This window comes from Xyrauchen texanus, chromosome 3 (genome assembly GCF_025860055.1).
Source record: "Xyrauchen texanus isolate HMW12.3.18 chromosome 3, RBS_HiC_50CHRs, whole genome shotgun sequence".
Lineage (NCBI taxonomy): Eukaryota > Metazoa > Chordata > Actinopteri > Cypriniformes > Catostomidae > Xyrauchen > Xyrauchen texanus.
In genome coordinates, this window is record NC_068278.1 from 29781428 (window position 1) to 29895902 (window position 114475).

The following is a 114475-nucleotide window of genomic DNA, read 5'->3' on the forward strand; positions in this document are numbered from 1 at the left end:
GAACACAAACTGTACTTCATCTGTTTTATGACATTTTATGCTTGAATAGAAAAAACTGTAGGAAGAATAATTGCAGAGGTAAACAGGCTAATAGGTGGTGCATGAATTGTCACTTTGCTTATTGCATCATAGTTCTTCCGACATTTCAGGGTAATCATTGATCTTCTTTAAACGAATTCCTCTTTGAGTATATTCAGGAGCAATGTTCAGTAAAAGTTTTCTGTGGACCAAATATGTGTTAAACACTGTGATATGCACAATGTGCCTCATAATCTCTCAAATATATTTTAAAGTTGTATGATTATTACAGTGTAGTTAAAAGTAAGTTGTGATATAGTCTACATTGTATTGTTTTGGATTTATTATGAGAGTATGTAGAACTGGAGGCAACTTCAGTAGTTATTTTTCAACTTCTGGAAATGGCGGAGAAGAAAATAGCTGGTATGTGTTCATGTAAACTTTCCAATTAAATGACGGATCATTTAGAATGGAGCCTAAAACGCGAAACATATGATATATGTTTCAAATTCCGTTCGTTCTCAATGTAACAACATTTTCTGAGCATGTATAGCTGTGCATCACGGAGTTAGACCAGTTCGGAACTCTGGTGTTCACGTGCAGTTTATACAGTGATTATTTATTCTTCTTAGTTCATAACATGATGATTTATCCTTCTAGTTCGCTCGCAGGATCCGAACCAGCGGCGCGTGCTGGACGGCGCCACGCGTCAGCGCCGTTTGACCCGCCAGCTCGAGGCGCTTGAGAAAGACAACTTCCAAGACGACCCTCACGCGAGTCTTCCGCAGCTTGTCAAGCGACTGCCGCAGTTCGACGAAAGCATCGAATCCGGTAAAGAATTGAGTCGGTGTTATGCATCAAGCCCATCCAGTTGCACATGAACTATTCAGATACTACTAAATGTGTCTGACTCTGTGGCGCTGATGGTTGTCATTCTCTTTGTTGTTTTCTCTTGATGGGTTTTTATTTAAAGGCAAGCGGAGGAAGAAGACAAGGGTGATCATTTTAAACAGGGGTTCCGCAAAAACGTCCAGACAACCTACTGTATATTTTATATATACTACTTTTTAATGTATATATATATATATATATATATATATATATATATATATATATATATATATATATATATATATATACTATCATATTTGTATTGTGTATGTGTGATCTATTGTGTATATTTTATACTGTACATTGTATATTATTATTTGTATTTTGTGTTGTGTGTAATTATGTGTATATTAGATATGTAAATTGTGTTGTGTAAATCTGATGTTTATTGTAAATTGGTATATGTCCTACTGTCATGGCTGCTATGTTGCTCGGAACTGCACCCAAGACTTTCACCTACTGTTGCACTTGTGTGTATAGATGAGTGACAATAAAGGGATTTGATTTGATATTTTTTATTTTATTTTGATTTGATTTTGGAGATTGCTGGATGAAGTGGATGTCTACAATAAGTTGAAACAAAAGGCCCATTTTTGAGAGATAACTTTGAGAATCTTTAACTAGTGTTTTGTCATGTGAACAAGTATTTTAGAAATGCTTTGAAGCAAATAGTTACATGCTGAAGAAGACATAAATGCTTCTCTCAAAATCACCAGAACTGAACACTTTGTCCCAGGGGTGCATGCCTCTGGATCCCCCTAGACAATAAGGGTACACTTCTTTACTTGGTCAGGTTTCTCTGTGTACCCAGAGATAAAATCCTGCAGGTGGCCCTGATAACATGTATGTGCAAAGTGAGACATTTAAATTACAGGCAGTACATTTATGCAAATACTAGAATGCAGTGACAATGTGCTTATGTCATTGAACACAAAATAAAATAAAAAACATGCTTTTATAGCAGGTAGCCCACTTATATAACCGTTATAGGCCTTGGTGAGAAAATTTGGCAATACCACTTTGACACATGTGACGGCACCCCAAAGAACATATAAAGCATATGAAAAAATGACCAGATTTTATACTGAGATTGGTAAGGGATTCTGATGGTATAGTTGCCTTTTTAAGACAAAATGCAATAAGACTATACCAAACCCAAACCCACTTCAAATCCTGTTCACATGCACTCTTATGTACAGTATTGAACTCTGCTCTGGTCTTCAGTATTCAAGTGGTTGGCTACTATTTCATGTAAGCTGTAGGAAAGACCAAGGCTAGTTGTCACACAGGTAAGTTGTCACAAGCGCAAATGCGTTTTCTCTATGTTTTGAATGTTGTTTTTAAACACCTAGATTTATGTTTTATGGATTCTACCCTATATCATAATTTGTTTTGTTATAGTTCTTGGGTAAACAAGCGATCAAATAATCAATTCAAACTGCTACATATCAAGGCAAAGTTTAATGATATTATGAAGGTAGATTTTCACCAAAAGGTTTAAATGTGTTCTTAGGACAAAGGTATTTTTTTATTAAATTCACATGCACTCAAAAAATAGTTGAGCCTATTTTAAGATTTACACATTTTATTTCATAACAAATTTCATCAAATTGAATTGAGTAATATTTCATTAAATGAATAAAACTTATTATATCAATAGGTTTTTTTAATTTGTTTTTTTTTTTTTTTTGTAGCCAAGACTTTAAGATATGTTGTACAGAAATTAACAAAAAGATAGAAAATATATAAGAAATGTCCACTGGAGTAAAAAGTGAAAACTAGCTGCGGTCTGTTTAAATCCCCTGTTTAAATATTAAGAAAGATCTATTGATTTTATCATCTTTACTAATATTCTAACTTGATTCTATTTGTCACATTAAGGAAATTGTGAGATATTGCATTTACTTAGTTAAGTCTTTCGAAAATCTGCCTAATTGTGAACATTTTTAGATGGGCTGTCTAAGTGGGGTCATGGGATTCCCCAAATGTTCCCAATTTTCATTTAAGAGTGTAGTCAATACTTGAGCAGCTGATAATGGAAAATTATGTGGTTTTACTCCCTCTTTTGCATTGCAACACTTCAAAAGCAGCTTAATGAAACCAGACTTTCAGAATTAACTATTTTGTTAATGAAATTATGTTTTTAATATGATTTAAAACACAAAAATGGCCCTAAGGCTATTGTATGGTCTGAATAGTGTTAATGAACAAGTGATGTCCTAAATTGTCAAGTCAATATAAGGATCTCAACACACTCAAATTATCTTTATTCAGTATTCAAACAGAATTAAGGACTTCAATTTACAAGATCAACAACCAGTCATTGCATCAGGCATTTGATTTAACTCACAATTAAGCAGTGATCAGTAGGACAGGAAATGTAATGAGTGGTCTACCAGGTCTTTCTGTTGTATGTAATTTTTCCTATCCCGGGGCAATTTGACCACATGCAGGCTACTGCATGTCTGGTGTAAGACTTCCTCTTGAACCAGACTAGCGACTACTGTGAAATACTATGCCTTACACTAAATAGGCCTGGGTGTAATGCTGCTATGTGTAGAGCTCTATTATTCTTTTCAAAGATTGAGAATGAAGGAATATTTATTTATGACATTCAAAAGCTGGTTTTGTAGGCCATAGACAGCATCAGATTTTTAAAACATTTAGTGTCTTAATTTGAAAAACACTGAATTGTTCTATCTAATTATGAGTGTTGTGACTTTAGGATTTGTTCCACATGAATAAATTAACACAATTAATGAATATATGACTTCACATTGTATGCCCTGATGGGGATGGAAGTGAAAAATGTGACATGTGATTATTCAAATAGTCACAGGAGATCTCTTGTAGAAAACGTTTAACCTGAGCATTTCAAACAAAAAAATCAGATGAAAAGTATTGTTGTACATTGAGTATACATCATATTTACCACAGCATTTAGTCAGTTTTACAAGTTAAAATCAAAGTTAAATCAAAGTGACTAATAAAAATCATTTAAACATTTTAAAATATCTTCGCCAGTTGTCATTAGATTGAAATGTAAAACAAGCACAATGTATGAAAATAGATGATTTTAGGGATTAAGTGACTGATTTCAAAATCAATTGTAACAGACAGCTCCCCTGTGTGGATCAGGACGCTGAATTTATTCTGCCTGCTGCTGTGCGTTTCTGGTAAGAGGAGACACCATTATTGTAAATTGTTCCTAACTTTAGTTTAGGTTAAAGACTATGTGTCTTAGAGTGCAATTCTGAATTTTACTGTATGACTTTAAACTGAATAGGAAGGAAATAAATGAAAAATTGTGAAGTAGTTGCATGCTTACCTTTTTCCAAGGGCTTTCATTATATATTTCTGGGTAAATATCGACTCTAAATTCAAGCATTTCCTCCCTGACCCATTCCTCAGAGTGACACTTTACAAAAATTCAAAACAAACAGGCAATAATTATTTATATTCTATTATTTCTATTTGTTTTTAAAAACTTAGTTTAAGTGCTTACACAATCTCCATGGTTGTGCAAGAGGGACTTGGAGGGATGATTTCAACCTTCTCAATTGCCTTTCGAGAAACTTTATTCACTCCTTTACCAACACAAAAGCATCTGCCTTTCAGATTTGGAGACCTTGCCTGCCCTGAAACAGTCCAGTGTTTATTTCAAATCACTTTTATTTTTACATTTTTTAATTTATGTGCCAAAGTATCATATAATGCTATAAACAAAAAAAATAAAAAATCCTTGCATATTCATACAACAAGATCTCTGAGAACAAGCTTACCTTCCACCTCTGCTGTAAGAAAACAGCCAAGAACAATGAAAACTGCAACGGTTTTCATTTTGTTGTTGATATTCTTTATTATTTCCTTGTAAATAATGAAATGTCTGTAAGGATGGTACAATGAATAAGTGAGGTCAGCAGCTTTATTTTTATACTGCCGATTAGGATTTTCCCGTTTGAGGTTATAATCACTATTTGTTTCAGTATTGCTTTCTCCATATTTACTGAGAAATTGAAGCCTTTATAGGTAAAGAGAAGCTATGTCATGAGGCAATAAGTGTCCAGGATAGATTTCCTTGTGACTCCAACACAATCATTGTTGGTTTGTAGAGTGAATATTACAGTGTTTCACTGTTTTTCTTTATTGTTCATAAACGTTTTAGACATCCTATACATTTCAAATGGCATTACCATAAATCATCTCTCCCTGTTTAAGCAGGAATTAGTTATGGTACATTCAATTCAACTAAACTTTATTCACATAATGCCCTTAATATTTATATGTTTTGATGCTTCAAAGAGAATGTGGGCCTTAAATAGCTGAGAGCAAGCTTTGCGCAAAAGTAGCAAGACACAGAAATCCTGGTTGCAGAAAAGAAAACAATGGCTTTGGCACTATTTTTAAAGGAAAGGTTAGATTATGAGGACCATGCATGTATATTTATGCACTCTGCAGATACTTTTATCCAGAGCAACTTGCAGTACATTCAAAGTATACTTTTTTTTTTTTTTACAGTTTGTGTGTTCTCTGGGAATCTAACTAATGAACCTACAGCATTGTAATTGTTATTACTTTAACTAATTAGTTGTTGTAATTAATTGTATGTTATTCTTTAAAGTGATTTAAATCTAAAATTGTTCACATTAAATCTTTGTGAACCCACTTAATGGTTTGAATTCAATTTGGAAAGAACCCACTACACAACTAGAGGAACAAATAGCAAATAACAACATTTCACCTCAGTTTCATCTGCTGCTACTGCTCAACCTTTATCTTCAAACACAACATCTTTCACTTTCGTTTTGACTTTTCAGAAGGAAGGCGGTGGGGGGGGGTTACAGATATTAGTGTAATGTGTATACTGATTTAACAAGTATGTGTTGTGTAACAAGTAAATGTACCATTTTCTGTTTATTTCAAGCACTTTTTTTTAACCTATAGAGTATTTTTTGCTTTTAGTTACAGAGCTATGTATATCTTAATTCTATAATGTTACTACAGGCATAGTATACAAATGAATCTCCATTATGATTGGAGCATCATCCTTAAGTGACTGATAACATACTGTAAATTATTAACAGTAACATACTGGAAACAGACATGATGAACAATATTACACATTAAAACATTAGTGATATTCCATAATGAAGCCTGAGAGAAATTACACAATATTCATCAGGATGATCAGAGTACAGAAATGAATTAGTTAATCCATGCATTGACACTCTTTACCCCTAATATTGAATATATGGCATATAAAGTCAAATCATACTGTTTTAAATCATGTTCAGCAGGTTATATCCAGCTTCCAGCACTTAAAGGAATAGTTCACACAAAAATTAAAATTCTCTCATCATTTACCCACCCTCATGCAATCCCATATGTTTATGGCAAAATTTTGAAGCTCCAAAAATAATAAAATGTCACTGTCCTTTTCTGCATTTCTCTGCAGATTATTTTATTTTATTGCGGCACATTCAGCACGTTTCGCCTCCGAACCACCGGCCCACTCGGTTCTCCCCCTGGTCAGCCCTGATACCCAGGAAAGAACACGATGCCAAACCTGCAGAATCGCCCATCCAATGAATCAAAGGGAAAAAGAGGATCAAAAAGGAGGAAAACAGGGAGTGAGTTGAGAAAACTGCAAATAGTCTTTGGCTTCATTTGAAAGCTGATAAATGCTGCCTTTGACTGTATAGAAAGGTCACAAATCCAATATTTGTGTTACGTTCTAACTATTGATATGCCTTGATCTGATTTAGAAACAACAGTGCTTGTTTTTCACTAGAAAGTCATAAACTAATTGCTGGTTTTGCTCCATCAGAAGCATTATTTAGCCTTTCAACCAACCAGCAAAAAACACACATGCAAGACTTTGGGAAATCAAAGGCAGTGAAAAATTTTGACATAATTAGACATGGCATTGTGGTGCCTTGGAGGGCTGTCCAAAAACAGCATTCTTTCAAAGTGCCAACTCAGACAATTAATTCACAGGCAGCAATATGCATTTCTGCAAAAAAGTAATTTCTATCAGGAAGACTTGCAGACTTGAGTGAGATTTAAGATGACATTTATTTGATGAATATAAAACAGAAAAGTAACGTCTCTCTTTGGCGTAGGCCCCGTCTGGCGGTCCGAAGAAGTTGTAGTCAGAACCGTCATCCTGCCGGAGATAGGAGGATGCAGGACGGGACTCAACTGGTGGTGGTGGGGTGGTGGAGGTTGCCGTGTTAGCACATTGAAACAGCAATGTGATAGATTGTGAGCAGACTTATAAAGCAGCTTGCATGTGATTGGCTGGGAATTACTCAGCTAATGGTGCGATGATGTACAACTGCCAGTCTTCCCGCTAGAACTATACTCTGTGCTTACACTGACTGAGTTGGCATTGAGGCAGCAGCCTTAGCCTAAGGTTGCAGTCCATAAATAAGCAGAGTCCTGGCAATATTGTTTTAAGTATGAAGGACATCACAATTTAAACTCATCAGCATAGAGATGATGAAGAAATATTTCAAATTATTTCAGTTTATGCTTTAGAGGGAAAATAGATGCAAGGACAAATCTGGAGTACAAACAAGGATATCTGGACTGTAGAGGGACTGTTTGTTCATATTTCTTTAACATTATTAGTTATTGCTCACATATATTACATTAATGTAAAGGTCATGCTCACACAACTACTCTTCACACACATCTTAATGAAACTACAATAAACGTAGAGGTAAGACGTTACCTGCTGTTTGAAATGCATTGCAGTTTTGGTCAATGCCTCATCATTAATGTCACATTGCAGTAACCCCATGTCTTCATGGAATAGATAGTCCACTGTTAGTGTATTTATCCTTTTTATAAATCTGCTGCTGACTGGTATGGTTTTATTTGTGTCAAAGGTGTGATGGAGCACCATGAAAATAGCTGGTTTGGATTCTGCTTAAATTAAAGGCACAATAAGGTGGTCAAAAAGGTGTGAAATCATTTATTAAAATCCAGCAACAACTTGTTAGGTACTGTATATTCTGAAGTTACCTGAACAAGTGTTAAGTTCATTCATTGCGGCTTCAATGTCAGTTCCTGCCCGTGAAACAATGGGGCAGAAAACCAGAATCACATCACACTGCTCCACTTCGTGCACCTCCTCCAAACCAGGCCTTTGTTGATGTAGCTTCTTTAAAATCTGCCTGTGTGCATTGGATGACCTCCCAGCTTCAATTACAAAGTATTTGTTTCCTTTAAAGAGAATATGTGATGAATAATGTGTATTAGTTTGAAATATTACAGTATTACAGTATAACAGTAATTTGATAATGTTTGGGATGTTTTGAGCATAAGATATAAATAACTGGTTTAATTCAAGGCAAAATATTATTTAACATCACTGAATACACCTGAAAACAGTAGGTGACACCAACAAAAGTATTTTTAATGGGTTACACGAAGCTGAAATAGAACCTTAAGAGGTCAGTTGCTGGTTACCACCTTTTACAAGTGTAGGAGGGTTCTTCAGCTGTAATTAAGGCCACAAGTAACTTGAAATGGGCAATGGTTAGTTACGTAACAGGCAGCGCAGGGTGCCCTGGGGTGAAAGGCCATGAAAATGACTGAGGATGGCTCCACAAATGGGGGGCTGACAAGCACTGGGGCCTGTAAGGTCTAAGTTACCCCACTGGTAATGGTTTCCCTAATTTCTTTATATATATATATATATATATATATATATATATATATATATATATATATATATATAACAAAACGTTTTGTTAAACAAGTAATTTAATAATCCAAAATCTTACCTTGAATGGTTATTTTGCTCTCTTCCTGCTCTGGGCCTGTAAGGTCCAAGTTAAACCACTGGTAATGTTTCCTTAAAATGGTTTATTTTATAACAAAAATTGTTGTTAAACAAGTAAATTAATAATCCAAAATCTTACCTTGAAGGGTCATTTTTCTCTCTTCCTGTTCTTCCTCTTGATCAAACTGCCTTTATGCTTGTTATCTGACAGTTGATTAGTCTTGTCCTGAAACAAATTTAAATTCACCCTTGATTATAATTTGTTGGTTTGATTTGATACTTTTTATAAGGTACCCAAGCAATTAAAATAAAATGGATTTGGTGTTAAAATATGTTTGGTTTTTAAAGATTACTCAATTTAGTTTGATGGAAAGTCAAACAATACAAATGCGTACATTTCTATGTATTTTTTTCTACATAGTCAGTCATGATTAATTTAATCCATGAGTGAAAGTGTCAAGTTTCAGGGCAGGTACTGAGATAGCATTTGGGATAGTAAGGGAGTAGTATTCGGCTGATCATGTGATTCAAACATGGCAGCCCCCATGAGGGACCCTCCCCATCTAGAATAAAATAGCTTTGATAAGGTTACTGATATGACTGGAATCTTCATATTGTGTGAGAGGTCATCATTACATATGCTGTTGTTTTTTATTTAAAAAAAATATTATTAAATAAATGTGATTTGGCTTCTGCTGTTCAATGCTCTATACTGCTCTCTTACTGACAGAGTGAAAACACCTCCTTTATCACTTTCACTCTCAAACGAAAATTTAAAAACACAACCAAATATCTTCACCTGTGACATGACGTATAAGATCATATATATATATGTTCGCGTTTCCCATACAACGACATAACTCACTGCTTAACCCCCATAGTACGATACATCGATACGATACGAAACTAACTAGCTAGTAACAACTGTTTCACTAAACCCAGTGAGTCGCACATCCATGCTTTTTTAAAACTCTGGGAATTAATCCAGTAGTTTAACATGTAGAAACGAGCACATAATAGGTCATACTTGTGACTTGTATCACAGTAGCTTTGGAATGCCATATCAAGTGTAAGCAACTATTGTGTGAATCATGTCATGCAATGTCATTACTTCATTATCAACTACCAGAATAATGTCATTGATAAACTATATACTGTAAGTGTGATTAAGAATCCTATATATTGTATGAAATACAACCCTTTATTGTTTTGCGGTGGTGATGACACACCATCACATACACTACAACTGTCAAGTAACTAAAGCTGGCTATGTACAGATGTTCTCAATACACAAGATGGTAGCCATGATAATATAAGCCACAGCATGATAACTATGTGAAAAAAACAGCATGAAAGCAGCCTATTTTAAAACCAAAAACCCCTTAACAGATGGATACAATGATTTGATAATCAAATGAAGCTGTGCCCTATTACTGTCAAAATCATGATGAAACACTCACATTTAGCTAGTTAATTTAGATTATTATTAGCCACCAAGGAGTTTCTATCCATTCCTCAGGTGCATCAAGTAGCAGGTGTATTAATGACTCTACTAATAAATACAGTATCTATGCATGTATCAAATGCTCAGCAATGGCGGCTTTACAAAGAATCCTACAGCTTGAGCACAGAAGGCGACACATAAGTCAGGGATGCATACATAAGGACAAATTTCTCCCCACTTGACTCTCTATCTAATGGCAACATCATAAGAAAATTCTGGATTCCAAGGATCAAGATCCTTGAATTGCTGCAGGTTGTGAAACCACACCTTCAGATGGCCACAAGAACAAACAAGTCCAGCATTGCCGTTCTTAACTGCACTGCATTATTGTGCTGTGGGAAGTTTTATGGAGGTGGTTGGTGAGCATGTCTTAGGTCAGCAAGGCTGTGAAAGCAGTAACACCTTTGCTGTTACAGCTTATGAACACCATGCTGACTTTCCCCAAAACTCCTCAAGAAATCAAGTCAAAACATTGCAGTCATGGAAACTTCCTGCATCATGCTGGTGCTGATGATGAGGATCAACTGAACTCATATCAAGGCAGAATGCATCCTGCAGGAGCAGAAGTCAGAAAACGTTTAATTCAGAAATTATTTTCATTTTTAAATAGTTTGGTTACTGTATTTTCTGTTATTTCATCTCACTCATCTCTTATGTAACCTCCGTTCCCCAATGGAGAGAACGAGACGTTGTGTCGGAGAAGCGACACTAGGGGTCTCTCTTGAGCGCCGAAATATGCCTCTGACTTATGAAAAAAGGCCAATGAGAAGTTGGTAGACAGTATTTGCATACCCCGCCCCTGGACATACGGGTATTTAAGCGGACAAATACGGGAGTTCATTCAGAAAATTTCTTCGGAGCCAATGGTCGTGCATGCAGTCTGCTGCGAGTCACAAACACCAGTTCCTGTTTCCTGTTTATTCCTCTGACGCTCTGCATGCTGTTGGATTGACGGTGCATAACAGTGGCTTTCTCCTTCCTTGCACGGCTGTGCATTGTTGCCCTGGGCGCTTCGACAGCGCAGACATACTCGAAAGAGTTCCATATAAAAGAGTGATTTTATTTAAAAGAGTAATTTCCTCTAAAAGAGCAAAACACAGCAGCGTTGAACGTCCTTTTCAGGACGCGTCTTTATCAAGATGCCTTTCCGCCCCTGTGTTGTTCTTGGATGCGGTAGAGTGCTCTCTGTGTCAGACGGCCACAGGCGTTGTCTCTTGTGTTTGGGCAGCGATCACACCGAGGCTGCGTTTGTGGATGGTTCATGCTCTCACTGCGAGAGCATGACCATGACAACGTTGCAGTCGCGGCTTGCTTTCAACAGAACGCAAGCCACTCAAGCTGCCCCCCGCATTGCTCCTTCTTCCCACGGGATTGAGGACGATGCGGCTGGAGCTGGAAGCGATCCGGGGATGGCAGAGGGTGCAGTTCCGCCGGGTACACCCCCTCGGACCATCTGCCCCCCCGCACGCTCGTTGACTACCGTCCGTGCTCGAGGAAACAGCGGCTCGCTTCACAGCCAGTCTGCCTATCCTCTCGAGCTCGAAGCGGGGCCTTGGCTACACATGCCGGTGTCTAGTCATCGTGACAACAGCGGTTGTGAACACTAATTATTTGACCCAAGGAGTGAGGAAACTGCTCTCTTTTTGACAATGTGGGTACCGCAGCCCGTTCGGGGTGCGGCGAACAAATGAGAAAAGGAAACAAAGAATTTACCTCCCGGCCCTCCAGCAGGGGATGGAGTGGTCTGGATACCAGATCTGTAGCGGACGTCTCGCTCCCTGAATTGTCCATCTCAGGGGCAATTAGGAACCTTCCAGGTCCTCGCGCCGGCCCGTGAGACGGGAGTAGTCAGCTCTACACTGGGGCCGAGAACTGGGCTTGGGTTGAGGCGGCACTGCCTGGGCTTTCGCCGCCACAGGGGGATGCTCTCTGCGAGCAGACAGGGTGTGGGATCTTGAGCCATGCCGGGGAAAGATGTGCTGGATGGACTCTGTCTGCTTCTTCACCGCCGAGAACTGCTGGGCGAAGTCATCAACGGTGTCGCCAAAAAGTCTGATCTGGGAGATGGCCGCGTTGAGAAAGTGGTGGACATCGCCTGCCCGAGTGCTCGTGCTGTGACCTCCGTCGCCCGGAGGGTGAGGTCAGTCGCCGAGCGCAGCTCCTGCAGCACATCGGGATCAGGACTACCCACGTGCAGTTCTTTGAGTGCCTTGGCGTGGTGTATCTGCAGGATGGCCATGGCATGCAGGGCAGAGGTGGCCTGTCCAGCGGCACTGTAGGCTTTGGACACCAGCAACGGCGTAGCCCTACAGGCTCTGAATGGGAGCGCCGGTCTATCCTGCCAGACTGCAATACGGAACATCACAATATTTACCAGTCTCCACCGCTGAGTTTTTCTTGTGCGACGGAGGAGTTCTGCACCACGACTGGACAGGGCGCTTATTTGGAGAGCGAGATGATGCACCACCATTTTTCCTGTTTTGAAAGCATCGTCACAAGGGTATGCCTACGTCTTTACCAAAGCAACCTATGCAAATAGGTTGGTAATGTCTGATCACGCAAATCTGATTTGATCACTTGCAATCAATAGTGTGGACAGTCTGTATGAAAAGATCTGATTTCAGAAATAATCTGATTTGCCTGCAGTCTGAACATAGCCTAAGTTATGTTTGAGGGTAACCACCCCCGTAGAACCAGGACTGTGTTAAATGTTGAGATAAATGTTACTGGTTTAGCATTAGCAGGGACATGCACAGACAATTTGGGGGGGGAAACTGGAAAAAGGGCACTTCTCATAATTATTTATTTAAAAAAATAAAATAAACAAAACTTGCTTACCAATTTATTTTAATTCCCTCACACTCACAGCTGTCCATCAAGCAGGATGCGGACAGACACTCTCACACACTCGGGGCTGGTCTGGCAATCTGGCACACCAGGCATTTTCCGGGTAGGCCGACGCCCTTTGGGGCCGATTAGGAAGGGACTGGCCAGCGGGAAAACCGAGCGGGCCGGTGGATCGGCCGCGAAACGTGTCAAATGGGCCACGATAAGCAGAAATGAGCCGCCGCGATATGCAGAAAAGGACAGCTGTAAAGTCGAGGCACTGGTAGCTTAGTCTTTTTTTCATCAGCATTCACCTCCACACAAGCCAAGAAAAACACAACTGGGATAGAAATTGGGAGGGGCTGCTGTGTGTCTGATGTCTGTGCTGCACTGCTGCGTGGAGACGCAGAAAAAGGCAGGTACTCATCAGTTTAAAACTATTTCACAGGCAGTCCAAAGAAATTGCATAAAAAATATGTATTATTAGTCTACAGCCCACAAGAGATGTTTACATTGAGTGATCTTTTACACCGTATGTGACTTTATCACAATATAACATATACAATCTAACCCTCATAAATTCTCCGGATACTTAAAAAAAAAAAAAAAGAAAAGAAATGAAAAACGTAAGGAATAACGGTTACTTACCGCGTATTACCCACAAAGGCTTTGAGTGATGCGAGCGTTTTGACGACTGAATCAGGAGTGACTGTGCAACACTTTCACTTTCATTTTATAGACTCAAAATAGTTTCACTTTCAACTTTGCTCTAAAGCATATTCATACTCTAAAAATACAATGAGAACACAAACTGTACTTCATCTGTTTTATGACATTTTATGCTTGAATAGAAAAAACTGTAGGAAGAATAATTGCAGAGGTAAACAGGCTAATAGGTGGTGCATGAATTGTCACTTTGCTTATTGCATCATAGTTCTTCCGACATTTCAGGGTAATCATTGATCTTCTTTAAACGAATTCCTCTTTGAGTATATTCAGGAGCAATGTTCAGTAAAAGTTTTCTGTGGACCAAATATGTGTTAAACACTGTGATATGCACAATGTGCCTCATAATCTCTCAAATATATTTTAAAGTTGTATGATTATTACAGTGTAGTTAAAAGTAAGTTGTGATTTAGTCTACATTGTATTGTTTTGGATTTATTATGAGAGTATGTAGAACTGGGGGCAGGCAAATGATAGCTATGGTGTTGTTGCCGGTTGATAATTCTGCCCACTACAGGGTATCCCATTAGAGATAATTCAGAAGACAGTCTTCAAAGTCTGGGAATAACCATGTATTATTGTTGCCACACACAGTACTCAGTTTGCTGTCTTACAAGACTCAGGGGTTAAGGCTCAATATGCAGTGAGTGATTCGATGAGCCTTATGTAGCTTGACGAGTAGTTTTTGAGGTTTCTATAACAGAAAAATTGAACAACATGAGTAGGAGCCTAATTTTGCTTTTGTTCAGTGACAATTATTTCATATTATGTGTTGCATTTCAGTATTTGAATATTTGTGTTTTATTGTAACTTTATTTCTTTTTGTGTACTAATTAGATAAACATTCTCTATATTTACATTGAAATATGTTATATGTAAAGATTGTGCACTGGCCCTTTAAGAAATGCGACTGTAAGTTAGGTTTTTTTAGGCGTCCTTTATAGGAAACAGAGTGGGAGTCGTACAGTTTTCTTTACCGCATCCGTGATATTTAGGATTTAAGATTATATTTTGTTTCCTTTCTTTTCTTTGTTTGATTTATTAACGAGTCTGGATTAAAGGAAGAATACATGAAGAAAACGGTGCATGTGAATTGTTTTTTTTTTATTGAACACGGAGCGAGTTGACTGAAATTCTTGCGATGTACACTCGGTTACTAACGTAACCTCGGTTCCCTGAGAGGAGGGAACGAGTATTGCGTAAGTAGCTTACGCTATGGGAAAACTCCGTTTCTCGAGAAATATTGAAGTCTTTATGTAAAACGCATTGCAGCTGCACAGCAGACAGCAATGAGCGAGGCAGCTCGGTCATTGGCTGTGCTGCAGCAACTTGCTCGAACCAATGACGGGGTGACTCTGAACGAGAAGCAATGGGTGCGCGCTTCGCGCTCGCGGCTCAGAGCCCGCCAAGATGGGCGTGGCTTAGGGCTATATATTAGGCGCCCCGTCATGAGAGTTCTTTAGGTTCAATCGACTGAAGCGAACTGACCAAGCACTAGCACGGCAGCTTACGCAATACTCGTTCCCTCCTCTCAGGAACCGAGGTTACGTTAGTAACCGAGTCGTTCCCTATCGAGAGGTCTCTCCTATTGCGTAAGTAGCTTACGCTATGGGAACACCATGCAAAACGCCATGCGTGCTGACTTCGCTCTATAAAGCCAGAGGCAGATGCCTGAGCCTTAAAGCAAAGTGATTATTCCACGAGCCGGCCAACGTCGAGCTACATAATGGGATAGTATAGAGCACCTTCCAAGGTGGTCCATGGTGGGGCGCTCATAGTACAAACACAAGCACATATCTTATGTACTGAGTTTTCTATGTACTGATATGCATAAAAAATCCTTTAAGTCAGTCAGAGACGGACCTATAAGGGAGGAGATAATGCTCAGCATATACATACTCCAGTCAATTCTATAGTCAGGCTGATAGAATGTTGGAATGCAATGAGGGGACCTGTAGGTTATAAAACCTGATAAATGTCGAAGGTGAGGCCCAGCCTGCCGCCGCACAAATATCTTCAATGGGTATCCCACTCGACCACGCCCACGAGGAGGCCATGCTCCTCGTAGAGTGAGCTCTGACGCCTAAGGGGCATTGAAGGCCCTTGGCTTCATAAGCCAGCGCTATAGCATCCACTATCCAGCGCGATATTCTTTGCTTTGAAACTGCGAGACCTTTAGTGCGGCCGCCAAAGCATGCGAATAATTGTTCCGTCTGTCTGAACAGGGCAGAACGTTCCAAATATACTCTGAGCGCCCTGACCGGGTAGAGTAAATTAGCGTCGCTTTCGTCTGCTGGGGACGATAGCGCTGCCAGAGATATCACCTGTACTCTGAAGGGTGTGGAGAGCACTTTGGGAATATACCCGTGCTTTGGCCTAAGGACAACTCTGCAGTCGTTAGGTCCAAATTCCAGGCAAGCAGCGCTTGATGACAGCGCGTGCAGGTCGCCCACTCTCTTGACTGAGGCGAGCGCCAGCAAGAGCGCAGTTTTGAGCGAGAGCTGTTTAAGGTGCACTATTCGGAGAGGTTCGAACGGGGCACTCTTGAGTGCGTCCAGGACTGTGGCCAGGTCCCAGATCGGCACCGAGGGGGGGCGAGGAGGGTTCATCCTCCTAGCGCCTCTTAGGAAACGAATGATTAAGTCGTTTTTCCCTAATGAGCGTACCTTGTCAGGATTGTGTGACGCCGCTATGGCAGCCACATAGACTTTGAGCGTGGAGGGTGTGCGGCCAGCCTCCAGCAGCTCTTGCAAGAAGGCGAGTACACTGGGTATCTCGCACGATTTGGGGTTCAAGCTCTTGGTATCACACCAGTCACTGAACACTTTCCACTTTTGGGCATATAGGCGCCTCGTAGAGGGTGCTCGCGCCTCAGTGATGGTTCTCAAAACTCCACTGGGGAGGTTCTCGGGAACCCGTTGAGGGGCCATGCATGGAGGGCCCACAGATCGGGGCGGGGATGAAGAATCATCCCGTTGGCCTGCCTGAGGAGGTCTAGCCTCAACGGAATCGGCCATGGGGCAGATTGCATCATCTGCATCAGTTCTGGAAACCACATCTGGTTTTTCCAGAGTGGGGCTACCAGGAGTACTGCACATTTCACTTCCCTGATCCGACTGATGACCTGAGGTAGCATCGCGATCGGGGGAAAAGCATACAAGGGGCAGCTCGGCCAGACTTGGGTGAGCGCGTCCGTGCTCTTTGAGAAGAAAAGGGGGCAGTGTGCATTTTCCCTGGAGGCGAAGAGGTCGACCTCTGCCTCGCCAAAGGTTTGCCATAACCACTGAACCGTCAGGGGGTGGAGAGACCATTCTCCTGGGAGAACCTTGTCTCTGGACAGTATGTCCGCTCCCTGGTTCAGGGCGCCTGGCACATGCGCTGCTCTCAGCGAGCGCAGGTGGTGCTGTGACCATAAGATGAGCTCCCTGGCCATAGAGTGCAGGGAGCTCGACCTGAGTCCACCCTGGCGATTTATATACGAAACTACCGTCATGTTGTCCGTTCGGACCAGGACGTGTTCGTTTTTCAGGTACGGAAGCAGGGCTCTGAGAGCCAAGCAAATCTGAGATTTCCAGACAGTTTATATGTAGGTGCTTTTCCGGGTTTGACCAAAAGCCGGAGACAGGCCTGCCCTCGTAAAGGGCCCCCATCCTATTTTGGAGGCATCTGTCGTGATAATTTTTCTCCGCGTATTCACGCCCAGACTCACGCCGGTTTGATACCAGTTGACGGCTTTCCAGGGCGTCAGGGCTTTTATACAGCTGTGATTCGCTCTGATCAAAAAGTGGCCCGAGCGCCACGCGTGAGTGGGGACACGGCTCTTGAGCCAGCGCTGGAGAGGACGCATGTGCAACAATCCTAGCTGGAGTACAGCTGATGCCGAGGCCATGAGACCGAGCATTCTTTGAAATCGTTTGACAGGGGCGCGCGCGCCCGTTCTGAATGATGTTGCAAGGCGTCGAATAGAGAGCGCGCTCTGATGAGAGGCGCGCTGTCATCTGCACTGAGTCTAGCACTATTCCCAGAAAAGAGATATTCTGGATGGGGGATAGCACGCTCTTTGCAAAATTGATTCTCAGACCCAGGCATTCTAGATGGCTGATAATCCAAGATCTGTGCGTCGTTAACTGACCCTCTGATTGTGCTATGATTAGCCAATCGTCGAGGTAAGGGGCGTGCCGGCTGGGGGCGTGTCGCAGTGACGTATGGGCCCCACCGGCAAATTGCCTTGTGCTAACACTGAGTTTACAGCTCTCAGAGGCGCAGGTGCGCGCTGAGCAGCCGTGTTGAGTGCCGAGTGCAGGGGTGCGTGTGAGAGTACAGGCACGTGCGCTGTCTCCGAAATGCTTGCAGCATGAGTCGGAGAAATGCTTGAAACTGTATGGACAGAGTTTTCGGGTGGGGGTGCATACATCGTAATAGGCACGCGCGCCACATTCATAAAGCTTCCCGCTCTTAGCGGGGAGTCTCTTGGCTCGTGCATCGCATCTGTGATGCTTGCGGCATGAGACAGAGAGCTGTTTGAAACTGTATGGGCAGCGCTTATGGGTGGGGGTGCATATACTGTAGTAGGCACGCGCACCACTTTCATAAAGTCTTCCGCTCGCGGCGGGGGTTTTTTGGCTATGCATACAGTGTTTGTGTGTAGGGGTGCATGCAGGACTACATTTATAGTATTTCCCGCTTTTACTGGGGAAGTGTTTATAACTGTGGGAACAGTGCTTGTGTGTAGTGGTGCATACATGACAATAGGCACACGATCTACATTTATGGGATGTCCAGCTTGAGCTGGGGAAGTATTTGGCACTGTTTGGACAGTATTGATATGTGGGAATGCGCACTTTAGTGTGGACATGTGAACCCTTAGTGACACAGGCAGAAAATGACTCTTTTCGTGATTTCTGTGTGTCGCCGTTAAAACGGCGTTTGATTGCAGGTGAGCAAGTTCTGTGACTGGCCCATTGACTGCTGTACAGACATTTCCAGCCGCCTGTAAGGGGACTGGGTAATGTTTTACATGTTTTAGAGAGAGTGGTCCGGCCTTTGCGAGACACGTACTCTCTCTTTTTCTTCCTATTGCTAGGAAGACTTACGAGGCTCCGGGTTCAGCACGATCTTGGGCCGAGGACCTCGTTGCTCAGGCGGCTTTCTTCGGCCAGCGGAATGCGAGCGGCGTCCGTTTCAGGTCTGCTCTTTGGCTGGGAGACGGGAGGCGCCGCCCTGGCTCGCTGCTGCTGCTGAGGCGGTCTCTGGTGAGACGAGCTGGAGCGCTTGGGCAGGAAGTGACGCATAGCCTGCGAATCCTTCCGGGCCTCAGTAAAGCGTTCAGCGAATTCTTTTACCGCCGGTCCGAACAGGCCGCTTGGAGCGATAGGCGCGTCAAGGAATGGTGCCTTATCCGCGTCCTTCATCTCTGTTAGCATCAGCCACAGATGGCGCTCAAGGACAGTCAAGTTAGCCATGGCCCGACCGATGGATTGGGCGGTGGCCTTCGTGGCTCGCAGGGCTACGTCAGTGGCGCTGCGCAGGTCCTTGAAAGCCTCAGGTTCAGGTCCAGACTCGTCCATGGTGCGGAGAAGTTTGGCCTGATAAACTTGTAAAACCGCCATTGAATGAAGCGCTGACGCAGCTTGGCCGGCGGCGGCGTATGCGCGACCGGCGAGAGCTGAGGTGGATCTGCAGGGCTTCGAGGGATGAGAAGCTTTGGCTTTCCATCCAGCGGTGGAGGGTGGGCACAGATGGTTGGCCACAGCCTCCTCGAGGGGCGGAGTTCCCTCGTAGCCTCTTTCTCTCGCGCTGTCCACTGCGGAGAGCGAGGAAGAAAAAGAAGGCTTCAGGCGAGCAGAGTGCGGGGCTTTCCACGACTTCGTGAGTTCGTCATGAACCTCAGGGAAGAAAGGAGAGGGTCTCTGTCGAGGGGCCTGCCGGCACCCCTGCAGGAACCACTCGTCCAGCCGGCTGCGGGCGGGTTCTTCCGGAGAAGACCAGTCGAGCCCGAGGTCTTCCACGGCCTTGGACAGGATGCGGACGATCTCAGAGTCCATGCTGGTGCCCGTGCTCGTGTCTGCTGATGTCGATGGTGCGGGGTCGAAAGCCGAGCCCGGCCAGTCGTCGGATGCAGCGTCAATTGAGAGGCTGTCATCTTTTTCATCGTCGTCCCCTGACGCGCCGAACGAGATGAGACCCACCGCTCTGTTGGAGGGGTGCTGGTCCGCCCTCGTGAAATGGACTGCCGGCGGGGAGATCTCTGGTAGCAGTGAAGCACGCGGGGACTGGGCCGGCGTGACGTCACTGAAGTCTACGTGCTCTGGCAGCCTCTGTGAGCGGCGCTTTTTCTTGCGCTGCTCGAATGGAGGGGGTGGCAGCACGGTGGAAGCAGGCTCGTTTGCGGCGAAAGCGGCAAAGCGAGCGCGCAGCTCGGCGAGGCCCAGGGAGTCACATTCGGGGCATCTGCCCTGAGTGAGAGCAGCTTCTGTGTGGTCCGGTCCCAGGCAGCGAGTGCAAATGATGTGACGATCCCCGTCAGGAAGAGGGCCTCTGCACGAGGCGCAGGCTGAAGGCATTTGCAACAACGCCTTGAAAATTGCTCTTTTACTTAATCAAAAGCGTCGCAGAGGCGAGCGCTTGTAGTAAAAGGATACAGCGATGCGCGCCGGATGGCGTAGCAGAAGGCTTCGAAGGCGGCTGAAGGCGACGGAGTCCTCTTAGCGGTCCTGCTGTAGGCTTTTCGACGGCGGGCGAAAGACTCCAACAATCCGGAGGATCCAGCGAAGAGAAGGTCTTTGCTGAAGGAGATTAAATCTAAAGAACTCTCATGACGGGGTGCCTAATATATAACCCTAAGCCACGCCCATCTTGGCGGGCTCTGAGCGCGCGAGCGCGAAGCGCGCGGCCATTGGTCGCGCGTTCAGAGTCACCCCGTCATTGGTTCGAGCAAGTTGCTGCAGCACAGCCAATGACCGAGCTGCCTCGCTCATTGCTGTCTGCTGTGCAGCTGCAATGCGTTTTACATAAAGACTTCAATATTTCTCGAGAAACGGAGTTTTCCCATAGCGTAAGCTACTTACGCAATAGGAGAGACCTCTCGATTGGGAACATCTAAGCATACATAATAAATAAACATATTGCTATGAAACAATACAGTATAATATCAAATAATTAAAGCAATACAGTAAAGTTATACATGAACACTGTTACTGGTTAATGAAGGCAGTGTGTAGGCTTCCATATAAACAGCACACACATACATCTGAAATCTGACTCCACTTTAGAGATGAGCGCTGCTCTGTCTGAGCAGTGAGTGTGTGCATACACACAGCAAGTTGTTTATCATTTATTGCCCACAGGCTAATCACAAGTGCGTACAGATAATAATAATAATAATATATATATATATATATATATATATATATATATATATTAATATATAAGCTAATTACCTCACAGGCACGATATTAAGCAAACTGGAGCAAATGTACAATCATACATTTAGTACAACAAACAAGGATTATACACTTTGTGCAACTCCTCATCAAATAAGGCAAAATATCAAGCATTATTAAGCATTATAAAGCAAACTAGCGTCCGTCTCTGTATCCCGTTCAGTACACCTGCCCTCTATGTGAGGGCGCTCTAGGTGATTGATCCATGCAGAGAGCTAGCCTATGTATGTGGGTACCTCATCTCAGCAAAGGAAGAATCTGAGAGAAAAGGGTTAGTGTGGCAGAGGACAGTGACCTTTTTAACAGCCGCCCCCAGATATACGAAAGTAAATAGAGTTACAAAAGGCCCTGAAGCCATGTAATTACCACAGTATTGTCACACTAATCAGGAACGGCAGGTAATTTTATAATGCGTGCCACTGGATGGGTATAGGTCTTCTCTCACACTTTAACTCTGACTGTACTCTGCTATCTGGTCCAGGGAAGTCCTCTGACACCTGACCTATCGGCCAAAGAGCTCTTGGTAACTGGGGGGTCAAGAATCAAAACTGTGGTGCCGACATGGATGTTTGTTGTTTCCTTGTGCCATTTCAGTGCACTATAGTACATTTTATTTGTGTACTATTATGTGCTTATCTGTGTATAGTGCAATTATTTTCCTATTTAGAAATGTAAATTTTAATGACTGCATAGCACGAGAAAAGGCACTACAAACAGCAGTAAGTCACAAAAAAAAAAGAGCATCAAATATGTCTCGGTTATGTACATAACCTCGGTTCCCTAATGGCTCCTGCACACAACACGACTTTCAAAGATGTCGGATCGTGGTACCGTTCATATTACGTTACCACGACTTCATGAAGTCGTAGCGTTTTCAAATTACACGACAAATCGGTGCCTGGGGTGAACACGTTACAAGACATTTCACTATATTGACGACTCCCCGACGACTCTGCCTGGACTCCAAATTACGTTTCACAACAGAGTACACGCGAGAAGTGATACGAGATATGAAAACAAATGCATGAACATATGTTATGCATTTCAGAAATTGTGTATGTTTTTAATCGCCTCAAGGCATCATATATTTTATTTGGTTACAATATGAAAAAGTAGCTCCTACTGAAAAATCGACCTATTTGCTTACCTGACTGTACAAGAGAATTTGCGATTTCTCTCCAACTCTTCTCTTTCTCCACTTGGTTGTGGTACAGTTCAGATGAAACATCAAATAGGCACTGGTGCTCCTGCCAATGTTCCACAAATTTTTCCTCCATTTCTTCGGTGCAATGAGACTTTCTTGATACCCCAGCCATGCTAGTTGATGTTCTGTTGCAGGTACATCAGGACTCCTCCCACTGAAACTTCCCGTGCCCCGTTTCTTGCTCTCTCATTGGCTGTAGGACAACGCTGCTGTTGTATTCAGTCAAAACATATTTCACACTGCACAATTTGGATTCTCAAACAGGTCCAGATATTTAATATTCTAGATATCTCGCTGACATCTTGCCGATTCTCTCAAATCATGTCTTTGATAGTTCATACATTGCGATTGTTGCTCACAGGAGCGAGCTCCGATTTGCCCACGAGTTCAGGTTTTTGTTGGTGATCTCCACAAAACTGTCGGTGAGCGAAAATCGGGCTTAATATCGTGTAGTGTAAACTCGGCATAAAATGAAGGGAACGATACATTGCGTTGATTAACGCATTTGAGGAGTGCCTTCTTAGACGACCTAGTTGAAACCTCTCTATAATAACAGCAATGTTCTAATATTGGCTATGTGTTTAAGCCCCGCCCTCAAATAAATTCAATAAAAAAATTTAATAAATGCAAAAATGAATACAGCACTCGTTGCAGATGCACAAGATCCTGACGCATTCTCAATAAAGAGCCCTTTATATGGTTACTCCAGAGATGCTTGTGCATCAGACTCTTGAAATGTCCCACCCCTTAATGAAACGGAAAATATGATTGGTTAGCAAATATCCAATCAAGTCTGAAATAAACGTTCTGATTGTTTGACCAGTTTATAGTCGGACTGTCTGTCTTGTCGGTTAATAACGTTCTATTTAAAATGACAGTTCTCTGCACTAAGGATTGGGTGAAATACCAATTGCAGTGTTGCTAGATCTTGCAAGAGAAACAAGCTTTGTCTGGAAAAACAAGCTCAAAATATGTAACTTGCCTTACCAAAATAAGCAAAAATGCAATAATTTTTTTTTCCTGTGTGGTGGATGTATCGGCATAGAAATCATAACAAGCAGTTAATTAACAATTAAGTATCATTTTAATTACAGATCTGCTTCTGAGTCAAAACCAGGCAGCATCAAATCTGTATTAATGCATCATATCTAACAATAATTCAGTTTAGACTTGGAAACAACAGAGAAAAGTTATTTTTACCTCTGATAATGTTTTCCTTGTACTTGGATTAGCTGTGCATGTATATGTAGTAATTATACATAGTTGTTAAAAAAGTCTTCATATAGAGAATGCAACATCCACAACGGGTGATAATGCAAAGAAATATGTGATGCAGCAGTTTCCTTCAGGTTTCCTTCAGGATCAAAGCACATTTGTCAGCCAAAATGAAGTGGAGTAGTTCCAAATATTTGCTGTGATAAACCCTTTGGCCTTTAGTTTCATGAAAAAAATCAAGAAACAAATTTAACCGGTTACCAGCATTCAAAAATATAGTTTTCACTGCGGAACAATTGAAAATCACTTTGTTCCAGATTTCGGTTATGTTCTGCTAAAAAAATCTTTCGTTTTCGTTTTCGTTCCTTGAACCGTTTTTCATTCCCTGGTTTATTCTATGATGATTTATTCTTCTTAGAATAAATTCGCGGGATTCAAACCAGTAACACGTGTTTGACAGTTCAAGGTGCTTGAGAAAGTTTTCGCACTTAATTAATTTATCTACATTTGAGATATACAGTATATTATTAGTTAAAAATAAGGCTTGAATGAGGCTACTGGTGTGCTGATCATTAAATTTGAGGCCGATACCGATCTCCGATTTTTTTACTCTAAGATTGGCCAATACTGTTTTTTTTTTTTTAAGTGCCCTTTGCCACACTTTATGGCACCACCTACTGGCGACTTGATATAAACTAATTACTGCTAATTGTCTCCAGGATGTGAGCGGGGTCTGAGTTGGGGTGGCAAAGTAAATTTTTCGGGTGGCACGTGTTGGCAGGTGCCACCCGAAAAATTTACTTTGCCACCCCAACTCAGACCCCGCTCACATCCTGGAGACTTCTGGCCCCGCCTCTGGCCAAGAGTCTAAAATTAGCTTTGCACATTAACACAAAAACGAATCTAAATGCAGTACTGTGTCCAACATAACAAAACGTCACAGTTCACTAATATCCAATGACACAAAATTAAATAAATTAACCTCAAAATGTTGATGTTCAGATGAAATGTTAAATTTAAGAGAAGCATTTAATTAGCTGTTTAATAAATGTGGTGAGATGAGATTTTGTAATACAGAGCTGAGATATTCTTCTAAAAATCTTTGTGTTCTGCAGAACAACAACAGTCATACACATCTGGAATGGCATGATGGTGAGTAAATTATGAGAGAATTAGAATTTTTGGGTGAACTATCCCTTTAATATTAACTAAATGAAAATGTAAATAATTTTGCAGAATCATTGCTTTACATCGTATTTCATGTCATCACTCCCCTTCCAACAGCAGGACGCCGCTTGGTCATTCGTGTGCTCGACTGCTCGGAACGAGTAGGCTACATGTAGGCTTCAATTATGAGTCATTATCAGGGCTGGACTGGTAATCTGGCATACCGGGCATTTTCCCGGTGGACTGATGCACTTTGGATAAAAGCGTCTGCCAATGTAAATGTAAATGTAGTTCATGCGAGTTAATATTGCAATATTACCTAATGCTTACATAAAAAATGTGTATGTTAAAAATGTATTGTATAGTATGTTGTAATTAACATTAACTAGGTTAAATAAATGCTGTAAAATTATTGTGCATTGCTAGTACATCTTAATGAATCCAACCTTATTATAAAGTGTTGCAGATTTATGTTATTTTAATTTTTACAACTCTATCAAATTCTCTTTCAGGTTATTTATAAGGAAATAAAAAGGAAAAATACAAAGTAAGAAAAAGATGTTAGCTTTACTGAACCTTTTTTACTAGAAACAAAAAAACGATTTCACTTAATTTGACTTCAGTTTAACCCATTCCACTTCCTTAAACAGGACCTTGAGGAGATTTCTGGTAATTTCGGATTTGATGATAACAGTAAAAGTTATGCTACTAAACTTAGAGTCAAATACTTCACTGCATGTAGATATTTTTCAGATATACTAAATACTGTATTGTATGATATGTCAGAACTGGATTTCAATGATGTCCATCATTTAAGGAACATGTGAGCCAAATTTGTTTCCCCCTAAACCATTGTGCTGAAAGTTGGTTGCAAATTCGATTGGCTACTACCTTCTTTTAACAAAGCAGCTGGTTGCAGATATTGTGTTCTGCATCAGTACTTAATCTATAATGTCAGTATGTTCATGTTCACTTATTTGGGAGCAATTAAATATATTTTCTGCTCCAAATAATACCAACAATTTCTAGGACAATAAACTAATATTGGCTTGTGTATAGTCCTGTGTAGCCAGACCTTTGACTAAAACAGCAAAAGGTCTGTGGCTTATACTACAGGCCAAGAACCGCCTACTTAGACAGGAAGAGCCTTCTAACTGACACATAAAGTGATCATTCAGTCGTTTTTTTACGTGACTTTTAGGGATGAGGTTATCAGAGAAATGTCATGCCATAATAAATGACCAGCATGGGAAATAAATGTAATTAAAATAATGGCGTAGCAGTGTCCACGACCGATGGCTCAGAAATCACATAGCAAAATAAAGTAAAATGTGAAGAGAATCTATGTACAGCACAGTAAACCTCAGTTTAGAACTAAGTAAACAAAGCAGAATAAACAGTTGAGCTCGTGGATATATCCAATGTAATTGCTTCTATGTCCCTCAAACAAAACTCTGAATATCTTTAAAAGATTTGATGTCACTAACCAAGCAAACTTTGATAATGATAATTTCATCCATAAAACTCATCGTTTTAACAAGAACCTTGTAAACACGACTCTGTTTTCATGCAGACTAATAATAAAAAGTCCTGTGTGCTTTCACTCACGGAAGTTTCATCAAAGAAGCAAATCAGATGAGTACTTGCTAACTTGAGAAACTGTTTGCCAGTCTTGTATGCAATATGCATCAGACGGCTTGTAAATTGAGTGCGTGCCATCAGAGGCTGAGACTATAGCTTGCTTTGCATTGTAATGTAAATACATTTTGGTGATCCACTTACAAATAAAAGTGTTTCTATTAAATATTTTAATTAAAGCCTATATCAATGGTTCTCATCCATGGGGTCGGGCCCACTAGGGGGACTCAGCACAATTCCTGGGGGGCTTCAAGTTCTCTTCAAATTATTTAAAATATGATAAATTATTATACTTTTTATATAATTATAATTCAACTTACTGAAATGCTATAAATGTAATAAATCCCTTAAATAGCTTGCTTTTTATGAAGAATATACAGTTCTAGAGATTTCTGGAATTCTGAAGTTTTAAGAAAATATATTATAATAGATATATCTTATAATATAAATATATAATAGCCCACATTGGGGCCTTTGAATATTTTCTCTGACAATGGGGGTCATGGAGTAAAAAAGGTTTGAGAACCACTGGCCTATATATCTCATATGCAATATTCCAAGCCTTCTAAACCCACGCAATAGCTTTGTGTGGGGCACAGACCCAAATTTAAGTAACAATTTCCCCTCTGTCATAGCTCCCAAAGCTCAAAAGCATCACTCACAGGTTTATGGCACTGCCATGTGGTATTTCACATGCCATGACATAACTCACCTTTTGTACAACAATATCTTATTCAAAAAGCAGACAACTAACCCTTCCACAACTGTGCCAATCTTGCACAGCCTTGCATGTTTGTCAGCATCAAGTGTGCATTACTTTTCGACTTCATTAATCTCTTTGTGTGTGCTTTAATCCATTTACCATAAATGTCTATTTTGTACTTTTCATGCAGCCATGCTCCAAATACAAAAATAAAAAACAAATCAGTAAAACATGCTGCAAAATAAAAAATAAAAAAACTAGTTATTGCTAAAAATAAACTATTTATTGACTGCATTAGTTTTTGTTTTTTTTCAAAGGTTAAAAAAAAAAAAAAACCAGCAGAATCGTCAACTTTTCCAGGAGCCGTCACAGCAATACTGTCCGCTAGATGGCAGTAATGCACAGAAATTGCGAACCGCCGTAAATGATCACAACAAGAAGAAGAACGAGACTCCTCTCCGAGCAACTTCAGTAGTTATTTTTTCAACTTCTGGAAATGGCGGAGAAGAAAATAGCTGGTATGTGTTCATGTAAACTTTCAAATTAAATGACGGATCATTTAGAATGGAGCCTAAAACCCGAAACATATGATATATGTTTCAAATTCCGTTCGTTCTCAATGTAACAATTTTCTGAGCATGTATAGCTGTGCATCACGGAGTTAGACCAGTTCGGATCTCTGGTGTTCATGTGCAGTTTATACAGTGATTATTTATTCTTCTTAGTTCATAACATGATGATTTATCCTTCTAGTTCGCTCGCAGGATCCGAACCAGCGGCGCGTGCTGGACGGCGCCACGCGTCAGCGCCGTTTGACCCGCCAGCTCGAGGCGCTTGAGAAAGACAACTTCCAAGACGACCCTCACGCGAGTCTTCCGCAGCTTGTCAAGCGACTGCCGCAGTTCGACGAAAGCATCGAATCCGGTAAAGAATTGAGTCGGTGTTATGCATCAAGCCCATCCAGTTGCACATGAACTATTCAGATACTACTAAATGTGTCTGACTCTGTGGCTCTGACGGATGTATTCTCTTTGTTCTCTCCTGATGGGTGTTTATTTAAAGGCAAGCGGAGGAAGAAGACAAGGGGTGATCATTTTAAACAGCGGTTCCGCAAAAACTTCCAGACTCTTCTGGAGGAGGAGGTAAGGTATCTGACACTCATATACTACTGTAGTGATGTGAGCTGAGTTCAAGCGACAGCATGCAAGACAAAACTCTTAATAACAGGCTACAGGAGTGTCTAGATAGAAAGAGAAATAGTTATTCTAAGTAATAAGTCCTGACTCAAGGGTATGGTTCACTCAAAAATGAAAAATCTCATCATTTACTCACCCTCATGCCATCCCAGATGTGTATGACTTCTGCTGAACACAAATAAAGATTTTTAAAAGAATATCTCCGCTCTGTAGGTCCATACAATTCAAATGTATGGTGATCAGGCCTTTGAAGATCCAAAAATAACAAAGGCAGCACAAACGTGATCCATATGACTGCAGCCTCGTTAGGCTGGATATCTCTGCTGCCATGTCATCAAGCACCGATGAAGGCCGTCTCAATTGTGAGCACCCTTGGAAGGCATCCTCGTTTTGCAGCCTTTCTTTGCCATATTCTGGAGGATGAATCGGGTGTATCCTTCATGGCTGTCAATTACCCACAATATTTTGCACATGTCCCATATTATTTTAAAAACAAAAAGGGTGGAAAATTAGTCACGGAAACCTTTTTGATGCAACTTTTTTCTCCCAAGTTTTTATTTGCATTTGCAGCAATGAAAATATGCAGAAAAATTAAAAATTCAAGTAGTTTAGACAATACAACAAATTAGAAGATACAAAGCACAAAAAAAATAATAAAAGGGCAATTACACTAATTTGAAAAGCTTTAAAAGTTTTATAGATTGTACAAGTCTATGGTTCTGTTTTTTCATATTTGAAAGGGTTTAAATATAAATTTTAAGATCAGTGTTGCACAATGTATTATATAAAGGCTTTTTTTGAGTGACTAGCTTTGTGAATAAAACATTTTGCTAAAATAATAAAGGGATTATGGACATATTTCTCATTTTCTTAAGAATATGGGTTTTCTAAACAAAGTAAAATATCACATGGCTCTAAGCTTATGGTTCACCATGCACACTTACTAGATTGTCTCATTCTAGCGCTGAATGCTGAGAGGTCTAGCCTAAAGCCTCCAGAGTACTTGTCTAGGATGGACCCAGCCTTACTTGGCTGCAGCCCTCTGTTTGAGAAGCACCCTAAAAGTGGAGATTGATAGGGGGGGCTTCAATATTGATCTGTTTCTTACCAACACCTATCATATCACTTCAGAAGATATTTATTTAACCACTGGATTACTTCTATGATGTCTTTATGTCCTTTTGGAGCTTAACATTTTTGAGTAAATGCTGAAAGAATTTAGATTTTTGGGTGAGCTATTCCTTTAAGGGTCTGTCACCCTACACTTTGAATATGCCAAAAAAATTGGACAACACAATGGACCAGGATATGATGTCACACGGGAGGGCTTCTGGTTTTAGCAAATAACATTTCCCAAATAACAAATATTATATTCTTAATGATAGAAAATACCATCTACTCCCTTTCCAACAACAATAAAAACATGTAGCTTTGAAATATGTATTCTTTTCAATTAAGGCAAGAGATCAGTGTGTGATGTTTTGATCTCGCCATCCAGATTTGCAGTTCAGAGTTCATCAAACTTGAACTTTTCTATGCAGTGTTGTATGAAAATTCTTCCATGAGCTGTCTTTTTCAAGAAGGTACAGCTGAAGGCTGGTTATCTCCTGGTTATCTTTTGGGCAACTCTCAAAGGGGGCTTCAATTCAACATGGTTAGGTTTAGGGAAAGAGTTATGAAAGGGGCTCCCTATATCTTTGTCGGCGGTTTGCACTTGGCTTTGTGTGCTCAAAGCCAAGTATGACAGCCCTTTACTCTCTTCTTTCTTTCAGGATTTGAGTGTTAGTGAGGGTCCAAACTATTTAACTGCATGTGCTGAGCCCTCTAAGTTTCCTCAGCGTAATTTCTGTGCGGTGTGTGGCTTTCCTTCAAACTACACCTGTGTGTCATGTGGAGCTCGCTACTGCTGTGTCCGCTGCCTAGGAACACATCATGAGACCAGGTAACACAATCTCTAACAAATGTCTTTGAAAAAGGCACCATACTTGAGCATGAGACCACATAGTTGTAACAACCACAGATATTACAAACAATCTGAGAACAAACCAACAGACACCAAAAGACAGGATGGCACACACATATTAAGACATGGTTAAACAACCTTACACACCCGGTGGCACAGACAAATCATACCATTAACATTTAGGACTGTGCAAGGTGAAGTGTGTGTAACAATATTTTTCATTGTCTTTTTAGGTGTCTGAAGTGGACGGTATGATCCGTTCATATCTACTAAACTGGTATCAAGAGCAAAGCTTGAGTTTTTGGTCGTATTCCACCCAGAATCTTAGTCTTATTTCTTTCTTAAGAGTTACGTTTTTTTTCTTAAAAGCATCACAGCCACTCGCATGCACAATAAAGTGCAATCATTAAAAATATCAGATTGATCAATTACTAGCAGCCTTGGCCCTGGCTAACCCCCTGCCTAAAATTAAAATCTTGTAAATAGTCTAAATATATACTTTAAAGAATACAATTGCTTATTCATTTATCTCCCGATTTATCATAATTAAGGGAAATCATAGCATGAACAGTGTTTTTTTTTTTTGTACAAAGATTTTTATTAACGATTGATTTGTTTTTCTTAATTTTGTAATGCAAATCTGTACATTTGTTTATCTTGTTGTAAAATGTCTGAATCAAATAAATGCCTTTCTCAATTCCAAGGCCTATTGTGTCTAAATAGAGGTATCCCACTTTAAAGACATGGGACATAAATGCCTCTGAATTGTTACCCTCATCTAAAACCTTTAAAAAAAGAAGAGATCAAATATCATGAAACTGAGCCGGAAAGGCACAATCACTTATCTTCACAATTAGAAATAGCATTATCTAACTCTGCTAGAGGTGAGTAAATATTTTTACATCCTGGATGACTTAAGTTTTTGTGCTAAAAGGCACAGATGTAGATAGAGCTTTGTTCTGGTTTAGAACCCAAATCACATTCATTAATTTGTGTAATGGCCTTGGCCGATATTGTGCTTTAAACATTACTTTGAGAACCAAAAAAGCTAAAAATATTTACATGGAAACATCATAGTAATTTCACATATCCCTCCCACATGATGTATTATAGGCTGAAGCAGAGCATTTGTTTCTGTGTAAATACCGGTATGTGGCCCCAATATTTCTAGATAATGCGTAGCTCGTGTGTGTCCGCCAGTCCGCAGCTGGTCTTATGTGTGTGGAAAAGTTTAGAGAGAGCCTCCATGTATAAACGGTGGAAATAATCCACCTGTTCCTGAGATGGACTGCGAACCTGTGGCACGGTAATGGGATGGCCCACTGAAAAAGAAAAAAGGTACATCCATACATTACTATCTATACTTGGCTATGAATAAAATAAATGAAAAAAACTTCCATTTGCAAGAAGTTAAATATGAAGAAGAGTTTTAGTCAGTTTCAGTTTATAACAATTTACAAATTATGATGCGACAACTCATTCCAACTGACCAACAGTGGTGACGGGACTCCTGTAGGGCAGAAGAAGCCATCGTTCCCCAGTGAAGAGACATGGAGCAAAACCCATAACCTGTTTAAAAAGAGCCTGCAGCCTTCGACCCACACTGCCCTCAGGTAGAACCACCTGCTGGAAAAGCTCATTCTCACCGAAAGAGTATACAGGAACCAGGTCAGCCCTAATTAAACAACAAAGAGAAGAGAATAATGTGGTCATGTGAGATATACAGAACAGCTTTTAATGCAGTACAGTTACAGCATTGTGCAAGTTTAAAACACTTGGACCCGATCACACAACCGTGAGTAAACAGTTTCATTCATGAATATTTCAAATGTCATGATTGTTTGATAGTTTATGGTGCTGTTGAGCATACAGTAAGTGAACTGTTTAACACAGTGCATCCGGAAAGTATTCACAGCGCTTCACTTTTTCCAAATTTTGTTATGTTACAGCCTTATTCCAAAATGGATTAAATTCATTATTTTCCTCAATTCTACAAACAATACCCCATAATGACAACGTGAAAGAAGTTTGTTTTAAATCTTTGCAAAGTTATTAAAATAAAAAAATAAATCACATGTACAGAAGTATTCACAGCCTTTGTTCAATACTTTGTTGAAGCACCTTTGGCACCAATTACAGCCTCAAGTCTTTTTGTGCATGATGCTACAAGCTTGGCACACCTATTTTTGGGCAGTTTCTCCCATTCTTCATTGCAGGACCTCTCAAGCTCCTCCATCAGGTTTGTTGGGGAGCGTCAGTGCACAGCCATTTTCAGATCTCTTCAGAGAGGTTCAATCGGGTTCAAGTCTGGGCTCTGGCTGGGCCACTCAAGAACATTCACAGAGTTGTACCGTAGCCACTCCTTTGTTATCTTGGCTGTGTGCTTAGGGTCGTTGTCCTGTTGGAAGATGAACCTTCACCCCAGTCTGAGGTCCAGAGTGCTCTGGAGCAGGTTTTCATCAAGGATGTCTCTGTACATTGCTGCATTCATCTTTCCCTCGATCCTGACTAGTCTCCCAGTTCCTGCCACTGAAAAACATCCACTCAGCATGATGCTGACACCACCATGCTTCACCGTAGGGATGGTATTGCCCAGGTGATGAGCAGTGCCTGGTTTCCTTCAGACATGACGCTTGCCATTCAGATCAAAGAATTCAATCTTTGTTTTTCATCAGACCAGAAAATTTTGTTTCTCATGGTTTGAGAGTCCTTCAGGTGCCTTTTGGCAAACACCAGGTGGGCTGTCATATGCCTTTTACTGAGGAGTGGCTTCCATCTGGCCACTCTACCATACGGGCCTGATTGGTGGAGTGCTGCAGAGATGGTTGTTCTTCTGGAAGGTTCTCCTCTCTCCACAGAGAAAGGCTGGAGTTCTGTGAGTGACCATCTGGTTCTTGGTCACCTCCCTGACTAAGCCCCTTCTCCCCTGATTGACCGATTCCAAACTTCTTCCATTTACGGATGATGGAGGCCACTGTGCTCATTGGGACCTTCAATGCTGCAGAAATGTTTCTGTACCCTTCCCCAGATCTGTGCCTCGATACAATCTTGTCTCGGAAGTCCACAGACAATTCCTTGGACTTCATGGCTTGGTTTGTGCACTGTTATCTGTGGGACCTTATATAGACAGGTTAGTGCCTTTCCAAATCATGTCCAATCAACTGAATGTACCACAGGTGGCTCCAATCAAGTTGTAGAAACATCTCAAGGATGATCAGTGGAAACAAGATGCACCTGAGCTCAATTTTGAGTGTCGTGGCAAAGGCTGTGAATAGTTATGTACATGTGATTTTTTTATTATTATTTTTTTAATACATTTGCAAAGATTTCAAACAAACTTCTTTAATGTTGTAATTATGGGGTATTATTTGTAGAATTTTGAGGAAAATAATGAATTTAATTTATTTAGGAATTAGGCTGTAACAACAAAATGTGGAAAAAGTGAAGCGCTGTGAATACTTTCCGGATGCACTGTATATTCTGATGCAATGTGTTGGATGTGCATTAAGTGTAAAGCCTGAAATATATTTTTATAATGTTGGTGAGCTTGTTCATTCTCTTCCAACTGAACTTGAAATATGGCTGTATATGAGGGGTTACACACTGTTAGCCAATTAAAACTGCCCATTTACATTGAAGTTTTAAGGGGGTGCTTAGGCCAAAACCGAGCGTTTCAGACAGATGCCCAGAGATAGATCATATATTACTAAATGATGAGTTTTGGTGCAAAAAAAGTACTAATATTATCGGTGGACCTCAGGGAAGATGATACAATTATTTATAAAAAAAAGTGACTGCCATGACACCTTAATTTATTACTATTGCAATGTGAGTGAGGATTGGGATGATTTAGGCAGTGAAATCTAGACATTAACCTTTGGAACTCTGGGTTTAAACTAGATGTTTATTTCAGTCAATTAGTACAATCTTCTTATCTCAATCTTGTTCTCTTTCTCTTACCCATGTTCAAGGGCCAGTCGAACAAAGCCTTTCCTCTGTCTCATGACTACGGTATTTACTCCAGGAGATGAGGCAAGTGATTCCTCTGCCCCTCCAATGATGATGACCAAAGCATTGCCCACACCAGTACGGCTCAGCACATAATCTAAACTCTGCTTACTGACAGGCAACAGACCTAAAAAGGAGAAAACAAATGGAGAAACTACATTGAAAGGACTTTTTATTTTATTTTTTTATCTAGAAATTGTTATTCAGGGGTATATTGCATTTGAGTACTTTTGCACACACTTGACATCATACACTTGTTTTCTTTCCTCGCCTCAATCCACAAGCACATTTCTCGATTACTTTCTAACTCATTTTCTTGTAGATACTGACCTGCACACAAAATATATTCTCTTAAGAGGGGAAGGCGGAAAAGTCCGGCCAAGATTGCAAGAGTATTGCGCACTCCAGGAAAAGTCTCAGTGAATCCACTACAGTTTGTACTGAAACATGAGAAGGCTCCCACACACATGATACCATGAGGATGGCAGCCCAGAATATAGTTCTTGTTGGGACTCAGCTCAGCAGTCTTCACAAGCTGAGGGGGAAAGGAAGGAAGAGAAAGAAAGAGACAAGGACGGTTATAAGGCACAGAGGATTCAAAATGTCAGGTTGGTACAAATTAAAACTGTGCCAGAAGAAGAATATGCCTGAAGTCATGTATTGGGTATAATGCTTGTGTTTGTTACCTTCACAGGGAAGTAGTCTCGGAAGTGTCTCCATACTTCCCAGCCTCTCACAAACTTTGTTTGCCTGCCACCTAGTGGACACAGGCAGAAACACAACCACACTAAAACAAATAATATATCCAAAAAGAGATCACTTCAAAGGAGGTCTCAATATAAGTTTCAAAATACGTTTTTGTTTGTTTCACTTGCTTTTCTTCAACTGCTGCTGCTTAACATTGAAGCTGTTACTTAAACTTTTATTGTTTCCTTTTCATATATGTTTTTATCAATCTCAACCTCAACTAATTATTCTACACAAAGCGACCTACTCCATGTAGAATAAAACTGATTTAAATAAGCCACTGATCTGACTGGAGTATTCATCTCAAGTGTATATCTGAGCTCAGTTCACCTAGGCTATGTTCACACCGCAGCTGAATGTTGCCCAAAACTGATTTTCTGCTCAAATATTTTTGTAAGGTTGTTCACATTACATGAAATTTAGCCCATATCAGACACTAGTCTGAACGGCCGATGTTTGTTATCTGACCCACATGCGTACAACACTCCCAGAGCATGCCTATTAAAAACCCACATTATTATTATTATTTCAATATGTATAATGAATTAGCAGGGGGGGTTTTTTTAAGCAGAATTGGACACTTAATGACTATCAAATAAAATATTTGCAAGCGATTGAAGACCAGATCATTTTAAATAGTCATATGCAGTTGTATAGTGGAATTACCATTGAAGCTCAAGAATATAATAATAATTCATAAAATTGAAGGACGGCATGAAAACCGTCTTTATGTAAGGTAAGAGTTGTTATCTGTAATTGTTCCATTGTTCAAGCCAAATCTAAACCCTTGATATCAGGCATATTACCGGTACACAGTAAGTGACGAATGTTGAGTTAGACTGATGTAAAAACGGTGTTAACGTAGCCATATTGATTTTAGTGTGTTTAGATGTTGGCATTTAACACTTGATACAAAAAGTGCATAATACACGTGTGAAATATATGACAAAAAATAATTGACCTGGATTTACCTCTTTCAGGTGTGTACCAATCGTAGATCTGCCAGGCGAAGTAGAGTGTGGGGAGGGGCCACAGAGAGGTGAACATCAAGTAGACCATCAATAATAGACAGGACACTCCTGCATACACACACACACACACACACACACACACACACAGAGTGCCAAATACTATCAGCACGGATTGTGAAAAAACTTAGACCCAATAGTCCTGAGAAGCACAAGTTATGTAAAGTGGCATATAGCATCAAAAAGTAGCTTCAATTTTCTGCATTCTTTGTGCGTGTTTGTGCGTGTATGCTTGCGTGTAGGAATGCGCTTGCCACAGGTCTCACCCAATAACAGAAATGAAATCACCCATTGTAAGACACTTATATCCTCGATAAACTCCTTCCAGTGAGACTTCTGCCCCTTCCCCTTTATCTTAGGAACTGAGAAACAGAGGATGTATAAGGGAGAGAAGAAACGGATTAAGAGATCTGTTTGTTAATGTAAATCAAATTGTCTAAGTGAGCGCTCATTGATGCATTTTCACCAGTTTGAGAAATAAGTTTACATGTTGAAGGCGTAGATCTTGATTTTTAGCATTTTAATCAAATTGCATGCCTTATATTCAGGGTGTGGGAGTAATGAAATGCATGCAACGGGAATATGTATTTAAAATACATAATATAAGTAATTGTATTCCACTACAGTTACAATTTAAATCATTGGTATTTAGAATAGTTACATAAATTATTTTACTTACTGAAGAGATTACTTTGTATTTTATTGTCATTTGTTTCATTTAATATTTACTCCTTTCAGATGAAAACATTATAATGTTTACATACATATAAATGTGATCCAAAGTGCATTTGAACAGCGGTGAAACTCTTTCTTATGATGCATTACATTCGTACGAGCAGCCCGTTAGTAATTTTAAAGTTTCGAGCAGAAGAAATGGAAATAAACCTTGTGAAATAAACCTTTGTCTGCTTTATGCTAAGCTAAAATGCTATTTCTAGCCATTTTACATGCACGTTACCAGGCATGATCATATTTTTTTATCAAGAAAATTCATGTTAGATCATAATTTCTTTTTTTCTATAAGACCTTTGATATTAGGGCAAAAAAAATCGTATTCTTGATAATAATTTTTGTATTGTTTTCCTGTAAAAATACTTAAAATAAGATAGATTTGATTGATCTTGTTTTAGAAACAACACTGCATAAGATATTTAGGTTTTTCAGAGAATGTATTTTTAACATGTGTATTTTGTCTTACTGTACTGGTGGAGTTTTCATAGTGAAAACAAGTGAAAAAAATCGACCAGTGCTGAAGAAGTAATTCAAAGTATTTAGAATACATTACTGACCTTGAGTAATCTAATGGAATATATTACAAATTACATTTTACAGAATGTATTCTGTAATTTGTAGTGGAGTACATTTCAAAAGTAACTCTCCCAATCCTGCTTATATTAAATAATACACCTTACCATATTAAATAACTTTTAAGTCATCTTGCCACCCCATTGGATATTTGGTAAGACCCACTAGTGGGCCTGGCCCCCTGGTTGAGATTTAACATTTAACTTGAGGTTTTATCATTTGACTTGAGATTTAGCTGTATCATTACATTTTAAGATATATAGGTTTATATTATGCCTTTATATTTATGATTGAATGGGATATTTATTAAATACAATTTTATCACTAAATATATAAAATATGGCATTTAAAATCCACTTGTCTGAACTAAATCTGACAAATCGGCCAATTATTTGCAGCACACTTTATTTTACTTTGTGTACACTCATTATCCTGTGTAGTATCATTCTAAAATGGAGAATCTGACCTCCTGACCCCACTTAGTTCTGTGATATTATGTAATGTGCCATTCTTTCAAGTCCACATTTGCATTTATATACATTACGGCTGCATTGTACCTGCACTAAATCAGCATCCCTCTCTCTAGCGTTTAGAGAATTATAACACCACCGCAATTACAATTACACATTGAATCATACACCACATTATAGTGTTGGTTGCAGACCTAAACTTTGATGCATGTTCGATTAATTCTACATTGTAGAAATGTCCTATATAATTATCTATTTTACAATGCCGAGAGCCTACCGTTATGTTGGCCCATTAAACACCCAATTGTGCAGTATGTGACGATCCTTAAGGCAACTTAATCCACGTCCTCACCTTCGCTAACAAGACTGGTGCTTCTCTTGTTTGCACTTTGATCGGTTCAATTGGTCAAACAGATAACGACCCTTATCGCGACACTGTAAATGCATATGTGGGCAGTTTCAGGACTGTGTTGGCTATCTGGTGTTTATCTCATACCACGAATGAATTCGCGCCTTGTCCGCATGACTGAAAAACATTTAAAGCATCCGGTTTCCTTCGTATATATCGTTCGTAAAAAATGGAGAAAACTGTTGAAGTCTTTGTTATCATACCTAAGAAGCGAAAACGCCAGAACCGCCTGCCCTTGTGCCAGAGTAAGGCACGAGGACGCGATATCATTGTAGCGGCGGATTTCTTAAATATTTCTTCTAAACGAGTTGAATGAAAAATACCTATCGCTGGCGCGTGTGGCAGACAGCTGCACAAGGGAGGAGCGACTGTGTGCGCGCGCAGTGTGTTCAACAGCTGGTTTAAAAAATGGCTATGGCATGCCACTTTAGCTTGTAATGCTTCCAGCATTGCTGGTTGTAATTGCATTTTTACTAGTAATACACTGTATTTCAATCAAAGAGCTCTTCTATAGATGAGATTTTCTACCAGCACCAATTTCAATTACATGGCTCTCTATTGGCATTTTTACTAGTAAGAATTAAAATACAGTTGCAAAGCTGAACAATTGAAATACAGAGCTCTGCAATTGCATTTTTACTAGTAAGAATTATAATTACAGAGCTGTAATATTTTTTTTACTAGGATCCAATTGCATAGTCATACAATTAAAGGTGCACTCAGTATTTTTTTCCTCATTAAAAAGGTTAAATCCAAAAGAAATGAAATGTAATTTTGCAATATATGTAGGAAATCATGACCACTCACATTAAAATGAAGACTCCAGTCATATCAGCAACCTTATAAAAGCTGTTTTATTCTGCATGGAGAGGGTCCGAACATGGGGGCTGCCATGTGAGAATCACACGAATACTCGCTTAATCTCAGTAACCGTCCTGTTATTTGACCCTTTCACTCGCTCATTCAAGTAATCATGGCTGACTTTTAATAATAATTTTTACAATGACATCTGAAACTGAACACTATTGATTTTAAATTATGCTGCATCCAAGCCACTAGGTGTCAGTGTAAGTCCAAGATGACACAACGAAAAAAAGTTACTGAGTGTACTTTTAAATTAAAGAGCTCTACTATTGTGTTCTTACTAGTAAATACTTGTATTCATTAGATGCCAAACAGAAGCAATTACACCTTTCCAAATCCCGACTGAGATTGGCTACATTTTAAAATAAAGGTCATGTGTGGCATGGGTAGATATTACAAACATACTAGCTGCATTCACGTAGCGTCAGATTTACTGTAATATAGAGATGAAAAGTCAGATATGCTTTGTCATTTATGGGTAATATTTAATCACTATATTACATCTGTGAACACTTAACACTACTAGTAAGAATCACTATTGTAGAGCTCTAAAATTACTTTTATTTTTTTTACTACTATACACAATTTCATTCTTACAAGTAAAGCTTGTTAATTGGAATTCATACTTATTAAAATTAGGGCTGTCAATCGATTAAAATTTATAATCAAATGAATTACATGGTGTGCCGATTAATCAATAGAATAAATCGCATAAATAACTATTTGCTGAGGAAAGCCCCTCAAATAACATTAATTCAATATATAATGATGAAATAATTTAAAAGTTATATTTAAATAATTGTGTGTGTGTGTGTGTGATAATTTAATATATAATATATATATATATATATATATATATATATATATATATATATATATATATATATATATATATATATAACTCTGCAAAAAAAGAAACGTCCCTTTTTCAGGACATTCAGATAATTTTGTACAAATACAAATATCTATTTATGAGCATGCACCTGTGGAACGGTCATTAAGACACTAACAGCTTACAGAGGGTGGGCAATGAAGGTCACAGTTATATAAACTTAGGACACTAAAGATACCTTTGTACTGACTCTGAAAAACACCACAAGAAAGATGCCCAGGGTCCCTGCTCATCTGTGTGATTGTGCCTTAGGCATGCTGCATGGAGGCATGAGGACTGCAGATGTGCCAGGGCAATAAATTGCAATGTCTGTACTGTGAGAAGCCTAAGACAGTGCAGGGAGACAGGAAGGACAGCTGATCATCCTCGCAGAGGCAGACCACGTGTAACAACACCGGCACAGGATCAGTACATCCGAATATCACACCTGCGGGACAGGTACAGGATGGCAACAATAACTGCCCGAGTTACACCAGGAATGCACCTCCATCAGTGCTCAGACTCTTCGCAATAGGCTGAGAGAGGCTGGACTTAGTGCTTGTAGGCCTGTTGTAAGGCAGGTCCTTACTAGACATCACTGGCAACAAGGTCGCTCACCTATGGGCACAAACCCACCTTTGCTGGACCAGACAGGACTGGCAAAAAGTGCTCTTCACTGACGAGTCACAATTTTGTTTCACTTGGGGTGATGGTCGGACTCACGTTTACACAGAGAGTTACACAGAAGCCTGTACACTGTAGCAGGATCGATTAGGAGGTGGAGGGTCCGTCACGGTCTGGAGCGGTATGTCACAGCATCATTGGACTGAGCTTGTTGTCATTGCAGGCAATCTCAACGCTGTACACTACAGGAAGACATCCTCCTCCGTCATGTGGTACCCTTCCTGCAGGCTCATCCTGACATGACCTTCCTGCATGACAATGCCACCAGTCATACTGCTCGTTCTGTGCATGATTTCCTGCAAGACAGGAATGTCAGTGTTCTGCCATGGCCAGTGAACAACCCGGATCTCAATCCCATTGAGGTCCCCTGTTGTATCGGAGGGTGAGGGCTTGGGCCATTTCCCCAGAAATGACCGGGAACTTGCAAGTGCCTTTGTGGAACAGTGGGGTAATAGCACAGCAAGAAATGGCAAAACAGATGCAGTTCATGAGGAGGAGATGCACTGCTGTACTTAATGCAGCAGGCCACACCAGATACTGACTGTTACTTTTGATTTTGACCCCCCTATGTTCAGGAACACATTATTCAATTTATGTTAGTCACATGTCTGTGTAATAATAAACGACTTGTTGATGAGAGAGGTCAACAGAGAATGGCCAGACTGGTTCAAATTGACAAAAGTCTATGGTAATTCAGATAACCGCACTGTACAATTGTGGTTAGAAGAATATCCTCTCAGAGTGCTATTCTGAGAAGCGGGTTGGAGCTGTTTTGGCAGCACGAGGGCAATCTACACAATATTAGGCAGGTGGTTTTAATATTGTGGCTGATCGGTGTATATGCAGTATGCGCATAAGCTACACCAATTAACGTGTAATGACACAATGATTCTCCACCATCATGAAGTGTGAGTACTTTACTGTTATTTTTATGTTATGTTGTCCATGTCTTTATACTTTTACATTTCTCGCTCACTGCTTGGCTCTTGCTCATGTAAAATCATTCTCTCACTCCGGGCATGGATGGCACATTTACGACAGGTGCATCTATAAATAAAGTGGATGGAAGTGTAGGGAAGGAGAGGAGGTTTATTATGGGCGAATGAATGTCACATGAGCAGATTTAGGAAGAAATGGGACTGTCCTGCATAAAGAGTGTGTACATACCATGGATGGATAGTCTGTGACTAGGTGATGTGAACCAAAATTTGTCATTCTGTGGAGGAGTGCTGTAACTTACCTGTTCAGGTGAATTAAACAATTGTCATGACTGACATTATGTGGTATCTTGGAATAAACCTAAAGAATACATGCAAAATTATAGGTCTAGCTAGGGTAAATCTGAAGTGCAGTCTATATGTTATTTCTTTGGGGAAGGAAAAACAGTTTTGACCAAAGTAATGTGATGTGAAATATTCAGCAGTGCCTCAAGTATGGCGTGTGCAGAAAATGTCTCCCAGCAGCTTGATCCAACGTCATTTTAGGAGAGCGAGGCACGCGTCTGCTTCTGTGAACGACGAACTCTCAATTATTTGCTAAATTAATATGAGCGCTAACTGAGCGAAATTGCGCCGACATATCTGTATGTCTGTGGGATCTGCATTCATTACCGTTGAATCGTCTCGCGCTTAAACACCGTTCCACAGTATCTGCATTTGTGAATGGTTATGGGCCTGTTTTGAACGGATTTCGCTCTGCTCTCTCTCTCTCTCTCTCTCTCTCTCTCTCTCTCTCTCTCTCTCTCTCTCTCTCTCTCGCTCGATCTCTCTCTTCCCTACAGTCGCAGTAAACTGCACCATAGATAGCGAAGCTCTTTCTCGTCGTACTCCGTGTACTCTTTGCGGAGAGTGAATGTGGATGAGGATGTTGTTTACAAAAAGCAGCCAGCCGTTCAGCCCACTGATGCGCTGTCTCCTGAGATATAATTTTGCATCTTATCTTTAATGACACACTTGGAAATTACTGTCACCTCCATCTTTACTCTATGAAGATGGCAATGTCGTCGTCAGCAGACCGGCGTGGATTTGTTGTTGTCTGATTTTACTTCTTGTCCCCTGCAATTCGACTTCACACCGTTTATGTAAGTCAATCTATTCTATATCATCCGGCACCATTTCATCATTAATTCAGTGCACACGCGGATGTTTTTAAATCAGACAAACTGTGACGAAATTCGACCTCAATTAGTACTGACGTGTGTGAAAATATAATCACAAACATCTGGGAACGGATATACAATCTCCCACAGAGATTGGCCAAGAAGCTATACATCCTCTTATTTTACAGTTATTGTGCCAGTAGCTATATAATTTTTCATGGACAAAATATGTTGTATTTATAATTACAAGCATAGCCCTGGAAATTGTTGAACTGTATAACCATTGGAGGTTATTTCTTATCGCGACGTCTCGAAAATTTCCACACATAAAAAATAAGACGTGTCGGCTGATATGTGCGTAATAAGCCGTTGATCTTTCCTCCGCACTACCCAGACGAGTCTTTTGGAGATGACACAGAACAGTGTTGTTGCTACGAACCATTCTCCGCGTCATGCTGTTAAAAAGAAATGTGTAAAAGTGTGTGATTATTTGAGCGGAGATAAGTGACGCGTCTTGGTGAGCGTCTTCAGGGATGGTGCAGGATGTGCATGTGCGTTTTAAGAGTTAGTTATATTGGGAATAAGCCTGCGTCGGTGAGTTATTACAGATTACATTAAGCTTCTAATACGATGAAGAAAATGAATATCTATTTTATTTTTAAGTAGTAAATAATTTTTGCTCAGGCGTGCAAACCGGCTCAATACACCGGTTGTCTTCAGAGTCACCAGAAATATACGTCTCACGTAATAATGAACTGCGCGTGAAGGTGGCATCAGAATGGCAATGGCACGTGCGACAGGCTACAACCGCAGCCAATTTTATTACAGTCGTGATGTGATAGTAGTAAGATGGGAGGCGTGTTTGCGCGTGTATGTCTGTGACAGGACTTGTACTGCGCTTGTGCTCGCTTGAACCTGGACACGACTGCTGAACCGAGGTACCTTACGAATACTCTTTTTTTTATTCCTGGTAATGATTAATAGCACCAGATAAATTACTCACAGATTAAAAGCAAGGAGTTGGTGCGGGGAAAGCCAGTTAGGCGATGAGTAGACTGCAGAAGAGACCAGCGGCCCCACCTTGTCTGGGGGCTGTGGATGTGTGGAAACGTTGAAACAAGGCTTTTAGCAAAAGTGTTGAACAATAACTCCGAATTTGTGATCAGTTAGGCATTCTGTATCAATTAATCAACATTTGCCAACAGAAGGGCACTTTATTGTTCAGCCAAATATTTTTGCTTGTTTTTACCATGATGGGGCTGAAGAACCACATGCAGTCAAATATGCAGTATTCTATATTTAAACACCATGTGAGGGCTATTTTACCTTCAGTCAGTCCTCCAGTTGATCAATTAATCAGTAGTTAATAAGTAGTTAAGTGTTATGTATTGACCTTTTGGGAAAAGAGTTAAATGGCTTATTTTCCACAAAAATGAAAGTCATTTACTCACCCTCATCTTGTTCCAAACCTGGACAGCTTACTTTCTTCTGTGGAACACAAAATGTGATGTTAAAGGGATAGTTCACCCAAAAATGAAAAGTCTCTCATCATTTACTCACCCTCATGCCATTCCAAATGTGTATGACTTTCTTTCTTCTGCTGAACCCAAATTAAGATTTTAAGAAGAATTTCTCAGCTCTGTAGGTCCAAACAATACAAGTGAATGGTGAATTTTCATTCTTGGGTGAACTATCCCATTAAGAAGAATTTTAGTGTCAGGCACCATTCTTCTGTGGCTAAGGGAGTGTAGCCTACAACACAACTAAAATAAGCAAATAAAAGCTGAAAACACAACGTAAATAAGCCACAGCACTACGAAATTAAGACACAACACAACAGAAAAACCACACCATGATGGAAATAAGTCGCAACACAAAAGAAAATTCATAGCACAATGGAAATAAGCTACAATACAACTAAATTAAGCCAAACAAAACGAAATTAATAAGATACAACACAACAAATTTATCCCCCAAAAAATAGTAATAGAAATGCTGTTTTTTGTATTTAAGTGCTCTTTCCAATACCTGATTCCGTTTTTACCAGAACCGTTTGAATGCACATCAACATTTGCTTGAATTCTTACCGGGCAATGATGCAAAAATGCATCACAGTACCTGCTATTTTTGCGTACTGGCAGCTCTTGTAAGGTGTCCAGCTCCTGTGAAAATGGGCTGTATGCAGGCCCTCGCTGGGACCCCGAAGAGCTCAGGGGAAATGCTCAGATCCCAGATGAACACTCTATTGTGACACGTTGACTGGGGAACTCCTGTAGTAACCTGCAGTGGGAAGAGCAGCTCTCTGTATCAAGATCTCTCATGCATTGAGTCAGACTGCCACACTAATGAAAATACATTGATTACAATATTTATTTTCTGTAAATTTTGCTGTGCAAAATTTTGTGGTGTTGTGGCTTATTTCCACTGTGCTGTTTCTTTTCTGTTGTGCTGTGGCTTTATTTTGTTGTGTTGGACCTATATTTAGTTGTGTTGTGGCTTATTTCCATTGTGTTTTCAGCTTTTTATTTGCTTTGCTAATTTGGTTGTGTCATGCACTTCTCAGCCACCATACCATTTACTATCATTGCAGAACTAAGGCAAACATTCTACTTAACATCACATTTTGCATTCCAAGTTGTAGGGTTTGCAACAAAATTTTTGAGTGAACTATCCGTTTTATATAATATGTGTTAATTTGTTCTCAGATTAGTGTGTGTGTGTGTGCTGGGTGTGCTAGTTTTCTGTATTTCTGGGCATGTAAGTGATGTTGATGAATGACTAAAATGTGTTATGTGTACTTATTTTTGTGCATGTGTCAGTGGATGTTTTTGTGAGGATATGTATGTATGTGCGTCTAGTAACCTCTGTGTAAATGCCTTTAAACTAAACTCTTGCCACAACAAAATAAGAGCGACTTCTAGTGGCTGGAAAGAGAATACCTACAGTCCCTGTATCTGTATCTCTATCTCTTACCAACTCCCTGTCTGCCTATTCTCAGCAGCTATTAACATGTCTTTGATATTTGATGAAGCAGCACACGTGGGATGGAGTGAAATGGAGAAAGAGAGGAAAAGGGTGATTAAGAAGGAGGGAATGGTAAGATCTTTAGTCATGGATCCTACAATAATGATCAGATAGATTTAAGTACTGTGTATTTGGGAAATTAGAGAATGGAAGTGCATTTATGAACCATAAAAGATAGAACACCATATGATCGTAAGAGACATAAGGATATATCAGGAAATAAATAAGAAGTGTGTTGTACAGGAGAGACTGAGTGTTTGTGTGTGACTTTGACAGATGCTCCCATGAAAAGCAAATTTTTCAGGTTGGGCCTTAGTCTGTCTGGATGATCCAGGCTCAGGCTGTACGTTTCCTGTAGTTTTCTGTTTAGTGTAGTGCTTCAGCATACTAATGTAAAGCACAACTTAGGGTGTACTCACACTAGGCAATCTGTATTGTGCCTGAACATGTTTGACCCCCAAAGTCCAGTTCGTTTGACTAGTGTGATCGTTCCGAGCAAGGTACACAGAACTGTGCCTTGGCCCGCTTGAAGAGGTGGGCTCGGGCATGGTTCAGTTGGTTCAGGCACAGTACACATCTAGTGTGAGAGGGCCGTGTTTCACAGTGCCCCAAACCAATCAAAGTAAGCCACAAATTAAGTAGCAATACAAGAATGGACTCCATCGTGCTGTGCGAGAGCGTAATATCGTAATAACGTAAGCGTGCTCAGGCCTGGAACGTTAAGTGCAATGTGAGTGCAGGCCAGCGGGGGAGTGGGGAGGGGGGACAATCGTGCTTGGGCACAGTACAAGGCAACCGGGCTTAGTGTGAGTACACCCTTGGTTACTCTATATAGCGTAACCCTTTTATGTATTGCTGTCAGTCAGAGTTGTTGTTAGGAACAGCAACTGTGAGTATTTTTTCCTAGAGCAATTATATGTGTGTTTTTGTACATTCATACACTTGCATACACATTATCCAACTACTCTACATTATGTTGTAACCACCACTTTCAAGGGTTTCACATCTAAAGGAAGAGAATGAGAGGAGTACTGTATCTGGTGAGTCCAGAACAGGTCTTGCTCAGGACTACAGGTGAAAAATAAAAAGAACCAATAACAAAGAAGATGGTTGGGAGGAGGCCAACATCATTGGGGACCCTGACAAGCAACATCAAAGTTTCAGCGATAGATTCAATAGAGCATAGCTTGTACTGTACACAGACCGGGGGAACAAAAGTGAGGACATTCAATTTTCATGTTTTTGGCAGACCTGGTTTTTACTGAAGGAATTTAAACGCAATAGAAGAATGACCAGAAATGTTAACAACTCCACAAAAGTTGTATCTTCTGGGTCCAGAATAGCTACTGCTTATATAAAGTCAGATCTTTCAGGCTGTCTTCCTTTTGGATGCTCAGAATGTAATACCTGTTTTAGTGTAACATGGAAACACTTTTTGGTTAAAGGGTCACATCTGGGAATTGAGCATGGATGCAAAGTAGAGAGCTTTAGGAATGGCTCAGTCTATGCATGAGTGTGTTCTGTACTAAATGTTTTTGGGATTTGCTTCACTGGAGTCTTTCACAACTGTGGCAAAGCAGGTTACCACAAATCTTTCTTTATTGGTAGTATCCTAATAGTAACAGTATGTCACATTTTTACTTGGTCGTATGACTGTTTTGTGCATAATATGTATGTGCAGGAAGGTAAAGGGGTTACCTCTACTCATTTACTTTAGACCTGAAATATATTTTTGCTTCTGCCATCACAGCACCCACTCCCTTGTCCTCATCCCACCTTTACACACATACAGACACACACAGACAAGCAGTCCTTTGGTCACTTACTACTCAAAACAATGTATTCCCTTGGGATGAGCATGTGAAGGGGTCCATTACTCCAGCATCTGCCTCTGGCTTGAGTATGCGTGAGAATGTGTATTGCTGTGTACGTGTCTGTTTGTGTACATACACTATTTGTACATGCATGCAGTGGGTATGCACAAACACACACATGTACAATGATTTTGATGCTCTGACCTGCTCCTACCCAAAACACAGACATTGATTTGTGAAAACAGTAGTGTGCCCCATGGGAGGGAAAAACATTTATTAACCTGGTCTCGCGTTACTATGCTTATATTTTGCAATATGATTTTTATGTATTGCTGCAGTTTCCTTGCAAAATGAATACTAGAGGCACTACAACATTGGGTGGAGTTACTCAAAAAGGAGGTTGCACCAACTCCAAAAGGGGGCATCATTTCCACTCACGGTTAGGTTTAGGGAAAGAGTTAGGTTAGGGGCTCCCTATATCTTTAATTGCAGTTTGGTGCTCCTGCCCCTGCCCCTTTTTGAAGCTCTGCCTGCAGTTCTCAGTAAAATGGCAGGTTATTAGTTCCTAAACACTTTTTACCCTGTTCTTCTCACAATGCTACAATATCTTATGACATCAAAACACTGTTGCTGTAGCACATTACACAGATACATTTCAATGTTTGCATTACAAAAGCAACTACTGTACATTTGCAAGCTTACAATACTTGTGATGAACAACATAATATAATTTAGCAAAAATGTTACCACAGTCATGTCATTTTTACAAGACCATTTTCAGGGATCTGTCATTTTGGTGTAGTGCTCGCACACACATGCACACATAAACGTAACAATTCCTTGTCAACTAATATTGTTTTTTCAATGACTGATGTAGATACAGATAACTAGAGAGTGGGGTGGCCAATGACCAATATAATTATGATATTAGTGGTCGACCGTTTTTGAATTTTTAATGGCTGATACAATATCTAGAGAGGTTGGCTAATGGCGATATAACTGCAGATAAATATAAACAATTTAACAACAGCAAATCAAATGTACACAAAATTTCTAAGGTGAAACAAACATTTTTTTATTTTATTTTGTGCAATATTTACTCAAATTTGATGGTTTTAACAGAAAACAGAAGGTGCTGACTATTCATTGGCAAATCCATTGGTAGGTTTTGGAACTGACACAAGGGAATGTGAACACTTCTGTTAATCGTCCAAGTGAAACAGTTTTCAGACTCTAACGATAATTGCAAAAATGCCAAATATCAAATATAGGATTCGAACTCGCAACTGTCCTCGTAATTCAAACAGCTCAATAGAGCAACTAAATAATGATTTGTTTGAATTTAAAAATGGTAGAAGGATTCTGTTAGGGCTATGTTAAGGAATAGGGTTTGCAATGGAGGTCAATGGAAAGTCCATCATTTTAACAATAGTTGACTCTAAAAGTTCATTTTCCATTTAACTATAAGGTAATTCATACTTTTTACATGTAAAAAAAACACCAAATTTTTTTTAACAATTATTAACAGAAAATTACATGTACGCTCTTGTTAAATATAATTTGTCACCAAATATGGTGTGGTAATTACCATTTAAACAACAATTATTACTGTAGCATTATTTAGATAAAACATTTTCTTTATAGTAGTTTCTACAAGCATGGTAAAGCCTGAAATCAACAACTGTAGTGTGGGGACAGGAAAACAGCTTAAACACAACATATCTAAAGATTTCTGTGAGGGTTCGGGTTAGAAGCTCTCTATGGAAAGTCCCCACTGAGATAGAAAAACAAACACGCGTTTATGGATGTGTGCGAGAACTTGTGTATGTGGGAAACACAATAATATCTCTTAAAGCTGTGATTTCGGGTGATGTAAGATGTTGCGTTAATCGACAGACTGGAGAATACAGGGGATGTCCCATAATGCCTGCTGCATGCAGAGAAAGAGAGCGAAATGGCTAGATGAAATGAGATGAGGGAGAGAGAAAGGAAGGGCGGATGAGAGAATTATATTAGCATATACGTAAGGACCTGATCAAAGCAGGTCAGTGTGTCACCAGCACTGTGCTCACAGAACACTCACACCTACAGAAGGCCACAGCACCAACACAATAACCTGCAGTAATGGATTTGAATTTGGATTTTGGGAACTTTCACATTTTGTTGGTTTAAAACATCTAGCTACATTTTAGGAAATTGTACATTTTGATTTTTAAACCTATCCTAACACAGAAACAGTAGGAAGGTTCACCCAAAGATGAAGTTTCTGTCATCATTTACTCACCCTCATGTTCAGCCAAAACCATATGAGTTTCTTTCTTAAGTGAAACAACTAGAAGTTTAGCAGAATTTTCAATCTGCTCTGTTCCGTGATTCACAGACATAATCACACAGTAAGTCGATATGTTGCTACCTAATGTTCCAGCACCCTGAAATCGACCCTGTTTTGCCGAGTTCTTGACAAGCACCATCTACCATCAGATATTTGTATCAATTTAAATGTGTTTACTTGTTTCTGAGGCACTACTGATGCGTTGTGTCAGCAGCCTCAGAGACATGGGTTCTAGTCCCATGTAAACCATGAAGTAATTGCGTTCACAAACGCAGTGATGATCACGATTCGGAATTAGCATTTTCTACGATTACATTTTCACTTGGGTTATTAGGGACAGGTTTTGGGTCAGGTTGGTATGGTCAATAAAATATGCATTTCTCTTGACTGTATTACATCATTTACAACCAGGGCCGGTATGTGGGGCCCTAGGCGAAATTGGCAAAATGGGGCCCCACCAATGTGACAATTGTCAGAACCTTAGAACATCCATAGAACTGCTGGTACAATGGATTTTATTTATTTTTTTAGAATTTTTTTTAAAGAAAAGGCACTTAATATTAAGCTCTCTACATCTCAGTAGATGACAAGAAACTTGTTCAATAACTTTTTTTCCCAACATAAAGATGGTGGGTTCAAATGTACTATTTAAAAGGTAAAAGTGTGTATTTTAAGTACCAAGTCAGCATTTCATCACCATTTCAAGTTTTTCACCATCTGAATCACCTCTGAGCTTTTTTTTTTTTCTAAAAGTACAAATAAACTATTCTCAATTTATATGTGGTCATGGAAACGGCAAGTATAATTACACTATACAAGATAAGAAAATACTGTTTGAAATAGAATGTCACACTGCAGGACACTGCTAGCAATGATTGAAATTTTATGCCAACTACCCACATAACTATGCATAAATGTTTATTGAAATGTTGAGAGTGGAAAATACAGTGCCGTTTTCATAGTTGAATTAAGATTTTTAGTGAAAGTCGGCCAGACAGTTTTCAAAAGTGAGTAGAATTTAAAACATCAGTGAAAATCAGGTATCTTCAGCAATTTGTGGAAAAAATATAATGTTGCATTGTCAGTGCTGTATTGTTCAGTACACAATGATATAATATTAGCCAGATAGCTAGATAGCAACTTCTGAGCCTCATTATTGGTTTTCATGACAGCAGGTCTATGTAGCCACTAGCCTGATATACTTCCTAACAGGCTGATTTCATGCTAATTGTGTGTATAACATTTATGAACTGCTCGAATTTTTAGCAAGACGTACCTGATCTAAACTTTTTTCCCCCAATAAATATCTATTTAGTTTTATCACCCAACCCTAATTCCAAGTCTTCTGAAGCCATACAAAGCTCTGTGTGATAAACAGACCAAAAGTCAATATTCACTGAAAATCTTAATTAAACCAGGGGACGGCACTATATTTCCATCACTCATAATAACTTAATGCACTGCATTATGTTTTAAATTAGGCCTCTTCTGGTGGAGGAAATGTAAATGGTAAGGCCATCACAAACACATTAACATGATTCTGAGTTTGCCCTATTCCTTCCGTAGTCTGTATTTTGTTTTCCCACACAGTGTAGTTTTGAGCACTGTGTGTCTTCATTGTAGTAGCTGAGCAGACAGTCCCACAGCACACACGTCATTCTTGACGCTTCAGTGTGTATGTAATAATAATTGATTTCCCTATGGGTGGTATTCTTAGCATGTGGCTTGGGTCTATGCTCTTCCTCCTATTGACTAGCACATTTGACAGTTTCTCTTGTTGGGTCGGTGAGAGTGTTTTTAAAGCACAGTTGAAGGTTTAAAAGAATGAGCGAGTTTGCTGAAGTACAGAAAACATAAGCTCAGACTCACACACACACAGACTGGAATCCTATAGTGTGAGCATTGAGCTGGATGAGGAGAGAGGTGGAGACAGACAGAGCGAGACGTGGACGGCAGTAGACACTGTTGCTAGGAGACCGCACACAGTGATTGGTGTGAGACACACAGTTCCACATCCCTCCCCCATTCCTACAACACACTTCCCTTTCTCTGTTTTTTCATCATTTTCATCACTTCATTCACTGTCTCAATATTCATCTTTCTACAGTTGTCCCCTGTCTTTTTGATCTCATCTATCTATCTGCTTATTTCTCTCTTCCCTTGCTCTCTCTCTCTCTCTCTCTCTCTCTCTCTCTCTCTCTCTCTCTCTCCATCTTTCTAAGCATATCCTGCCAGACTCTTTAATCTTCCTCAACCGCTCAATTTCTGTCTCATTCCTTCCTTCCTCTTTTTTTTTTTTTTTTTTTTTTGTACAACTCTCTGTCTGGTCTCTGTTTCTCCATATCTTTTTTGTCTCTGTCTCTCGTTTCTGTCTCTGTCGTTTAGAACGAAAGCGCTCCGAGGTTCTGAAGTGACAGGAGAGCAGTCACCAAATGACAGCTGGCCAGTCACCATGACAACAGTCAGGTGCAGTGTAAAGGAAAAGGACAATAAGTAAGGGAGGTGTTATGGGACTTTACAAACATACTCATGCACACAACTTATAGGAAGATCCGAAAAGTCTTCTGTGCAATTCTGGAAAATAAACAAATTACACATAAAAACATCAATATTCACTTGTTAAAATATAATCCAACCAAAAATTAAAATCATGATCATTCATCATTTACTTACCTTCATGTTGTTACAAACAAGGGGTGTGCCAAGGTTGTTGAATTATTGACTAGTCATCCAACAAATGAATTGTCGATTAGTGGGGTCAACTACTAACATTATTACTTTTAGAGGTGGTGGATTTAATGGGAGACACAATTCTCAAAATAATTAAGAAATACAACTTAAACAGTCAGCACAGAAAAAATCCTAGTCTTTTTATGCGCTGTTGTTAAAGCAAAGTGCTGCATCAACAATACATTTCAAGATGATCACTGTCAAACATGAAATCCTCTGCTGTGAGTAATATTCTTTAATAGACTAGTCTTTAATAAATAATTGCTGTAAAAAAGGTTTAAACTGCTTGATGTTGTGGACTGTTGTGTAGCCACAATATTCTCTTGCAGTCCTGCGCTTTTTAATGTGCTGCAAGGATCACCCTGAAGCACTCTGGTTATGCTGAAGCCTGTCATTCTGAGTTCAGGATTTGAATACAAGTGGTTCTCTTACGAGAGGTTCTCTCGTATTGCGTAAGCTAGCTTACGCTACGGGAAAGATTCATCTTTTCTGAGATATTGAAGCCAAAAAATTATCCTTAATTTTTGTATCCATTGTCAACGCAGTGCGGCAGCTGCAGACCTTGAGCGGGCTATCTAGCGAGCTCATAGGTTGCTCTGCGGCAACTGCTGCAGCCTATAGACGAGCTTGGGCGAACTCGCATCCAATGAGAGGCGTCCGCGCGCTCACTGCATCAAAGCCCGCCAAAATGGGCGTGACTAGAGTGCATATAAGCGTAGTTCGTAGGCTGGAACCCTGATTTTCATCTCTTCAGCGAAGCTCTTCGCATCACTGAACTGGAAGCCGCGTCGCCGTTCGAAGGGCATCAAGCAAGCGTGGACAGCGCTCGAAGAAGCCGGCCGTCTTCGCCACCTTCAGCCGTCCTGCGAGCTACGCCATCCGGCGACGTATCCTTTTTAAAAGCAAGCTAGTTCTTAAGAACTTCACAAAAGAGTACGAGTGTCTTTTTTCAGATGCCTCGCTCCACTTGCGCCTCATGCCGCGCTCCTCTCAGCACCGGAGACCGCCACATCATCTGCGCTCTCTGCCTGGGACTGGGGCATGCAGAGCTCGCCCTCGCCGAAGGCGGATGTGATCTCTGCGAGGAGCTGCCGATGTAGACCCTGCGGGCGCCGGAGTCGAAGGGGAACTAACACGCCTCCTCACACAGGCCGTCGACCACCTCGGGCTCGAGTGGTCACCGCCCCTTGAGCAGGCACCCAACAGACTTGACGGCTGCTTTCTACAGAGCCGCCGCCGCGCAGCACCCGCTACCCGGGCCGCTCCCTTCCTGCCGGAACTCCACGCCGAGCTTTCCAAATCATGGATTGCGCCTTTCTCGGCCAGGGTCCGATCCCACGTCTCCACCTCTCTTGCTTCGGTGGACGGCGCCACTGAGAAGGGCTACGCTTCCATCCCTCCGGTCGAGGATGCGGTAGCAGCACACCTTTTGCCCGCCCTCCGCGAGGTGGCGGTCTAAACCAGTGCTCCCGTCTAAGGCCTGCAGAACAACTTCCGCCTGTGTTGGCCGCGCCTATTCCGCCGCCGGCCAAGCTGCATCTGCTCTGCACTCTATGGCCGTCCTACAGATCCTCCAAGCGGACCTTCTGCGGGAGTGGGATGAGGAAAGTAGGCATCCAGAGGCGGTTGCAGACATACGGAGTGCTACGGACCTCGCCCTCCACGCTACCAAAGCTGCAGCCCAAGCTATAGGGAAGTGCATGGCCGGCTGACTGTGACCGAGAGACATCTGTGGTTAACGCTAGCCGACATGGGAGAAGCAGAGCTCTACGTTCCTCAACGCACCGCCTCTCCATCCGGTCTCTTCGGCTCCGCGGTGAGTGGTATCATTGACCGGTTTTCAGAGGTCCAAAAGCCACACAAGCCATGAATCTCTTTCTGCCTCGTCGCGCTAGCTCCTCTGCAGGCCGCTCACGTGATCAGCCTCCTGCACGAGCCTCTTCACAGCCCCAGCTCAACAATCTCAGACTTCTCAGCGTCGACAGGGCGGCCGCCTCGATCAGCGCTCAGACAGCCGCCGCAGGCGCAGACCGCCGCCCCGCGGGCCTCGATTTAAGGTAACGCTGAAACCAGAGCAACCGAAGTCTTCCTAACTTTGTTGAACAAACGACGGCTCAGTCCGCCGCGGCCGGACCACCGTCAAAGCTTTGCCCCTGTCAGTCCCCTTCTCTCAGGCTACTACAGTGGTGAATTTAGCAGCCAACAAGCCGGTGACACTGCCCGCTTGCTCTGCACTCAAACGCCGCTTTCACGGCGACCCAAATAAATCTTGTAAAGAGCAAACATGTCTTATGTGTAGAAAATGTGCCCACAACCCAGTGTTCGCCCCTACACACAAGCATAACACATCCCGTGCCCCTATCAGAGCACGCTCTCATAAAGCGGTTACGAACCGCTCGAGCGTCAGAGTCAATGAAGGCGCCCACAAATGCGTGCGCGTGCCCATTCTCTGGCCGCTCTGTCACAGGACCAGTCCTATGTGTAGAAAATGTGCCCACAATCCAGTGTTCACTTCTGCACACAAGCACTGCATGTCTCGTGTCCCCACCAGAGCACGCTCACATAAAGCGGTTACGAACCGCTCGAGCGCTAGAGTCAATAAATGCGCCCACGAATACGTGCGCGCGCCCATTCTCTGCCCGCTCTGTTACACGGCCAGCAAACATTCCTCTGTGTGTAAGTCCCGTGCCCATGACTATGCTTAGCGATCACGTAACAGATGTGACTCTTTCCCCATTCATTCCAATCGGAAGTCACTCACAAAACAGCCTGTTCATGCTGTCTGCAAGCAATCATGCATAAACACACTAAACGCGCTCACACATTTTGTTCAGCTCTGTGTGCGGCAATCAGAGCGAATTGGCCATTCACCCTCTAGCGTTACGCTTCAAAGCGTGGGAAGCTATTCCAGGGATATCCAAGTGGGTGTTAAGCACAATACAACAGGGCTATTTGCTACAGTTCGATCGCCGCCTCCTCGCTTCAGAGCTGCTCGAAACCACTGTGAACACGGAAGCAGCGTGCATGCTTCGCTCAGAAATAGCAAGCCTTCTGTGCAAAAGGGCCATAGAGAAAGTGCCACCCTCTCTGAGCGAAGTCGGGCTTTACAGCCGTTATTTTCTTGTTCCCAAGAAAGACGGCGGCCTCAGACCCATATTAGATCTCAGGGTTTTGAACAAGGTGCTTGCAAAAAGACCGCTCAAAATGCTTACAATCAGGAAACTCCTCAGCGCATGTGCGCCAGGGGACTGGTTTATTTCTCTCGATCTGAAAGATGCATACTTTCAGATTCAGATAAATCCCCGTCACAGGCCATTCTTGAGATTCGCCTCGACGGCCAGGTTTATCAATACACCGTCCTCCCGCTCGCCTGTCCTTAGCACCCGTACTTTCACGAAGTGCATGGATGCGGCGCCGCGACCCCTGTGGAGTCAGGGTTTGCGAATTTTGAACTATTTGGACGACTGGCTGATTATGGCACAGTCACATATGGAGCTTCTGTCTCACAGAGCAGTTCTCCTCAGCCATCTGAACAGTTTGGGTCTTGCAGTCAATTGGACCAAGAGCTCACTACAGCCCAGTCAGACAATTTCCTTCCTTGGAATAGAACTAGACTCCGTGGCAATGACGGCTCGCTTATCTACACAGCTGCGCCGTGTTCAGCTGACTAGCCGCATCTTTTCAGATGAACAGCCTCACACCTCTGAAGAAATTCCAGAGAGTGCTAGGTTACATGGCCTCAGCCGCAGCAGTACTTCAGCTGGGTTTACTGCACATGCGCCGCTTCAGCATTGGCTAAACACCGTGCGTCTCGCCGGGCTTGGGCCACAGGCCGCCAGCCCATCAAGGTGACTCAGACCTGTATATCAGCTCTAAAGCCCTGGACAGTGGCCGAATGGTATCAGCGGGAGTGACAATGGGAGCTGTATCTCGCCGAAAAGTCATCTCGACAGACGCCGTCCAACACGGGTTGGGGCGCGGTCTCGCGAGGGCTCTCCGGTTTTCGGCCTATGGTCAGTTCAGGAAAAGCTCCTTCACATAAATTGTCTGGAAATGATAGCGGTCGAGTACGCCGCGGCGCTTTCTCCCGGTCATTCAGGGTCACCACGCCCTGGTCCGCTCGGACAACAGATCTGTGGTATCCTACCTAAACCGCCAGGGCGGTGTCAGATCCAGGAACCTCTTCCATCTGACGAAACGCATACTGAGTTGGTCCCAGTGCCACCTGCACTCGCTGAGGGCGACGCACGTGCCAGGCCACCTGAACGACGGCCCGACAGACTGTCCAGAGACAATATTCCCCAGGGAATGGTCCCTGCACGCTCAAACAGTCCAGACGTTATGGCACCTATTCGGCAGAGCAGAGATAGACCTCTTTAGCGCCCAAAGAGAACTCTCACTGCCCAATATTTTTCTCGAAGCGAGGACGCGCTGGCCCAGGACTGGCCCAGACGCCCGCTTTACGCCTTCCCTCCCGCCTCGCTATTAATGCAGAGGATCAGGAAACGTGTCACTCGGTGCTCCTCATAGCCCCGCATTGGGAGAATCAGACATGGTTCCCGGAGCTTACGCAGCTGTCACTGACAGCGCGTGGCCCATCCCAGTGAGAGCAGATCTCCTCTCTCAAGCTCGCGGCACAATCTGGCATCCCCACCCAGAGCGCTGGGCTGCATGCGTGGGTGATCACTACCCGTCGCTCTGCCAGAAGGAGTAATAAACACCATCATACACGCTAGAGCCCCTTCCACGAGAAGACTCTATGCGTCAAAATGGTCTGTGTTCTCAAAATGGTGCACCGACAGAGACCTGGACCCGCTGGACATGTGGGGTGTCGTCGCTGCTCATATTCCTACAAGAGCTGCTGGATAAGGGCAGATCCCCATCCACGCTCAAAGTGTATGTGGCGGCCGCTGGCGCTCGCTGAACCCTGCACGGCCAGTCATGGGGTAAAACGAGCTGGTCATCCGCTTCCTCAGGGGAGCTAGAAGGATGAACCCCGCGCCCTCATCGGTTCCTATCTGGGATCTTTCTATAGTTCTCGAAACTATGAAAGCCCCCTTTCGAACCACTTCAATCCGTGGATTTGAAATACCTTTCACTCAAAACCGTTTTTCTGACTGCCCTGTCATCAGTCAAACGTGTGGGAGACCTTCACGCGCTGTCTGTCAGCGCTGCGTGTCTTGAGTTTGGACCAAGTGACTCCAAGGTCATTTTAAAGCCTAGACACGGCTATGTTCCCAAGGTGATCGGTACTCCTTTTCAGAGCACAGGTCATTTCCCTATCGGCGCTGCCAGCACCGATAGCTGACGCGACGCCAATCTCCTTTGCCCGGTCAGAGCACTGAGATTGTATACTGCGCTCGCCCGCTTTCAGACGCTCTGAGCAGCTTTTTGTTTCGCTTGAGGGCGCACCAAAGGTCTCGCGCCTCGAAACAGACACTATCTAGATGGATAGTGGACGCTATTGCTGCTACATACGCGTCAAAAGACCTGCCATGCCCGTTGGGCATTAGGGCTCACTCCACTAGAGGCATGGCATCCTCGTGGGCATGGTCCAGCGGGATTTCCATTCACGACATGTGTGGCAGCGGGATGGACTTCCCCCTCCACCTTTGTCAGATTTTACAATATGGAAGTGCCCACTCTGCAGGCAAAACTACTAGCGGTTTAATACGCTACAGCTCCCCTGGTGAGCTGCACTGATGGGTCACATTCCACACAGACCGGCACCGCCGCTCTGTCGTTCCCTTCCCACTATGTGCTTATGTATTACACAATCAATGACCCGCATTCTTGCCGGCCAAATATTATTTCCCCACTCATAAGGGCTCCCGGGTCCCCCTTAATTCCCTGGGGCTCATACAGTGGATGCTTGGCGACACGGCGTTGACAATGGGTTCCCGTGAGCGTAGCTAGCTTACGCAATACTGAGAGAACCTCTCGTGAAGAGAACGTATTGGTTACCTAACGTAACCTCGGTTCTCTCTAGATGAGGGAACGAGTATTGTGTAGCCGGCCGTGCTTCAGCGCCACGGCTGACTTTTCGCTTCAGTCAATGAAAACCAGGGTTCCAGCCTACTGAACTACGCTTATATGCACTCTAGTCACGCCCATTTTGGCGGGCTTTGATGCAGTGAGCGCGGACGCCTCTCATTGGATGCGAAGTTCAGCCCAAGCTCGTCTATAGGCTGCAGCAGTTGCCGCAGAGCAACCTATGAGCTCACTAGATAGCCCGCTCAAGGTCTGCAGCTGCCGCACTGCGTTGACAATGGATACAAAAATTAAGGATAATTTTTTGGCTTCAATATCTCAGAAAAGATGAATCTTTCCCGTAGCGTAAGCTAGCTTACGCAATACTCGTTCCCTCATCTAGAGAGAACCGAGGTTACGTTAGGTAACCGATACGTTTCGAGCCACTGTATTGGAGCCATTCTTTTTCTTACTTTTCTTACTTTGTTTTGTGAAATAATGTGTTATAGTTATTTAGTCTATTTATTTGTTGAATATCTATTAGTCACCATGATGAAGTGCTGCACTTAGTGCCGCATATCCTTATAAAGGGTGTCTTATTGGGGTCACGTGACCATAACAGAGCTTAATTATACATTATTATCCTTAACACAACTAGTCAACTAACTAGTGTAGTATGAAAATTGGTAGTTTTGCACATCCCTATTCCAAACCCAGATGACTATCTTTCCTCTTTAAAACACAAAATACATATTAGGATGTATGTTAGGGTGTGGCAACCTCAGTCACCATTCACTTTCATTGCATTTTTTTTTTCCCATGCAACAAAAGTAAATAGTGACTGAGTCTGTCATTCTACCAAATATCTCCTTTGTGTTTCATGGAAGGAAGAAAGTCATGGAGGTTTGGAACAACATAAGAATGATTAAATATATAAAGAATTTTTAATTTTGGGGGTGAATTATCCCTTTAAGTCTGTCTTAAGTGTTGGCCTGCCTGTGTGTATTTGTGCTTTTTTTATGCATGTTATTTAATCTCTGTGTGGGTGTGTTTATTTATGCAGATGATGCATTGGTCTGTGTGTATATGATGTGTGCACATCGTGGTCTCATCTGCTCCTGAGCTTTAATGATCTGTATGAATTGACCTTGTGACCAATAAATACATCCACATAAACAAGTGTGTATGTGTCCTAACTGGACATTACAGCTTTGTAAAAAGCCTGAAGGAATGTTATGTGTTTAAATATGTGAAGACAGCATTTATATACATAAATAAGGCTTGTGTGCGTGTATGTGTTAGGCTGTGTTATTATCTCTAAAAACAGTTGTCTTCAGGCCTATTCATTAAAGCAGTAATGATATCAAATTAGAGCAGTCAATCAAAAAAATTTCATCAAATTAATGAGTACATTATATGCTGATTAATCAAATTAATCACAAATAATCGCAAAAATCTATATTTGCTGAGAAAAGTCCACAAATTAAGATAATTAAAAGACATTATAAGCATTGAATATACATGACAAAAAGTGACTTTAGAAATGAATGTATTATTTGTTTTATTTTAATATAGTTGAACATAAGCAAATCTCTGGCTTATTAAGCATATCTGAATTCCACAGCAATGCATTTGGCAATCGTGTTTGTCAATCTTAGGAGCCGTTTTTGCATTCCGCCTGCACTATTTTTAAATTGTTGCAGAGCCTGAAATTCAGTCCGGGATTGCTAGTATTGAGCACAATTTTAATCATTCCAGCAAGCTCCATGTTTATAATGCAAGGAATTCTTGCACACTTTTATACATTTTAACATGTTGCTGAGAATTAGTAAAACAATCATTTAAATGAACAAATCAATCAATAATCTTGTCTTTATATCTAACTAGGGGTGCACCGATGTATCGGCCAAACATTGGTATCGGTCGATATTCGCCTTGTTGACTGACATCGGCCTATCGGCAAATACGATGTCATTCACTTATGGCAGTGGCCGATGTTTATCTGTTTATATGTCTTTGTTATTTGCGGTCAACTTGGACAAGAGTTGCCTACCCAGCTGCAGTTTCGGAGAAGATCCAACAAGTGGCACAATAATACCACAAACAGCCACTGGCTAGACACTGGCTAGACACATGGCATGACGTAAGAGGGCAACGGATGCGGTGCGCAAGTGTGGTTTGTTTTCAAATAAGTGCAAGAAAATGTTGGTGGTGTGGGAGTATTTTACTGTCTGGTCTGTGATTTAGTGAAAAAATCAGCTGTATAGCAGGTGTATAGCAGGCTAAAAAGGCTCTTGAAAAAGTTATTTTTCACAAAATGAGTGTTATTTTAAAGAAGGTTATATTAATAAGTTTGTATGATTGAATTTGCGCTCATTCAAAGATAGTGTGATGCAGGGCTGAAAGACTTAAAAACAGCTCATTTATTTTTATAATGAAGATTTCTTTGTTTCACTGGCACAAAAGGGGGATTCAATAAAAGCAAAAACAAAATAAACAAACCAAAAATCGGCCACCTGCCAAATTGTTATTTTAAACATTGGTATCGGCAAGGAATTTCACAATCGGTGCATCCTTATATCTAACTGTAATTCCAGAATCTGCATGAGTAAATCAGCTAAGAAGTCAACCCCCCCCCTTCTCACTCTCTCTGTCTCATGCTACATTCAGCAACTCATTGAACGCTTGTTGAGTTTAATGTGAGTTTAGTTTGTGCAAAACTTTTTGTTGTTTTCACACATGAGGACATATACTGTAGTTTCTCTTAGCCGATTAGAGACAATTTTTTTTAGCTCTTACTCCAGGATAGGTACTTTTTGGGAGAATTGGGACTGTAGGGGACTGTATTGCAACCTGTGATTGCTCAAACACGTATGACACAAAGCATTGAGAAATGCGTCCACAGTAGGGCTGAAATGATTAGTAGACGTTATCGACAACGTCGACAATAAACAATTGTCAACAAATATTTTCGTTGTCGATTAGTCTTATGTCATTTAACGTAACATCAGATCACATTCAACTGTAATGATGACGTGCGAGACCAGACCTGCGTGTCAAGCATCTATAAAGGAAAAACACTGGCATTACATCTTATATGCAGATATATTTAATGCTTTATAAATGTAATAAAGTTCAAATGATACAGAAGTAGGTCATGTAAATAACTACAAATTCCAAAACGGTCATATTTTTGTGATGACAGCGCCTCTTCTATGAGTTGCGCGAATGTCCTGATCTAAGGGGGAGAGATTGAAACTGCATCCGGCTGATGCGCACTCTGTTGCGGGGATGCTCGTCACCTCGACCGCGTGTGCTTCCTGCAGTTAGATTATAACATGATGGCACGACTTATTGAATCATAATTAATGTAACTTCTTATTGTGAAGAAAATTGTCAATACGCAGCTTTATTTATGAGAGAGAGACTGGGGCCCCCCAGGGCTGTCTGCTCAGTCCACTGCTGTTCACTCACGACCACATCATCAAGTTCGCTGATGACACGACCGTGGTGGGTCTCATCAGCAAGAATGACGAGTCAGCATACAGAGAGGAGGTGCAGCAGCTAATGGACTGGTGTAGAGCCAATAACCTGTCTCGAAACAGAAGAGATGGTTGTTGACTTTAGGAGAGCACAGAGTGAGCACTCGCTACTGAATATATCGACGGCTCATCTGTGGAGATCGTCAAGAGCACCAAATTCCTTGCTGTTCACCTGGCGGAGAACCTCACCTGGTCCCTCAACACAAGCTCTATTACCAAGTAAGCACAGCAGCGTCTCTATTTTCTTCGAAGGCTGAGAAAAGCACACCCCCCAACCTCACTACATTCTATAGAGGGACTATTGAGAGCATCCTGAGCAGCTGCATCAATGCCTGATTTGGGACTTTCACCGTTTCGGACCGCAAAGCCCTGCAGAGGATAGTGAGGACAGCTGAGAATATCATCGGGGTATCTCTTCCCTCCATCAAAGACATTTACACACAACGCTGCATCCGCAAAGCAACCAGCATTGTGGACGACCCCACACACCCCTCACAAAAACTCTTCACCCTCTTGCCATCTGGCAAGAGGTAACGAAGTATTCTTGCCCTCACGGCCAGACTGTGTAACAGCTTCTTCCCCCAAGCCATCACACTCCTCAATACTCAGAGACTGGACTGACGCACACACACACACACACACACACACACACCTGTACACCATCCAACTTTTGCACATGTCCAGAGTTGCACTTTAATTCATTGTCACTTTATACCTGGCTGCAGGGCCGGCCCTGGCCAATTTGCTGCCCTAGGCAAGATTTCACCTGGTGCCCCTGGAATCACAGACAATTCCACCACTGATCATTGTGTTCATACACTCACACAGAAACAAACTGCGCAGCTTTGTCTTGTTTTCTTATTTTGGAAACACACACACACACACACACACACACACAACTAAATTATAAATATAATATAAATAAATTTATATTATAAGATTATTGCGGAAAAAAAATACAGAAACAAAAAGATACACAAAAAAATAAATAACTATACACAAACTGGAATGCAAAATGTAGCAAATGTTCTACAGCCTTACTCTCCTTGCCTTTCTAGCAGCAAAGTCATCTATGATATCATCATAAGACAGCTGTTGGGAGACCACATGATTTATGCTAATGACTGAAAGTCCACTGAGACGTTCTTGAGCCATTGTAGATCTCAGGTAGTTTTTAATCAGTTTGAGCTTAGAGAAGCTGCTTTCAGCAGCAGTGACGGTAACAGGTAGAGTGGCAGAGATTCTCAGAGCGACCCACATATTGGGGTAAATTTCCGTCAGCTTCTTCTTGTGCAGGAAAGTCAGGAGCTCAATGTTTGTCATGTTTTTGATGGCAGATGTGGAAAGTTTTGCATTTCCAATACAAGTTCCCTGCCATCAATATCTGGCTGTCCATCATGACTTAAAGCTGTGCTCAGGGTCTGACAGTGCTCTACCAACTCTTCTTTGGACATGTTGGGAAAGTTGAGGAGCACTCCAAATTTAACAACAATAATATCTTAATAAAAACCTAATGTAATATTGACAAACTATATATCATTTGAAACCTCATGTTTGTTTTCATGCCAAGAGTTCAAAAGATAACACCAATTAAATTTTATGAGGAAAAAAAGGTCTGAAAATGTTTTAAATATAAAGAAAGATATTATGGATTCTCGATTTGTCATGTGGTTGCGAGCTATAACGCACATATGTGCTCTTTTTATGCATTTATTAGAGGTTGAATTCAAATCAAATACTAAATACTACAATTAAACACACAAACAGCAAGAATAATTACATCTGGTATTCATGCACAAAACTGTATTGAGCACTTCTCTAGCATACATACAGTAGTTACATTTTCAAAAAATTTATTTTGAAAGTGTTTGTTTTCCAGTAACAGTTAGATGGTTACAGCAATGTCCTACTAACTACACATTACTAATTTAGCCAATTCAAATACAAATACTATAAAATAGTGCACAAGTTCAACTAACTGTCATGATAAGCTATTTCAAATTAGCAAACGTTACTAGCATCGATCGTCGAACTAACTGCTAACTTATGCATAATGCAACATAGTTAAACAGATACATCACATTCATTACCTCTATCTTTATCCCGTTTTTCTTCCTCTTCTCTTCTTTTTTTTCTTCCCTGGGCACCAGAGGGCTTCGGTCTTTTTGACATAATGATAATTTATCTGTGAATTCGGCCATCCGTCACAATATCAAACAGGTAATGGATGTCTTTAAGTGCAGCAGGGCGGATACGTCACTCGGACCGGGGTGGATCGGGAAAGCAATGTAGTTATGTTTTTGTGGGATGATTTATTTTTTAATCTGTAGTATTATAGTTGTATTGTTAAAAAAAAAAAAAACTCCTTTGGACGCTCAGGCGCCCCAAGGGGTGGGCGGCGCCCCTAGCATTTGCCTATTCCGCCTATGCCACGGGCCGGCCCTGCCTGGCTGCTACCTCAATAACTGCTATGTCCATAGAACACCATTTCATAGTATGTTATGTTTACATTTAGCATTTTAGGAAGTGTCATCTTTTTGCACTACTCGATTACAAATGTGTACTGGTCGACACTGCAATGTCTCTTACTGTGCCTATTGTCCTGTTCCTTTTAGTAATTTATTGCACTGTCCCGTACATGTTTGCATGTGCACTTTATGTAGAAATATGATTTAGTCTGTGTAGTCTCATGTGGTTCTGTGTTTGTCCCATGTAGTTTTATGTAGCACAATGGTCCTGGAGGAATGTTGTCTTGTTTTGCTGTGTACTGTACTAACTGTATATGGCTGAATGACAATAAAACCACTTGACTTGACTTGAGGACAGAACAGTGATTTTTTTATTTATTTTTTTGGCATCCATGTTAACAAATTAGTGTATTTAGATCACAAACAGAAGCAGCACGTGAGCGACACTGCAGCAGGAGTTTTGCCGTTGAGTCTATTTTTGCAGCGCTGTTCACACTGAATTAAAGTGAAAATGCACTGTTGGTGGACATCATGAAGAGGAGTTGACACAAAAAAGTAGATATTGGACAGATTAAGCATAGATTTGTAGTCTAGTGAATTTTTGTTTTAATTACAGTTCATAGGAAAACTAAAAATGACACATAAACAAAATGTAATTATTTTAATTATTTAGCTTAAGCAGACATATGGTTTTATAATTTAAACTGTTAACTACAAGTCATATCCTTAAACAAACTAAATAAAACTGCACTTTTATATACTATTACATTGAGAGCAGGTCTAAAGGGTTAACTGCAATACACATATACAGCCTAGTGTGCTACCAAATGTAAACGATGCACGCGACAGCACGTGTGGTTGGTATATTCAGAACTTATCTCAGACCCGTATTGAAAGACAATTGTATTAAGTGCTCTGTTGCACTCAACTTTTTATAAGGATTAAATAATCAAGGAAAAAAACATGGGATGCTGTACCTGGCTGTTGGTGAAGATGGTTAGATAACATATTGGAAGTGCTTCATTTTGTGAGGAAAGTAATTGACACTTAAATGTTTTTGGTGGTGAACAAAGAGATATCGCTATTCAATAGTTGTGCATAATTACTTTTTATGAATATATTATTAAGTTTGATCAAGCCAAACTGAGTGATCAAACCGTCCTCTTTTGTGCAAACCATCATTCAGGCTCATCGTCCTGCCCTTCTATTAAAATTAAAATCCTTATTAAAAATTAGCAGAGCTTACTGTGCTGGCTGTCACTACATTAATTCTACAAGACTGCATTAGATAACACCAGCAGCATGTAAATAAGATTTCATGACAATCAAGCTTGTAATATTTATCAATAGCTCACTCCTGATAACATTATAACTTTTATTTTCTGCAGCAGAAACGCTGCTTGTGTAGAAGCACATGTGTTGTTTGCAGCAAAACTGTGGTGATGCACAGCTTTGGTTTGGCTCACGCTTTGAAGTGCGATGTAAAGCACCTTAAAACAGGTGGGCAAACACCTTAAGAAATATGACAAGTTCTATGACAATTATTCGTGAAAGCCCTAAAAGAGAAAATTAATCGTCATAGCCCTAATACAGACAATTAAGCATCATCCAAATTTCATAATCGTGACAGCCCAATCCATCAGTGTTGATGATTTTGTTAATGTTTTTGCTATTGAATTGCAGGTGTAAATAACTTCAGAAGAAAAATTGTTGACACTAGATGATGTCACTATGGGGGTTCCTTTTGTGTGTGTGCAAATACAAGAGAAAAAGGCTCCATGGGTGTGCAGTTTCTCTTAAGAAAGTGTTGAACAACTGTTCAAACACTCCTCAGGTTGCATCATTTATATGGATACATTTATTCCAACTGAATAAACTAAATATTATATGAAACAAATAGCAATAAATGCAAAGTAATCTCTTCAGTAATCAAAATACTCTTTGAATGTACATGTATTCTGATTACCAACTATTTAAATTGTAACTGTATTGGAACAGTCTGTTAATTCAACATACAACTGACATTATATTACTCTGTAAGTAAGCAATGTGATAAAACTATCACTCCTGTTTTAATCAACAAAGCTGTCTATATTGCAAGCGCACTAAATTGGAGTGATCTAGTTTTGCCACCTTTCACATCGTAGCACTCAGTCATAATATAGTACCTTTGACAAGAAAGGCAGAAATAGCAAATAAAATGTTGTGTAATGCTACCAGAACAAATTTTCCTTAAAGGTAACTGTGGAGATGGTGGTAGCGTAGTGGGCTAAAGCATATAACTGTTAATCAGAAGGTTGCTGGTTCGATCCCCACAGCCACCACCATTGTGTCCTTGAGCAAAGCACTTAGGTTGCTAAGTTGGTGGATTGTCCCTGTAAGTCGCTTTGGATAAAAGCATCTGCCATTTGCATAAATGTAAATGTACTATAAAAACAGACTGTACATTTCAGAACTCCTCCCCAGTTTAAAAAGAGAATTTATAGATACCACCCTGCTGAAACGTCTCATTTTGAAATCTGTCTGTTCGTGACATCATAAAACATTGCTTATTTGTATTTACACATCCCACAACATGTGTCACCGCACCCAATGCCCCGCCCACTGGCGCTCAGTTAGAAAGAGCAAGCATTGTGTGGCTAACTATTCCTGAACACCAAAGGGGACCCATCTGGGCTATTTTGAATTATTTTTTATTTAAACATGAACTACCAAGACTCTTTAACAGCTGCCATGTATCTCGCTGCTTTTAAAATATGCAGTGTCAATTTACATCTCTGAAAAATATATGTCATTCTCTTTCATTCAGCTGCTCTGCGTCTTGTTGTTTTGAGCACAAACGCATCATGGACATGTACTTTCGCCAATCTGCGCTATTTTTAATTGTTGCTGTATGTAAATATACCATATCATTGAAGATGGACGTCTTTGACCGTTTCGGTGTGTTTCCGGCGATGTGCATCTACAGTATGTGTGGGCGTCATAATATGATTCAAGCTTTGCAAAGGAACTGTTATTGAAGAATGGGCCAGTTAAAAACACTTGGACCAGATCAGAAACATAAGAAAACTATTTAATTCATGAATATTTCAGATGTCATGGCTGTTTGATAGTTTATGGTGCTGAGTGATAACAGCTGTGCTTGTGACAAACAGTTTAAAATATTCAGATGCAATGTGTTTGATTTGCAAACCCTGAAATGTATGTTTATAATGTTGAGGTGTTTGTTCATTCTCTCCTGATTGAGATTGCTGAATTTGAGGGACTGCGTGATGTAAGCCAATCATAACAGAGGGTGTTTACGTTGAAGTTTTAAGGAGGAGCTTAAGTCAGAAATTAGCGTTTCTGATTGAGTGCCAAAATACTAAATTATGACTGTTTTGGTGCAATTTTTTTTTTTTATAACATTATCAGTGGACCTCAGGGAGATAAAAAAAAATCTTAAAAATAGCCTTTCATTACCCCTTTAAACACCTATTGCATCTGATGTATACAAGTATTTTCTTTGTCTTGTGAATCAGTCCGTTTTAATCAGTCAGTATTTCATAATACACATAATTAATAATATACATATACAACTATATTATTTATCTTTAATAAACATATGTTTTCAATATACATAATAACTGATTTTGCAGCATGGTTCTTTGGATTTCATCTGTTAATGCATTCTGTTTTAATGTAACTGGTGAGTACTGACTTAAAATCTTAAAGGGATAGTTTGCCTAAAAATTACAATTCTGTAATTATTTCTCACCTATATGTTGTTGCAAACCTGTATGTATTTCTTTCTTCATTGAAACTCAAAAGGATAGGTTAGGGGAGGATGTTAGTTTCAGTCACCATTCACCTTCAATGTATGGAGCTTTTCCATTGCTACACTCCTCACTGTTTTGGAAGGCAGGAACGCAACCTCTGCAAACGGCTCCTCATTCATTTTGTGATGCATGTTCTCGTTATGTGTGGTTTGGTGGGTCCGAGGACATGATTAAATGCATTATATAGCCGTCCTCTGTGTTGTTCAAAACTGCTGTTTTGTTGCTGTGATCATTTTACATTACCTTTGTGTTTGGAACAGTTTGGCTTTGTCACTTTTTGCTCTGTTGAGTTAGAAATTGTATCTGTGATGCTATGTTTGGAATTAGTCTTTGTGCTCAGTAAAGTAACAATATCTGTGTTTTGTCAGGCTCTTTGTTATGCATAGGAATAGGATCATATTCTGTGTTGTGGAAAGTATTGTTCTCTGCTGAGTGTGGCATCAGTCTCTGTTTTGGGTACAATGTTTGAGTTCCAAAAAAAAAAAGAAAAATGTTTTTGAGAAGCATGTTCATGTAATCTTGCCACGCAAAACAATAAGCATACAAATAATTTTTTTCCTTATTTTTTTCTCCCCTTTTTCTCCCCAATTTGGAATGCCCAATTTCCACTACTTAGGTCGTCGTGGTGTTACAGTTACTCACCTCAATCCGGGTGGCGGAGGACAAGTTTCAGTTGCCTCCACTTCTGAGACAGTCAATCCGCACATCTTATCACATGGCTCATTGTGCATGACACCGTGGAGACTCACAACATGTGGAGGCTCATGCTACCCATAACTTTCCACGCGCCCCATTGAGAACGAGAACCACTAATCATGACCACGAGGAGGTTACCTTATGTGAACCTACCCTCCTTAGGAACTGGGCCAATTTGGTTGCTTAGGAGACCTGGCTGGTACACAAGCATACAATTCTTGAGAATTCTCCTGATATCTCTCCTTCCCCTCAAATCTTACCTGTTTAAACATAGTTAGATCTGAGAGGGGATCTTGCATTGATTCCCATTTTCAAGTATCTCTCTTACAGACAGCAAAACAAACCCATCTTCCCAGATCCACAGCTCTCATATGTGTTTCATGAATACTGTATGTGAATTGATCGGTATGTAATATGAATATGTATGACAGTACCTGTGTTGAGTAAGCCTATGGCATAAGCTTCTAGTTCAAAAGTTAATAGATACAATATGTAAGTTGAAATGTATAGTGCAAAAGAGGGATATCAAAATGGGCTTCATTATTTGTTTCCCTATTCTATTGAGTTAAAGTGAATTTGAGATTTTATCTTTTAAGTGCCGTTGGAGACTTAGGCTAGTTGATCTGACCATTTTTGTGACTCCATTCTACTAATTCACTTCCATTCTCTTCCAAGCAGAAGAAGTATTTAAAAATGTATACACAAATCAGTTCTATTATTTGAAAGCAAAAAAAACTAGAGGACCTGGAGGATGTTCTCATGTGAGACAGTCTCAAATGAGGTTATCAGAGGAGAGGGTGACTGTACCAAGTTGGTTAACAGTGAGTTGCATATGATAGCCATTTTCAAACTGTTTCACTTTGCCCCTGTATTTCAGTCATATATCAGCAGCGAGTGTGGCTGCGGGTGGAGATCGAGAGGATAGAGTAGGATGAGAATGTGAAAAAAGCTTGCATTGGTTACAGACTGTTAATTTTGGAATCTATATAATTTTCTGATTGATGATTTGACGTCAGAAGGAAATTCATGGAGAAAGTTGTGGTATGCTTTAAGGTCTTTGGCGGAAGGGATTTGAGGGGTGATTTGCTGGACATTATTGCAACACTTAAAAAAACGTGGATACTCTTTTTCACAATGCCTTACGTTTTATTAGTGGTTGTGGCTATCAAACACATCATTGCACTTTATATCCCAAAGCTGAGCTGCCAGCTCTGGAAATATGCAGGCACTTACATTGGTATTATACTGTAAACGGTTTATGGTTAATTTATGAATCCATTTGTGGTTTAACACTTATTTATTTTTCATCTTGCCTCTCTGTAAGTATTGGACATTACAATCTTTGTTCAAGAAGCACTGTACATTTGATGCCCCAGCAACCTACAAGAAAATATTAAACACTCCACACTTCATCACTGGATGAATATGCACTTACTGAGCACTTTATTTTGAACACTATGGTGCTAATAAAGGTTCTGACCTGGTCTTCTGCTGATGTAGCCCATCCGCCTCAAGGTTCGATGTGTTGTGCATTCTGAGATTCTTTTCTGCTCACTACAATTGTACAGAGTGGTTATCTAAACTGAAGCTCCTGACCCATATTTGCATGATTTTAATCATTGAACTGCTGCCACACGATTGGCTGATTCGATAATTGCATAAATAAGAAGGTGTACAGGTGTTCCTAATAAAGTGCTGAATGAGTGTATTGCACTTAAAAGACAGACAGGTCTTGGGAAATAGTTTCTGCAATTGTTTCTGTGATCATTGAATTGCTGACAATTTTGTCTTTTTGAGTCGTCTTTTATTCTTGTTTTTCTGCAATTGTAATTAACTGATTTGTTGTTTGTAGGTTTACTGCACACAGTCTTCTTCTCATGGATCTCAAAGAGCCATTAACTCTTCCAGTGGCTGCAAGATGTCTTTGAGAATACAGGACAGAGGGCATCAAATGTTGTTTAGAGGGTGGAGTTCATGGTGGATGTGGACATGTCAGGGAAAGTCAATGGAAGGGAGTGCTGAGGAGAAGGAGAGGCATAGTGGGTGGGAGGAAATTGAGCCATGTAAAAGTACAATCACTTAAAGATCAATTAAGGAAATGCTGTTTTCTGGGAAGACTGAAAAGAGCGTGCAGTTCATCCTGAGATGTGCCTAGAGGGCAAGGGCAGATAACAAGATAGTGTAATGGAATGAGTGAAAATCAAAAGTTTGCGATTCATGGGATTAGATGGTGAGCAAGATACAGACCTTTCAAGACGGTGTGATGAGCAGACCTGTACCCCAACCACAACCTGATGCACAGGGGAAGATAGAGAAGAGAGTCTATAGAAATATTAAGTGGAGGATAGAGAATGTTTGATCGGTTTCAGTGTTGGTGGCTTAAAGTCAAGTCACTTCAAGTTAGGTATATAACAGGAATAGGAAACAAGCATATTTTGTCCTTGCTGTTGCTAATGGAAAGAGCAAAACAGTAAGTGCGATATAGGGGTAGGTCAGAAGGACTAGACAGTCCAGAAAACTTTGTCCTTCCTTGATAGAATACTGCAGATAGTCTCTTTTGTCTTTGTAAATTATTTTTTTGCTTGTTTTTTGTTTTTTTGTAGAGAACACAATAAACTTGACATTCTAAACAGCCATATGGTAGCTGAAACAAAACTGTTGTAAAAAAAAAAAATTTGTTCAATGAACTATTTTATTTTATATATTTTTTCATTGATTTCCCGGCCTGGAAAATGTAATACAATTCTTACAAAATCATGCATTTTTTTTTATAGTGAATATACATTTTTCAAGTTAAACTTAGCCTTAAAATATAGTATAAGCTAAATATAACAAAATGCTTTTTAAAAACCTCTAAATCTAGTAATCACAAACAACTGGAAAAGTGTTGCCATTGAAAATATAAAGGAAATTCATTAACCAAAAGGTATGGAAACTATGATTTGTATTTTGAGTACTTGCTCAATAACAAGAAATATCTATACACAATGACTGGTGACTCCAGAAGTTTGGCTTATTCCTAACGTGGAGGTGAACTTCCATAGGACTATTAGGAAGGAGATGGGATGATGGGAAAATTGACAAAACAGTGATGTAAGCAGTTTATGTACCCTTATTATTTACCCTTGTAAATAGCATGGTTGCATGTACAGTACTGTGCAAAGTCTTAGGGCAAATAAGATGTTTCACAAAAACATTTGTCTTCGATATTTATATACATCAAGATTGACCAAACGTTTTCGGTCGGGGGCCAAATGCAGAAAAAAATAAGGTGCCACTGGCCACATCACTGTAATAATTAAAAAAAATGACTAGATGCTACTAGATTGAAATTGTACGCTTAATATTATGAAAGCTTTAATCATAATTTGTGCTCTGTGGTATGCTTGTAGGCCCTACATGTAAATTAAGGATAGGGTACTTCACTCACAAAGAACTCTTATAATGACACAGTGATATGTAATTTTTACAAAATTTTATACTAATTTATTCACATTTTGATCTTTTTGGCAATGCAAGAACATATAAATCTGTTACTGATTGTTGGGTGTGACCCATCACAATAATCAGAATCAGATTGCATTTTATCTCTTTATGAAGTGATGCAAGGAAGCACTCTTTATTTTCAAGGAATTACTATTTAAAGCTATATATTTATAACTTCTGTTCTGTTGTTACTTGCGTTACAAATATGATTTTAATTTGATCGCGTTTTATTTTATTTTTGAAGAGTATGTTCAGTTCACGCGTCTCTGTGCGCTATCAGTAAACTCTGTTCAGCTGCTCGCACAACTGCAGCTCTTCTCAGTTGTATGATGTGACATATCGGGACATTATAGCAAGAACAAGTATATGAGTAAATTATCTAACCTGATGTAAATCCTTTTAATAATGCGTAATTCTTTTGCGTAATTCTTTTAATGATGCGCTGTGAATAGTAGCTGCAGGTGATAGCGACATTCAGTGCTCAGAATATGAATTTCAGATAATTTCTCCATAGCGAGCCAAATTCTGTTCTATTTCTAAAGTCTGGAGATGGCCGGACTTTTGACACCCCTGATTTACCTCTTCAGCTTTAGTGTATCAATAGGAAATATACATTTTAGACTCCCAAATATTCCTTATGCAAATATAATAGAATTGAAGAACAGGGTGCTCTGCAACAAATGTCATGGCCAGCCTCCCATGGAACATCGAGTCTGGGATTAGATGAAGAGACAGAAGCAATTGAGACAGCCGAAATAGATAGAAGAACTGTGGGGAATTCTCCAAGAAGCTTGGAACATCATATTTGCCAACAACCAAGAAAAACTTTGTTCAGGTATACCTAGGAGAATTGCTGCTGTTTTGAAGACAAAGGAGGTCACACCAAATATTGATTTAGCTTTTTTGATTACTGGGCTTTGTATTATGTTAATTGATCAATGAAACTGATTTATGGCATTATTTTTGAAGCCATCCTCACTATGCAAAATTTTTCACAAGTGCCTAAAACTTTTGCATAGTATATATTGCTTCAAAACTTTCATTAGGAGCTCCATCCATTCCTGTGTTGAGCACAGCATCTGTCTCTGTGATGGTACATTATAAGTGTCTTTGTTAGGTCATTGATCAATTTGCTCAGTATCTGTGTTGATAAATAATTTTTCTCTCTGTTGGGAAAGTATCAGTCTCAGTATCTTTTTCATTTGCTGTAGATTTAAAGTTAAAAAAATGCAAGTGAATATAAGTCAGATTTCTCTATTACTCTCCAACTCCTCTCTACTGTAAGCTCTGACCTAATTTATTATGACGTTTAACTTGCAGACATTGGTTTAATGAGTAATTATATAAATTCATAAATTTTTCATTTATAGCTCTTCTTTAAGGAATAAAATGGAAAGGAAAATACGTGTATGTAGACTACATCTGTTTGTGTGCATAATTTGCGTGTTTGTGTGTGTGTTTGATCATGTGAGTGAGTTAATGAACATGTTAGTGATGTATGATTGCATAAGTGGGTGCCTGGATGTGCATGAGTCATTGTGCTGTGTGTATGTGTATATAATAAATATGTTTGTTGACAATAGGACATAAAATTATAACATGATGCATTCACACTTCCATATTCCTCTGTTCCACAGCAATACTGCTGATGCGCTCTGCGCACATGCACATACTGTATCTGCACATTCAGCAACATACTCAGCTTAAAACATAAACCCACTCACCTTCTTCTCGTCATTGCTCTCTATCTCTCTTTTTCTCTCTCTCATTCCCCATCTCTCTTTCTATCTATCCCTTTTGCTCTCTCTTCTGGAAAAACACTAGAAAAGCACAGCAGTTGACAGATGTATCAATGTTAGCCAATCAGAGCTCTCTCTTGCTCTACCCGTTGCTAAAATTCAAAACACACTGTAGAATATCTGCCCTACAACAAGCAGATTGTTCACTCTCCCTCCCCACCCCCTCTCTCTCTCTCTTTCTCTTCTTCTCTTGCTTTCTCTCTCCTGCCAGAAAGCCTGTGTGTACTACATGTGACAAGCTGCATTACAAACTACATATATTTACACAGGCATTGCCCGGGCATCCTTGGGGCCTGCAGCTAATTTAACCTGTCATGCTTACTCAGATCTTCCTTATAGAAAGAGTGAGGAGAACTTGATGGTACATGGCCTTTACAGGCTGATGTGATGAAGATGAAGGTGCATTACTGATACATATGAAGATTTAAATCTTTAGTTGAAGCTGAGATGTGTAATTTCTGCGTCATCGCTATTTCCCAAACAGTTCCTCCCCATCTGCCACTGATCGAACAAACTAATAGTCCTGCCCCAAACTAATTCCATTGGATTCAATGTTGTGTGTCTCAAACAAACATATTATTATAGCACCACAGAGACACAGTGTTTACAGTTTTAAAAAAATCAACCTCTGTCTTACTTATAGTTGTCTCTGCATATTAAGCTGTGATAGGAGAAAGTACTTTATGCAGTGAAAGTAAATGATGATTAAGGCTAGCATTCTGTCTAACATCTTATGCGAATAATTTGGAAATGTAAAATTCTTGTATTATTTACTCACACTAATGCCATCACAGATGTGTGTTTTTTTTCTTCTTCTGCTGAACTGCTGAAGATTTTTATAAGAATATTTCAGCTTTGTTGGTTCATAGAATGCAAGTAAATGGGTACCAAAACATTTAAGCTCAGAAAGCACAAAGTCAGCATTAAAGGAATTCAAATAACACTTGTTAAATCTATGTCTTCAGAAGAGATATGATAAATGTGGGTGAGAAACAGATCAATATTTCAATCCTTTTTACAAAAAAATCTCCAATTTCACATTCTTCCTGAGATTTTGGTGATTCAACTCTTTATGCATATAACCACATACTGGGCAGGGAGGAGAATTAATAGTAAAAAAAAAGGACTTTAAATATTATAAGGTTATAGACATTTATCTGTTCCCCACACCTATCATATTGCTTCTGGAAATCACTGGAGCTGTATGAATTACTTGTTTGCTGCCTCGATGTGCTTTTTGGAGCTTCAAAATTCTGGTCACCATTCATTTGCATTTTATGGACCAACAGAACTGAGATATTCTTCTACAAATCTTAATTTGTGTTCTGCAGAGGAAAGAAAGTCATACACATCTGGAATGGCATGAGGGTGGGAAAATGAGAGCATTTAATTTTTTTTATGAAATATCCCTTTAATTTGATGCATTTACACATTTACATTTACATTTATGTATTTGGCAGACACTTTTATCCAAAGTGACTTACAGAGCCCTTATTACAGGGACAATCCCCCCGGAGCAACCTGTGCCTTGCTCAAGGACACAATGGTGGTGGCTGTGGGGATCTAACCAGCGTCCTTCTGATTACCAGATTACCGGTTATGTGCTTTAGACCACTACACCACCACCACTCCATGCATGGAAGAAATAATTAATATGGGTTTGGAACAAAATGATGACAATTTCTATTATTAAAAATAATTTTTATTATAATTATTAATAGTAATATTCATTCTGTAATGCATGTTAAATGAGTATCATGTACTGGAATATGGGAGAGTAAACATTCATTATGTTATATGTTAAAGTAACTAATTACTCTCTACTTGAGAGTACTACTATACTTTATTGGATACTTGCTTGCCCGAGTAATTTTTTACTTTATTACTTGTACTTCTGCTTGAGTAATTATGTTTTTTAAAGCAATTGTACTTTTACTTGAGTAAAGTTTTTGGCTACTCTACCCACCTCTGATCATGTATATGTGTAAGTGCCAATCTCTGGTGGCACATGTGTGAAAATTTTAAGATATGTGTATTTTAAGATAAATAGAAAACTATAACAGACATTTGCAGAAAGTTGTGGTGAACTTTCTGTTCATGTCGATGAGCTAGAAAGCTGTTAGCTGTGTCTCAAATTATGTACTATATACTGTGCACTTACACAATACAATTAGGCATCTAGTGTATGACATTTCAAAGGATATCTCATAATTTCAAACACATAGTTGCTGCTAGCTTTAGCATGTTAGCTAACCTGAGTCCAACAGTAATGTACTTATTCACACAATATAGCAGGATGGCAAAAGCCACTTTTGTAAAGTGCAGTCCATTCCACAGAACTTTTGGTAGTTGCCACATCCACCATAATACCATTTTCTTTCTTAAAGCAGCTTTGTACACTGTTTTATTTAATATTTTTTACTTTTATTTTTAAAAGTACATCATCCGAATACTCACAGTATAAGATTTTTAGCATGAACACACATGACTTGTATAACAAAATACAGTATAATAGTTCAGAAGTTTGCAAAATGGGACTAAGTGTTTGTCTTGAGAAAGAACCGCAGACATTTCACATTTCTGGCGACTGTCCTTCTCGGCAGCTCTGCTCTGCTTTAATACCTGTACATTTCATGCTGCATCAGAGAATGAGCTTGCATGAGTTTATGATTGGTGTTTTGGTTTAACATGCTGCCTTTATTGTCATGCTTATGCAGCTCAGCCATATCTGAATTAAAGCTACTTGTGTTACCAAATTATGGGAAACCTTCACAGAAAGTGCAAGAGAATGCTTGGTATACCAATAAAAAAAAAAAAACACCAGAGTTTAGGAGAATATTGGAAAAAGATTTTGAGAAGTAACTTTGTGTAAAGCATATTAGAGCATGGCATCCCTCCTCCAGTTTATAGAAAACTACGTTTTCTAACGTTTTTAATAATCAGAAATTAATCCATTCTTTTGAACCGCCGCTATCGCGTGTCTATAAAGTAACTTAATCCACACAATAAAAGTATACCCAAACCCATAGATTTCCAAAATCCTAAAAAGATAATCCTATTCTTCCATATCAAACACCTTGTTATCAGAAGAGTTACATCCCCGAATAAACTCCTCCTGATCTATATGTATAAGAGATGTCATAACTTTACTTAATCGGTTAGCCAAAATGTTCTAGCTGGATCAGAGAAATTGGACGGTAACTTTTACACTCACTTGGATCTTTGTCCTTTTTAAGAATCAGACTGATCCGGGCTTGTGTCATGATTCCGTATAGATATCTAGCAAAATTGGAGCCAGTTCTGTAGATCTAAAAAATTCAGTAGCAAAGCCATCTGGCCCCGGAGTCTTGCCTATAGGCAAGGCCTTAATTACCTCGCCAAGGTCCTCCAAGTTTATCTCAGAATCAAGAGAATTTTTTTGCTCAACCATCAGTTTAGGGAGTTCTAATGGTTCCACAATGTTTCTAAAATACTCTTCAGTAGATCAGGATGTGGAACTATAGAGATCAAGATAGTTTTCTTTAAAAGCATTATTAATATCAATTTCTGAGGTTAATATTTCTCCACCAGCAGATTTCACTTAGGGAATGGTAGAAGACAATCTCTGTTTTATATATCTAGCCAGAAGTTTTCCTGCCTTGTCCCTTGACTGTCTTGCCCTGAATAGCCAAATCTCCACCTTCCGCGACAAAATAGTTTTATATCTGTATTTCAATTGGGTCAATTGTCTGAGGCCATTAGATGACATTAGGCATTTAGCTGTGCCTCAGCACTTTTAATATTCCCTCTCAGTTCCACGAGTTCTTGTGCTTTGGATTTTTGATGAAAGCGCATACTGTATAATCCGGCCCCTAAGAACCACCTTAAGTGCCTCGCAAGCCACGCCCACAGAGGATACTGAGGACCATTTCGTCTCCATATTGATATTGATTTCAGCCTTTAACATTGGTTGGAATTCAGGATTTTGCAAAAGGGATACATTAAAGCGTCCATTATATGATTTCCTTTTCTCCATATGTGGCAACACTCTAAACACTTCAGGGTGTGATCTGTGACTAAAATGTTTCCAAATGAGCAATCAGCTACTGATAAAATGAGGGACTTAGATACATAAAAAAATCAATTCTAGGGTAAATCTTTGAAACAAATGTATAGTCCCTTCCAGATGAGTTCAAATGTCTCCAAATATCTGTAACACTAAGATCTTTACACATCCTGTGAAGCGTCAATTTTGCTTTTGGGGGCTTGCACACTTTTTCTTCACTTTGGTAAAGGACTGTGTTTCTACACAAATTTTGTGAGACAGAATTACATGGCAAAAAATTATCTACAAAACAAACTCTGGCCAATAGGAGGAATAAGTACAAAGAGCATGTAGATCCATCCATAAAACTGTCCTGAAGGTGTGTTACTCTACTCTACTAAACTCCAGCTGCTAGTTGTAACCAGCACCAAAAAAAAGCGCTCAGTTTCCTCAAACTGTCAAGCAAATGCTCAGTGATCACAAGATGACTTACTCCATTGACTTTATGAAAGACATCGCTTGCTGTGGGCATGTGAATGTTTTACGGCCACCCTTAGCATCTATTCTCAATTTGTCTGGGAATATCAGTACAAAAGCAGCCTTCCACTGATGTAACCGTTTCTTGCATTTCTTTGACGTATTGTCCTCCTAGAACAGTTATGGAACAGTGTACCGAATTCTCACCGGTTTATGACATTAAAAGTGTTAAAACTAGCAAAGTATGCAGAGCTCTCCGTTCACATGTCCGATCCTCGCATGGTGTCATGTGACTCCCCACCCAGCTTAACTTCGTTGAGATTTTAGATTACCATAAATATTGGAAATATTGCACATTATATTGGATAACTAAAAATCTACTGCCTGCATTTCTCTCTTTTTCAGGTAACTGAAAGGGGGGCAACTTTAAAATCCCTCCCCCTGCACCTGCTTGGTCCCCTATACCATGAGCTCTGGCTCCGCCCAGGATGTGGCGGTGGAGAATTTCCTGCGTGACATAGAGAGGCGGGGCCAGTGGCTGCACTGTGCTGTTATTGGCTGTGAGGAGGAGCATCCCTGTGGTGACATGAACCTGCTGTACCGCAAAAGTCGACTAGACTGGAGACACAGAGATCAGGAGGGCAAGAAAAGGTAAGAGAGGGATAGATGAGCTGATCAATAAACTTAGATTTTTGGAGGAGGTCTATAGCAGTGTTCATTTAAAAAATATATATATATATTTTAGTCATTGTTTTAGTCTTTTGATGAAAATGTCCCTTAAAATTAGTCAATATTTCGTCATCTCATATTTTCTGAATATAAGCATTTTCTAATTTAAAAATGCATCAAACATATAACTATACTGGCTTCTGTCCTTGTGAAAAAACTGAGCTCCTAAAATAATAGTGAATAGAATGAAGTATTAGCTACTTTTTAGAAATGAGACTGTATTCTAAATTCTTCATGCTTTAGAGACTTATTAATTTCCTGTGAAATGATATTGCATCACTTGTAGCGTGTTTCTTACGGAAACAGTGTATTCACAACGCAAGTTACTCAACGCAAATTATGCATATTCTGACTAGCGCATCATTTAATTCAAGTTCACCTACATATTCACTTCACTGTGCAGATGTAAGTTGTTATATTACATACAGTATATGTTGTGGATATAGGCTACAATAGTAATTCAAATCATGTTTTAATGATTCTTCTATATCCAAATTCTATAGATGTTTCTACTCCTTTTCTTATCTTGCACTGTTAATACTTTGCAGTGTCATTTTTATCTCATCATATTTTCATCAATAGTATGCTTTAATAAAATCTTTTAATTGTCGTCATGATGCGCCTATTTCGTCTCTTCGTTATCAATGTCAAAATCAAAAAACCCTTCATCAACAAATGTGTTCATCAGTGATTTCATTGACAAGATTACCACTGGTCTAAAGAGGTGCAAAATAAGAAAGAAAGAAAGAAAGAAAGAAAGAAAGAAAGAAAGAAAGAAAGAAAGAAAGAATGAAAGACAGATGGTTACAGGTTACAGAGATGCTTTGCAAAGCTCATATGAAAGGTAATAGAAAGAAGGGTTGGAAAGAAAGATCAGTAAAATCCTCACTCAGAAGAGAAGGTGAGAAAAAGTTTAAATGGGAGAGGGGAAGACGGAAGAAATTAGAATGAAAAAGGTTATAGAGAAAGAGAGATTTAGATGGAGGAATATGTCACTATTATATAAAAAATAATCTTGACTGAACTAAAATGAAGACTTTGTCTTTCATATTTTATGTAAAGCATCCAAATCTTCCTTCCAACGTGACAGTTGGAGCCTACAGTATTCAGGGACAATCTGCCCCTCTGGTGTCCCAGAAGATCAGCAGACCCTGACATGAAAAGCAGTCACAAACTGCTGGAGGTTTTTAAATCAGACTTTTTGTCTGCAGCTAAAATACATACACTATTACAGCTTATGTATTTGCATTTATATTTTCTTTATGTTTTATTCATTTACAGTATGTGGTCTGGTGAACATTTCTGCCATTATTAGAAAAAATTAACAACACACACAAAAGGTGTGTCCCAAACCTCACACTTCTGCACTATTCTACGCCAATTTGTAATGGAAGTAGTGTGAGTAATACGTTTACACTGAAAATGCAGCAAAAAGAAGTTACTTGAAGTACCCGGATGATGCACTTTCTCAACCGTCAATATGGAGTGTGGAATGTTGGACACTTCATGCACTCAGCACTCGCGGCTTGCCGTAAATAGTGGAAGGGGCGCTGCTTGTCTGACAAAACAATTGTAAATAATAAAGAATTAGCAGCTAAAGAATGAATGTGAGTTGAATGCTTTACCATCACCCCAAGTTGTGGGAATATGTACAGTATGTTATTTAAGATACAAGTGTTGAACTGAGGTTGGCTAATGTGCTAAAGCTAGCGGCAATGCATCATGTGCACTTGAAATGTCACTTCTGCCAGCTTTTAAATGACGAATGCTTCTATGTAGTAAAAATCCATTAAGTACATTACATGGCTGAGTGCATAGTATATTTTTTAAGTGTATAGTGTTTGGGACACATCTAAAAGCATCATGTCTTCACACATTTTTTTTGGTTTATGTGTGACATTGCGAAAGTGTCCTTTTTTCTGTACTCCATCCACATCTATTCTTCTTTTTCTCCCCCTCTTTTTCTTTTCTTATTTTAACACAATGTCTGTGCATCCTTGACATTTATATTGCTTTCATGCCCATCTCTTTTGCACTCACACCTTATGCTCATATAATACCATTCAAGTCCATATTTTTACCTTCAAGTCACTGTATGTTATGGGTTCAAAATAATTTAAGCTCAATGGACATCATTTGTGGCATGTTTATTACCACAAAAAAAAAATTCAACTTGTCCCTCGTATATTTAAAAGAAACAGCTAAAACTGCAGTTACAGTAAAGACACTGACAATGGAAGAGAATGGGGCCAGTCCATAAACATTAAATTACACACTGTTTCAAAAGTATAGCCCAAAGACATTAAACACTATATGTGTTTAACATTTTAGTATCACAATAACATTTTAGTGTAAAAAAATTAGGCGTTTACATTCGTAACAGCGTTTTGTTAGATTACAGGGTTTATCAGCGTTACGTCGCCATGACAACAAAGTTATAATTGTTGATATTGTGTTTTATCTCATTAAAATCATGTGTTTTTAATCAAGATGTTTATGTCTTGTGGCTATATATATATGTAAGGAATAATTGACGACGGGCCGTTGAATTATTAGAAAAATAATGCACACCCGGGGTGGTAATGCGGTCACGACGCGAAGTTGCCTCCGCTTCTGAGACAGTCAATCCGCGCATCTTAACATGTGGATCATTGTGCATGACTCCGCGACGACTCACATCACAGGAGGCTCATGCTACCCTCCACAATCTATGCACAACTTACCATGCACCCCTTTTAGAGCGAGAACCACTAATCATGACCACGAGGAGGTTATCCCATGTGACTCTACCCTTCCTAGCAACCGGGACAATTTGGCTGCTTAGGAGACCTGGCTGGAGTCACTCAGCAAACCCTGGATTCAAACTCATGACTCCAGGGGTGGTAGTCAGTGTCAATACTCGCTGAGCTACCCAGGCCCCCTTGTGGCTATACTTTTTAAATTTCAACATTTATGGACTGGACACATTCACTTTTGCTTTTTAAATAAAGGAGGGAGGATTCAAAGTATTTGGTTATCATCATTATGCAACAAATTCTGTTGATTAAGCTTAACTTATATTTCCTTTACTTCCATGTTTCATTTACATCTTAAACCTTATTTCTTGTTTCTTGCTTTTTCCCTTCTATAATTCATCTCAGCTGGGCATGTTTGGTTTGATTGCAACCTTTACTTTACTTCTCTCTCTCTCTTTCTCTCTACATCTCTTTTTTTCTGGATGAAGAGGAGAATGCGTTTAGATGATTGTCTGTGACACCTGTGCAAATGGACATCAAAGCGCTTAACATCCGCACCGTGTTCTACATTCATGACACATGCAGATCCCTCAACACATCCTGTCCAGCTTTTAGCTGCCTTTGTATAAACTGCTGACAGATGCACACACATACAGATGTAATGTCACATCATACATGTACACCCATGCACATACACTCATGTGGTCTTTGATATGTGCTTTATGCATGTTCATTGTCTTTAAGCTGTTATCTTGACTCCCTCCACTCCTCACAAAAGTAAATAGATACACAAGAGGTCACCCACGCATGCTCTGTCTCTGTCTGGAGGATCTGTCCACTTCCTCTCTCATTCTCCCACTCCTTTATTCAATCCCACCATCTTCATCATCTCTGCTGCTGAATGCAGATGATTCTCATTCAGTCATCCATCTACCCATCCTTTTCCCCTTTTCTTTTCACACATCCCTCTCTCAGTCTTTATATTTGAGTGAGAACCCATAAATGATTCAAATAAAGGGATAGTTCACCCAAAAATGAAAATTCTCTCATAATTTACTCACCTTCATGCCATCCCAGATGTGTCTGGTTTTTCCTGCTGAACACAAACAAATATTTCTAGAAGAATATTTAAGCTCTGTAGGTCCATACAATGCAAGTGAATGGTGACTAACATTGTGAAGCTCCAAAAATGACAAAAAGGCAGCATTAAAGTGATCCATATGACTCCAGTGGTTAAATCCATGTCTTTCAAAGTGATATGATAGGTCTGGGTGAGAAACAGGTCAATATTTAAGTCCTTTTTTACTATAAATTACCTTTCCTGTCCAGTGGGTGGCAATATGCACAAAGAATATGAATCGCAAAAAACAAATGAAGAAGAAAGTGAGAGATTTTTTGTTAAAAATGACTAAAATATGAATCTGTTTCTCACCCACATCAAATCTTTTCAGAAGATGTGGATTAAACCACTGACGCCGTGTAGTTCACTTTTATGCTGCCTTTATAAGCATTTTGGACCTTTAAAGTTCTAGCCACTATTCACTTGCATTGTATGGACCTGCAGAGCTGAAATATTCTTCCAAAAATATTTGTTTGTGTTCTGTTGAAGAAAGAAGGTCATACACATCTGGGATGGCATGATGAGAGAATTTTTAATTTTGGTGCTTTAAGTTAACTAATCAAGTTAGCTGCTCGACATGGAACGGATTCTAAATTCTGATTGGATGAGCCACGTTCAATGCCGTAAATTACTATAAATGCACACCTTTGACCGCACATTCCATATTAATGCTCCAAGTGGCTATTTTGTTTAGCAACTGTAAACTCTTGAATTTAAGTTGTTTTTAAGGCCAAACAATGCAAAACCTAGTGTATACATTTGAGACACTGTAAATGTAACTATTTATTGAGCATTGGTGTACAGTAGATGTGTATCACATTGCTGTTGCTGCCATTTTATAAAAGCAGCAATCTACTTGCATTGCAGAGATTTTATCACAGTTAAGGGTTGTTTTTTGGCACTACATGAAGTGAAGTGTCTAAGAACACCCCTTAAGCATGGTAAAATCACTGTAGCACACAGTCTCTCATGACTTATTGCTTTATTAAACTCCACATATTGTGCAGCCTTAAGCAAATCAACATAAATATTCCTCCCCTGCTTATCAGAGCAGACATGAATCACCTGAGTTTCATGTTCCACTGAGCTTTTATTCTAACATGTGAAGTATCGCGTCAGATAATGTGAACAACCCATCTCGTGTACTGATGAGTAGATAAAGAGAAAACAGAACATGTGCAGATTACATAGAGCAAACCTCATATGACTCAGAGTTTGTTCACTCTCACATACAGCTCTTCATCAGACCAAAACAAGAACTCACCATGCTGTATGTACCTGTAGTTGATACACTTATATGTATGTGTAAAGTATTCAATGGAAAGGAGGCGAGAACCATCTTTTCCATATAAATAATAGGTTTAATGAGAAACTTAAAAGACAACATAAACACACACACGACGGGCATGTCCGCTAACGATCTCTCTCTCCCGCACGGCCCTCTGCAGTCAGCCTTTAAACGTCACGGGACCGGGTGTGTAGTATCACGACCCGGCCCCGCCCTGCCACATTCCTCCCTCGTTCTCTCAGGCTGGGGAGCCCCCGGCCTGACGTACACCCCCTCCCCCTCTTTCCCTGGGGGAGGGCAGGTCATCCCCATACCTGGATGAGGGAGGGGACAAGGGGAGGGAAACAGAAATAATTAAAATGGGGGTTACTTCCTGTAACAGTGTAGTACCCCCCAAAAAACTGTAACATTTAAAAGAGGATAAAGGCCAACGCAAAGCTACAGTGAGAGAGAGAGAGAGAGGAGAGAGAGAAGAAAAAAAAAAAACTCTTACTCGCCAGTTCTCCGATAAGCTGCAGCTTGTTCCTCGGCCACTCCTCCACCCTTTATCGGACGACAGCCGCGCCTCTCCGGGCGGATCCGAGGTAGTCCTCCAGCCCCTGACGGACGGAACACCCCTCCGCATTCTCGGGGAACAGAAGGGGTCTCTTCCGCTCCTGGCAGCGGTTCTCTCGCTCCAGGCAGTCGCCAGTGAGCCCCTCCCCGCTCGCGGTCGGCGGTCTTAAACCCCGCTGCGTTTCAGCGGCCGGTAGGCGACTCCTGCGCCCCTGGCAGCGGCCCTGACCGCTCCAGGCGGTCGGCTAGGAGCCCCTTCTCCCCTCGCGGTCAGCGGCCATCATCCTCGTTCAGGCGGCTGGGCTCCTTGTCCCCCGGCAGATGGCCGCAGCTGCTCCGTTGGGGTGGACAGTAGTGGCGAGAACTCTACTACGGCGTATCCCTCCTCCTTCCCGTGCTTCGGCACCAGTGTAAACGTATTAATGGAAAGGAGGAGGCGAGAACCGGCTTGACGGTATAAATAATAGTTTAATGGTAAACTTAAAAGACAACATAAACACACATGACGGACATGTCCGCTAACGATCTCTCTCTCCCGCACGGCCCTCTGCAGTCAGCCTTTAAACCTCACGGAGGCATAATTAGCCTAATACGGGACCGGGTGTGTAGTATCACGACCCGGCCCTGCCCTCCGCCCTGCCACAGTATGGAATAAGATATTCATGAAATCTGGGAACATCCTGAAATAAACATCATATAATGGGGGGAAATTATTCAGTCTAATGGTGCTTTCTGTATGTTTTATGGAGTGTGTGCAGCTGAAACCATGTGTCCTTCATGGATTTAAGTAGTGTCTTTTTATTTACTTAAATATTGTTTATATTGTCAAGCTGGTTCTTGCCTTCTCCTTTCCATAACTCCCGTTACACTGGTGCCGAAACCCGGGAAGGAGGAGGGATACGCCGTAGTGGAGTTCTCGCCGCTACCATCCACCCCTTAGGAGCAGTCGCGGCCATCCGCCGGAGGACAGAAGAGCCCGGCCGCCTGGAAGCAGAGGAACGGCTGCCAACCTTGAGGGGAGGAGGGGCTCCCAGCCAACCGCCTGGAGCGGTTACCGCTGCCAGGGGCGGGGGAGACCCCTAGCGTTCACCAAAAACATGCCGGGGCATTCAGTCCTCCAGGTGCCGGAGGACCACCTCCGATCCACCTGGGGAGGCACGTTGTCGTCCACTAGAGGGTGGAGGAGTGGCCGAGGACCAGACTACGGCGTATCGGAGAACCGTGTTAGTAAGTGTTTTTTTCTTTCTCTCTATCTCTCTCTCCTCTCTCTCTCTCCCACTGCCACTCCGTGTTGGCCTTTTCCCTCTCTTTTAAATTTTACTGTGTTTTTTTTAATCATTATTGTTTCCCTCCTCCTGTCCCCTCCCAGATTCAGGAAGGCGGGGATGACCTGCCGGCAGACAGAGGAAAAAGGGAAAGGGGGGGGGTTGTACGTCATGCCGGAGGATCCCTGGCCTGCAAGAATGAGGGAGGAATGTGACAGGACAGGAGGAGGGCGGATTTTACTCTCCGGGCCCCTTATCAGGCTAATCAAGCCTCCGAGAGGGCTAAAGGCTGACTGCGGACGGTTGTGCGGGAGAGAGAGTGCGTTTATGGGCAGCTGCCCCGTGTGTGTTTGTTTGTGTGTCTTTTCATTTAATTAAATGTTGTTTATAATTTAAAGCCAGTTCTCACCTTCTCCTTTCCATAACTCCCATTACAAACAGATAATCCAAACTGTTTTTTTCCATTCAATGAGCACCTTTGACATTCTGATTTGCATCTCTTTTTGTGTTTCACCCCAATAGACAGTTTGGAATGACTTGAGGGAGAGTAAATGATGACAGAACTATCTCTTAAACCCAAAACTTCCTGCCATGTTTTTTTTTTTTGCCAGGAGGATGGCTGCACTGCGAAGTCTTCATGGCTAGCTCATATGCTGCAGTATGTGTCCTGTGCATCATATCCTGTGATGCTATTTTTCTGTGTGAAACAGAATGAACACTTAAACACATACAGATGAATACACACACACACACTGCATAACAGTATATTGAGAAGTTGCTTCTATCTGGGCCTCGTGCATGCCAACCTTCATAAAGGTCAGAGAGAGAAAAACTAGGGGAATATGGCAGCCTCTAGACAATGTTTACGCATCTTATAATTTGACAGGAGGAAATTCATGAAATTCTAATATGACCGTTATGCCTGTAGGAAAGATCTCAATTGTTTCTCCTAGACAGCAATGAGATTAAATGGAGAGCAAATGGAGACTTCTGCTTAAAGTAATGTTTCAGGTTCAATTCAAATGAATCTCAATCAACAGCATTTGTGGCATAGTATTGATTACCACATAAAATTATTTGGACTCATCCCTGCTTTAAAAAAAATAAGAAAATAACAAATCGGGGTAACAGTGAGGCACTTACAATGGAGGGGAATGAGGTCAATTGTTGGAGGGTTTAAGGGAAGAATTGTGACTTACAATTCATCTCTTAAAATGTGTGTATCATTTGAGATGTAAATATGTTTAAATCAAAACTTTAAGGGTTTATGGTTTGTAGACATTATATCGTCATAGCAACGAAGCTGTAAAATTGGATGAAACTTTACACAGAAATGGTTAGTTAGTGATTTTATCAGGCTAAAATCATGTTGACATGCATATTACGTCTTGTGGCTATACTTTTGAAACAGGTTTTTTAAGAAAACAAGGGGCAAGTAAAAATGCTTTTTTGTGGTAATCAGTATTTTGCCACAAATGTTTTCAATTGAGCCTATTTTGTATTGACCCTAGACTATACATTTAAGTGTCCCGTTTCTCAGATTCTGAGCAAAGACCACAGAACTCTCACGTATAGAGAATAGTCTTCTTAAGAGTGTTACGCACTGTGCTTAGATTTGCCAAGATACCAAAGTCTGCAATTAAAAGTCAGACATTTCGACATGGAATAAAACAGTTCTCATAAAATACTCTGCTATGTACATTATATGTACAGGGTTGGGAGTGTTACTATTGAAATGTATTCCACTACAGATTACAGAATACGTGCTGTAAAATGTCATTTCTAACGTATTTCGTTAGATTACTCAAGGTCAGTAATGTATTCTAAATACTTTGGATTACTTCTTCAGCACTGGTAGATTTTTTTCACTTGTTTTCACTATGAAAACTCCACCAGTACAGTAAGACAAAATACACATGTTAAAAATACATTCTCTGTAAAACCTAAATATCTTATGCAGTGTTGTTTCTAAAACAAGATCAATTAAATTGATCTTGTTTTAAGGATTTTTTGATATTTTTATAGGAAACAATACAAAAATTATTATCAAGAATATGATTTTTGCCCTAATATCAAAGGTCTTACTAGTAAAAAAATTAATTATGATCTAATGTGAATTCACTTGATAAAAAAATGCGATCGTAACGTGCATGTAAAATGGCTAGAAATAGCATTTTAGCTGTTCAAATGCATTTTGGATCGTGTCATTAATATGTATAAATGTTTTCATCTGAAAGGACTAAATATTAAATGAAACAAATGACAATAAAATGCAAAGTAATCTCTTCAGTAATCAAAATACTTTTTGAATGTAATACCACACTTTTTGAATACCAATTATTTAAATTGTAACTGTAATGGAATACAGTTACTTATATTTTGTATTTTAAATACGTAATCCCATTACATGTATTCCATTACTCCCCAACCCTCTAAATGTATAGCTCTATAATTCTGCTTTATGTAAACAGTTCTCTCATTTGTGTCTATTATTATATCTCCTAAGCAATTTAAGAAGAAACATATGAGCAAGGTTCTCATGATCATGGAAAACCTGAAAATATCAGGGAAAGTCCTGGCAAAGTCATCTTGAAAAATGCAATCTGAAAAATAATGGAAAAGCCATGGAAATTTCTTTAATAAAATGAACATTTTATAATATTGCTTTTTAAGTACGGTACTCTTTGTGATACTTGTGATTGTGAATGGTAAAATTTGGCCTTGTCAAATCATCTATTGAGCTACATTAATTATTTTTCTCTTTTTTTTTTTTTTTTTTTGCCTTATTGGAGACATTTGCATTCAAAGTTATAAATTAAAAGTATTTAAGCATTAAAATATGTTAATGGCAAGGATTGGTATATGAAATGCATAGAAATATGCCCCAGTAATCTCTATAAATAGTTACAGGAAAGGTCATCAAAGTCATTAAAATTCATTAGTCAAAAGGAATGGGAACTCTTTCTGAGACTCTAGGTGCTTTTCCACCATCGGGCTGAACAGTTCTGAGCACAGTGAGATACGGTTCCAGTAGCATTTCCACTTGAGCTCGGTTCATCACGGCAAGATTACAAAGCGTTCTCTGCCAAGACTTCTCGGCATGGTTAGCTAACCGTGTTAAACTTGCAGATGGAATTGCTTCGGTACGTGATGGCTCACGGTAGGTTAATCTGCCAACACCAATGTAACTCATTTGTTTCTGGGTAGCTGGAAAAGTTGACTATGGTGATTTTAATAAAATGTCATTAAAAAATTATGTATTATGTTTGGCATTTCTGCATAATTTTATGATGATGTGGGCTATTGTACATAATTTTTTCTACACACTTTCATCATGGAGGTAGATAACGCTTGCTAGCTCATTAAAATTTATATAAAATATTATTATATTACTCGTATACTATTTTGTCAATAAATGTCCTTTTTAGCTAGTCTGGGAAATTTTACCTTTCTGTGTGTTCGTGTACAGTGACATACACAACCCCTCAGCAAATGATAGTAAACCTCTCGCCTTTCTCTCCTTGCTTTTCTTTTTTCAATGTCTTTCCTGTGCTTTAGCAGAGTAAAAAGCAGTCCTAAAAACTGGAATATGCAATCATCCTCCATAGCGCACTCGCTCCAATGTTTACCTCTCACGCTGTTTCCAACTGACGTATTTGTTACATACATTCAAGCACCACAGTGGAAATAGAAACCATGACTGTGCCAACTGGCCCAGATCAGAACAGAACGCTATGGTTCGCAACAAGAACCATTCAGGTCAATGTTGGAAAAGTGGCTGAAGTGTATACTTCACTGAAATATAACTAAGAACTCTATTAAGCCTCTTCAGCGATAAAAAGAGCAATATACAAGCAATATAATTTTTCTTATAGGTGATTCTGTAAAATTGAAATACATTATTCTAATTCACCCCTCATTTCCCAGCATACAGCATCAATAAAAAAATTATTTCTGTTAGTGTGTGTGAGTTTCCACTGATGGCAACCCACTATTTACCACCCACAATATGCTGCCTTGCCACACCTGAATCACCAGTGTGTATGCACATGTGTACATATGCCAATGTTTGCTCTCAGTTGTGGGGTTAGAAAAAAAAAATCAGCAAACAATAAACAAATGACTGGCTAGTTGCCGTGGAAACAAAGGGAGTGCATGCTTGCAGATACAGGAGAATGAGAAAAGATGCAGAGAGAGACATGGCCTGTGGGACAAAGTCTTTATTTGTGTTGGGAATGAGAAAGGAAAAGAGCGAAAGATCAGCTGATTAAACAGTGTTTGCAAATATGTAATGACAGAGGGAGCGGAGATGATATATTAAAGGGATAGTTCACCTAAAAATGTAATTCTGTCATCATTTACTCACTGATATGTTGTTCCACTCAGGTATGACTAACTTTCTTCCATGGAATACAAAAGGAGAATGCAATGAAAATAAATGGTGACTAAGGCTAACATTCTGCCTTTTGTCTACATTCTGCATTCTGCCACATCTTCTTGTGTGTTCCAGAGAGGATAGAAAGTCTAAGGGGTTTTAAACAGCATAAGGGTCAGTAAATTATGACAGAATTTTCATTTTTAGATGAAATATCCCTTTCAGTACATGGAAATTATATTGAACATGGGAGAGTTAAAAATGGAGAATATGAGAAAAAAAAAGAAAAGAATAAGAATGGAGGAGGAAAAGGGGGACTGAGGACAAGAGAGGAGAAGAGAAGGAAGGGAGGGTGATGGAGGAAAGCACCGCTTCCTCTCATCATTCATCCTGACCATGTGTGTTTTGTGTGTGTAGGCATTGGTCTATGTAACTGTGTGATAGAGTGTGTGGTGTTTAGGGAGGATGATTTAACTCAGGAAATGAGCAGAGGAGAGTGTAAAACGGGGGCTGTAGATACAAAAATGAAATTGACTGTGTGCTATTTATAGAACCTTTTCATTTGGAATTAGCAGAGAGAGAAAAAGAGAAAAGAATAAAAGGTAGGAGACCTACAGCACAATGAGATAAAAATGTATTATTTTAATTGCATAAAGAATCTCTCCATAGAGAAATAATTCCCTTTTCCCTCAGTTTCTGATTCCATCTCTCATCTGCAGACCTCATTCTCTAGTTCTTTCTCTCTATTCCCTCAGCTCCAATTATAAAGATGCCTCCTCTGCGACTGTTGGAAAGGTTCGAGATCTGACGTCATTTAGGCGTCATTTCCGAATGGGGTTTATGACGATGCCAGCATCTCAGGACTTGTCACCCCACTCATGTACAGCTGCCATGGCCCCACGTTCCCAGTCCTGCCACGCTGTGGGCACTGGGGAAGGAGAGGAACTGGAAAATGGCTATTATGAGGACTCAGATCCTCAAAACCAATCAAATCCATCCCGCTGCCCCCCAGCCAAGCCGAAACGCCACCCCAATACTTGTCTCAGCTCCACACATCAGCAAGAGCATCCTTTCCGTGGGGTCCACGCACCACCTGATACTCCGCCACCTCCACCACCTAATCACCTATCCAAACACCAAGAGAAGCGGAATGGTAAGTAATCAATTGTATATTTATGTTAAAATGTATTCATGTATAAAATTGATAGTTTTGTAATTATTAAATCACTCTTATGTTGTTCCAAACCCATACTTTCTGAATCATACAAACCCAACTGTCTTTCTTCGGTGGAACACAAAGTTAGACAGATTGACTCCGTCACCATTCACTTTCACTGTATGGAAAAAAGATGCAATGAAAGTGAATGGTGACTGAGGTTGACGTTCTGCCTATCATCTGCTTTGTGTTCCACTTAAAGGCTAATTTATGTTTACTGGGGCTTATTTTAGTTCACCTAGAAATTATGGCAAAATGCACTGACGGTTTTGTTCTGCTATGGTGTTTGATTGGTGATATTTTTCTTTTAAGCCCACATCCCTGAAATTCTTGACCATGGGGAACTCAGTTTGCCGAAGAGCGTTGATGATTTTTGGTTTGGACGAGATATTATTTATTTATTTTCCTCAACAAATTAATTTTAAAACGATGCTGCATATAAACTCAGCAAAAAAAGAAACTTCTGACTTTCAACAGCTTTTATTTTCAGCAAACTTATCGTGTGTAAATATTTGTATGAACATAAAAAGATTAAAAAACTAAGACATAAACTGAACAAGTTTCACAGACATGTGACAAAAAGAAATGGAATAATGTGTCCCTGAACAAAGGGGGGTCAAAAGTAACAGTCAGTATCTGGTGTGGCCACCAGCTGCATTAAGTACTGCAGTGCATCTCCTTCTCATGGACTGCACCAGATTTGCCAGTTCTTGCTGTGAGATGTTACCACACTCTTCTACCAAGGCACTTGCAAGTTCCCGGACATTTCTGGAGGAAATAGCCCTATCCAACAGGTCCCAGATGTGCTCAATGGGATTGAGATCCGGGTTTTCGCTTGACATGGCAGAACACTGACATTCCTGTCTTGCAGGAAATCATGCACAGAACGAGCAGTATGACTGGTGGCATTGTCATGCAGGAGGGTCATGTCAGGATGAGCCTGCAGGATGGGTAACACATGAGGGAGGAGGATGTCTTCCTTGTAACGCACAGTGTTGAAATTGTCCTGCAATGACAACAAGCTCAGTCCGATGATGCTGTGACATACCGCCCCAGACCATGAGGGACCCTCCACCTCCAAATCGATCCCACTCCATAGTACAGGCCTCAGTGTAACGCTCATTCCTTCGACGATAAACGCGAGTCTGACTGAGGGATGTCACGATGTGAATTTCTGATGGTACGATTATTGTCTGATAAAAAAAAATCACGATTTCACGATTTTTACGATTGTCTGCAAATGTACCAATTATGCAACAATAAAAACCTCCACAAACATATCATAGCTTAAGTTTTATTGCAACATTCGTTAGGACATGCAATTAACATATATATTCCTACTTTTAACTGAAAACAAGTTGAAAACATGTAGGTAAATTACTTGTATTAAAGTTTTTGCAATTTTCTCTATCTGCCCTCTGACACCAAAACGCACTGTACCTTTTCAACAAAAAATTATGTAAACCCTTTCAATAAATACAAATTGAATTAAATATAACCAAAAAAACTAAACAAAAAATAAACAACTATAACTTAAAACATATGTTTAAAATAAAACAGTGTCAGGCTAGGAGAACCTTCTTTCTTTATTCAGTAATCTAATGATAAGCACTTTTACGCTCACTGAAATCTTATTCAAGTAGGAAAAACAGAGGCATAATTTGGAGGCATCGCATTCACAATATAAAGCTGAACCCCTACTCTTTTAAACTTAAAATAAACAACTCTTCAGATTTACACAGTTTCAATTCAGTGTTTGACTTCACCAAAAGTTAAGTAGTACACTACATATAATATTTACTGTGTTTTTAAGATTATTACCTTCATCTGGGCATGAATCTCTGGATGGTGATGCTGGAACATATTAGATGTTTTCACTGATTTTGCTGGCACTTTTCATCTGTCTCATCTTCAACAACTCCTGTGTAATTTTTTAGATAGACAAAATGCTCCTAAATAGCTCATTTAATTTGCTTCTTCGGCGGACACAACTCTTTTTTTGCGTTGTTCCGGCATGTTTTCATTTTTAGAGTTTCACATGCACTAAAAGTTAACATTCTGCATGCGCCCCGCCCTACCTAGACAATCACCTTGTGAACTCCGTTACCATAGTAACAGCTTCACAGACCAGCCAGGCAGAGGGTAGGACACACGTGTGGCGCAAGTAGTTAGACACACACCGAAATAGACAACATGTTTTTTTTTTTCCAGTTTTAGCCATGGCTTCCAATTTCTTACGGTTTAATAACCCTGACCATTTTAATCACGGTTAAATGTGAAATCGTGTAATCGCGACATCCCTAGTCTGACCATCACCCCTGGCGAGACAAAACCGTGACTCATCAGTGAAGAGCACTTTTTGCTAGTCTTGTCTGGTCCTGCGAAGGTGGGTTTGTGCCCATTGGCGACGCTATTACCGATGATGTCTGGTAAGGACCTGCCTTATAACAGGCCTACAAGCTCTCAGTCCAGCCTCTCTCAGCCTATTGTGGACAATCTGAGCACTGATGGAGGGATTGTGCATTACTGGTATGACTCGGGCAGTTGTTGTTGCCATACTGTACCTGTCCCGCAGGTGTGATATTCAGATGTACCGATCCTGTGCAGGTGTTGTTACATGTGGTCTGCCACTACAAGGGCAATCAGCTGTCCTTTCTGTCTCCCTGTAGCGCTGTCTTAGGCGTCCCACAGTACAGACATGGCAATTTATTGCCCTGGCCACATCTGCAGTCCCCATGCAGCATGCTTAAGGCATGTTCACACAGATGAGCAGGGAACCTGGGCGTCAGTAGAAAGGTCTCTTTAGTGTCCTAAGTTTATTTAACTGTGACCTTAATTGCCTACCGTCTGTAAGCTGTTAGTGTCTTAGTGACCGTTCCACAGGTGCATGCTCATTAATTGTTCATGGTTCATAGAACAAGCATGGAAAACATTGTTTAAACCCTTTACAATAAAGATCTGTATAGTTATTTGGATTTTTACAAATTATATTTAAAATACAGTGTCCTGAAAAAAGGACGTTTCTTTTTTTGCCGAGTTTAGTTTACGGAGGCTTTGTTTTCCTAGGGTGCTTTAGTTTGCACAGGAGAAAAAAGTTTGGCTTTTTCATTGTATACATTAGGCTGAAGAAAGAAAGTCATAAAAGTTTGAAACAACATGAGGGTGACTAAAAGTTGACAGTCATCTCAATGGGAATCTATGCGATTGGGAATCGCAAACAAATTTCAGGTGGTGAATCATTTTCTGACGTGGATTTTGTGTGTTGTTCAAGTTTGGTGAAATTCGACATGCAAATTCAACGTGTTGTCCAATAGAAGAATGCTTGGTTTAGCATTGACCTCTGTGGGGGCGGTGCTTTATACACAGATACACTGAATATTTATATTGGGAAAATAAAATTATTTAAGCAGTTTCTTTATAACTTCACTCTTCAAGAGAATAAAGTGCTGCATTAAAAAGAGACTGCTTTGCAATTAGTTTTTTGCTGGTTTTTACACGTGCTTTACATCTGCCAACGCATTCTTTGCCCGTGGAATTTTCCTGTGCAAAGGTAAATGTGACCACACCTTAAGAACACAAAACAGCACTCAAAACCCTTTTTACTTTCATAATTTGATGAGTGAAACAGAATATTCAATGAGAAATATTTTGGGCAGGACGTTTATCCATTGGGAATTGATTACAGCGATTACTAAGACAAACATTGTCTTTATTTGGAGTAGCACAATATGACAATAAAGTCATATTTGATTTAATGTTAACTTCAGAATACATGGATCAGGAAGCTTGTACACACATGACCTGTGGTGTATTTTCTTTATGCTCTTTTTTTTTAACACTTTTTTAATCTTTTTCTTTTCTTTGGCTTTTCTCTGATTGTCCTTTTAAACAGCAATGAAGAAATCAGATTCAGGTGAAATGTCAGGAAGGAAAGTTCCTCCATTAAAGCCCAAACGGAGTCCAAGCACACAGCTCTCCTTTGACCCCCCACCCCCCCGGGTCCAGAACCCAAACACGCCCCTTCCCTTCCAGAGCTCTGAGTCTTCTCCACAGGGTGAAGGGGGAGATGATGAGCCAGTTTACATTGAGATGGTGGGCCAGGTGTTTACCAGAGAGACTCACAATGCTCCCACTCCTCATCCCCTCACACCCTCTGCCACCACACCCGACTCAGACTCTGACCAGGGAGAAGCCATCTATGAAGAGATGAAGTATCCACTAACAGACAACGCAGCTCGAGCAGCTCACCGCCGTTTGCCTCTCAAACACGAGCGTATCAAGTCCTCTAAAGCTTACCACTCTATTATTTCATCTGCCTCTTCCTCCATCTCCTCCTCACTCCCACGCCCATCATCCTCCTCTCCAGCCTGCTCCTCCTCCAAGCCTAAAGCGACTGTCTCCATCTCTCACTCTTCTCCTCTTCCTTCATCCTGTTCTTCTGCATCCTCCACTCCCATTCCTCAACTCCTCTCCTCCTCACCTCACCCTCCCCGTGCCCCCACACCCTTCTTGTTGCCAGGAGCCAAGCCTGAACACGAGTCCAGCTCCAGTAAGATTCCAGCACCCTTCCCTAACTTGCTTCAGCACAAGCCCCCTCTTCTGGCATTTCCCCAGCCAGCTGCTGCCTCCAGTGGGGTTGGGGCTCAGCACAAGTCCAGCTCAGCCAAGATCAGCATGCAATCAGGCTCCAGCCTGCCAGTGTCAACCAGCACCCCCTCCGGCACTTGTTCCAACAGTACTTCCAAAGAGTCCTCTGGAGTCGAGAAGGAAAGGGAAAAGGAGAGGAGGGAAGGACAGCTGGGACCAGCTCCAGGACTCAGAGCCCGCAGTCATTCCACTCCTCTTCCTCCATCGTCGAAATCATCCTCTCCATATTCCAACCACAACCACCACCACCATCATCATCACCCACACCACCGGCCTTCCCACTATCATCATTACCGCAAGCCTGAGAAAGAGACCTTGCCAGCAGGCAAAGGGTCAGGACATGCTCAGTCCTCCACACAGACTCAAACCCAGTCAAAGTCAGTCAGCTTCCTGCTCAAGTCAGAGAAACCTGAACGAGACAGGGATAGGGAAAGAGACAGAGAGCGGGACAGAGAGAGGGATCGTGATCGAGAACGAGACCTGAGCACACCATTGTCCAGCCAGTCGGATACCCTCTCCTCGAACACATATACGCACACTTCTCAAACTGGTACTAGCACCACGCCAACCCCGAGTCTACCACAATCATCAACAGCAGCCACAGCACCATGCTCCTCCTCCTCTTCTTCTACCCAGCGTCCCCCATCTCGTTCTCATATGCACCGTTCACACACACCCAACTTGTCTCATGGCCTTCCTGCTTACAAACCTCCCCCCGCCGACAGCCCCCTGCTCTGGACCTACCCTTCTGCTGGTTTCCGCCGGCCGCCCGCCTACGACAGCCTGCGTGGGGGCTCGCAGTTGCCATCCTTGCACACAGACCCAACAAAAACTGGATGTACAACCCAGGCATTGCAGGCCAAGGCTGGGTTCATTCCATGGGAGAATGCAGCTGGATTGGAGCTCACCAATGAACAGGCTTACTGGCCCATGCACAGAAAATTATCATTCAGTCATGGGAGCCGAGATACAGACAGTGAGTGATGGTGGAGAGAGTGTGAAATGAGAATGAGGGTTAATGGGAGAAGGATTTAGTAAATGGGGATATTTGAAAGATGGTAACTTTAACAGGATACTTGTTTGGAAAGTTTTTCTTTAGCTTTTATTTGTAATTTACTGTATACGCAGTGGCCTCAAACAGTATCTGGCACTTTTTTAAAGACTTAATATCTTAATATCATTGTATTAGATACAAAATAGCAAACCAATTGCCATCTGCAAGCAAATGATTCTAGATCTTTGAACACTCTAGATCTTTTTAACCACAAAAAATGGACACTAAACCAGTGTTGGGTGTAATCCAATAACAAAGTAATTCATTACTTTATTTACTTTTTAGTCAAAAAATAAGTGTAATGTATTACATTTTAAATTCTTGTAATCAGATTACAGTTACTGACTTTGAATTAATATAATTACTTTTAAGTAAATTATAGGGTTATGCTTATTTCTAATATATTATTTATGTAGAATACATGAATTATTGCCCCGTAACAAGTTATTGTGAAGGAGAAATGTGAGGTGCTGAGTGTATGACTTGTATATAATAATGAACAAGAAAGAAATATAGACATTATTTTGCATTTGTTGAGTGGAAAAGTGCTTTCGAAAGTAACTTAAAAGTCAAGTAATTAGTAATGTGATTACTTTTTCAATTAATTAATTCATTCATTAGTAAAGTATTCTGATTGCAAGTTTAGTGAAATAATTAGTAATTTGTAGTGGATTATTATCTTTTCAGTTACTTACCCAACACTGCACTAAAACACAAAAAATGACTTAACAGCAGTGTTAACTGTTAAATAAATTAATGATGGCCTTCAAGTTCACACGGGTGTCTTATCAGAGTAACTATAGGTGTAGATCATCACATTAACCATGGACATGTTCCACTAGGATTAACAACCAGAAAGTGTCCAAATATATTTTGTCTTAATTTTGACAAAATGTATTTGGACATGGAAAATATATTTAATTTTGAATGTATCTATTATTTTATCATTTTAAACCGTTTACAAACTTTTTTAACAACATTAACATTTTGTGTGTATGTGCCGTTTCATTAAAATAAATGCCACTTGGTTTGATATTTTGTGCTATAATGCAAAGACATTCATATATTATTAAGTGTGGTTTGAGTGTACAAATACTTTCTGGGGCTGCTGTAATTCTAATTATTTATTTGTTCTGTCTTTGCTCTTTTTTATTTTATATTCATAGTGTAGTATTAGACATGTTTAATTGTGTATTCTCTAATGCTGTGTAGAGGAAGATGGAAGCACGTGGAACGGCAGTACTGACGCTCTCTTGAGGAGAGACAGGGATGACATAGCTATGCGGGGCGGAGGACACTCCGGGATACCTGTGCGGGCAACAGGGAGACAGAGCGAGAGTTTGGCAGGAGTGGACGGACCCCCAGGGTTGAGAGGACTGATACGAGCAGGGCTGCCCTTACCCTGCCAAACGTTCCCAGCATGTCGCAACGGAGGTGAGATCCAGTTGAAATGACACAAGTGTAAGTTTTTCTTGGCTTCTGTCATGATCTCAGTAGTTAAAACACTGGATCAAGATCAAAGGTGTTTAGGTCAAAGATACATACATTTGTAGACCTGCTGCTGTTAACATGCCTGCATTCATTTGTTTCGACAGCATTGAATGTTATAAAAAATAATTATGTAGTCTAGTGCAGGGATGCTCAAAGTCAGCCCAAGGACCATATCAGCCCCCCATAACATGGTTCAGGGGAGGGTTCCTGTTCCGCTAATTTCCACTGCTGTAAAGGAAGTTCAGAAAATCTGGTTCTGTAGCGGCCACAAAAGCTTACTGATCTATACACAGGAACCGATTACATCAGTGGGCGGAAGGTGTGATTATGTTTCGTCACTAGGTAGTTTTCCAAACAACATTAGCTACCGTCTGCAGCAAGGATTACTTTTTTTATCTCTATAGCAACAGTAAAACCCCACAAAAATGTCAGATATCAAAAGTGTTCAGGAAATGTGGAGGAAATGAGCGTTGTACTTAATTTGGTATTCTATGGAGATCCAAGATAAACTAGAGATGTCGCAAAGGAAAAAAGTCTTTGAGGAGTAACAGCAAGAAATGATGCACACCGGCTTCAACAGGACAATTGACCAAGCGGCCAAGCTGCATGTTTGTTTATGTTTGTATTATGTTGAGTTTTATTATTAAAATTTTCTTTGACTGTTCAGCTAGTCCAACTAGCATTTCCTTTTTTTCTTATCAACAGTTTACACAATTGACAAAGAAAAGCAAAACATATATTCACAGAATCTACATTTAACTCCCATTATTCCCTTTCCCCCTCCCAATCACCAACCCCACCCTGACCATCAACAAATATCACTGTGGTCACACTTGAATATACAAAAAAAATTAAATAAAAATCTATTTAAAAAACATTTAAAACTATGCTTCTCTCTCCACTGCCCCACCCCGAGAGCCCTCCAAGAAGACCTAGTAGCTGCCACATTTTTTATTAAATGAATCTAAATCGCCTAGCCTTCTACATGACATTTCCTCGAATGCGCCACCTCCCCATCTCTGTGTACCACTCTTGAATGAGGGCACTCCAGCCGACTACCATCCCCTGAGAACAATCTGTCTGCCGATCATAACACTGGCTAAGGTCTAATATTTTTTATATTTATCCCCTATATTAATGACCAATTCATCGCCTAAAATACAGAATCTGGGGCAAAATGAAATTTGAGTGCCCAATACGTCACACTCTGAACCACCAACCTAAATTATTGGATCTTAACACACCATCAAAAAACATGGATTGTGTCCACATCTTCTGAATGGCATCACCAGCAGGTCGGTGTGTCTTTCAGACCAAGCCTATACAATCTGGAGAGGGTCCAATAGAATTGATGTAAAATCTTAAATTGCATAAGACGCACCTTTGCATCTCTAGATACAGATGTTTTTTTAGAATCCTAGCCCACACTCCCTCCTCCAGTACCAAGTTTAGATCTTTCTCCCATAATCTCTTGAGAGAAGCCGAAGCTCCATCCCCCAGATTCTGAATTAGCAGAAAGTAATACACTGATGCCTCATGACCTTTTCCAAAAGCAGTTATCACCACTCCCAGAGTATCTGCCGCTTTGTGTATGCTACTCCAAAAATAGTACAGAGCAGGTGGCGCAGCTGTATATACCTAAATAACTAAGATCTGGGAATGCTAAAATGTTGAACTATATTTTCAAATGATCTCAACACTCCACTCTCATATAGGTCACCGAGTGTATTAACCTCCCTCTCAAACCACTCTGTCCAGCAGAAAGGGGACTTATTAATACATAATTTTGGGTTCAGCCATATGTTCGAGGCTACATTTAAATAAATGTCCGAATTAAACTCTCTGGATACTTTTGTCCATACTGAGCGCAAATGCAAGATAACGGGGAGTAACTTAACTGCTCCAGTTAGTTTGGTAGAAAGGCTTTGCAGTGGTGAAATAGGGGCAAGAACTTCCTGTTCAATACAAAACCAGGGAGTGGCTCTATCAGGTGGAAGCGACCAATGAGAAAAATGTCTGAGACTGAATGATAATAATAAAACAAAATCTTGGGGCCTTTGTCAATCGGCCTATGCAACTTACTGAAATGTATTGCTCAAGATTGCATCGGATTGCTCAAGTCCGGTGTTTCTATAAAAATTTTGTGAGACAGAATTACACCACAAAATATTATCTATTATCAAATAGCATGTAGCTTCATCCATAAAACTGTCCTGAAGGTGTGTTATCTAGCATTTCCTAAATGTGGTCCCCAAGTGTGGCGAGGTGAGCAAGTGACAGACACAGTGGGTGTGACGTCAAGCCTCAGAGAGGCATTTATTGGAAATAAAAATAAATAGCACACTCTCCACGCCTGGGTCCACAGCATATGGGATGGAGGCATCCTTGGCGGCCTCTCTTCCCATGACCATGGTAGGTGAGGAGGAAGGCGGCCCGGCCTGTACTGTTCTACCCAGGCACGAGGTGCGGGTCCGACGACGCATCTAATTCAGCTGAACCCTCCCTTCTCTGGTCTTGGGCAAGTGAAGATGCCTGTGTGTAAACACATGGAGATTTGCACTCTGCACCCGAAAAGAGGTGCGCTCTGCGTTTTAAAAACAGCGGTGATGAAACATTATTCAGGGCGACAATGACGAGAGGGAGGGGCGGATCATTCCTCCATGCATCGCTCCGTTGGCACCTCCTCCCATTCGCGTATCCAACTGTGGTGTCCAGAGCCGGAGGTCCGCACACTTTAGCCGCCCACATGAGAATGCTACTTCCACAACCAGGCCCTACAGTCATAGTGGCATATTGGGGATACCTCCCCGGACCAGCTCTCCCTCTCGCTCACACCCGGGTGGGAACAGAGAAAAGCATGATTTAATATGACAGCCTCAACCAGCCGCAGGGTAAATGCTTATTAAATGCCATCGGGAGGGAGGCTGGGAGGCTATCCTTGTGTATTCTCCATCCCACTCCAGGCTTTCCTTGTGTCTGGTGAACAAGAGGAAGAGTGATGTCACTGTTGGTGCCCAACTGCACCATCTCTGCCCAGAAAAGTGCCCACATTCTCCACCACTGTGGCGGGGTGAGCAAGAGACAGACAAAGTGGGTGTGGTGTCAAGCCTCTAATAATAAACATAATGTGTCCATAAAAAGGAGAAAATAAAGTGTCCGTGGGGAATGGTGTTCTGGGAATCTGGCATCCTTGCAGTGACATGGAGCTCTGTGAAAAGCGGGAAGTGTCTTCAGAATGGCCCGGCATGAGCGGGGTCCGACAGCCACACAAACCCCCCTCTTGGGTTCGCAGCGCATGGGGCGGCAGCGTCCTTTGTGGTCTGTCTTCCCAGGCTTGCGGCAGGTAAGAGGGGAAGGCAGACCGCCCTCTAGTCCGTTGGCCGCAACGTGTGCTGTTCTCCCCTGGTGACGCATCAAACTCTCGCTGGGGGTCCGAGGAGCGGGTCCAGCGAAGCATTTAATTTGGCTGAACCCTCCCCTCGCTGGTCCTAGGCATGCGAGGATGCCTGTGTGTGCACACATGGAGATTCTTCTCGCTCTCCTGCCCAACTCATTGTGAGCCTGGCTGAAGGACGGCCCTAAGAGGCGGGGTGACAATGACGACAGGGAGAGGCGGGTTGCTCCGCCACACAAGTGAAGTAATTTAAGTAACTCTGGTATACAGTACCATTTAAAACAGCAAGTAATATTGAAAAGCAGCATTTTAGCCTACTGTAACAATAAAGGAGAAGTCAGACTTACCCAGCCATTTATGATCCACAGTATTGCAACCTGCTGGCTTGCTAGTGTGCTGTACGTTACAGCCATAGACATCATTAATCTCTGAATATTAAAAGAATTGATAATTGAACAGCATGGAAAATTTAGGGATGAATGTTCTAAACAGTTGCACCACTTTAGCACACACTATTTCAGCACCCACCATGTGTCAAAGTCCCACTTAACTAGGCTGATTCAGGTTCCTGAATCCTGCATGGCAGCAATTGAGCAATGCTTGAGAATTCCTATTTAAGTATGTCAGAACATGGTAGTCTGCTGTATTCTCTGCAACCCAGCACTCACAACCAGCCTGCAAGTTTTGGAATTGCCCCATGAAAAATGTGATCAGCAAATGTTTTGGCATGTTTGCAGTATTATCTGATTTGCATAATTCCTTTAGTGAATCAGATGTGAAATAACACAGCAAGTGCATGCAAATCAACAGTGCTATGTGCAGACACAATTATTTCTGAATTAATTCCCCTCTCAGTTCTTCTAAATGCCACCATGTAGAGTTTAACCATGTTCAATTTGTTTACTGGCCAACAAGATGGTAATAGCAATTGGTTAATTTAAGGTTATATCTATGTTTATCATCTGTAGTTAGACTGATAACTAGTGTCTTTAGATGTGACACATCTGATGTCATTTACGTCATTGCTTTAGACTTAACATGAGACATAGACTTGTGTTAACATAATAAAAAAATAAAATAAAAAATGATTGAGATTTGAACTTGCAAAATAATAACCTGGCTCTGTGTCTATAACCTTTTATAGAGTTGGGTCGCCTTGGCAGGTCGTCCTCCACATCTGGAGTGAGGCATGTCAGGGGTGATGTTCAAAGACAGAGCAGTCTGCTGGCCAGAGAAGCACTCAACCAGGTAACACATGCCAACACTGCTTAAACTGTCACTATTTCAGAATAAACATACAATTGGAAATATATTACATCTTCAGCGTTATTGTTATCCTCAGCTCTGTTTAAACACAATCATCCAGGCAATATGCAAATTATACTAGAATAATATTATTTATAAAATAATCTAATTAATAAAATTCTGATTATGGTATAATAAAAATAATTTAAACAAGGTCTTACTAAAACTAATTTACCATTCACTCAAAAAAAAAATTTTTGCTCCTTGTTGAATGTTACTTAAAATATGATAATGTCACAATGTTATTGTTTGCAATCAATTTAATGTCCTAATGTGGACATCTAAAAACTAATATTCCCATAGTAATTCCCATAGTGTCATCCCTTGTTTATTAAAAAAATAAAAAGACAAACATTATATGTATTAACATAATTTCTTTGTGATCAAATCAAGGATTCACCCCCATTTCAGGTTACAGGTGTTCCTGTAATATGTTCTCATGACAATGAAGTTGTAATATTTTATATAAATTTACACAGATACGTGTAAACGTTAGTTCGTGAATTTATCACATTTAAGTTAATTAATGTGAATTCAAACAAATGTTCTCCATTTTACTTATAATTCTATAGATGCTGTTGCAATGACCTTTAAATCACCTCATCCTCCAGTCTGACACACAGAGAAAATTCCAGTCTGGAGCATATTTGCATGTTGTGCTTTCAGAATTTTTTTTGAAATTGTACAGACTGTTCAGCCTCACTCTATGTAGATACTGCAGTAATTAATTAAATATAGTCCAACTGCTTAACATGCGTAAATGTAATTGACACCAGGCTTGACAAATACAGCAGGTGATCTGTAACTAATTTCATTTGGATTTGTGGCCCTGTGGCTGCTCTTACAGACAATCATTAGGTAAATATCCAAGCCCATTGAGTCACCAGCATCCCCACCCAAACATGTCTGTAGCACTGCACTCCACTGCAGGGTCAATGAGTGCAGAGAGAAAGGGGATGAATACAAAGAGAGAGACAGAGGGAGGGAGGCAGTGAAATGCAGTAGAGGAAAGACAGAAGGAGAGAGAGAGGAACAAAAATGCCAAATAGAAAAGAAAACAGAGGTGACAGAAACATAGAAAGAGAGGAGACAGATGCAGTAGATGGTTGAAGAAAACAGGTGCAGCTGTAAGAAGGAATGTTCTTGATTTTCTGTGTTTTGTCAGTCTGTGGCAGGCAGTGTGAGAGACTGTGTGAACGATCAAACTCAAAGCTAGTGCTGCTGCTGGTGTCTTTCAACTTCGGTCTATGACAGGCTTTGATTCTGGCATCCGATTGTCTCAGTCAGCGGTTCTTTTGGAGAGCCATTTTGGGAGTTTTGTATGTTGAATGTGTGAAGAGCGCCAGGGAGAATCCAGACAGACTTTCGAACATGTGAAGTGGCCTAATGTTGCGCATGGATACTGCAGTTCCTATAGCTCTAATGGTGTGTGGGTTATTTTGTATGCACTAAGAGAGATTGTTTTGCATGTTTAAGATATAATTCACCCAAAAATAAACATTTTGTCATCATTTACTCTCATGATGTTCCAAACCCGTATGACATTCTTTTTATTTTTTATTTTCTTATGAAAGGAGAAGTTTTAAAGACTGTTTTCCATGCACTTTTGCATCCTTTTTTGAAGCTTGAAATGTTTAGTCTCAATTCATTGTTATTGCAGAAAAAGAATAAACAGCACAGTCTTCATAATTTCTCATTTTGTGTTCCGTAGGGCTTGCGGGTGAGTAAATAATGACAGAAATGTTATTTTCGGATGAACTATCCCTTTGTTAGTAAGTGGTGTGTGGGTTGTATTTTATGCGCCTAGAGTGACTGGCGTGAAACTGGCAGCACATGCAAGAAAAGATCGTTAATGTTCAATTTACAATCATATATGTTAGCCGCTGTGCAGCAGGATCTTTTCCCCTAGTGTGCTGTTGTCTATTGGCAAATGTTCAAATGCTGATGCAGTCATGTGTGTGTGTGTGTGTGTGTGTGTGTGTGTGTGTGTGTAGCACAGAGATTGACTGTGAGCCTGTGAGCCAATTTGACCTTCCCTCTCATTGCAGGGATGGATGCTGGCAGTTGGCACCATGCCGCTATCTGGTGGCATTTTTTGATATTGCAAAAAGCACAAACCCATCCAGGGTTCAAAATGAGCACTCATTAAAGCCAGTTGCAAGTTTTAGTGAGTATATAAAACTACTTGCTTGTCGGTTTCTGGTAACTTTGTTAGGAACTGCAAGATGATAGTAAGCCAAATTATACTGTAAGAACAGTTGACAATCTGACCCTATAGTCAAGAGAAAAGTCTTAGCATTTTTCTGGCAGTTGTAGATTTACCAAACCATATATGATGTTTTGAGTGACACAATCAGTACATTTACATTTGCATTTATAATTAAGTTACAATGGGTTTTTGTGTAGTTGAGTTTCAGTCTTCATTTGTCTGTCCAGGTATGAATGACACAACGTGTAATGAAGTATTTGAAGTAAGGACGTCCGCTTAGGAAGTGTTAAATGCACTGTGCACATCACCTCTGTCTTTTGGAGCATGCGCACAATGCCAAGGCCAATTGTAGTTTGATTCATTTGTAAAGGTAGCGAAGCCGAGCTACAATCTCTACAATAAATGGAACCTCGTCAGTGACAGATTTGGAACGCTTTTTTTTATTCTTAAGCATAAAAATACTTAGCACACTCAAAAATGAAAGGAATATACTGGGTTTAATACAAGTTAAGATCAACATCAATTGTGGCATAATATTGATTAACACAAAAATGTATTTTGACTCGTTCCTCCAAAAAATTGGGCCAATCAGTAAACATTCAAATACTCACTTTTTCAAAAGTATAGCCACAAGACATAAACAATATGCGTTTTAACATCATTTTAATTGGACAAAATCACTTTCTAACCTTTTCTGTGTAAATTTATAGCAAGTTTTACAACTTCGTTGCCATGAAAATATAATGTCAAAAAACCCTAAAATGACTGTAAAAATTACTATTTAAACAACTTTACAGCTCAAATAATACATGAGTTTTAACAGAAGAATTAATGTAAGTGCTTTTATAAAATCATGAGCTTCACATTTCCACCTTTAACCCTCCAAAAATTGGCCCCATTCACTTCCATTGTAAGTGTATCATGATAACTTTGGTTTTTGCTTTTTTTAAAGAAAAGGAGGGAAGTCGAAAAATGTTTTTGTGATAGTCAACATATTGTCACAAATGCTGTAGACTGAGCATAACTTATATTGAACCCGGAATATTCCTTTAAGTAAAATAGTTAATTGATATGGATAGTTTTCAGTGTTGAATGAAATTTAAATATATATTTATTATCAACATTTCTCAAACATATATCCATCATCTTTGGGATTTTTTTACTCGTTGCAATGCCTTTTCTCCAAGCGGTATATGCTAAACTGTGTAGGGTCCATTTAGAATGAACATTGCATTAAAAAAAAGCTAGATGCAGTGTAACAAACAGAATGCAGGTGTTTCAAGATGCGATTTTAAAAGTGACAATTCTTTTAAATTGACATGGAAACGTCTAGGTTACGGATGTAACCTCCGTTCCCTGATGGACGGAACGAGACGTTGTGTCAAAGAAGTGATACTAGGGGTCTCTCTTGAGAGCCTTTCTCATCTCTGATCTATGAGAAAAGGCCAATGAGAAATTGGCAGGCAGAATTTGCATGTTCTGCCCCGGACATACAGGTATAAAGGGAGGGAAATGCAATGGTTTCATTCAGGATTTTTCTGAGGAGCCGACAATGAGGTTCAGCCGCAACAGTGGCTCGGTTCAGCGACTTGGCCGGGAGGACACAACGTCTCATTCCCTCCATCGTTCCCTGTCTGTCGCTCTCTTCGATGTTGTGTCGAAGAAGTGACACTAGGGGTCCAATTTAAATCATGCCATGCGCTGAGCTGAGTGTACTGCTGACACAGGAGCGGGCAGTTACCACTGGACCAGAGGACCACTAAGAGATCCCAGGAGGGGAACAGGCTTGTCCGGGCGGGATTTAACCTCCGGGCGCCTCTTAGGAACCTGATAATTAAGTCGTGCTTTCCCAAAGACTTGCCGTCTACTGTGTCATGGTAGGCCGCGATAGCAGATACATACACCTTCAAGATGTAGTGTGACAGCCTCCCCTCCAACCGCTCTTTTCCCAGTTGACCTGAAGCCCTAAACGGCTGAGGTGCCTGAGCACCTTGTCCTTGAGAAAAATGCTAATTTAATTGCATAACCAAGTCTAATGGCCAGCCAGCGTGACGGATTTGGAAGTGAGAGCCACGTGTCCAAACTCCAAGCTAGGGGCACTAAGGGGCCGATTTTTCTTGATGTACCCGGCGGGGCTTCGCAGCGGGGCGGAGCAAGTAATGTGGCGTCGGGAGACAAGGGTGCGTCCCGAGGCTCTGGTGCTGAGAGAAGACTTGAAGCACTTACCTTGCTCTGCACACCTGGCAGGGGCGGGTTAGTAACTGAGGAGGAGGTCACATGAACAGTCGTGGGGCTGAAGGTGAGAGGTCTGCGTCCAGCGTGCCGGGACTGTTGAGGTGTGGCGGCAGATTGCCATGAGAACAGCATTTGCGGGCCAGGTGACCCAGAGACAATGGGAATTGCTCTTTTATTGAGAATGTGGGTACAGCAGCCCGAAGGAATGAAATAAATTCTACTGAGGATTCTCCTCCTGGCCCTCCACCGGGGGACAGAGTGGTCTTCTTACCAGTCTCTGGGTCGTCCGTCTCAGGACCGCTTGGGAGCCTTCCGGTCCTTGAAGGGGTTTGTGAGACGGGGGTCGTGCGCTTCCTGCAGGTCGCTCGACGCAGGGTCTGAGAGCTGGGGGTTGAGGCGGAGCTGCGCATTTTTTGGAAGCCGAAGGAGGATGCCCTCGGCGAGCAGACGGAACGTGGCCCATGCTGGCAGTCCTCGATGTTGTCACCGAAAAGGCCGAAATGGGAGACAGGTGCGTCGAGGAAGCGTGTTTTTGGCGTGCATCTCGACCACATGTTCACAGATGACGTTCCTAAACCACTAGAGTGGCTATCGCCTGCCCGAGTGACCGCGCTGTGGCCTTCGTGGCCCTGAGGGTGAGGTCGGTCAATGAGCGCAGTTCCTGCAGCACGTCGGGATCAGGAATACCCAAATGCAGATCTTTAAGTGCCTTGGCCTAGTGGACTGGAGGGCCATGGCATGCAGGGCGGAAGCAGCCTGTCCGGTGGCGCTGTAGGCTTTGGAGGTCAGTGAAGACGTCATCCTACAGGCCTTGGAGGGGAGCACAGGGTGACCCCGCCAGGTGGTGGCCTTCTCGGGGCATAGGTGGATTGCAACCGCTCTGTCCACCTGGGGGACCGCCGTGTACCCGTGGGCCACTCCACCATCAAGGGTAGTGAGAGCGGATGAGCGAGAGGCACGGTGACTGGTGGAGAAAGGTGTCCTCCACGAACTCGAGAGCTCTTCATGTACTACCGGGGGGGCGGCTGTGAGCGGCGCGCAGACCCGAGGAACCAATCATCCAGCCGCAAAGGCTGTGGGGAGGACGGAGGGTTCCAGTCCAGTCCCACACTGACAGCGGCCTGGGCAAGCATGTCGGACATCTGGGCATCAGCCTCAAACTGGGCGTGCTGGCCCGAAGGCGGCAGCCCAGTCGAGTCATCCGCGGCAGACGCCGGACCACTCATCCAGCTCGGGGGGCTCAATAGTATAGGAGGGCTGGCTGTGAGATGAGCCGCTGTTGCCTCGAGCCCAGACAGAAGTCAACGAGCGTGCCGGGGGGCGGGTGGTTCGCGGGGGCGTACCCGGCGAAACCGAGCCCGCTGCCATCCCCAAATCGCCTCCATCACCAGCCGGGTTGTCCTCAATCCCGTGGGAAGAAGGAGCGATGCGGGGGGGCGGCTGGAGTGGCGTTCCTTTTGAGTATGGAAAGCCGGGACCGCAAAGTTGCCATGGTCATATTCTCGCAGTGAGAACATGAGCCATCCACAAATGCTGCCTCGGTGTGATCACTGTCCAGACACATGAGGCAGCACCTGTGGCCGTCAGGAGCGGAGAGCACTCTACCGCCTCCAGGAAATACACAGGGGCGGAAAGGCATCTTTATAAAGACGCGTTCCGGAAAAGGATGTTCAACGCTGCTGTGTATTTGCTCTTTTAGAGAAATAACTCTTTTAACTGCACTGTGGAAGCGCCCAGGGGAAAGCTACACTGCTCTGCAGGGAAGGAGAAAGCCGCTGATATGCACCGTAGATCCAACAGCAAACGCTCAGAGATGGGAGGAAATAGACTGTGACTCGCAGCTCGCTGCTTACACAACCGATCGGCTCCGAAGAAAATTTCTGAATGAAACAGACGCATTTCCCTCCCTTTGTACCGTATGTCCTGGGGCAGGACATACAAATTCTGTCTGGCAATATCTCATTGGCCTTTTCTCATAGATCAGAGAAGCGAAAGGCTCTCAAGAGAGACCCCTAGTGTCGCTTCTTCGACACAACGTCGAAGTGAGCAACAGACGGGGAACTTGGAAACGTGGCGCTTATGTGATAGATGCTGAAAAAATAGCTAGGTGTAGCTTAACGGCCAAAGATGTCTGTCTTCCGCAAGTTTACATAGAAAAACAATTCAAGAAACAACACAAATGGATGAAAAAACATGTATGGTGTGAACAACCCTTTAAAACTGGGCTAAAAGAAGTTACCATAATCATGCTGCCAACCCTTTAGAACAGCCTTTGTTTTGAGAGCATGCCTATGATGCCTTAAAATGCTGCATAAGGAGGCAGCTCAATAGGTTTTGGAACAGAGTGTATTATACATCTGATGTGATAAATTAAAAAAATTACTAAAACCATTTAATTAATTTTCTCACCCTTTCACTTCTCAATTTCTCTCTCTCTCTCTCTCTCTCTCTCTCTCTCTCTCTCTCTCTCTCTCTCTCTCACTCACTATAGTTCCATGCACTCTCACAGGTTCAGTCTCAGGCTCCCTGCAGTCCGTCACTGACCCGGCAACAGCAGCACCAGCAGCAGATTCAGCTTCAGTTCCAGCAGCTGGCTCAGCTTGCCGCACAGGCCCAGGCTTCCATCAACGCAGGCTCAACCTCCATAGCCCCAACCCAGCGTGATGGCAAGCTCCTGGAGGTGATTGAGAGAAAGCGCTGCCTGTGTAAGGAGATTAAGGCTCATCGCAGGCCGGATAAAAGCTTATGTAAGCAGGACAGTATGCCTATTTTACCCAGCTGGAGGAGAACACCGGAGCCACGCAAGACTGGAACACCACCCTGCCAGAGGCCACAGGCTGTAGTGTGGGACACGGCCATCTGACCAAGAGAAAGGTTGAAGGAGGTGGGGAAAAAGAAAGACATAAAAATTACTGAAAGGAATACAGTGAATAAAAAGATTCTGAGAAGTCGCCTTTGAATGAAGAGATTATACAACGAATGGAAGGATGGTGGAGAAGATAAAGTAAAGGAGATGGGAAAAAACAAGTAGTGCTGAATAATAGCATGATTTAGATTGAATTTCTCTGTAGAAACTGGAGAGACATTGTTCACACAGTGTTCATGTGCCAGATAGCTGCAGCAGCCTAAACACACACACTTTAAAAACACACACTGGAGAGCCACTTCAGTTTGAGCTCTCTCTGACCTGATGCGAATTTAACCTGTGCTGCTGAGTTTACAACCTTTTTGAAACACTGGAAACCTTTGGAGCACCATGACTTTGGACTTTGAAATACGCTCTTTTCCTTTAAGGAATTAAGTGTAAAAAACGAAAAGACACTGAAAGATCTTGCTGGAGGTTTCTTCATATCATAAACTGTCTTTGATTTTGGGCTTATCCGTTTTTACTGACCAGACTCACTCAATTATGCTGCTGTTTTCTGGGCACCCACTAGACTGATGTTTTTTACATTCCAGAAGAGTGTCAGAATGCGTGTGCGTGCGTGTGTGTGTGTGTGTGTGGTGAACTTCATAGATGTATCTGTGCATTAGAGGTTTGTGAGGTTGGATGCAGACCAGATGGGAGAGGAAATGATAGAGAGGGCAAAATGGCAATCTTACAAGGGAAAAAGTCAATAAAACACACAAATTGTATTACATATGTGTACACAGACAAAGTCAAACACTCTTGATTACACACATATACACATTTTCAAACACAGTAATGGCCGATGAAGGGCCGGATGGTGCTGTTGTATTTTGTACTCTAGAAGAGTGATCATTTGATCCATTTGTCTAGTTACTGCCTTTTGATTGAGTGCCAATTTGCTGAGTGTGGTGACGCATAAATCTGCATATCTGGAAGATTGAAGAAAGCAGTTCAGCAGAATTTCTGACTTTTGTAGCAATATTTGTTAAAACAGGAGACTCAAAATCGAAATGAAGAAAAAAACAATAACCAGTTACATCAAAGATCGAACTTAATTGCATTATTTTACAATCTTAAAATAATTAATTTATGAAAACATGATGTAAACAACAACTAATAAGATCACAGGAAGAGCTTCATTAGAGGAATAGTTCACCCAAAATGAAAATTCTGTCATAATGTTCTCACCCTCATGTTGTTCCAAACTCTTATGACTTTATTTCTTATGTGGAACACAAAAGGACATGTTTTAAAGAATATCTCAGTCATCTTTTCAATATTTTTGTAGTTTATAGTGCCTCACTTTAAAAAAGCACCCAAAAAATCATATAAGTAGTCAATGCGACTCCTACGTCATATTCCCTGCCTTCTGAAGGCATATTTGTACACAGTGGCACTTATGTGAATCTGTGAAGACAGAATCTAATAGCAATCATTTAAAATGTAATATGTTACACTACATTTTGACTAAAAAAGTACAAATGTACTTTAGAATCGGATTACACCCAATGCTACTCATAGCACTCCTAAGCGTGCAACAGACGTCAAGATTTTCACACAAAAAAATTACTTACATTTCACGTTGTTTTTTTCACCAAAACCGATTGTTTGATCTTTGAAGATTTGAAATATTATGCACGAGTTGCATGGACTACTTTTATTATAATTTTGTGTCCTTTCTAAACGAGGTACTGTACACTAAGGCTGAGCGATATAGCAAAAACAATTTATCTATATTTTTTTTAACTAAATGATGATTCATGATTCAAAGATTAAAAATGTTAAATATACTCAACTAAGTAACTCAAACATGATTCAAATAACATGTTTTTTATCAGAATGCAAGGCAACCTGGTTAAAGAAATCAAAGTTATTTTCATTATAGGTGTTCCAATTTTTTTTTAACTAATTACAATCTAATAAACCCAGATGTTGAGAAGTATTGTAAAATTCGATTATTAGCAATTACAATGTAGGTATTAATTTTTATCTAAACCAAATCTATCTATAAAGTTATCTAGAAATCAATATCTAGAAATGATCATGTTTATCTAAAATGTACTCATTGTATATCAAACAATTTGTATGTATAATCATAAACCGTTGCCGATAGAATCCAGTGCACATGGCACCCTCGAGCGGTACACACTAAGCAGTGCAGCAATATTAAATTATTCATCATTACAATTAAATTCGCAAAGTTTGTCAAAATGATCGCTTGGCAAATGCTGTCTATAGATACAGTACACTTGAAACACATCACAGAACAAAGCAATAATTAGCAATCTATCTGAATCTTCATGGTAAAAGAAGGAGCAGTGGATCTTTCATTCTCCCATTTATAGCCTATCCATATGTTTTGATATGAAGCGCCCGTAACAGTAATCCTTTATTATGGGTTTTTAAAGAAAAGAAAGGAGACCGTTCATCAACATGTGCAGAACGCCGAGGCCAGTTATGGTCTTAGGCCAGTGTATATAAATACATGATGGACGGAATTGAGCTACAATCATACTGGAAACATTACGGGTGTCTTTTATATCAGTCTCCATGTTGTTAACCTGTTATGTTTATTTGGAGCGCACATGTGTAGCTGTTCAGATCGGGAGTGGCATCAAGCCAAGTGCTATGAAAATTTGTTCTCTTCCTTATTCAGCCTTTGGATGATTTACAATGTATCTAAATACACTGCATGCCCAATTATTAGGCAAATTTTATTGTTGAACAAAGACAGTGCTCTCAGTCGATCCAAAATGTTATTGAACCTCAAACCTGAATGTTTAACAAAGAAAAAGTGAGTTTTGTCTTTCTCAGGGGAGAAAGACAAATATAAGTATGCACAATTATTAGGCAACTAAATTACAAAAATAATTTCTCCAAATTCAATTGTTTATTCTCAATTTTTAGAGTAGGTGCAACAATTAAGTAACACAAAATGACAATTAAATAACTTTTTTGGCCTTTCAAAAATATTCAGTGAGCAATATGGCAGTTCTT

The 114475-nt window shown here is 40.7% G+C and overlaps 3 protein-coding genes across 8 annotated transcripts; 2 read left to right on the forward strand and 1 right to left on the reverse strand.

The window, feature by feature from the left end:
- Positions 1 to 301: 301 nt before the first annotated feature.
- Positions 302 to 30667, forward strand: LOC127626607 (zinc finger HIT domain-containing protein 1-like). 3 transcript variants are annotated; one of them, XM_052102537.1, is made up of 5 exons: positions 302 to 441; positions 679 to 849; positions 28189 to 28268; positions 30095 to 30264; positions 30519 to 30667. In XM_052102537.1, exons 1-5 carry the CDS (start codon positions 420 to 422, stop codon positions 30538 to 30540), a joined length of 465 nt encoding a protein of 154 aa, XP_051958497.1. In that variant the 5' UTR covers positions 302 to 419; the 3' UTR covers positions 30541 to 30667. The 3 variants fall into 3 exon arrangements, with proteins under 3 accessions (XP_051958497.1, XP_051958486.1, XP_051958477.1); XM_052102526.1 differs by lacking the exon at positions 679 to 849 and adding an exon at positions 27880 to 28050 and having other exon boundaries at positions 410 to 441; XM_052102517.1 differs by lacking the exons at positions 302 to 441; positions 679 to 849 and adding exons at positions 27546 to 27644; positions 27880 to 28050.
- A 782-nt stretch (positions 30668 to 31449) lies between these two features.
- mogat3b (monoacylglycerol O-acyltransferase 3b) lies at positions 31450 to 38608 on the reverse strand. 3 transcript variants are annotated; one of them, XM_052102460.1, is made up of 8 exons: positions 38576 to 38608; positions 36335 to 36430; positions 36012 to 36119; positions 34980 to 35050; positions 34624 to 34828; positions 34246 to 34420; positions 31776 to 31960; positions 31450 to 31607 (listed from the first exon to the last, which is right to left on the reverse strand). In XM_052102460.1, exons 3-8 carry the CDS (start codon positions 36097 to 36099, stop codon positions 31453 to 31455), a joined length of 879 nt encoding a protein of 292 aa, XP_051958420.1. In that variant the 5' UTR covers positions 36100 to 36119; positions 36335 to 36430; positions 38576 to 38608; the 3' UTR covers positions 31450 to 31452. The 3 variants fall into 3 exon arrangements, with proteins under 3 accessions (XP_051958420.1, XP_051958403.1, XP_051958411.1); XM_052102443.1 differs by having other exon boundaries at positions 38456 to 38596; XM_052102451.1 differs by lacking the exon at positions 38576 to 38608 and adding an exon at positions 38121 to 38237.
- A 4024-nt stretch (positions 38609 to 42632) lies between these two features.
- LOC127629647 (neuronal tyrosine-phosphorylated phosphoinositide-3-kinase adapter 1-like) lies at positions 42633 to 111810 on the forward strand. 2 transcript variants are annotated; one of them, XM_052106787.1, is made up of 7 exons: positions 42633 to 42751; positions 79355 to 79600; positions 91772 to 92169; positions 96125 to 97855; positions 99146 to 99367; positions 103963 to 104066; positions 111059 to 111810. In XM_052106787.1, the coding sequence occupies exons 2-7, from the start codon at positions 79416 to 79418 to the stop codon at positions 111428 to 111430; spliced, it is 3012 nt and encodes a 1003-aa protein (XP_051962747.1). In that variant the 5' UTR covers positions 42633 to 42751; positions 79355 to 79415; the 3' UTR covers positions 111431 to 111810. The 2 variants fall into 2 exon arrangements, with proteins under 2 accessions (XP_051962747.1, XP_051962756.1); XM_052106796.1 differs by lacking the exon at positions 111059 to 111810 and having other exon boundaries at positions 99146 to 99394; positions 103963 to 104016.
- The last annotated feature ends 2665 nt before the right edge of the window (positions 111811 to 114475 follow it).

Excerpts from the sequence above, each read along its gene's own strand:
- mogat3b (XM_052102443.1), bottom strand. The coding sequence starts at position 38,522 with ATGATATCGCGTCCTCGTGCCTTACTCTGGCACAAGGGCAGGCGGTTC. Across the intron at positions 34,829-34,979 it reads GAGACTACTTCCCTGTGAAG|CTTGTGAAGACTGCTGAGCT; the intron begins GTAACAAACACA and ends TTTCCCCCTCAG. Across the intron at positions 31,961-34,245 it reads CGACTGGCCCTTGAACATGG|GGCTGACCTGGTTCCTGTAT; the intron begins GTAAGAGAAAGA and ends TTGTTTAATTAG.
- LOC127626607 (XM_052102537.1), top strand. The coding sequence starts at position 420 with ATGGCGGAGAAGAAAATAGCTG. Across the intron at positions 442-678 it reads GGCGGAGAAGAAAATAGCTG|TTCGCTCGCAGGATCCGAAC; the intron begins GTATGTGTTCAT and ends TTATCCTTCTAG. Across the intron at positions 850-28,188 it reads CGACGAAAGCATCGAATCCG|GCAAGCGGAGGAAGAAGACA; the intron begins GTAAAGAATTGA and ends GTTTATTTAAAG.
- LOC127629647 (XM_052106787.1), top strand. The coding sequence starts at position 79,416 with ATGAGCTCTGGCTCCGCCCAGGATGTGGCGGTGGAGAATTTCCTGCGT. Across the intron at positions 97,856-99,145 it reads TGGGAGCCGAGATACAGACA|AGGAAGATGGAAGCACGTGG; the intron begins GTGAGTGATGGT and ends AATGCTGTGTAG. Across the intron at positions 99,368-103,962 it reads CCCAGCATGTCGCAACGGAG|AGTTGGGTCGCCTTGGCAGG; the intron begins GTGAGATCCAGT and ends AACCTTTTATAG.